The sequence below is a fragment of the Camelus dromedarius genome, chromosome 2 (assembly GCF_036321535.1).
Source record: "Camelus dromedarius isolate mCamDro1 chromosome 2, mCamDro1.pat, whole genome shotgun sequence".
In the NCBI taxonomy this organism is placed as follows: domain Eukaryota; kingdom Metazoa; phylum Chordata; class Mammalia; order Artiodactyla; family Camelidae; genus Camelus; species Camelus dromedarius.
In genome coordinates this window covers 42,330,664-42,443,236 of record NC_087437.1, presented here as the reverse complement: position 1 = coordinate 42,443,236, position 112,573 = coordinate 42,330,664, and the positions used below count along the sequence as shown (strand labels likewise).

At 38.3% G+C, this 112,573-nt stretch overlaps 1 protein-coding gene, 2 long non-coding RNA genes and 1 other non-coding gene across 5 annotated transcripts; 2 read left to right on the top strand and 2 right to left on the bottom strand.

The window, feature by feature from the left end:
• Window positions 1–30,586: 30,586 nt before the first annotated feature.
• NCEH1 (neutral cholesterol ester hydrolase 1) lies at window positions 30,587–85,361 on the top strand. 2 transcript variants are annotated; one of them, XM_010976279.3, is made up of 5 exons: window positions 30,587–30,847; window positions 68,336–68,564; window positions 70,456–70,525; window positions 79,483–79,654; window positions 81,757–85,361. In XM_010976279.3, the coding sequence occupies exons 1-5, from the start codon at window positions 30,710–30,712 to the stop codon at window positions 82,372–82,374; spliced, it is 1,227 nt and encodes a 408-aa protein (XP_010974581.1). In that variant the 5' UTR covers window positions 30,587–30,709; the 3' UTR covers window positions 82,375–85,361. The 2 variants fall into 2 exon arrangements, with proteins under 2 accessions (XP_010974581.1, XP_064348914.1); XM_064492844.1 differs by lacking the exon at window positions 30,587–30,847 and adding an exon at window positions 43,100–43,395.
• A 6,718-nt stretch (window positions 85,362–92,079) lies between these two features.
• On the bottom strand, window positions 92,080–104,052 carry LOC116152975 (uncharacterized). Its single transcript, XR_004136596.2, has 2 exons — window positions 103,836–104,052; window positions 92,080–92,506 (listed from the first exon to the last, which is right to left on the bottom strand). It is a non-coding gene; the product is annotated as an uncharacterized LOC116152975 (long non-coding RNA).
• Window positions 96,781–96,858, bottom strand: TRNAA-GGC (transfer RNA alanine (anticodon GGC)). The gene has a single exon. It is a non-coding gene; the product is annotated as a tRNA-Ala (tRNA).
• On the top strand, window positions 99,184–102,486 carry LOC135322693 (uncharacterized). The gene is made up of 3 exons (XR_010383483.1): window positions 99,184–99,239; window positions 101,366–101,537; window positions 102,136–102,486. It is a non-coding gene; the product is annotated as an uncharacterized LOC135322693 (long non-coding RNA).
• Window positions 104,053–112,573: the final 8,521 nt, after the last annotated feature.

Here is a 112,573-nt window from a genome sequence, read left to right as displayed (position 1 = left end):
GGCAGGGCCAAGACACGGGAACTCGGGACTTTCCAGGTGTACCTCAGGTCAGCAGCTGCTTGTTTAAATCCTGATGTATGTACGGCACCGTGCTCTGGTCTAGGGAATTAAACGGGTGACTAGAATAAATTCTTAGTGTTTCTCCGACTTTTTTAAAAAAAAAAATATAAGCTTGCACTTGAACAAATGTAAAAAGATGTCATGAGATTCTAGAATCTCCTGGAGCCAAGGTAAATTGCTTCCTGCTGCCCTCTCTGCATCCCCCACCCTGAGATCTTTTGCTGCTTTCCTCTGAAGACTAGCCAAGAATTTACCGTTTTTCCTGTAATTACTGTAGTGAAAATTTTTTATTTTCTTTGTTTTCTAAATGTGATGCCCAGTAACACAATCTCTTCAAAACACTCCTCCCGAAGGTGAATTTTGCATAGTCCCCTACCTAATCGCTGATTTAAATGAAGGAAGAAAGGAGAATTCGTTGCTGGAAACTCATAGTTCAATAAGAGGAGGAAAACTTGTATTTTGCAATGGAACACTTCTGAAGGTCTCAAAGAGATCATCAGGATTTAGAATTTTTCTTAATTTTGCCAGGCCACCTTAGAAAGCCTGAAAAGTTTGTAATGCATTCCACAAAATCAGTGAAATAGTGTGGTAATTATCGGTTTCCTGGTTCATAACTGAAGAACATTTACAGTATGCCCTTAATTTAAATGCCATGATAACTGTTAGAGCAAAGAAAAGAAAAACAGTAATTGAAATTTCACTTTGGAATGTGGTTGCATGTTTAAACTAGGGTGTGCCCAACATTCCAAAAAGTCTCATTACTGAAATTATATTAAGTTAGTGAAGGAAACAAAGTATTTCCTCTCTGCATTGCTTCCTGTTAGGCTTTGAACCCAATCTCATGATTGCCTATATGGTATTGCTACACAAATCATATGCTAGCCTAATGAAAGCTATACCTGATTCCTTTTAAGGGATATGTAGCAGTTTGACTAGCAAATAAACAGGCAATATAGTCATGTTACATTTCCTAATCATACAACCTCCTTTTCCATTTCCTAGCCCTGTAACCTCAAGTACTTTAACTTCTTTGTGCCTCAGTTTATCTTTTTATAAAAGGGCATGATGGTAGTTACCCCATAGTGTTGGTGTGAGGATTAGAAGTTAATATATGTAATTAAAACATATTCTGGCATATAATAAGCACTCAGTACATGTTAGCTGTTAGTATTATTACTGTGTTTACTAGCACTGTGGCTGCTGCTACCATTACCACTACTGTTGCCCTACTTGAGGCCCTTGTGATTGCCTAATGGGACTGATGGTTCTCTGCACTGCCTCCTCATCCCTGACCACAGGAGCAATAGCACTTGTATGTCTGTTCCCTTTGCCCCACCCTACCCCAGACACAAATCTTGTCCCTCACCAGGCCAGACTGGATACAGCAAAGACCTCCGTTGCATTCACCAAACCCAATCTCACTTTCCTCTTTTTAGGGAAAGTCTGCTGTGCTCAAGCTGTCTCCTTTAGTCTGGAAGAAATGGCACTCTTGCTGCTGCCCTTGGCCAGGATTCTGTCCCCATCCAAGGCAAGTCCCAGCCAAAATTCCTTATGTTAATTGTTAGCCTCTTCCTTCAGGTTTCTTCACTGGGAATGTAGTTATTGAATTCATATGTCAAGGGGACAAAACTGTATAAAGTAAAGGATAAAAAGATAGAACAAAATGAGAAGCTCCTTGAAAGAATAAACTATTTAAAAATTATTATGTGTCATCCACAACTCCTAAGATGCTGAATGAACAGGTTTCAGACAAAAAATACTAAAGGAATTGAACTGAATTTAAGTATTTAGTATACTAAACTGTGTGACGTATTTTCCTCGAGCAATAAGATAATTTCTCAGGTGGGGGAAGTGAAATGTGGAAGATAGAACTACTGAGATTCTTCCTTTGGAGAATCCGCTTCCCCACCTCCACCTCTGAATTGAGGGACACACTGGACCATCTTTCCTCACTCCCGTCTTACACTTGTTCCCCATCTGGTTTATTCCCTCCTCTTTATTTATAGTTCCCTTCTTTCATTTCCTCCTCCCCTCCTTCATCTATGTCTTCTTTTTTCATCTGTACTCCTTCAGGGTAGCAGAGAATGGGGAGTTAGGAAAGTTAGTTTGGGGTTCTGGAATATCTTTCTCCACCCTGTACCCACCCACATTAATGTGCACACTGCCCATGCAGTCACTCTTCAAATCAGAGTGAACGAGATTTCTCACACCTTTGTAGTTTATTCTCATCTACTAATAAGAACTAGTATATCTGGAAAAAATATTATTTGTTGCAATAAATGGACAACATTTGTTGTAGTGGGCTTTTTATAACCTCAGGTTGTGATGAAATATATTATAATTTCTAGATTTTATTTTTAAATATGAAATGTTATGCTATCAACTAGTAATAATATCTACTTTATTATAAATTTAAATATTTTATCATAGGATTAAATGTTTTACTGTAACTAAATGTTAACACTGTAAAATCACATAGAGCTTGTGTAATTGTTTTTCTCCTCTGTCACTATCCTTACTCCCTCAAAGCATTTATGAAGTACATATCTATAAATAAAGCCAAACCAGGTACAGTTGCAAAGATTCAGTCCCTCTAAGAATTTATCACTTAAGATTTTTATTTCAAAATTTTTAATGAGTATTCATGGAATTCTGTCCTTTCTTGGAATTATTAACATTTTCCAATTAAAATGTCATATTTCCAAGTGGGTTATAATACAGCATCTTCTATATTCCTGCCTGTGAAACAAGCTTTAGAAATTATAATCACTGTGAGCCAGAAGCAGCTATTTTACACACCTCAATAGTCAGTAATTAGGATATGAATCATTGTTCTATTCATTTGAATCATTAGGCTATAAATTACTTGGCACAGATTTGCAAAACTATGCATATTTACCACTTTAAGTTTCACTTGGACAAATACAATTAGCTTTCCTTGATGGAGCAAGAGGTTTCCAAACATGATGAGGCCATTTTTCAAATTATGTAATTTGATTAGTAAAATTTTAGGTGTGGGGAAAAAAACCTTAGCTCATTAGTCTTATTCTTTATTTTACAAATGAATTTTACTAAAGCCTACCACATAGAACTTATTACATTCCTTTACCAAGGGCAGGCAACTACTTAGAGGCAAAACCAAGATCATAAGTTTTATTTCCATTAATCTATTTTGTCTTTTTATTAAAGATACTAATATTTATATTTTATATTATACTTATAAAAGTATCAGTATCTTTATTCATATTGCTTGCATTTTTTTACTTTTAAAGACAGTAAGATGCTTTCAGTTCCATACAAACCTTCTTGGTCTTGTTCACCAGTGTATCTATGTTCAGCATCAAGCAACACTTCCTGGCACATAGTATGTTCTCAAAAGTTGTTGCATGAATAGCATTGTAATTGATCTTCAAGAATCCATGTTGCCTTCTTCTAATTCATTCTCCAGTCTGCATTCAGAGTGACATTATGCAAACTCATCATGTCACTACATCCTTAAAACACTTAATCCTACTAGGCCTGCATGGCCTAACCTCTACTTCATTTCCAGCTTCATCTTACACCATGTTCCCATTCCTTCTCTTGAGCTCTATACCTGTCTTCCTTCTCAAGGATTTTGGCACCTGCTCTTCTCTCTACCAATTCCTGTGATGCCCCTTCCTTCAACCTCCAGTAGGCAACTTCTACTGATTCTTCAGCATTTGCTCACTTACCACTCCTCAGAAGGTCTTTCCTAACTACTCACACTATCAGAATTCCCAGTGTACAGCCCCCAGCACCATAAGTCTCTCTTCCGTGGTACTTGTCAAAGATGTGATTATTGGATTAATGTCTGTCTCCTCCACTAGCTAAGCTCCTTGAAAGGGAAAAAATGCCTTTTTGTTCACCATTTATCCATAGTGCCTAGCACATAGAAGGCACTCAATTAAATATTTGTTGAAATAACAAGTAAATGAATCAATGATTGAATGAACTTGTTTTTATTATAGTATCAGTGATGCGTTTTCCAAACATATTAAAAAAGGTTTCTATTATTTTTGCTTTTATCAAACCCATTATTTATTGCAACTTTCAGGAAAAATTTAGTGACATTTTTTAAATTAATAAATTTACATCAAAGATAAAATAATTTACATCTTGAATTGACAATTGAGCAAATAACACAAGAATTGAATTTTTTTTATCACACCTAGTCCAGCTGTGAGTGGAAGAGTTAATGCTAATCGTACTAAACTGATCAGTTAAAACTTGCCAGTATTTATGAACATAGGTAATTGTCCATATCAAAAATTGTTTGTTTTTTTTTTAGTGGAGGTACTGGGGAATGAACTCAGGACCTTGCGCATGCTAAGTGAACACTCTATCACTGAGCTATACCCATCCTGCAAAAATTCAGTTTTCTTACAGCCTACACTTTCATACATTATACACTGATACTCATAAATTGCCTCTTCCACACTATCAAATGACTTGTAAACATCCAGTGTATCCCAAAGTGATTCTGTCTTCCAGTTTAGTTTTGACAGCAACTCCATCTTTATGGAGTATTTACTATGACAACAATTAGAATTCTTTGATTGTACTTAGCAATGTTTTGTTGGTGCTGTTCAAATGAATGGGAAAATGGAATTGCTAATGCAGTTGAAATAAAAATAGAACCCAGGACATTTGGCATAAGCAGATTAACTGTGGGTTTAATGATGAAGGAAAAAAATCACATGTGAAAAATGGTAGAAATGCATTGGGGTGATAGTTTAAAGGTGAGAGGTAGTATTGTAAATGATATGCAAGTGCATAATGCAACTATATGTAAATCCTTTACATACGAAAAAATTAACATTAAAGAAATATACAAAATGTTCTTAGTGTATGTGGGGAGTTGCATTTGGGAAGATTATTTCTCCCTCTCCTTTCCTTTTTTTTTTTTTTTTTTTGGTACTTTTCAAATTTTCTGAGTGTTTTAGTGAACATTTGTTATTTTCCTGGCTGTTGAACATTTAACCACTCCTTCCTAATAATGGTCTGATTTTCCTTTTGAAGAATCCCTCATTGAATATGGTTTTAGTGGGAGGTAATTCTTGTCTGTTAGCATAGATCTGAGTAGGGCCACATCCTCTTTTCATAATTAAAGCTCAGCCAATTATGTGCTCTTTCAGAGGACTGTGAATTTTTAGCGTGTGCTAAAGATATTGAAAGGGTTAAAGATCATATACATTCTAATAGCATCAACATTGTGCAGACCAGATTCTCTGGGTCCAAACATCTTTGCTGGTGTTTCCACTGCCTACACCTCTGGAGCTTTCTAGCTCCTGCCCATTTCCCAAGTCTGATCCACATACTGATCCTGTAAATTTGCAAAATAAATTAAACTCTTTTTTCCTTCAAGATAGAATTGGTTTCTATTGCTTGTGACCAAGAATACCAAGATGTGTTGCTTTTATAAATCCAAATCTTGTTGGTTCTACCTTCAAAATATGTCCATAATTAGACTAGTTCTTATCCTTCTATTACCCTTTTCTAGGCTACCATCCTCTCTCACCTGAATTATAGCAATAGCCTCCTGACTCATCTCCCGAATTTTACCTTTAAATCTTCACTGTCTATTCTCAATAAAGCATCTGGAGTCTTCCTGTTAAAACATTAAGTCAGATCATGTCACTCTACTCAAAGTCCTTTACTGTCTTCCCATTTTTTCATGCTGAAGCCACAATAGTCTTCATGGCCCCACACAGTCCTTACTAATATCATCTCCTATTCCTCCACACTTTTACTGACCTCTAGCCACACTGGCTTCTTTGCTGCCTCTCAAAGACATGAGGCATACTCCTAACTTAGGCTGTTTTCTCTGCTTTTATGTCCTTCCCTCATATGTGCATGACTTACCACCTCTTCTCCTTCAATTCTTGCTTAGATTCACCTTCTCAATCAGCCTAGGTAGCTACCCCTTCCAAAATCACAGCCCCTTCCTCAAGCATTTCTGGTCCTCTTTGCCCTACTCTTTTTATTTCATAGCCATTATCGACTGCAAATATATATTTATTTGTTATATTATTGTTTATTGTCTGTCTCTCCATACTATAATGTGAGCTACATGAAGGCAGGGAGTTTGTATATTCTGTTCCCTAGAATATTTCCAGTGACCAGGTCAGTACCTGCCACATGATAGGTACTCAGAAATTTTTTGAAAAGAAGAATAAATGAAAGAAAAAAGAATGAAAAGAAGGAAGAAAGGAGACAAATATTTCTAAATATTACCTATGTAATATAATGAAAATTTAGTTCATAGTTTATCCACTGTTTTCAAGCTTTTAAAATATTTCTTTAAATGAAATATCACAGTGAACTCTAGTACATAAAACAGATAAATGCCAAGCTGAATTAATTTCCAAAAGAAGCCATGATTTGCCTTCATAGAGACTACAGAAATTTTAATTCTTGTGGAACACAGAATTTGAAAACCACTGAATTCGAAGGAACAAATCATTCATTTATAAAACAAGAAAATGAGATATACTCCTAATAGATATTCACACCCATCTATGAAGCCATGCAAAAAAAACTTTTCAAATTTGAATCTAATTAATCTCTAGATCTGATTTTTTTGGAAATACAAAGAACAGAGAAACATGATAAATTACAGCACAAGTATATAATCAGCAAGATCTAGACTTGCAGAAACTCTACACAAAAATCTTGTTTCTTCAACAAATAACTGCAAGGGGAAAATGAGCAATAAAGGGGTAATCAATAGATTAGGTTTAAGAGACATGTAACCAAACACAAGATATAGATTTTATTTGGATCATGATTAAAAACATAATTAAATCTGGAAGATTTGAACAGACACATTACGAAAGAATATAAACGAGTAGTAATGACCAATACATACATGAAAAAATGTTCAATGTCATTAGTCATCAGGGATATGCAAATTAACAACAAAATGAGATAACTGTATACACTCACAAGAATGGCTAAAATTAAAAAGATTGAGAACTCCAAATGTTGGTGAGGATGTGAGAGAATCAGAACCCTCATCATTGGTGGATGTAAAAAACTACAACCTCTTTGGGAAAATATTTGACAGTTTCCTATAAAACCAAGTATACACCTACCCTATGACATTAATACTCCAGAAAAATCTATATATCTGACCACAAAAATAGCTTGTGTAAGAATCTTTGTAGCACCTTTATTCATAATACCCCAAATCTGGAAACAGCCCAGATGTCCATCAGAGAATATAAACTGTGGTATATTCATACAAAGGAATATTATTCAGCAAGAAAAAAGGGATGACTCACTGATTTCCACAACGATGCAGATGATTCCCAAAAACATTATGCTGAGCGGAAAAAAGCCTCAGACAAACGAGTAAGGTTATTTATATAAGGTTCAACAGTAGTCAAATAATGGGAAGAAAATCAAAACAGCGTTGTCTGTTAGGAAATGGAGATAGGGAATACATGGGAAGGGGCATGATGGCAATGATAATACTCTGTATTTTGATAGCAGTTTGCATTACAGATGTATGCATTGGCCAAAACACAATATATACTTTAGATTTGTGCGTTTTATTGTTTGGAAAGTTTACGTCAAAAGGAAAAGTAAACAAAGATTGTACTCCAGTTAATGTTGTACATGTTGAATTATTTAAGGGAAATTGTACTGATGTCTGTTATTTACTTTGAAATGTGTTTAAAAAAATAGATGAATTGATGGGTAGTTAGAGAGAGAGATATATGATAAAACTAGAAATAGTAAAAACATTATTGGTATCATCTAGGTGGTCTGTAAATAGGTGTTCACTGTAAAATTATTTCAACTTTGCTGTATGTAAATTTTCATAATAAACTGTTAGGGGAAAGATTCAATAAAAATTTATTTAAAATATGAGAATATCATAGAAATGTGAATGCAAACTGGGTATTTGATGATATTGAGGAATTGTATTTATTTTTGAGTGTGATAATGGTATTGTAGTTATAAGCTTTAAAGAGATCTTATCTTTTAGAGATACATTCCAAAATAAGAAAAGAAGACTTTTCAGACCTTTGAAAGTTTTTCTTTGGTTGTTCCCAAAATTTATACTTTTTTATTCATGTAAATTGACCTATAGACTCCCCAGTTTTCTTCTTTTTTCCTGTGGTTGTGGTATATTGACTGTGAATACAATACCTTTACTAAATCCTGGGGCAGAAGTAGAGCAAAAGAGTGATGTTAGTGCAGGAATTCAGAACTTACAGGATATGAGCTCAAAGGCACTGGGACCCAGGAGAAGTTTTAAACCTGTGGTGACTAAGCTACTGAAATTCTAGCAAGCATTAGGGGCCAAGTAAATAGTGTGTAAGATGCTAAAGACCAGAGAACCACAGACAGGGAAAAATTTCCATATTTTGGACAATAGAGGTGAATCAGAGGAAACCTAAAATTCAGGCAATTGTGTAATTTCAGAAGTTCTTAACCTTTGCCCTATGGTGAATATAATGTGTATCCTATGAAGTAGTGTGATTTTTGTGAGAATTGTGTAAAATAATTTTAGTGTTTAGAATAGTGACACATAGAAAGCACTCAGTCAGTGCTAGCTATTACTATTATTACGTATTTGACAAATATTTATTAAGTTCTTGTTATACACTAGGCACTGCTAGGCATTGAGGATAAAGTTATGGAACAAAATGGTGCAGACTTTGCCATCATAGAGCTCAGAGTTTAGTGAGATCTATCTAGACAATCCCCATTCCACCATACTGCTTTCCTTTTTATACACCTAGAGTTCACAAGTCCATATAGCATTCTAACCATTCATAATAGAGAGTTAATTTTACATTAATATGTATAAAAGTAGAAAAATGTTTCCCTAATGCATACTAACATGACAGTTGTGATGCTTGATATAGTCACAGATATGAAAAAAAAAAGAACTAATGCTTTCTCTCTCATTATTTTTACCTTCTCTTTCACACATAGTTGAACTTATTTTATAGAGGCTATTAAAATATTAGGCTATTTTCTCCTTCATTAAGCATAATTTCTTTTAATTTTTTATTAACATTTTGCATGCTCCTCTTTTTGAAGATTAAATGGAACTGTAATGTATATCATAGAGTTGAGATGTTTATCAATATTTTCAAATTACATTATTTCATTTTCCTAATGAAAATCCTTTTTTGTTTGTTTTCTTTACTTTTTTTATAAATAGGACTGACCAATGAATTGATATATATTAAATCGCTGCTCCTGAGAAAACCAATGTAAAATTAAAAGGTAATATCTTTTCATATAGTAGATACCTCTAGACAGAACTTCTGTATTGTTTAATTTTTTAAATTATAAACATGGATTACTTTCATAATTTAAAACTTGGGAAAATAAATCAGCCCTAATTGTGCCATTTTCCATATTAAACCTTTGACTTCCTGTTAACAATAGCATATCCAAGCACTTTGCCATGAACATTCAAGGTCTTTTACCAACTACCCCCCAAGCAGAAAGTAAAAATATGTTTTCATGCTATGAAAATAAGGACCATAATTTAAAAGAACCATTTTCTGGAAACTTCTGGAATACCTTAAGGTTGAAACCACAATTCGTATATTTATCTGAAGTTTTAATAATATCTAATTAGATATTAAATCATTACTCATAAACTTTACAAGTAGTAGTGTTAATCTTAAAACAAAACAAAGCTTGAGTTTCCAGTCTATTAGCCTATTCCATTATTTTGTTAGAATTGTAATGAATATATTTACTATATTACTATCTTAGGTTCCTAAGAAAAATCAAATATGTGTTTGACTATCACAAGATTATCATAGCAAAAAAAGTTTTTAGTAAAACAGACTTTGTACTGTCTTAAGCAAGGTCTGGCTTGATTTCTTGAATATACTTTAGAATTCCTCAAGACAGAAAAGTTTTCCTGTTGGTTCCTCCTCTTGAACCAGGAGATGGGGATTTAAGCATAGGCTTTGTTTCCTAGGCCATAGAAATGAAGGGCTATTTACCATCTCTGGCGTACCACATTACTGGGCTTTACCTCCACCTGCTTCACTTGGTGGTCCTTTTCTGTATCTCCTCTCAAATGTGGACACATTCTGCCAGGAAGCAGGGATCCCACGGTGGTTTTCCTTTCCCATGAGTCACAAATAGCTCAGGCTGAGTCAAAGTACACTGGGCTCCACTGTATCTGTAAATAACATGAATCTACTTCACAATCTTGGGTCCAAAAAATCATCATTTTCTTTACTGTTCTAAATTATATATGCCTGTATAAGCTTGCTACTTATCAGGATTAATTTAATCCATCTTGTTTAGCTGATTTTATAGGAGAATGCAAATAAGGCAGGGGGTCTCCACCCCTCTCTAGGATCATGAACCATCTCGGTCATCGTATACAGTCCAGAACATTTGTGGGAAAGGAAGTCCGTTTTGATTACCTGGTCTGGTCTTCAGTCCTTTTTGATTACCTCTGAGGTGTTAATTATTGATGCCAGCATAAACTATTTACAGGCAGCCACGTCTACTCCTTTTATCCCATGCTTGAACAAGAGTATTTGTTATTCCCCAAATCATGACAGTTGGTGTCAGTCCCCAGGCATCCCCAGGCTGCCCTAACTCAGCAGCTGCCTCGATTCTTCCTTCTCCTGGAGTGGGTCTGGGATTCATCCCTCTCAGAGCTGCCTCCACCATGCTTCAGGAAAAATGCCCTGAAAGTCAGACCAGAGTCCATCTTCACCTCAGGGACCTGGTCTCTATCTTCTCTCTCTCCTTCTTCTCGCCAGTATTCTGAAACACAAAATGGCCTACTTCCTTAAGGGCAAAGGGGGAGTGCTGAAGGGATCTTCAGTGTCATGGAGCTTTTCATGGAAAGGAACCCTCCCTCTTATATGTACTTTGTTTAATGCTAATTTACTAATTATTTAAACATGAGTTATTATGAGATACTAAATCAAAACAAATTAAATTTAAACATTGATTATTTACTTAATGAAACATTGAAACATATAATCAACATTTCATATTAGTTAAAAATCATGTCTGGTATATCAGGTCTTCTTAAATAATATGTACATACTTATAGAACTAAAAAGCACAAATTATATTGATTATAAAACACTACTTTTCTACTTCAAGCAGTTAAAAATATTAATACTACGGATTAAAATTTATGCTTTTCATTATTTCTATACTACTCTCATCACTATTTCTCATTACTCTTAGGAGTTGCCTTGCTAAAGTAACAGAAATATTCATTACCTTGAGGGTTATAGTTCCAAATTAAGAAGTAGAAAATACCAATGTAGGGTGGCCAAGGTTAGAGTTTCTGGATTGTCAGCATGTTGGGCCTGGTTGTATCTTTCAAATCTTAGCTGCCAATCTGCAGGCTGTACTTACTGCTCATAATTATTTTTGTAGCAAAGACTCTAATGTGAAATTTCAGATAAGGTATTTTGGGCAGAGCAGAGTCAGAGTCAATAAAAACAGCAGGGGATAAAACATGGATATTAGAACTGGAGGATATCTTATATCAGTCTCTGCTCACTTCATTTTTTTTAAATGGGGAAAAAGAGAAAGAAAAGATGCTGATGGCAAGGAGATAAGACAACCTTTTTAATAGTTCAGGAATCATGATTCTAGGGTCCTGAACAAGGATGATGGCAATAAAAAAGAAGGCAAATATCAAAGGCAGGGTAAACAGAATTGAAGTCTTGCTGATAACTGATTAGATGTAAAAGAATAATACAAAGTTAAGTTGAAGTGCAAGTTTCTATGATAGGTAACATGCTATGGGGAGTTGATTTTATAACAAAGGTATAGTATATTTACATCAGAGCTTGACTTGTTTCTCAAAGCAGTAAAATTAGTAGAGCCACTGAATGTAGTGACTGCCATTGAAAAGCACTATCTTATACCCCCAACGGGATTGGTTATCAAATTGGTTTTTCTTCATGCTGTGCAGTAATTTTAGGCATTTTGAAACACTGATGCTCAAAGTGTGATCTGTAGCTCAGAACCAGTCTATAAGCTGTTACCAACTCACAAGGAGATAAATACAGAAATTGTAAGTAAGCATTTAGAAACTTTAATAGCAATTTAATATTGCTGTGACATTCAAGTGCATGAGCAGAGTAACTTAACAAAATATTGGTCTGAAAGGATTGGAAAAAACCCTAGTCCTTCACAGACAGTTTGAGAAGCTTTGTTTTCAAAGATAAGGGAAGGTATTTAAGATACATGAAATTCCAAAAGCAGGCGACAAAAGCTTAATATTATATGAGATCACTTATAAAAAATATACACATTTATCCATAGTAAAAGTGGAAAAATATTAACCAAAAAAGATTAACTAAAATAATGTATATAAAATACTTATAACACTGTGTGGTACATAGAAACACTCCATAGGTGTCTCTGATGATGACAGTGACGATGCTGGGACCTCTTTGCAGTTGCCGATTGTATTCTTGCTGCTCCATAACCATCAGGGATTTTAATTCTATTCCACAGCTGCTGCTCCTGCCACCACTTTGCTTGCTGGTCTCTCATTGTTGTTGCAGATCCCCCACCACCACCCCGCCCAAGGTCTCTGCCTTATCATCATGCCATTTCAAACACACATTCATCATTAATCATTCCCTCGGCAGCCAAGACTCATGGCTCTTTCTCTTTCTGAGTCAGTTTCAACAGGAGTTAACAGGATATTAAGCCTACCAAGAAATCTCATGTAGCTTTAAGATGCTTAAAAATCAAAATGTATAATGTTGCTTGTGAAGTCAGCTGACATCTTCCTTGAAATTCTTATCTAGATTTATAAAATAATACACATTTATTTACAGGGGTATAAGTGAAAGAAACACAACAGATTGCCTAATAAATGTCAGGGAGTAAAGCTTTGGTAGCAATATATCAAAATCCATAGTCCATCTCTGCCATTGCCTGTGACTTTGGGCAAGTTACTTATCTCCTATCTCCTCTCTTAGCCTGAGGTAGTAATATTACTTATCACTCTTCTATCAGTGACAAGCAAAGTATGTGCTCAGTAAATAGTAGCTATTGTCATTAACACAACCCTACCATTTACAGAGGAGGAAACTAGGTCAGAGAGTCCAGGATCACATGGTTAGTTCATCACTGAACTAGGACTAGATGCCAGTGCTCTTGCTCATACATTTCACTGCCTTTCACAACTCTGTTCTGCAATTCTATAAATTCTTAGACATGACTCAGCATTATGTTTATTTGTGTCTTCTTGGGAAACATGGACAAAAAATTTTATATCAGGTTCAGAATATATTTTTATTTTGTTCATTCATTATATTCTAGAAATGTGATGGTATGAATCTGTAGATGGATAGAAAGAGGGAGAAAGAAAAAATGCAACTAAGTTGTAATTCCTTTATATCCAATGGATGTGCCACCATTGGCTAGCCTCTACCTTTAGGAATTCACATATATTAATGAGCTGGGTTTATAAAATATTAAAACTCATCATAATTATGAATTTACTCTATAAATGGTTTTATCTGGACTTTCTGTTATAAACAGAACCAACTCAGTCTAGCTAGTTTTAACAGAAGAGGGCCAATCATTCTCAAAGGCTAAAGCTTCTTGAGGCAGTACCAAAAGCCACCCTGAGACTGTCTCCAGTGCCTCTGGGATCAAGGTGCACAGACACCACCAGCAGTCTTCACCTTTGATACCACTGAGAGCTCTGTGCCTCTCAGCTAGACTCCTCATGATGCTCTTTTGAGTGAAAGGCATTCTGTGGGTGCTGCTAATGGCAAAATCTAGAGCACATACTGCGTATCTGAGATGTGAGAGAGACTGGAAAGGTGACATTCATAGCTTCCAGCTTGCAGACCTAGGATTCACAATGTGATAAATTACCAATGTTTAGAACATTTAAAAGCTTCTAAGAGGCCACAGATATACAAAATGCCCACTATGATGCTTATGCAGGTTTTCTTTGGAATAATGTCACATTCATATGCCCCCAAACATATTCACTATAAGGCATATGAAGAGACAGATGATTCACCTTTTAAACATGAAATATAATGAAAATTTAAAATTAAAAAAAATTTCTTTTTATTCTCTTTCTCTCCAACACTTCCTCTTTATCCCCTACTTTCCTTCCTATTATTCCTCCTTTTTTCCCTTGTCTTTTTTCTGTATCTATAATTTCCCTAAATATATTTATCAAGAATCTGTATAAATGAGAATTGTCATTAAATTTTAACAAAGTATTACATGACTTTACCAGTGCTATTCACACTGTTAATGTTTTAAGTATTCATATCTGTATTCCAGCTAAGATCTCACTCCTGAGATCCACACCTATACGTTGAATCTCCTTTTGGAAGTCTCAGTTTCTCAAACTTCAGTAAGCCCCAAACTGAACTCAATATTATCCTACACAGACCTTCTTCTGCTGTATTTCTTAAGTGAATGGTGCCATCTACCAAATTCCCCATGACTCTAGAAACTTTGAAGTCATCTTCCATTCCTCCCTTTTACCAGGTTAAAACAGCACAGCAGTCCTGTGTATTGTACCCCTCTAAAATCTGTCCAGTTATTTCCACTCCTTCTGCTGCTGTCTTCTGCAGGGTCTAAGCTCTTCTCACGCAGACCGTGGAAGTGAGGCTTCCAGGCTAATATCCTGACCTTCATCCTGCCCTACCTACTACAGCAGACATATGTTATCAGAATGATCTTTTTAAAAATGTTGATCTGATTATGTAATTTACCTTCCATTAGACTATTTCAGTTTCCTTAGCCTTCAGGTCAGTATAAAGCTTAAGCTAGACCTTGACAGTCAAAGCCCTTCATGATGTATTTGCTGCCCTCTTCTCTTGCCAAAGGGTAAGGCTGACTCTGAGTCATGCATTGGAGTCCAAGGATCCAAATGGGGCAGGATAATCTAACATGAGGAAGGCAAATTTGCACACTTTGGACCAAGGATAGCTTTGCAGCACCCCAGGTTACCTTCTTCAAGTTTATGAAGGGTTGCACTTAGAAAGTGAATGATAAATATTTATTTAGTATCTGAGACCATATAGGATTAAACATTTGTACTAACAAGTTTAAACTGAATCAACAGAGATTTTGGTTAGTCTTAAGAGAAGAGTTTTCCTGTTAAATTGATTAATCCTAAACATCAAGTTGCCAAATCTCTAGAGGTGTTTAAAAACATTAGATATTAATCTACCAGGAGGCATACAGTTGTAGGAAAGAATTTTTTAGAAAAAAAAATTTTATTTAACAAAGTAATAGATTTAATACACCCAAGAAACCATGGTCCACTCTGCATACTAAGGGGGTAAGACCCAAGCTTAAAGTTTTATGGGGACCATCACCCTCCCAGCCTGCTGGAATAGTTCTGTATTCATTCACCAACCTCATTTGGAAATAACAATTTTAAGTTCATCTTTGAGGTTGATTGTGGGTGTGACTTCAGGGCCAAATGGCTCTCTGCACCACCCTCCCTCCAGTCTCTGGTTATAACTTTATTTAAAAAGAATACTCTTTTGTTCAAATGATCAGTAAAAATTAACAATGTTATAAATAAAAACAAACAAACAAACAAATAAATAAGCAAGCTACACAGTTTCAGACAGTGCCTTACAAAAGAATCTCTGTTCACTGGTTCATCAAGGGCAGGTTCCTACCTCCTCTTTGGAGAGGCTTTAACTTGCTGTGGGAGATCCTATCAGTATGATATGTCATGGTTTCCTCCTGTGCCCCTGAGTATTGGGCTGCAAAAAGGGCCAGGATTGGCAAGAGAAACAGATTTTAGAGCTAGGCCCCAGCAGGAAGTTACTTAGAGTTTGTCACTGCTTAATATGGGTGTCCACAGGGCATTCAGTGTTCCCTACAGAAGGGTCATATCACCTCAGAACTGATGTGAATGGGGTCTCAGGCCAGTGGTTACTGTTACAAAACAACTTTGCCCACTGTGCCAGTCATACTGTCATTCTTGTTGACCTAAAACAAATAGACTGCTAGTTATTTCTCCAGCAAAAAAGAGATGATTTTATTCAGGATCAGCAGAGAATCGCAATTCCGTTTCTACAGCCATGGTAAGCTACGGGAAGTCTTTGCATAGCACTAGAAGGAGAACTCTTTTATAGAAGGGAATGGAAATTTGGGAGGGCTCTGTAAACAAAGAGTCCATGGCCTTTCATTGGCTGCATCCTTGGCAGGAAAGGAGTCTTTCTTCCTTTTGGGCTCTGCCATTGTTGCAGGGTGTGAGGGCTCCCTCTTCTGACTTCCCAACTCAATTAAATTAAGTTTTCTGTTAATTATTTAGTTGTAATAATTATCATCATTGGATCAATCCTTGTAATGTATATCGTCCTTTACAATTTACAGCATACTTTTGCTTGCATTCTCTCAGATTATTCTCCCAACCATCCTATGACATGGGCATTATTATATTCCCATGTGTCATATGAGGAGACTGAGGTTTAGAGTTTATCTCACAGTTAGGTCATTGGTGGAGCTGTGATTTGAATAGAGAGCCATGTTTGTAAGTGCTCCACTGCAACCATGTCCATCGGAGCCACTCCATTCCCAAAGGTGGTGCCAACCAGATTCTGTTTGTTGAAATAGTCAGGTTTAGTGACTCAGCAGTCAGTGCAGTGGAGTGAAACTAAGCATGGCTGTGCAGTCAGACCTGGGTTCAAATCCCAGCTCAGCCATGTATTATCTGAGTGACTGAGTGACCATGTCATTTTCAGCCCCAGCTTCCCATTTGTGAAATGAGGTTATTGAAAGTATGCCTCAGGGAATTGTCATGGGTGATGGATGAGGGTGGGAAGGGAAGGACTGGCAGAATTTGCTACTTCTTCTACCTTTATTGTGTCTGTGGCTGTGTTGTATGTTGAATGTCACAGATATAATCTGGACCCTGACCTCAAAGAGGGGAGGGCCACATGTAAAAGGGGGAATGAGTCAGAGAATTCAGAATAGGAATTAATTCTGCTAAGGGAGGCTTCTCCCAGATAGAGTATGCAAACAAGGCTTTGAGAGAGATGAGGCCACTGGCTGGGTGCCCTCACATCTGCGCAGAATAATCTGATTGACAAGGGATCTCACACCTGTTATCTAGTTTGATCTCCACAATAATGCTGGGCTGAGAAGGGACTTTAGCAGATTCCACCTTTGCAAGTGGGAAAACTGAGGCAGATGATATTCAGTCAAGGTCACAAGTCAGCAGGGAGCTTCCTGCCTGTCTCAGGACTCTGGATCAGTACTCGGTGCCTCTGTTCCTCTCTCATAATAAAGTGACCCCAGGGTGGCTGACTGTCCCTGAACAGCTTGATAGAGCTTGTATGTGCTCCTGTGGTCTCTGGTTGAGGAGATCAGAATCATTCACATCTCCCCTGACTCCCACAGGGGATGGGGCCCACTTACTTTGTTACCAGGAAAAGGGAAATAAGAATTACCTTGGTTCTTAGTTACCTGAAAAAAAGATTTTTGACAAGAGACAGAAAGTGTGATATAAGCAAGATTTGTATTAGTGAAGTAAAAGAAAATAGTAAAATATAGTACACTCCCGAGAATTGGGAGCGGGCCAATCCAAGAGAGGAAAAATGCCGCCATTCCTTTGTTTTTCCTGTTTTTATATCCTGGTTTCGTGATTGATTGATTGATTGATTGACAACTCAGGTTCCCTGCCCTCTGGCACGCCCATCCCCTTTTGGTCAGGTTCATTGGGTCAGGTTATACCAGGTCCCCTTCCCATGTGCAGCTGCAGCACTTTGATTTTAACTGGCTTCTTCTACTGGCCCTCATTTATAGGAAGTAAAAATTTCTGGAGTCCCTTTTCCTGAATGCAGACACACTGCCATTTTCTAGGTTGTTCCTTTCCCCTTCCTCTCCCCCTGCCCAGTGCGTGTTTCTATCAAAGCTACCTAACATCACCCCTTCCGAGCCTTGTTCCACATAACTTCAAACGGGATGAACTAATTGCTCCCACCTCTGTGCTCCTGCAGTACTTGACTCAAACTACACTGCACACTGGCACTTCTTTTTGTGTTATTCTTGTGTTTTGTTTCCCATAGTGAATTATTCTGAACTGTACAAGTCTGCCCTCCACCCTTTAAAGGCTGAAAAGTCACATCTTTGTAAACATACTGCCATATTTTAAGTTTAGCTGGAGTAGATGTCATTTCTGGGACAACTAGAGTATTTTTCTACCTTTATTCCTTTCTTGCACACAATACATGATGTCTAAAAATTCTACCACTAAATATTATAACTATGTTTCTGGTTTGAAGGGTTGCAAATGTGAAAAAAAAAATCTAAGGCTTTAAAAAATGTTATTTTTGGTTTATGAAGGAAAAATAGAGAAGTTATTCTATCCTAAACAGAAAAAGCTTTAAGAAAAAAAAATGTTTTTTGATTAGAAAACAAAATTATAATTTTTTTGTATTTTGTATAACTTTGTTTATAATTTAGATTACTAATTGCCTCTCCTCTTTCTCATCATCACTTTAAGAAGGGATTTAGGGGATGATGACGTTTTTAAGAAAATAGGATTTGTCATTAGAACATTAGATTTAATTTCTGATGCTGCTTATTCTGTGATGTTAAGCAAATCACTGAACTTATTTGGGCTTTAGTTTTCTCATCTATAATATTGCATAAAAATATTCTACCAATCTCACAGAATTGTATGAATTAAATAAAAAAAACCACATATGAAAGAGCATTGAACAATTCTCAGGATCTAGACAGTAGTACACAGTAGTTCTAGTGACTGAAATAGATGAAATAAGGAGCATAGGTATCTTCATTTTATCATTGAATGATCTCACCAGGAAGTGGACAGAAAACTACCAAACCTTGAACAGTGATTAATTCCTACTTAGGAATTCTTATGGTGGATATTTTAGCCTTTAAGATAGGTTTAGTGTTGAATTTCTTCACTTTGCTACTAATTCTAGCAGTTATGGTAATCTGTGATCTGGCTGAAATGAAAGCTTAGCCTGAAAAGTCAAGAGGTACTTTGCTTATTAGCAAGGAATGTGTAGGAAATGGATCTTCTTTCAGAATGTCAAGGGTCTTCATAACAAAATTTAATTGGATAACTGGTTTGGTTCCTATCAAGTCAGATTAGGCCTTGAGAAGTACAAAACACATGGACTTAGAAAGAGTGAAAAGGGTAATATTTTAAAACCAAGTAAAAAAATAGCATAAAAGATAATTTTTTAAAAATTGGGAGATGCAGTTATTGTGAGGTAGATGATCAAAGATCTCTAAAATCGATGAGACCTTCATTTGATAGAAATAAACCATCATATACAATTAAAAAAACCTTCAATATAATATGTGTATTTTTCAGACTAGCCAGGGAAGTAAATCTATTCTTACTTCCTTACTAGGAGTACAAAGAATACAACTTCCTGTTGGATCTCTACCATTGATTTTAGAACTGATCTTACAATTCTATTCATTAAAACTCTAAAGTAACTTGTAATGAGTTAGCCATGAGTATTGCAAAAGCTGAATGATTCATTTTACCTAAGGACAGGAAAAATAACTGTAGACCAATGAATCCAGAAGAGCTCAATTATGATCCATGTTTTTTCCCAATGACAGAATTTCTTGCCAAATATATATTTCTGTGATTTGATTATGATCATCTATTGAACTAATACTGTATTTGAGTGATTCCTTGTTTTTCCCCCACGTAAGTTACTTTTTTGTGACAGTTCTTTTATTATTCTTATAGAAGTACATTTTTAGAGCCTTATTTAAAGTGTCTCTTTGGCATACGATTAGCCTTATAATTGCATTCTCATATGACTGGTAGCTCTTGGAGCTAGAAGAAATCTTAGAGATACTGGGTCCAAACTGTTATTTTACAGATAAAGAAACTACTAGTCAACAATGATGAGTAATTTTCCTTAGGTCATAGATAGGGAAAGAGCTACCTATTATGATAGAGCCAAGTCAGGAACTCCTAACCAAACTTTCTATTAGGATATGCTGTTTGAGGCAAATAAATTATAAAGGATTGTTTTATTAATAGAATTTTAAAATTAGAGAAATACATGTAAATAGTCTTAACTTTCAATAAAAGTCCAGGTTTATTTGGTGTAAGATGGTTTCAGTACCAGTTTCCTTTGCATCCTTGTGACTTTTTGCTTCTAAGTTTATTTTTAGAACATTATAGAGTAATAAATGAAGAAAATGGAAAATTGCAAAGTAATAAAAAGAAAATAAAATTATTCGAAGTTCTTTTATACAAACAGAAATACATTTGACGTTTAAGTGTATTTCCCTCCAGCTGTTGTATTTGTGTTGTTTTAAACATAATTGTTGTCATAATATATATATTCATTCACTTATAACTAAATAGTTGTTTGTGGTGATATCCTGCTTTTAAAATTATTTTAAGGACAAGGTGTTCTGTTTACATTTAGATATAATATTTACTTATTTTGATATGTATAAATACATATTTATATGTATTTATGTTAAAATAAATGGTTTCTTGTAGAAAAACATTTACATAGTTTTCAAAGTAATTTTTAAAAAATGTTTAAATAACTAATCTCTACTAAAGAATGTTTTCTACATAAACATTCATACTATAACATCATTTATAAAAGGAAACTGGATACTATCTATTTACCTACCTTTCCTAACATCTGCATTATCTATTCTATCTTTACAATTTTTTGGAGGGAAAACAAGACCTTGAAAATTATTTTACATTCCTTGACTCTTGGAAGGTTAAACATTTTCTTATGTGTCTCTTTACTAGCAGTATTTTCTGCTACATGAATATAAACATTATTAAAATGTTTTTATTTTTATCAATGGAGTTTCATACTGATAAACATTTTAAAATAACAGAAGTTTTAAATGTTTAAACAAGTGCATCAAAAGTCTACCATATCATTTTTTACTATATGTAGCAAATTATCATACCTGAGTTACAAACTCTAGGGGAAAAAATTCTAAAACAGAGCTGACACACTGTAATAACTGAATCACTTTCCAAGAGTCTTGAAATTACAACTTGCTGAATTAATTGTAAGACCCCCTTTTAATGCCACACATGCATAAGCAAAAAATAAAATCCTACACATTTTAAAGGTTTTTTTGCCTCACCATTTAATTCTTGGTGTAAAGAGTTTTGTTTCATTTTGTTTTAAAAGGTGGAGGCAGTGATGTTAGCAGGATTATGGCATAGACATCCCTTATTTTTGTCTTCCCTCCCACCCCAACAACAAAGTCAGCATCCATTCATGGACAACAGTGCCTTTAAGGGAGCTGTGGGTTTTAGCACCATATGTCAAGGGGCCCAGGAGGTGTCTTGTCAGGGAAAAGGCAGACAGACCTTGATTGTAACTGTGGACCCTGGAGTGGCCAGTAAACCATTTTCAGCCTCTCTCAGTAAAGATTTAGGAGTCCCTAGAGAACACTGACTTAGACAGTCACTCACAAACCAAAGAGCCTTTGTGGAAATCTGTGTTTCCAGAAAAGTTCCTACACTCCATGGAGGAAAAAAAAATTTAGTTTAGACACATTACAGTGAGCACTTAGTAAAGACTGGAGGAAATAATACTTCAGATGTGAAGATAGCAACACAAGAACTCCAAGGAACATGGAAAATCAAGGAAACATGATATCACCAAAAAATCACAATAATCTTCTGATAACTGAACACAAAGACATGAAGATCTCTGACTTACTGGATAAAGAATTCAAAGTAATTATTTTAAAGAAACTCAGTGAGCTACAAGAAGCCAAGAAAGATAATTCAGCAAAATCTGGAAAACAATACATGAACAAAATGAATTTAACAAAGAGAAATCATAAGAAAGAACTAAACAGAGATTCTGGAGCTGAAAAATACAATGAATGAAATTAAAAGTGCAATAGAGAACGTAAGAGCAGACTTGATCAAATAGAATAAAGAATCAGTGAGATTGAAGACAGGAACTTTGAAGTTATCCAGTCAGAAGAGAACAAAGGAAAAAGAGGAAAGAAAGCCTATGTGAATTATGGAATACCATCAAAAGAACCAATTTGGAATCACTGCTGTTACAGAATGAGGGAAGGAGAAGGGGGTAAGAAAGCTTATTTAGAGAAATAATGGCTGAGAACTTCCCAAATTTGGGGAGCTAATTTGGATATCTAGGTTCACGAAACTCACAGGTCACTAAAGAAAATCAAATTAAAGAGAAACCCTCTCCAAAACACACAGAATAAAAGTATCAAAAATCAAAGACAAAGAAAATCATAAAAGCAGAAGAGAAAAAAAGGAAATCCTCAAAAGTCGACTATTTAGCAAAACCTTACAGGCTCGAAGAAAGTAAAATATATTCAAAACGCAGAAAGGAAAAGAAACTGCCAACCAAGAGTACTTTACCTCGCAAAGCTGTCCTTCAGAAATAAAAGAGAAATGAATACTTTCTCAGACAAACAAAAGCTGAGGGAATTAACCACTACTAGATCTTCCTTATAAGAAATGCTGAAAGGAGTTCTTCATGCTGAAATGAAAGGATGCTGATTAGTAACATGAAAGCATATGAAGATATACAATATACTGGTAAAGGTAAGTATGTAATCAAATTCAGAATACTCTAATACTGTGATCTGATGGAGTGTCAAATGCTTAACTCTAGTATAAAGGTTAAGGACAAGAGTATTAAAAATAGCTATAGCTACATTAATTTGTTAATGAATACACATTAAAAAGTAAATTGTTACATCAAAACATAAAAGGAGAGGAGTAAAATGTTGTTTTTTTGTATGCGATTGAAGTCAAGCTGTTACCAGCATAAAATAGACTGTTATATTTATTTCATGTAAGCCTCATGGTAACTATGCATCAGAAACCTAAAGCAGATTCACAAAAGATAAAGAGACAAGAATCAAAGCATACCAGTACAGAAAATCATAAATTCATGAAAGAAGGCAACAAGAGATGGAGAAAGGAACAAGGAAACTACAAAACATCCAGGAAACAATTGATAAGATGGCATTTTTGAGTCCTTACCTATTAATAATTACTCTAAATGTAGATGGATTGAATTCTCCAATCAAAACACACCAAGTGGCTGGATGAATTTGAAAAACAAGACTCAACTGTATTCTGCCTCCAAGAGACTTACTTCAGTTTTAGGGACACGCATAGGCTCAACATGAAAGGATGGAAAAGATATTCCATGTAAGTGGAAACCAAAAGAGAGAAGGGGTAGCTATACTTATAGCAGACAAAATAGAGTTTAAGCCAAAAACACTAACAAGAGACAAAGAAAGGCCATTATCTAATGATAAAGAGATCAATTCATTAAGAAGTTGTATATAACAATCGTAAATATATACGGTCCCTACATCAGAGCACCTAAATATATTAAGCAATACCAACAAATCTGAAGGGAGAAATAGACAATACAATAATAGGTAGGGGACTTCAATACCCAATTTCTACAATGGATAGATCATCTAGGCAGATAATCAACAAGGAAACATTGGGCTTGAATTATGCTTCAAACAAGTAGACCTAAACAGACATATACAGAATATTCCATTCAACAGCAGCAGAATACACATTCTTTTGAAGTGCACATGGAACATTCTGTAGGATAGATCATATGTTGGTCACAAAACACATTGAAACAAATTTAAAAAGATTAAAATTGTATCAAGTATCTTTTTCAAGCACAGTGGTATAAAACTAGAAATCAATAACAGGAGGAAAGCTGGAAAATTCACAAATATGTGGAAATTAAAAGCACACTCTTGAACAGCCAGTGGGTCAAAAAAGAAATCAGAAGGGAAATAAAAAATAACTTGAAACAAACAAAAATGAATACACAACATACCAAAACATGTGGGATGCTGCAAAAGCAGTTCTAAGAGGAGAGTTAATAGTGATAAATATCAAGATTAAGAAAAAGAAAGATCTCAAATAAACAACCTAACTTTATACCTTAAGAAACTAGAAAAAGAATAAATTAAGCTCAGAGTTAGTAGAAGGAAGGAAATATAGATCGGAGCAGAAATAAGTGAAAGAGGGACCAAAAAGCAACAACAGAAAAAGACCAATGAAACTAAGAGATGGTATTTTGAAAAGAAAGAGAAAATTGACAAGCCTTTAGCTAAACTAGCCAAGAAAAAAGAAGAGAAGACTCAAAATCAGAAAAGAAATAGGAGACATTACAACTGATACCACAGAAATGCAAGGGATCATAAGAGACTACCGGTATACTCCTGAGATAGTACAGTTACAGGTCCATACTACCACAATCAAGTGAATATTGCATGAATTGTTTGGTTTCTCAGTGCATGTAAATGTTACACTATCCTATACTGTAGCCTATTAAGTGTGTAATAGCATTTTGTCTAAAAAAATGTACGTACCTTAGTTTTAAAATATTTAATTGCCAAAAAGTGCTAACCATCATCTGAAAACACAGGGTTGCCACAGACCTTCAATTTATAAAAAGCATGTATCTGTAAAATGCAATAAAGTGATGTGCCATAAAAGAAGTATGCTTATACTATCAACAATTATATGCCAACAAATTAGATAATGTAGAAGAAATAAGAAAGTTCTAAATATTACACCAAAAACTGTTTAGAACTAATCAATAAATTCAGCAAAGTTGCAGGATACAAAATCAACATACAGAGATCAGTTGCATTTATATACACTAGCAATGAAACATCTGAAAAAAATAAAACAATCCCATTCACAGTAACTTAAAAAAATAATAAAATACTTATGAATACATTTAATCAAGGAAATGAAAAATCTGAACACTGAAAGCAACAAGACTTTGATGAAAGAAACTGAAGAAGATGCAAACAAATGGAAAGATATCCCATATACATGGATCAGAAGAATTAATATTGTTTTAAATGTCCATACTATCCAAAGCCATCTATAGATTCAGTGCAATCCCTATCAAAATTCTAATGGCATTTTTCACAGAAATTGAAAAACTAATTTTAAAATTTGTATGGCACTGTGAAATTAAATCCAATATGACCAATGTCCTTATAAGAAGATAAGAGACACAAAGATCTATACACAGAGGAGACACCCATGTAAAGGCCAGAGGCAGAGATTGGATGCATCTACAATCCAAGGAACACCAAGGACTGCCAGCAACCACAGAAGGCAGCATGAGCGAGGCAAGAATGTATCATCTCCTAGAGTCTTCAGAGAGACCATGGCCCTCTGACACTTTGATTTCAGACTTCTAGCCTCCAGAACTCTGTGAAAATGAATTTCTATTGTTTTAAGCCACTCAGTTTGTGGTACTTTATTACAACAGCAACAGGAAACTAATACAGTTAGCAAAGGCAAGATCCAGGAAACCAGAAGATGAGGCATAGCAGTGATCCATGAGTTGTTTGTTTATGGTGGGAAGAGGAGGCTATATGATGCTCCCAATCAGGGAGTAACACTGCCATTTTCCTGGAGCTGCCATAGGCAGGTCCATGCTGGATTTTTTTTTAAATGAAGTCATAGATCTTTGGATGATGCCATAATAGGATGGTTGCAAGAAAAAAGAAAAACTTCCATTTGTTTTTTGAATGTAATCCAGGGTTTTCTGTCTTGAGAGAATATAATGTTATCACAATTGTCAAGATCAAGGATACTTCAAACCATAATTGGTAGTGGGGTTGTGAAAATTAGGTACATACATTATAAATATAGTAATTCACAAACTAATTTTCCTCAACATATCATGTAGTGGCTTTGACCTTAATCAAATATTTAACACTACATTTAGGTAGTACTGCTAAGGATGTTGCTGGTTATAACTCTTAGTACATCACAGGACTGAAATCATCATCATCCTACCCTCAGACCTGCTTTGCATCCAGTATTTCTTATGTCAGCTGATGACATTACTCGAACCAGAAACTTTGAAGTCATTATTGAATCCATCCTCTTTCTCCTCTTTCAAGAATCTAGTTAGGAAACCATCAATTTAACTTCTAAATGATTTTCTCTCACTTTCACTACCCATCGTTACTCAGTGTTCTAGATCAGACAGTCCCCTTTCTGACAGTTTCTTCTTGGCCTCTTTTGTTAACTTGTCCTCTTCCTTTTCCTTAACCAGTAAACGTCAAGGCCTCAAGCCTGCTTTGCATCCTCCCACCTCACACTCTCAACTTCTCTCTCTTCCATTGTCAGGGCTTCAGTTACAGAACGAAGACTCCTGCACATACATCTCTAGCTTGGACCTCTTCTGTAGCCTCCTGAGTTGTATGCCTAGGAGTCTACTCAATATCTCTCCTCTAAGTAGATGCTCCATAGAAACTCCAACCTAAGTATTCCACACTGATTGTGTCATTTTTCCTCAAATCTTTTACTCTTCTACTGTTTTTTTATCCAGTTGCTTCAACAAGAAACCTGGGAAACCATGTTAACTACTCCTTTTTCCTTCCTTTCCAAATCATTTTAATTCTACCTCAATTCTCTTTTGACTCTTCAGCCCGGTTACCAACAATTGATACAAGTCTATCATCTTTCTTGGACACCTTAGAAGCAACACCCTCTGAAAAGCTTCTCCTGCTCTCCTTCCACCATATACCCTTTACGCTGTCATTAGATCTAATATAAATCCCCCAGTGCTTCCTCATTGCCTAGAAAATAATGTTCAAACTCCTTGGCACAACACATGAGGCCCTGCTTCATATGACCTCTGCCTAACTCTTCAGGTTAAACTCTCCACCTTCCTGCATTCGATGCTTGAGAAATACCTGAACTACTTGTGGCTCATACCACATTTCAGGACTTTTGTATGTGTCTTCTCTGTGCTTCAGGTGATCCTACCTCTGTCCAGCTGCACACTCCTGTCCAGCCTGCCCAATTGTTTCAGTCATTACCTTTCTTGCAGCTCTTCTAGAACAGAACTAATCATTACTTCCGCTCACTATATCTCTCAACTTTGTATATTTGGAATAATAAGTTTATCTGACTTCCTCTCTGACTAGAGTGTCCTTTATTTTTGGGAAAGGGATCATTTTCATCATGACAGTGCCTACCACAGTGCCATATAGAGAGCAGGACTCAGTGTTTGTTGGACTAAAGTTCTGCTTGTCTTTAGATGAAGAAGCCCACTTCACATGGCATAGTCTATGGCATTTTGGGTAAATCACTTCAAGTAATAAAAGTAAAGATTTTGTTAAACAATGATATTGCTATGTCATATAATTAGGAGATGTTAATAAAAACTAATTTAAGATAATGCTCTATAAATAGAAATGTCAATTGCTTGACTCAAATCACACCTTGTTTCCTTAGAAGCGCAGCATTTTATTGACTCTTCTCATTTTATCACCCTTCACAATCTATAAGTATGTCCTGTCTCCCCTCTCTCTAAAATGTATTCTCAATCTGCCCCTTCTCTCAGTCCCCCTGTTCCACTGCCCCTCCAGGCCACCATCATCTCCGATCTGGACTACTGAAAAAGCCTCCTGACTGGCTTCCTATTCTCTGCACTGCAGCTGGAGTGTTTCTTTTCAAATACAGATCAGATCCCATAGCTCCTCTGCTACAAAGCCTCCAGTGGCTTCTCATGGCATCAGAATGTTCGAGCTCCCTATTATGGCCCACACAATCCTAGATGATCCACTCTCCTGCACCCGTGCACTCTCCTGCACTCTCCGACTGTGCCTGCACCACCAGCCCCTGCACATGACTCCTGCCCCGTCAGCAAGCACTCTCTCTATTCCTTGACCTTATAACACCACAGGACTTCTGCATTTGTTCCCCACCCTCTAGATTCCTGCATGACTGTCTCCTGAGTCACTCAGGTCTCAGTTCAAATGGCATCTCCTTAAGGAGCTCCCCTTCATCACCCAATTGAAGCAGCTACCAACCACGGGGTGTCACACCACCTGTTCTACTTTCTTCACGGTCCTAACCACTCAGCGGCAGAGTTGAGTGGTAAAGCACATGAGCATGAGGGCCAGACTCCATGGGCTCAAATCCCAGCCATACCTCCCACTAGCTGGGTGACTTGGGTCAAGCATTTCATCTTTCAATGCCTTTGTTTTCAGAATAATAAGAGTATACTACTCAGCCATAAAAACCGACAACATAATGCCATTTGCAGCAACATGGATGCTCCTGGAGAATGTCATTCTAAGTGAAGTAAGCCAGAAAGAGAAAGAAAAATACCATATGAGATCGCTCATATGTGGAATCTAAAAAACAAAAACAAAAACAAACAAACAAAAACAAAGCGTAAATACAGGACAGAAATAGACTCACAGACAGAGACTACAGACTTGTGGTTACCAGGGGGTGGAGGGTGGGAAGGGATAGCCTGGGATTTCAAAATTGTAGAATAGATAAACAAGATTACACTGTATAGCACAGGGAAATATACACAAAATGTTATGATAACTCACAGAGAAAAAAATGTGACAGTGAGTGTGTATATGTCCATGAATGACTGAAAAATTGTGCTGAACACTGGAATTTGACACATTGTAAAATGATTATAAATCAATAAAAAATGTTTAAATAAAAGAATAATAAGAGTGCCTACTTCATAGGAATTGTGAAGACTAAATGAGTTAATACATTCAAAGTGTTAACCTGGCTTGTAGCAAATGTTCTTTGCATGTTAGTTGTTATTGTTTATTTATTGTTTGGCTCTCCTTTCTGTACCTTCCTTACTCTCATCCCACTACCATCACCACCAAGCATGTAAAATCAAAAAGAGCAGAGAGCTTACTGCCTTGCCCCCACTCCTTTATTTCCTAATGTGAACCAGGTATATTTGTTGAATGAATGAGGTATTAGAATTGGGTGTTTAAATATATCTCAAATTAGTTCCATTTTCTAAAACTCTCAGATCTACAGAAGAAGCAATGAGAATTATAGTGGTTTCTTTGTTTTTCTGTTTCTATCTCTTAATGCCCTGCTTAAGGGATACTGCATAGCACTGGGAGGCAGGTGAAATAAACATTGGTTCCATCACTTACAAACTAGAAGATCATAAACAAATTGCTCTGGGCCTCAAAAGGCTCATAAACTGAGCTTGTTATTACTGGCTGAAGATAGAGGGATGGGTCCAGTATGGGGAGTTTTGTTGTTGGTTTGTTAGTTTGGTCATCAGCTCCAAGATCTATGATTTTATGAATACAACCAAATTCAGAAAGAAAATATTGAAGTCTACAAGGTAAAATTTTGAATTATTGTACAAATTACCTGAAAGCAAATTATGCTAATCAATCCAGTTGTCTGCTTGGTTTCTATCTCTGGGATTATTTCTAGTCACCCATAATGATTAGCTTCTAACTTTATGCACATACATTCACCTACAAACATATGCATCTCTTTCTGTTTAGAGTTATATGCTTAACTAGTAACTGCAAAAAAAAAAAAAAAAAGATATACAATGATGATCTCAAACTTGAATGCTTGAAACATCATTGAAGCGTACCCTTCATATAAATGTTTTCTTCCAAACTTTGAATAGGAAACCAGCTTCCTTCCAATAATCTAATTTTAAGTCCTGAATTTATGACTATCTCTCTACTTTGGATTAGATTAAATTTAAATTACTATAATAAGGTGCAAAATTTTATGTACCAGGTGTTTTAAGGCCTTAATAAGTTTGGAGTTCTCTAAGCAGTTCTTCCAATTTTTTCCTTCTGGATCTCTGGTTGTAATTCTGCTGGTGATGTTCTTTCTTGCACTCTATATCCACCCTTGCCCCCATGTTTTATAGATATTCTGGTTTCAAATGCTTTTTCTGCTACCATTGAGACACTGAAAGAATTTTTTGAGTGGTGTTTCCACATTTATTTACATTAGTATAGATTCCTAGGTATTTATTTTATCCAATGGTTTATAATCCATCATTATTAATTATTTTGATGTTAAAACTATCCCAGCTTTAGCCATTGGGAGACCCCTCAAGCTGCCACCTGTGTCCTTCTGAACAGTTCCCATCATTTTTGAGCATTTCCTTATCTTCCAGCACAACAGGTTCATCTTGTATTTTACCTGCCCCAGACAGCCCTGTAACCAGCCTTTTCTCCAAGGAGCCATGACAAAGAGTTGTGGTTCCTTTTATTGGAGAATGAGATGGGAAACCAAGATTTGGGTGCTAGGTGTACTACTGGCTTGTCATTGCTTGAGCTGTAAGAATTTATTCTCTTCTCTCACCACATATCAGCTAGAATTTACAGTCCTTTGCAAATATAGCTGTAGAAGACAGATACTTTTAAATTATCTTTCTCATATCTGTCTCCCATTTTGAGTCAGAACAGCCCACGTGGTTTGGACAGACAGAAACTCATTACACTGAAACTGTTCCGGGCGTGTTTCCCTTTGGGAATCTTCTGGAGGGAGCCCTTGGTCACAGGCATGCAATACAGATCCGTGTCCTCCAGAGTCCGCTATGCTGCGCCTAGCGCAGCCCCGGAGCTTTCTCAAACCTGGAGTGACCGTAACAGTTTGCCAGGACACCGTAGAGGGGGCACGTCAGCGCTGCGACTTCCTCCAGACGCCGCCTCTGATTGGCTCCCGGGCATATAAGAAACCGGTGAATGAGCGGCTGGCCCTTGCAGAAACTTGCTGGAGGTCTTTGGGTGGCATTGCCCCTTCCTCCTAGTCAGCCCGACGGGCGAGAGGAGCCGGGGGAGGATGAGGTCGTCCTGTGTCCTGCTCACCGCTTTGGTGGCGCTGGCCGCCTATTATATCTACATCCCCTTGCCCAGCTCCGTGTCAGATCCCTGGAAGCTGATGCTGCTGGACGCCACTTTCCGGAGCGCACAGCAAGTGGTGAGATGTGCTGATTCTCATTCCTTCTTCTTAAGCAATATTTAAAGGGGAAACAGAATTGCCGAACCTTGTCCCACGAGAATGCATATTTTTCTAACGCAGTGAGGCGATCGCTTTTTAAGGTGGTTCAGGCTGGCATTTTCAGGGTGTCGCATTCCACTCCTTGCTACCAGCGGGCTAGATCTGTGTCTCTTCTTCTGTGTTGGTAACGGAGAAGGTGAAGTTCTTGAATAGATTTTGACTGTTTAATCCTTCATCTTTTCAAAATGTCCCCCACTTTCTTGGTTTGCTACGTCAAAAACCAATTTTGCAGCATTTTATAAACCACCCCTCCCCCAGTTTTGCTCTTCTATAGGGGGCGGCAGAGAGTGAGTTAAATGTTATAGGAAGGCTCCTGGGAAAAACAGGTTCTGGTTCCTGACAATGCAGCCACCTTAAAAGCAGACAGGGACACGGGTGATCTCCCACGGTCCCCAGCGGCAGTGGTACTGTCCATTCGCAGGGGCAGCAGGCAGGGCTCATCCAAGCACTTGGGGAACAGCACCAGTCTCACAGCTGACGTGTGGTACTCAGCAACTCAGTCCAAGAAAGGAGGCCAAGGGGCCTAGCTATCTGGAGAAGAGGCCAGGGAGGTGGTGGCAGCCGGTATTTGCATGATGCATTTGTTTTCTGCCTGCCCTGCAGCATCTAGTTTATGTCTTTGTGGAGGAGATAACCTTTGCCTGAACCAGGATATCTTCGCTTACACTGGCAGGGTAACATTTCTCTCTACTGTATCATGGTCTTGTATCTTTTTAACCTCACAGACAGGAAAATGTAACTCTCTGGTTTATTCTATGTAAGAGGCATTATTTTTAGTGCCAGACAATCTAAAAATCTAAACTACAGTCTGTAGTCAAGGTTGAGTCCTGGACTACAGCCTGCTCTACCTAATTCCTAACCCACCTAGCAAACTAAGTCTCCTCCCTTTCCCCAACCATGGGCTTTAATCTCAGGTTATTTTTGTAAACTTCTTTCAGAAATGACAACTAAAGAGAGAGAAAAAAAAAAACTCATAATTTTCCCAGAGGGTAAATTTCCTTTTCCCTGTCCTTTCTAATTGTGTGTAGTCTCTGAGGCTGTGTCCTATCAAAAAGCCCCTTGTGTAGGGTACTATACTATACCACATTCGTAGGAGGACTTGCTTTTCTTGAGTCCAGCCACTTTCTCCACCCCCAAGTCCCCTGTTGTCTTTTAGCTATAGAGCCTCTTCCTTCCCTTCTGCTTACTATAATGTTGACATGGGCGAAGAATGACCATCCCCTTCTCTAGTATTGGTTCCAAGAAAGACAGTCTTCATGTAGGAGGCCCTACAGTCTCTCCCTTCCTCTAGAAATGATGTAACTGGGGAGTAACACCCTTTAAAGATTCTGGGATACAGTGGTATTAACCTGGATGGCTTAAATGGCCTTCTACAATAAAAAGAGTAGTGACTAATAATAAGAATAAGAAAAACAGAAAAAAAGAATCAAACTACTATATTGGTCACAGAGATTATTCTTACTTTTCTGGTCACCAAGGAAATCTTCTCTATCAAATAATCTAGGAAAAGCCAGGCCTGGAAAAAAGCCTTTCTTCCCCAGTGAGGCCCCAATCCATTAAGGCATTTGGGCCCTATGGACCTCTGCAGAATGTGCCCTCAGCTGGTGTTTGGGAATGATAACATGTGTAACGCCAGGTCACAGAGATGGGGAAGATAACAGAGTGTCCTCGCTTACCACTGTGACTTAGGAGTAGGTTTGTACAGAAGTGGCTCTCATCACTTGTCTTCTGAATTGTAAAATATCAGAAAGATCATTCAGACCACAAGGAAGCATATTCTATCCAGGAAAGCAGTTTATTAATGTCACTTCAGATTGTCCTGGGGAAAAGTCAATGTGGCTTGACACAAGTTAGTAAATAGAGCATAACTGTTAGAGTCATGCTTCCCTGAATGCCACCTCAGCCACACCATTTACTAACCTCTGATTCTCAGTTTTCCTGATAAAACAGGGCTAGTGGCTACCATTAAGGTTGCTGTGAGGTTTGGTAATGTATTTAAATGGCTGGAACTGGTTGTAGTTATTCTCCTAAGAGTTGTCCCAAAGGGCCACTGTGGATTGTGGGGAGAATCTGTGGTGTTGCTCAATTTTGTTGAAATGATAAAAGAAATGTAAATTGGAAGTTGCTTTTATCTCATTGGTACCTAGAGAATTACCACTGAATCGCATAGCAAAAAGTTTGTTACCCAGATTATTTTAGTTTGAGTTGATTGGGTCAGTTATAGAAGGAACTGGAAGCTTCTTCAAAGGTGAAGCTCGGCCTCCTTCCTAACACAGCAGACACCTGCCTAGCATCAAGAAATATGAATGCTACTTTTATTCTGTTGTCAATGGCAAATGCTTCACTTCTTGCTGCCCCTTCTTATCTCCTTTATCTTGTGCAGATGAGTCAGATAACTGAGATTATGTTCATTGTACTTTTCTTCCTTGAGGTCCTCCAATATTACCTAAGAAGAAGCTACTCAGGATCTTCCTCAAGTCATCTCAAACACAGATGCCACATTAGAGCCACCTAGGGAGCCTTCAAAAGTCCTGATGCCCATGTCATACCATATGCCAAATTTATTCAGAATGTCTAGGAGGTGAGTCCCAGGCAGTAGTATTTTTAAAAGCTCCCAACATGATATCAATGTGCAGCCAAATTTGAGAACACACTGCTGATGTAGAGAATGTATTTTCCTTAAACTGCTCGTTATATTGCATACTTGTTGCTAGAAATGAGCCCCTTTACATTAGAATGGATTAGTTTACCAGATTAGTCAGTTGATACTTTAGTTCTAAGAGCCTAAGGGGATAAAATACTACCTAAGCAACTTTCAGTGTTACAGCAAAGCCAACATGAGACTTAAGTAGAAAAGCACAAACAAAAGTAGGTCTGGGAAGTGCAGTGGAGAGTGGTTCAGATGTAGATTCGGCAGCAGGAGACTAGAGGAACAAAAGGAGGGAGTCTGGGGCAAGTTCTGAAGACATTTCAAAATGCTATGCAAACCAAGATCTTTTTAAAAAAGGTAATCCCAGTATGGGTGGAGATACTGAGAAGTGTACACTGCTGAAGAAAATGTCAATTATCACAACTTTTTTGAAGACAGTTTGACATCGGAAGCTGTAGAAGCATATTTATTCTTTGACCCAGCAATCCCTCTGGATGGATTTATTTTAGGTGATCATGGATATAGATAAAGCTGTAGCTATAGAGATGGAAACATTTCACAGGTTCAAAAATCTTTTTTAACTAGTCCAAAAGCACTACCATCTATGAGAAATATGAAGGAACTTCCACCAACCTTTCTTTCTTTTTTTGCAGCATTATTTAAAAGAATGAAAACTTAAGAACAGTAAGAGGTTACGTAAATTATTGTAAACTTATATTTTGGAAAATGCAGTCAAAAATTTAGGTTGTAAAAATAATGTTTAATAGTCTACAAATGATTTGTACTGTGCATTGAGTGGAAAAATGCTACAAAACAGCATATATGCTGTTGTCCCATTTAAAATATCTATATATCAAAACATAATAGCTATGTATATCTATATGTGTATGTATAGAAAAAGCAAAATAATATAATTTAAAATATAGTGATTTTTTTTTTCTGGGCCATAAGATTGTATCTTCAGTTTTCCTATCTGTGTAGTTTAGTTTTTCTGCAATGAACATGGAATTATTAAGAAATTATTTAAAAACCTTTTTTGGCAGTAGGTTTTCTACTTCTAAAGTAGAATTGATGTGTATATGCATGTCAATGTGATTAATATTTTAATATTGTTCTATGAAGAAAATAGATTTCCTTAAAAAAGGCATCCTGTATCCTTTGACAGCTGTCACAGTGGCAGGCTTCAGGCTCAGTCAGTTAGATGTAACACAGATTGAAAGCTTACTATGTGAGTCTGAGCTACAAGAAACTGCAACCTAGTAGAATGGAGAAGCCATGTTAATATACAGCTGTTAAAAAGGCAGGAGCTGACAGGTTTTACAGAAAAGGTGCATTTACAGGAGCTCATACGAGGGAGTGGTTACGCACAGTTCAGATGGGTGATAAAGATGATGACTAGTGGTAATAATGGTATCTCAAAGGAATTCAGAGCCAGAGCATGGCTTTTGTCTTATCTGGAACATTTCCTAACTTACTAGTTCTTGTCCTATGTATCTTTTCAACAACGTAATGTGAAAGAGAGGTTACTGAAACTGGTATTTTTGCTGAATGTTCCCCCTATTCCTTATAAATAGTGCTTTTGGACTAGTGGAGCTAGGTTTTTCATCCTACAAAGTGATGTGAAATCTAACGTGATCTCATCTGAATTCTCTGTGCATGATGTGCCTTTGGGCTGTGTTGATGTGGTTTAAGTGACAGCTCAGCTGGACACTATGCAGAACTCCAACTTGCTAACCTTTTTCATAACGATTCGTGAACTGGAATGTTTACTACTGTCAGGTAAATTTAACTTCAACACATTAGTAAATAATAAGTTTGTCTACTGCCTTCTAGATATGCGTTGATATATATTTCCTCATGTAAATTAGAGATTTTGCCAAGCATAATAATTTTTACCTGATTTAATGAGATTTTCTTTAAACACCTGGCAGCCAAATGGCTTTAAGACTAGCTTCAGAGAACAGTATTTTATCAGTATTAGTTCTGACAGGGGAGCAATATGAGTTGGTTTCTGTAGATAGTACCTCCCAGTGGATCCAATCAAACATTAAGGTCAGACTGATCTAGCTACAAGTGTGTAAGACAATGCCTAATTTATAGTTCTCCTTTTTACTTTTCCTATAACTCAACAAATATGGCCCTGAATGCAGAAATGCCATCACTATTACTTTATTTTAATGGGACATCCTATTTCTAACATGTGGCTTTGTGCTTGATGTGAAAACATTTCTGGGAGGTGTGAAAGTATAATAATCATTCTTAAACATTCTATTAATACGCACTTACATCTTTTAAATTTGTGAGCATATCTTTACTTCTACTGCCAAATAAAGCTACATGGGAACTATCTACCACTTCTTTTCTCCTTCATTTATGTTTATAAAGAATTAAAATGTAATTAAATTTCCAAGTGGCAAACCTAGCTATATTCTCTACCTAATCAAAGATGTGTCATACTATGAAATTTTAACAATCTATCTTTCAGTGTTTCCAAAATAAAATTAAAATTCTACCATTTGGAAATCATCATTAATTCAATGACTATTAACTGAACACCAGTGCTGGGAGCTGGTGAAACAGGATAAGACATAAACCTAATCTTGAAGAGTTTATAGTCTAGTGAAGGGAGATAAACCTACTGCAGTTACAGAGTGTGCACTTGAATGATAGAAAGGTTGTGATAGAGGCATATATGGGTTGCTATAGGAGGCTTAAAAAGGACATCATCTAGACCTGGGCATTAGGAACTGTTTTCCTTTCACATTGACATCTACTCTGAATTATCAAGCTTGACTGTTTACAGTTAAAAAAAAATCTATTAAGCATATACTGAGCATTTACTCTGTGCCAGAGATGGTGCTATGTGCTTTTCATGCAATTCATTCAGTCCATGCTATAATTCTATGAGGTGGGTGTATTTCTTTTCCTTATCTTACAAAGGAGGAAACTGAAATCCGAAGAAAAGTAAATTGCTCACAATAGCAAAGTTTATTGTGGAGGTGGAGTCACACTACTACTCCAGCCTTACTGTGAGCTCAAGAGCTTCACCGCTGTGCGTGGCTGACTTTCCATAAGAGCTAGTTGAGTGAAAGAGGTGGGGGGAGAAGAGGACGAGAAAGGAGGGTGTAAAAGGCATTCCAGCCAAAGGGGATGTTCCAATGGGAGAGGATGGTACAAGCAAAGGCACTAAAGTGGTTCAAAGTGGCTGGAGCATAAAGCTCAGAAGTCAGAGAGATGAGGTAGGAAGGAAGCACAGGCCAAATAATGAAGGGCCCAATGGGCCAAGAAAGGAGCCACTGAAAGATTTTTAGCAGGGAAATCACGTGGTCAGACCTGTGTCTGAGTATAGTCTTTCTCAGTGGCAGTGTAGAGACTAGAGTGTAAGAATGCAAATCAGGGCCAGAGACCACCTGGGAAGCAATTATCCAGGTGAGAGGTGAGATATGAAGTAATAAAATGGACAGGTTTAGAGTCAAGCTGACAGAGCTGCTGATGGAGGGGATAATATGGAGTGAAGGAGTCAAAGATGACTCCTAGGACAGACCCTGGAGTAACTGGGTTGCTGGTGATGATGACCCTAATTAGGAAAAGGAGCAGATCTGGGGGTGGAGGTAACAGGGTTTGGGACCTTGCTTTAAAGTGTCCGTGGGAGTGGTTTAAGGATAGCTGTTCGTAAATAGTTTGCACATACAAGACTAGGGCTTGGGAGAGAGAGAGACAGACAGCTGAGCTTCAGATAAGGATTTGGGAAAGGTCAGTGAACCTGATGGTGTGGGAGTAGTGGGAATGAATGTGTATGGAGGGAGGGGAGGATTGGGGGATCCTACCAGGGAAAGCCCAGGGGGTCACCAGGGAGAAGAACAACAGGCTAGCCCTAAGAGAAATGAGACCCTAAGGAACAATTTTTTTTTTTATTATACCTTACAGTTATATTGCACTCTAGGTTTTACAAAGGGTTTTAGTTACCTCATCTCATTTTATTTTTGCAATAAATGACTGGCTGGCATTAGTTTTTTTCCATTTGTCAAGTGAGGAAACAGGTTCAGAAAGGGTCAATGATATCCCCAAGATCACATGATTAGTTATACTGGTAAAACAGAGACTAGAATAAAAATTTCTGAACTTAGTTTCGTGTTCTCACTGCCAGGCCAGGGTGACATGAAAACAAAGTCCTCCATGACGGAGTTGCCCCTTTTTGTCCCTGGTGCTGTCTCTCTGACAGGCCCCTCATGGCTGTGGCCGTGCATGTCAGAGTGCTCATGATAACTTTGTCCCGAATACACTGTATCCTGACTTTTGAGCTCTCACTGTTAAATTAATCTCCACTAGTGTTTCCCAATCTTTTTTCATGTCAGAGGCTTGATGACATTTGTAAAGTTTGCCAGGGGAAACTAGAAGAAATACCAGCGGGGAATCTAAGGGCTTGAGTGATCGAATTCACAAGATTTATAAAGAGAATTATATAAATGGTTCTCAAATAGAATGCCAAATCTGATAAATTTTGAATAGTTATAAAAAATGGTTTTAAGTTCTTACCTCTATAAAACACCTAACTATCAATATCCTACAGCCCATCTGTAACCCAATAGCGACCTACCTATTGGGAAGGTCTCCTCTCTATAGTTTGTAACTACTTGAATACATGTTTTTTTTTATTGTTATTTCTATTAAGCACAGAGAGATAGTCCCCAGGTTACATAGACCTAGGTAGCCATATAATTTATTAGCCAAACCATGACATTTTTGAGAGTGATATGGGCTGCTATTAATAATCATGCCAGGACAACCCTTTTAAACCAGAACAATGTCCAGATAAATCTGGATATATGCTTAGCGTACATTTATTTGACTTGCATTGATCAGGAGAATCAACTCAAAGTTGTAGAATGATCTCTGTGCTCCCTGTTCTGCTCAAATTTGACTGTTAACCCTCCAGTGAACACCGTCCCCCACCCCACCATCACCCCGAGACCGAATTTCTGTTCCCTAGGATAGTGGCAGAGTAAAAGTACTAAGTTCCTTAGCCAGCACTTAGGGCCTGCTACAACCTGGTACTACTCTGCTGAATCTAGCCTCACAGTGTTCCCACGACAATCCTGACACCTTTTCTTCTATTGTCTCCTCTGCCTCACATGCCCTCCAGCCTTCTCACTTTAGCCAACATCCCACACATCTTTCAACACCTACTCAAAAATCATTTCTTTTGGAAACGTCTCCCTTTTCCTCAACCTTAATTTCTCTCTCCTTTACACTCTACTAGCACTTTGTTTTTCTTTTATGGCCCTTGTTTCTTTCCTTATGTTGATATTTCTTTATGTACAAGCTTCCCACCAAATCATAAGCTTTTTCACCTATTATAGACACAATTTCCCTCTTAATATTTTAGGATTTTTGTTTTGGAGGATTTTTTAGAGGGAGGGCTTGAAGATCATTCGTGATAGAGAAAATAGGAATTCATGGTTTCGCTTTCTTTCAGTCCTCCGTGTTACTCCATTTGCCCTAGAGGGCAGACCTAATGCTTTCATGTGCTTCTTTTCTGAATTTTCCAAAAATGGCTTTTTGTTGTCCTTTGCAACTTTTTTTTGCAAGCCTTGCTGTTTTCTGGGTTTCTAACTTCCTCATAATATTTTTAAAACTTTGTTCTTGTTTTTGTGTTTGTAAAGAATCATGTTTCTGTTTCTAGGTAAATAGTTATAATTACAGGCCATCTCCTTAAAAGATCACTGGTGAATTCCCATGTTTATATGGTATCATTCTACCTTTCCCTTTTCCTCCTGAATGGATAACTGATGAATATCCCATGAGAAATTAATTTGGCTGACATTTGTGCTGCCATTCCCTAATATTGTCCCTGCCCAGGGACTCAAATTATATTTTCTTTGACCATTCTGAAGTCTACTTTTCTAAAATGCAACATAATCATTTCACTATTCCTAGTTTATGCATCAGTTCTAAGGTAGGATCACTCTGTCCCAAAGTTTCAATCACTTCCATTTCATGGCATAGTTCTTCCCTGTTAGAGAAAAGCAAGTCCAGAGCAGCAATAATCCCGACTTCCTTGATTTTCTTAGCAAGAAAAACCAATTCTGATTTTAAAAGATGATCTGCTTTTAATAGAATAAGATTACTGGCAGATACCTGTATAATAATGGATCCATTTACTGAATAATAAACACAGCCATCTTGTGAAATAGTAGATAATGTTCTCATTTAATGAAAAAGGAACTAGAAGCCCAGCAAGGTTGAGTAACTGGTTCACAGACACAGGAAGGTCTGGAAGGCTGGCTGTGAACCAGGTCTGCTGGACTCCACAGCCCTTTCAACAGTATTCCACAGCCTCGTTTTATGATTGTTCAGTCTCCTCTCCTCCTCTTCTCACTCCAACCCCTCCATTCTGAAATCTTTTGTGCTGTCAGGTAATCCACGTTAAGAAACCATCACGCAGGAAGGAGCGTGTTATATACTGTTTACAAATTTTAGTCCTGGAGAGTTGTAGTATATGTTTCATGTTGAAAAGGGTTCCATGGTTAAATAAGATTGGGAAATGCTGAGTTAAACAGAGTTAATCAGGATTTCCTTTTTTAACTGTGAAACATTTCAGAATTCCTAGCGTACTAACATGTATTTTGAATCTTAAAGAGAGAATATTTAGTGAGCCCCGTATTTAATTGTAGATCTTTATTTTGAACTTCATGACACTGATGGTATATTTACCAAATTTAAGGGTCTGTTTTCATAGTGTTTAAGAGCATAGACCTGTGCTCAGATCCAGGCTTGAGCTCTACTAGCTGTGTGACCTTGAAGACTGCATTTAACCTATGAGTTTGTTTCCTGATCTAGTAAGTGGTCATGATCCTTAGCCCATGAAGTTTCTGTGAAGATTGCATGTGATAATGTGTACAAAGCTTTATTGTTTGTCGTCATCATCACACATTAGTTAGTATGTAAAACACTTGGAACGGTACCTGTCACATAAGAAATATATTTGGTCCAAATCTGATTTTTGGCAATTATCTACAGTATATTCCAAAAGTAATATGCTGTTTTTTTTATTTTTTATTTTCACCATTATTCTTGTCAATCTGCTACTGCTCACAGGTTTGTGGACTTCTATACAGGTGTAGATCTTCTTCACCTGGACTGCTATTGGCCATGGCTACTGGGTTTCAATCCTGGCTTTGGCACTTAGTACTTGTGAGACTAATTGGGCAAGTTACTGAAACTCTTTAAGCTTTAGTTTCCTTATCTATAAAAGTAGGATAACAACAGTGCCTCCCTCAGGGCTTGTTACATTAATTAAATGTGATTGTGTGTATAAAAAGTCTTAGCACAGTGCTTGGTATATAGCAAGAATTAAAAACCTCTTCCTGTAGTTAAAATTTTGGAGTCCATGGGCTTAGTTTGCTGTTGGTCTAGTGGATATATGAATCGTCATCATCATCATAGCTAACTCATACTGTCTGACCATTCTACATATATATTAACTCAGTCTTTGTAACAATCCAGTGAGGTAAGCACTATTATTTCTATATTATAAATGAAGAATTTGAGGCACAGTGGGCCTAAGTAACTTGCCCAGATCACACACTCAGAGCTGGGACTTGAATTCAAGCAGTCTGGCTTTGAAGTTAGTGCATTAAAAGCTGAAGAAATTGCATGTCTTTTAGACTATCATTGTCTTATATCAGAGATCTTCATCAGACTCTGCCAAGGTATCAATTCATTTTAGAATAATATGCATCACCTGAAAAGAGTTCCTTAGACTTTAGGTACCTAAGGTACAGTTGGTGACATGACATTTTGTTGCATAAATTAAAGTACTTTACTTGAATTCTGTCCTGATGGTGCACTGTCTGCCACAACATGAAGGTAGTAAAGAAGCAGTTGCAAGTAGGATTGACACTTTCCTGAACAAAGGGCTTTGGATTTGTTCAAGTGATTGCCATGTGTTGGGCCCAGAGATCTGGCTTATGACTATGGAAAAGGTGACTTTGATCTCTGAAGTTATTAAAGGCAGGTGTCTTCAGCTGACCACCAATAATAAAAGAAACTCACCACGGCCTCTGTCATTGTTTAATTGAATAATCATTAAGTGCTGGGCACTGGGGTTATAGCTACTCACAAACAAACAGGACTTGGCCTTCCTGGAGCTATAATCCCATGCCAAAAGTGTGTGGCAAATAATTATATAAAGGAAAATACAAGAAATATGGAGAAATTTGTTGGCCAGCCATTAGTCTTTGAAATCCCCTAAAGACATGAAATCCCCTGAGGAAACAGTGTTGAATGAGAAGAGAGGAGTTTTAGTGTTGGGGAGAAAAGGCAGAGCCAGCAAAGGAGACAGAGCAGTCAGAGAATAAAGGGGGGAAACAAATGTCAAAGAAACCAAAAACCAATGAAGAGCTCCACCAGTTGGGAGTGATCGACTGTGTTGAATTCCCCTAAGAAATGGGGACTCTGAGGATGGAGTTGAGCCTATCAGCTCTGCATCCCGGTGGACCCCTCAGTGAATAAGCCACAAAACATACTCCCAGGCAACGGTGGCTTTTACATTCCTGCATCTCAACCTGTAGCCTGTTCGTTGGAATGATTTCAAGGATGTCTGCCAAAAATAATGTTTTGATTTTGGCAGTGTTGCTACTGAGCTATCACTTATAACAGAAAACAGTGAAAATATCCTTTATAACTTGTGATTTAAAAACCTGAGAGGGAGGTTACTGATGGATATTACTGAGCTACTAAATACATTTATATATAAATATATGTGATAGTTATAAATATGTAACTACCTAGTATATTAAAGAAGTAAATAATATGTTTAAAATATTTTTTAAAAGGGAAAGAAAAAGTAAAGAAACTCCCCTTCCCCAAAATCACTTTAAATTTGTGTTGGTTGGTTCATCTAATGTGGAAACATATTTTAAAACCTGTACTCCTACAGGCTAAATAGCTTTTCCTGTCTGCTTCCCAGTGAGGTTCACATCAGATGAGTATTAAACTTGCTTCCTTGCAGATTGCTGCCTATTAATCCTCTAGTTAGCAGCGTGCCATTTAAATGCATGTGCTGTACTTCTGTCAAGGACAGTGAGCCAGTATTTCACTGGACACACAGTGTGCCTGATTCAGGTCTTAGTGGCCACAGAAACCCCTACTGACCCAAACCAATAATTTCTCAGTCTTACTTCCTCACATGGCCAATCCAGATGGCACCATTCTTCAATTTAAATGAAAATATATCTTGGATGAAGAGAAGAACATTGTTATTGGTTATGACTACAGAAGGAACCTGTTTGGAGGTGATTTTCAATCACTTTAAAAACAGTAACATGATTCCCATAAAAGTATATTTGGGGGCAAATCATTGAATTTAAACTGCTTTAAAAGTTAGACTTTGATTTGGGTGCAGTGGTTCTGCCATTCTCTCCCTCACCTTCCTTTTTGTTTTTTTTTTTCAATTTTAGGTTTAGCCTGGTAGCATTTTTTAGTTCTATACACTTGTGATCCTTTAAGTTGTTGCACTTAAGATTGGTTCCTATGGTTTTAGTGCATATGGGAGAGCCAGATTTACTTAGGGTCTTTTTATAACTATTGAAATTGTGCTTAATATGTAATGTTATGCTCTGTTACACCTCTTACTCTTTCTGTTCATAGAGGAAAATAATGCATTATCCATTCTCTAAAGTACCCATATACTTTCAACAATTTATCCATCACCCAGAAGGCGACAGACACTGCAGAGACCTTGAGGTGCTCACATTCTAGTTTGGAAAAAACAAGTAGACAACTTCAACAAAACCTACCAAGTGCTGCAGTCATGGTACGTGGTGGGTGCTATGGGAGTCCAGCAGAGGAAGCCTCTGTGCATCTGGGGAATTCAGGCAAAGGATCCCAGAGAAAGTGCTGGCTGAGCTGAGCCTGAAAGGATGAGAAGAAACACATCACATATATGGGGAAGGAAGGACATTCCAGGAAGAGAAAACAGCAGGTGCAAAACCCTGAGGTGGGAGAGCATGACACATACAGGGAGTTATTTCTATTTCATTTCTGAAAGGTATAGAACGTTTGAGGGAGATCTTTATAGAACTGAGCCATGGGTGGAACTAGTCTCAGTCTTGTTAAGATATATTTCACTGTTTTAATTATGGTAACTTTAAGTAAGCTAAGAGGATTGTGAAAACACACAACCAATATATGATTTTTCAAGAATAAGTACTACTTGGTGAAATAAGCTTTAAACTACTTACTAAAAATATTCTCTGTTACAAACCAATAGAATAGTATTTAAATTCTGGTGACCAAATACATAATTTGATTGAAAACAATGTTTTTCTATTGTTGTTTGGTTTTAGTAACTTTTTGTCTTAGAATGACTTAAAGAAATGTTTGTTTTTCTTATTGTGTTCCTGATGTGCTGCATCAGAAAGTCTTTCCTCGATTAAAGTTTGAAACAAACACTGCAGTTGTTGGTAGCTATGGTGCCTTACTTGAGACAAAAGATTCTTGCCTGTTCATCAAAGGCGTTGGGTCTCTGGTTAGAGAGCTCTTACTTAAACCACCCAGTCCAATTTCTGTCTCACCCCTATTTTCCTCTCTCACTCCACCCTTTTTTTTCCCCCTCCAAAGAACACACTGCTATTGGTGATCATTTCTTTAATTACTTGTAGGTGATATGTTTAAGTAATCCTTCTCCCTTGCTGGGTTGGAAGCTCTGTGAGGGGAGGGAGCAGATCTGTCGGCTTCCCTGCTGTGTACCCAGCTCCTAAAAGTACCTGGCACAAAGTAAACACTCCCATAATTGCTGAGGGGATCGATGATGAGTGATTCAGAGTTCCTGGACAGCTTCCACAATAAAGAGGGTTAGTGATAACAACTGGACAGGAATTTTCTCTGTACATCCTACTTCTCAAATAAGGCATCATTAGTAGGACCAATCAGCAAAATGTGTTAGCTTTTGCCTTGAATTCCTGTTTCCTTTTCATGAAGAGCCCAAGTAGGAAATGATAAGGGGGAAGCTGCTTGCTTTTTCAGAAGGCGGGACCTCAGAAGCAACAATGAAAGAACACATAATCAGCACTATTAGCACATTCAGCAATTATACTGAGCACTCATTATGTACCAGGCAGAAGGCTAGACCTAGGGGAACAAAGGTGAAGGAGATAGATCTAGAAACTCATAGTGTCAATACAGCAAGTACCAAAATAGAAACTTGAACCAAGTTCTAGAGAGCATTGAGGCAGGAGTGACGACTGACTGAGGAGTGAGTTGGACAGGGTGTCACAGAGGAGTGGACATTTGAAATGGACACTGAAGGAAGAATTGGAATTTAGCCTCATAGGAGAAATTCCATTAATGGATGGAACCCTGCAGTTCAGCCTTCTGTATCTTTGAGGAAAGTATGCACTACATGGGCAAGACAGACAAGTTTTACCTGCAAAGGTGTGTACAGGGAAGTGGTGTGTAGGAATATGAATAGGTAAAGGGTGTGTTAGGGCTGTAGGGGATGTCAGAAGTGGAATGTGTTCTTTAATCTCTGGCTATTTCGGCCACTTAAAAAACTTTTCCCATAGAAACATATTTCCTTTAGTAAATTAGAGGACAGAATTATTTTTTAAATACCATAACAGGTACATAATGATGCTATAGAAAACGTAGAAAACAGAAGAATTTACCTACAGTCTCACCATAACACAGTCATCATTTGCTTTTTGTTGTATTTCCTTTCAATCTCTTCTTTTTGTGTATATGTTGTCTGTCTTTTGTTAGCTGTCATATTGTACATACAATTTTATACACAAATTATTTTACTTGTCATTGTACCAGAAGGATATACCACATTATTCCTGCATGGTATTCCTTTCTCTTTGTAATGGATGTATCAAAGAGCAGGTGCCATTTTTAACATAACTATTCCCCTATTGCCGAAACCTTAGACTGTTTAGTTTCTTGCAATTATAGGTAATGTTACACTGAAAATATATTTGTGTCTATAATCTTTTTTGCTTTCAAGATTTTACCCTAAGAGATTCCTCCAAATTAGAACCACTAGATCAAAGAGTATAAATATTTTTGCAGATCCTGTTTCTTATTTCCAAGTTATTTTCCTATTTGTATGATTAATAGCAATATGAGGGAGTGCTGATTGTGCTATATTCTTTCCAGCATGAACTAGTGTAATTGACTTTCTAAGCTTATTAATTTAATAGCTTAAATGGATACCTTGTTTCTTTGAAAACAGTTGGCATTCAAATATTTGCTCATTCCTTCAATGACTACTTATTATATATATACTTTATATCAGTTCTGGGGAAAAAGTAGTAAACAAGCGTAATTCTTGCTCTCACACTGTATATTCTTACACTTAAAGAAAATTTCATTTAAAAAAATACTTGAGAGGTAAAACATTTTTGCAAAACTTATACAGCTGGTAAGCAGCTAAGAAGGGGTGTCCACCTGGTCTTTTATTTCAATCCCTTGTTCCTTCCAATCTGCTAGACTACTCTGCAAAGGCAAAAATAGGGGCTTGTTAGCAGAGTACCTGTTCCTCCAGGTGTCTTCCTCTAAGCTTTAACCTAATGATGATGCTGTTGCTAGTACTCAGAACTTTTCTAAAACAGTTTTTTTTTTAGAAATTTCATTCCAAGCCATTGCATGAGATACACACGAACATCAGCCTCACTGCTTTATAGTCTCATCTTGTTTATGAACAAAATGTGGTCCCCAGCTTCATCACACACCTTGTTATCTAGAGGAACAATGGCTTTTCCAGGAATCAAATCCAACTTCAAGGAAACAGGATTTGTCCTCTTTAAGGGTATATACAAAGGAGTGCCCAAAGTCTCTGAAAGTCGTTGTAGAAAAATAGCTTAGTCAATATTTTTAGTCAGTTGGAACACACATGTGAACCCCCTACCTCTTTGCAAAGGTTAAGACATTTACATGCTGTGGAAGTTACTTTATTTTTCAGTTTGTGTGAGGACTGTCAGCTTCCACTCCTGCTTGAGCACCTATGGGTTACCACCAAGTGTTTGACACGTCTGTCAATTTCAAGGAGAAGGGCCAGTGACCTTCAGCACAGTCTTGGTGATAGCACTTGTCATTATAACACCCGGTTATAAACAGCCCACTTCCTGGTGTCCTTGGGGTGGGAGTGGGGGCTGAGGAAGGAGGTAGCATTTAGGCATCTTGGACCTTCTTTTTTTTTTTAACATTTTTTTATTGAGTTATAGTCATTTTACAATGTATCAAATTCCAGTGTAAAGCACAATTTTTCAGTTCTACATGAACATACCTATATTGTCACATTTTTTTCACTGTGAGTTACAAGATCTTGTGTTTATTTCCCTGTGCTATACAGTATAATCTTGTGTATCTGTTCTGTATATGCCTGTCAGTATCTACAAATTTTGAAATCCCAGTCTGCTTCTTTCCACACCCCGTCCCCTTGGCAACCACAAGTTTGTATTCTATGTCTATGAGTCTGTTTCTGTTTTGTATTTATGTTCTTTTTTTTTTTTAAGATTCCACATATGAGTGATTTCATATGGTATTTTTCTTTCTCTTTCTAGCTTACTTCACTTAGAATGACATTCTCCAGGAACATCCATTTTGCTGCAAATGGCGTTATGTTGTCAGTTTTTATGGCTAAATAGTATTCCATTGTATAAATATACCTCATATTCTTTATCCAGTCATCTGCTGATGGACATTTAGACTGTTTCCATGTCTTGGCTATTGTAAATAGTGCTGCTATGGACATTGGGATGCAGGTGTCATTTTGAAGTAGGGTTCCTTCTGGATATATGCACAAGAGCGAGATTCCTGGGTCATATGGTAAGTCTATTCCTAGTCTTTTGAGGAATCTCCATACTGTTTTCCACAGTGGCTGCACCAAACTGCATTCCCACCAGCAGTCTAGGAGTGTTCCCTTTTCACCACAGCCTCTCAAAAAGTTGTCATTTGTGGACTTTTGAATGATAGCCATTCTGACTGGTGTGAGGTGATACCTCATTGTAGTTTTGATTTGCATTTCTCTGATAATTAGTGATATTGAGCATTTTTTCATGTGCCTATTGATCATTTGTATGTCTTCCTTAGAGAATTGCTTGTTTAGGTCTTTTGCCCATTTTTGGATTGGGTTGTTTGTTTTTTTCTTCTTATGTCATATGAGCTGTTTATATATTCTGGAGATCAAGCCTTTTTTGGTTTCATCGTTTGCAAAAATTTTCTCCCATTCCGTAGGTTGTCGTTTTGTTACTTACAGTTTCCTTTGCTGTGCAGAAGCTTGTAAGTTTAACTAGGTTCCATTTGTTTATTCTTGCTTTTATTTCTATTGCATGGGTAGACTGCCCTAGGAGAATATTTTTGAGATGTATGTCAGATAATGTTTTGCCTATATTTTCTTCTAGGAGGTTTATTGTATCTTGTCTTATGTTTAAGTCCTTGATCCATTCTGAGTTTATTTTTGTGTATGGTGTAAGGGAGTGTTCTAACTTCATTGATTTACACGCTGCTGTCCAGTTTTCCCAACACTATTTGCTGAAGAGACTGTCTTTATTCCATTGTATACTCTTGCCTCCTTTGTCAAAGATTAGTTGACCAGAAGTTTGTGGGTTCATTTCTGGGCTCTCTGTTCTGTTCCATTGGTGCGTATGTCTGTTTTTGTACCAATACCATGCTGTCTTGATTACTGTAGGTCTATAGTATTGTCTGAAGTCTTGGAGAGTTATTCCTCCAGCCTCTTTCTTTTTCTTCAGTAATGCTTTGGCAATTCTAGGTCTTTTATAGTTCCATATAAATTTTATTATGATTTGTTCTAGTTCTGCGAAATATGTCCTGGGTAATTTGATAGGGGTTGCATTCAATCTGTAGATTGCCTTGGGCAGTGTGACTATTTTAACAATATTGATTCTTCCAATCCAGGAGCATGGGATATCTTTCCATTTTTTTAAGTCTTCTTTAATTTCCTTCATCAATGTTTTATACTTTTCCATGTATAAGTCTTTCACTTCCTTGGTTCCTAGGTATTTTATTACTGTGGGTGCTGTTTTAAAGGGGATTGTTTCTTTACTTTCTTTTTCTGTTGATTCATCGTTAGTGTAAAGAAGTGCAACTGATTTTTGAACGTTAATCCTCAGGACTGGACGGCTTCACCGGGGAATTCTCCGAAAAATACAAGGAAGAACTCATACTAGTCCTTCTCAAATTCTTCCAGAAGATTGAAATGGAGGGAATACTCCCAAATTCATTCTGTGAAGCCACCATCACCCTGATACCAAACCAAAAAAGAGAATTACAGACCAATATCACTGATGAACATAGATGCAAAAATCCTTACCAAAATATCAGCAAATAGAATCCAACAGCACATAAAAAAGATTATACATCACAGTCAAGTGGGGTTCATCCCAGGATCACAAGGGTGGTTCAACATATGCAAATCAATCAATGCAATACATCACATCAACAAGAGAAAGGACAAAAACCACACGATCATCTCAATAGATGCAGAAAAAGCATTTGATAAAATTCAACACCCATTTATGATAAAAACTCTCACCGAAGTGGGTATAGAGGGAACATATCTCAACATAATAAAAGCTATATATGACAGACCTACAGCCAGCACAGTACTCAACGGTGAAAAACTCTCAAAAGCTTCCCACTAAAATCTGGGACAAGACAAGGCTGCCCACTATCACCACTCCTATTCAACATAGTCTTGGAAGTCCTAGCCACAGCAATCAGGCAAGAGAGAGAAATAAAAGGGATCCAAATAGGAAAAGAAGAGGTAAAAGTGTCAGTATATGCCGATGACATGGTACTATATATAGAAAACCCTAAAAGCTCCACACAAAAACTACTAGAACTAATCAAAGAATTCAGCAAGATAGCAGGTTACAAGACTAATGTTCAAGAATCAGTTGGACCTTCTTTCATATTCATATATCATATCATATCATATTATAGTCTCTTTAACACATTTTCCTTTTATTTTCTTTCTCTAACCAGTTAATTATCTCATAAAAATTAGTCTTTATCCCATTTCTTTTGTGATCTCCAAGAACGATCATAATTGCTTCTAACAAGACAATAGGCAAATCAAGGAAAACAAAATCTGTGTGTTTTTAAGGGAAAATAATTTTTTTAAATTGAAGTATGGTTGATTTACAACATTGTGTTAGTTTCAGGTATACAGCAAAGTGATTCGTGTATATGTGTGTGTGTTTGTGTGTATATATATATGTATAAATATATAAATCTGAATTATTTTCTATTATAGGTTATTATAAGAAATTGAATACAGTTCCCTTTGTTATACAGTAAATTCTTGTTGCTTATCTGTTTTATGTATAGTAGTTTGTATCTGTTAATCTCATACTCCTAATTTATCCCTTCCCTTCCTCGCCTTCCCCTTTGGTAGCCATAAGTTTGTTTTCTATGTTTGTGAGTCTTTCTAGTTTGTATATGATTCATTTGTATTATTTTTTAGATTCCATATATGTGATATCATATAATATTTACCTGTCTGACTTACTTCACTTAGTATTATATTTTCTAGGTCCATCCATGTTGCTGTAAAGGCAACATTTCACTCTTTTATGGCTGAGTAATATTCCATTGTGTGTATATACACATATATATGTGTGTGTATATATGTATATATATACATACATCTTCTGTTGATGGGCACATGGGTTTTTTCCATGTCTTGGCTATTATAAATAGTGCTGCTATGAACATTGAGTGCCATGTATCTTTTCAAATTAGAGTTTGTGTCTTTTGGGGATATATGCCCAGGACTGGGGTTGCTGGACGGTATGGTAACTCTCTTTTTAGTTAAAGACATCCATACTGTTTCCCATAGTGGCTGCATCAATTTACATTCCCACCAACAGTTTAAGAGGGTTCCCTTTTCTCCACACCCTCTCTAGCATTTATTATGTGTAGACCTTTTGATGATAGCTATTCTGACCTGTGTGAGGTGATACCTCACTGTAGGTTTCATTTGCATTTCTCTAAGAGTGATTTTTGCACATCTTTTTGTGCTCCTGTTGGCCATCTGGATGTCTTCTTTGGAGAAATGTCTATTTAGGTCTTCTGCCCATTTTTTTGGTTAGGTTATTTGTTTTTTTGATAATGAGTTGTATGAGCTGTTTGTATATTTTGGAAATTAAGCCCTTGTTGTTTGCATCATTTGCAAATATTTTCTCCCAGTCTGTAGGTTGTCTTTTCATTTTGTTTATGGTTTCCTTTGCTATCCAAAAGCTTTTAAGTTTGATTAGGTACCATTTACTTATTTTTGCTTTTATTTCTTTTGCCTTGGGAGATAATCTAAGAAAATATTGCTACACTTTATGTCAGAGAATGTTTTACCTGTGTTCTCTTCTAGGAGTTTTATGGTATCATGTCTTATATTTAGGTCTTTAAACCATTCTAAGTTTACTTTTATATATGGTGTGAGGGTGTATTCTAATTTTGTTGATTTACATGTAGGTGTCCAACTTTCCCACCACCACTTGCTGAAGAGACTTTTTCTCCGTTGTATATTATTGCCTTCTTTGTTGTGAATTAATTGACTATTGGTGTGTAAGTTTATTTCTGGGCTCTCTATTCTGTCCCATTGATCCATATGTCTGTTTTTATGCCAATACCATGCTGTTCTGATTACTGTAGCTCTGTAGTTTTGTCTGCAGTGTGGGAGGGTTATGCCTCCAGTTTTGCTCTTTTCCTCAGCATTGCTTTGGCAATTCTGGATCTTTTGTGGTTCCATTATCAATTTTAGGATTATTCTAGTTCTGTGAAAAATGTCTTAGGTATTTTGATAGGGCTCACATTAAATCTATAGATTGCTTTGGGTAGTATGGACATTTTAACAATATTAATTCTTCCAATTCAAGAGCATGGGACATCTTTAAGGGAAAAGAATTTTTTAAAAAGAAACAAATGCATCAGCCTGTGCAGTCTTTGGGAGGACCCGTAACTCCCATTAGACTCTCCATAATCCCAATATCCATTGTCATTGCTCTCTAATTAAACTACTTCTGTGCATCATGGTAATTTAAAATGTAAAACGAAACCCAAAAAGTCATATATTTCTAATTTTATGTATTGGCTTTATTTATTATTGTCCAGGTTTGGGGATAGAATACTGTCAATTTTGCATATTGTCTGTTTGAAAAAAAAGGATCTAACTTTCATAGAACAAGCTTGAGAGCTAGAGATTGATGTGTAGATACATTATTTATGGCCCACACTGCATATTAAACATCTAAAAATTCATTGCCAATACCTGAAATTTGAAATAGCTCACACAATCTAGTATCCCTGCTTCTTTTGAAAAATCAGATCATCTGACAACACTGGGCCAGAATTTCCACATCATACGATCACCTGGGGAGCACCACAGCTTCTTCCTTATTCAGGACATTGTTTTTCCAGTTTTCCACAAGCCTCTCCACTCCCTGATGTATTATACCTATTTTACCTATATGCATGAGCTGCTCTGGCCCCTGAAGACATGAGTTTATGACCTGTGTTCTACAGCTAAAACTCACTTAATGTTTCATGTAATTGGCAAATATTTATTGAACAATTTTCATTTTGCACAAGTGTTCCAAATGGTTCCTGTGCTTGAATGGTTCAGAATCTATTTGGGGAAATGAGATTTAATTGCATAGCCAGTAAAGTAATACAGGAGTATAAACCTAGACATGTCAGGAGGCGGTAAGTACATGGGTAATTTTCAGATGGGCAATGTAGTTAACGAACTGTAAACTCAGAGAAGGACTGAATGACCTTGAGAGGGTTAAGATCAAAGCTGTACTTTGAATGGTGAGTCAGAATAGCATTGCAGGGAGGCTAGGGGAAGGGGAGGGAAGATGAAAAGAATGTAAAATATGAACAAAAGCAAGTTGATAAGAATGAGCATTTTGGGGAACTGTAAGTAGGTAAGCCTGTGAGTTTGGTTGGATAAAGGAGCTGTTTATCAGAGTATGGACTGCCCCTCATCCGTGAATACTATCTGACATTCATCCTTTAATTCTTCCCATCATTGACTATTCACTCCACAATTGTTCTAGAAATACCCACACCAAAGGCAGCAAGCAGTTTGTGCAAACACTTGGCACACCTCCCTTTATGCAAAGCATGTTTTCCACTTTCTCAAAACTCCTTCTTTGTGTTACTGCTTCCTAGCCCTCCCTCCTCCAAGGTAAAATGGAGAGGAGACCTTGATTCTTGGCCAGGTAAGCTCTCTAGAATCAGCTGGGAAAACTTGGAGAAAACAAAAAGGAAGCCTAGAGAGGAAGGAAGGGCAGTTTGGACTGTACTAGCAAATTTTTTAAACAGCCCATGTTCTCCTGATCCTTTCACCTAACTAAGGCCCTCATCTGGAGAGTCTCACCCTCAAATCTCCTCCAGGACATTTTGCTCTGGACTTGTTCTTCTAATTCCCTGGAACCCCTGAGAAGGATCCTTAGGATGGCTTTGCATGCCCGTGTCCCAGTGTGTAGTGTTGCATAGAAGTTGTATAACTGAGGAAACCCAGCGCAGGCTTATGTTGAATGGAGGTAGGATCAAGCTGAAATAATATCCAGCATCCACCCTTCTCACCTCCCTTCAAAGTCATACACTGCATGAACATTTGTAGTCCCGGGAACATCCTGGGACAAAGCATATTGAGTGTACTGAAGACCAGAAAGAATTGGATCCAGCAGAGGGGAAATAACACTTAAAGGAGTAGGCCCTGGCCTGGGATTCAGAGCTGGTTTGGAGCTCTGGCTCTGGCCCCAAAATAGAGTAAGACACTGGTAAATCATCCAAATGCGGTTTCAGCTTTGATTTGTAAAACAAGAGGGCTGGACTAGGCAAGGTCTTCCCAAATCAGTTTTAAGGGATTTTAATAGATGTGAAAAGATGAAAGACTAAGCAGAGTTAAATAAATTTCTCGTTTACTACTGGGACTTGTCAGTGTCTTTAAAAACCTGATGTGCATTGTGAATCTCTTGAGAGAAGAATTGATATGCACCATATCCCAAGCTTAGTTAATCACAGAACTTTTCACTGTCTGTCCTCTGTGCAAAATTATCTCCTCAAACTGCTGTTACATAGAAATCAGTTTGGGAAAAGCTGCTGTGTAGTTTTCTTGTCAGATCTAATATGCTCATATTCTAAGTATGTAAAGAGGCAACAAAAGCCTGGAAAGCCAGACGTGTCAAAGAGAGCTCAGGGATCGGGTCATCGAACACTTCTGAAAAGATTGCAGATGGTAAGGATTTAGAGCAACGTTGTTGAAACATGGATGTTCTAGCTAAGGGATCTGGGAGGCAGATGGAACAGTTAAGTGGGAGGATGGAATTAAAACAACAAAATAAGTATAGAGTTAAGCAATTTTGCTATGAAGGGAAAGAGAAAGAAAGCTTAGGGTCACAGAAACATTCTGAGATAAAATGAAACTTTTTTTCATAGATTCGTAGTAAAAGAACCTGGGGCTAGGACTCTGTGACCTGAATTGTAGTCTAAACACATTGGTAACTGGATGATTTGGAACTTGTCACCCCACCTCTCCAGGCATCAGTTTCCTTAACTTTCAGAGAAGACAGTCTATATGCACAGACTTTTAAGGTTTTAAAATTATATGACTTTATTGGCATCTAGTTTAAGTTAGTTGGGATTGAGCCCTTCAGAAAGGGATTTGATGAGGAAAGATGTATGAAGAAATGAGGGCTGAGACATAGATTAGAGAGAATTAGGTCACAAGAGGCCCATTCTAAGCACCACAGGGATGGGTCTTTAATGGTACTCTATGAAACTATGAGGTCCAGCTACTGGGGTTTCTCTGCAGAATTGCACATAGACTAGATGGTATCTGTTCAGTTGGCTTTTTTATATTAGTGTGGCTTAATTTCCCAGCTAAACCGACTAGTCATTTGAACTAAACTGAGTTACCATTAATTCTTCTGAGGAATTGATTTACTTGATTAACTTCCATCCTGATTTTTTTTTTTTTTTTTTTTGGTTAGTAGAGTGTCCAGATAATTGCACTTTAGTGAGCCATTTCCAATTTTTGTCTGTTTGTAGTCTTGTGACATTTTCTAGATTTGATTTTTTTGGGTGTTTGCTAAGGTAAAATTAGCTTTAGTAATTTCACAATTATGAGACATGATAATGCATGTCTTGGTAAATAGTTTCAGATATATGGGAAGCACCAGTGTAGTTCTTTGTTAAGGATTAAATATACATTTCTAAGTGTGGTGGTGGACACCCATGCTTTCCACGAGTGTTTGTTGCACACATACTGAATGCCAGGTAATGTGCTGGAGAAGAAGCCATGGACAAATGCATTGTTGTTATCCTTATCGCCTGTGATAATGGGTGTCTAGCTTCAAAGAACTATTGCCTGCAAACATGCACTCCCTAATTCATTTTTACTTAATGATTCTATGCATTTTATATTATAAAAGAATGATAAAGTGGTAACTTTCAGTGAAGCATTAATGGAAAGAAAATTGCTTAGTCACCTTATTTATCCAGTACACGGTAAGAGAGGAGGAAAATGTTTGATAATACTGTTTTCTTAATACCACAGTGGTAAAAAAATTACCTTTTTTTTTTTTAGTAAATTGCTGAGTCACGCATAATTCAAAACCCACAAAAAAGCTAAACATCTCATGTGAAATGCGTTCTTCTTGAAAATCCTTAGCTGCTGTGTCTATCCTTGAGCAAAAATTTGACTACCCACCATTCTATATTTACACAGCAAAATAATGAAGGCACAGCTAATGCAAGCAAACTTAAATCTTGGCTACTTCTGAGCTGGGGGTGTGGGCACACACTTGGATTGGTGGTTTTCCTGGCCTCATTAACAGTAATATCCTGATCTCCATCCAACACAGACTTCTTTGCATCTATCACTCTCTTCCAAATTGTACAGCTGATGATCTCATGATTACAAAAGATAACAATTTTTCTTGGATTCTGCTTTTTCTGCACTAGGAAATTCAGGGATGAAGGGGTTGAGGAATTAGGCATCGAAAACGTTCAGTTTTGGCTTGGTGTTTCCTGTGTAGTGTGCTATTATGACGAATGGGTTTCAAAATGAAAATCTTTATACCTACTTGACAATCTTTATAAGCCTCAATTTCTAATCCTTCCAGAAGAGATCATGAAAAAGTGATCTCAAGTGTAACTCTTCTTCTACACCTTTGGGTATAGTTACTGTGTTCAAATGAAAGTCAAATTTAAACCTAAGGGGCTGGCCAGGATCTGACTGCTTCTATTTCATATATTTTAGGAATGTCAAAACAGGTTCACATTGTATTTTAATGAAAAATCTGGTCTTTTTAAAGTCTACCAATGTTTTAAAATGTTTAGGTTTTGTTTTTTGTTTTTTGTTTTTCCCCTTAGTTTTCTTCCTCCTCTTCAGCCTCTGCCCCTTCTTATTTCTCTACATCATCAGACACTTCAGACTGGGCATCCTGACCATTAGATACACCTCATCGTTGTCCTCTTCCTCCTCCTTTTCCCACCTCTTTGTCCACAAGTTCTCAGTCTCTAAGTTCTTTGCGTCTCTCTCCACCTCGCCTGTGCGCTCATGGACCTTGGCAATTAAGGCCTTGTAGATGCCATTATACTTGTTCCCAAAAGACTGAAATCCCTTCAAATTTTGCTTCTTTCTGACTCGTTGCTTCTGCAGCTTTTTGAGGGCAAGGACTCCGTTTTTCACAGAGCAAGTCAGGCTCTCACAAGAGCCATTTTTTAGGCTTTGGTACATTCTCTTCCAGGGACTGGGACTCCTCTGCCAAGTGACTCGTGCACCCTCAGTCTCCACTGTGCACTGGGCGCTCCACCACCACCTCTTCCGCTGCCGCCTGGCCTGGCTCCAAGGGTCCCTTGTTGCCTGAGTCTGTGGTGTTGGAGGGGTGGCAAAGGTGAGGGATGGCTCCTGCGGAGGCCCAGCTGCAGGGAAGGAAAGTAGGCCACCCTGGGGAGAGGCTGGAGGAAGTGGGAGAGGGCAGGCCTGTGACCGGAGCTCCTGCACAAAATGAGCCTCCTCTGTCCAGGCAGCTTTGAGGCAGACTTAACACCCTCTCCACATTCATTCACCTCTGTGCATTAGCTGCTCCGATACGCAGATGTCTCCAAATGGGTTCCTACCCTGAAAGAGTTGACCGAGGAGATGATACAAACCAAACCTCACACCCAGAAAGGAGAAGTGTGGAAATAGAGTTTGAGCCACATTTTGACACAGAGCGTGACACACAGAGTATAAAGAGTTCAGTTCTGTGCCAAGAAGGGGGCTGAGGCCAGCAGTGGTCACTCAAACATTCTACTGTGGCTTGTCATTGCAAGCCCTGCCCTTAGCAGCACTATCTCAGGACTTCACCCATTACTGTTGCAAATAAAATCAGTCACAACAAAAACTGCCTAATAAGAGACTGTTTCACACTTTGAATTGACAAGGCCAGTGTTTTCTCAACTCTTACGTGCAAAAGAACCACTTGGAGAAATTCCTGGGTCCTACTCCCAGAGATTTTAATTCAGTAGGTAGAGTTAGGGCACAAGAATTTATACTCAAGAGCTGGTAGTCTGTGGAACACCCTTTGAGTAACATTAGAATGGACAGATTGTGTAATGGTGATAGTAGAGGTAAGAGCTAAAAAAAACTGGTTCTCAATGACTTTCTCTTAAAGGCAGGTGAATCTTTAAACCAAATAATTTACTAGCCTATTGGTTTGCCAAACTCCTCTTATTTCTTCATTTGGAATCTATATCTGTCGGTGGAACCAGACTTTTGTTTCCCTAGGTTTTGTCCCTGGGATTGAAAGGGAGAGGGGATGGAGAAGAGGAATAGATGTCATTAAAAAGTATCATAAAGAGAGACTCAAAGTCATATCATAGATATGGGCCATCTTCCTTGTGATGGGATATCTAACCTATAAATTCACCTTACGATGGCAGTGTATCAGTTGGCCCTTGGTTACTGCCCTTCCTCACCTGGGTCGATTTTCCATGCTGAACCCCTAGATGCAGAGGGCCTACCACACTACGCCACTTTATATAAGGTGCCTGAGCATCCACGGATTTTGGTATATGTTGCAGGATAGGTGCTGGAACCAGTCCCTCATGGGTGCTGAAGGACCACTGTATAGTTATCTCACCTATTGTACAGGTATTTTGACTTAGACTTAATATGTTATGAATTCAACACATTAGATTTTTGCCATTGTGGATCATGATTAAACATTCATGAGGAGTAAAGTATTTCAATATCCTGAATCTTAAATTGAGAAGCCTCTCCTGGGGTAAAAGGAAGACCTCCATCATTAGGGACTCCAGATTCTATCGCAACAGCCCAGTCTTATGCTTTCCTTCTTGAGCCTGGTGGGCCAGCCTGTCTCCTGATGCCTCAGGCCAAGGAGTGACTGAACTGCATTAACTTGAAACTGCTGGCTGAAGGAATTTAACTGCTGTAAAGCCACTGGCTTTTGAACTGATGCCAATTTTCTTTGGCCCTGTTTACGGGGGCAAACTGGTCCTGCTACCCAGTCTAGCAGATCTGCTGACAGAGAGACTATGCAGCTGGGAGAGTTTGGGATACATTTTGTGACTTACTTACCCTCTCCACCCTGATTTAAGCCTTTTTCACTCCTAAGTGTTCAAAACCTGTGTGATGGGAAAAGCTCAGCTTTAAATAATGGCTTGGTTATTGATTTTCTTCTGAGCTCTGAGTAATAACATTCAGAGTGATGAGGCAGTCAGTTGGGCTTTTGGGTTCCAGTACTCACTTTATCACTTGGAGCCTTATGATTCTGGGCAAGACCTTTAACTTGTCTAAGCCTCACAAGAGCAAAAATTGAGTATAATACCCACTCTTCCTTTTTCACAGGTTGTGAAATTCAAACAAGTGAAAGTTCAAATGGTCATAAACTGTAAAGCATTCTAGGAGAATAATTAATATGAATGTTACAATTTATTATGTATTTTCTATTGTATGTATTTATTATAATCACATTCTGAATGTACACAAAGGGGTTTTAATTTATTGTAATCATCACCTCAATCTGGCTCTTCAGACATATGAAGATGTCTATAAAAAAAATCACTTGCCTTTTATCTTTCGGGTTTATATGCCATTTAATAAACAATGTTTCAAAGGTCATGTCTAATTTGCTGCTTCCTGCTTTTGACATAAGGCAGATTAACCCAACTTCTGGAGCATCCTGTGTAACACGCTTGTGAAGTCAGGCAGAGGGCGTGAGTGAGCAGGCTCGGACCTGCCATACAGCACAAGGGTGTTAGGAGGTTTTGTTTAGAAGTTTAATTCTTTTGTGCTGCCTTTAGTCAGCTGCTGTTTGAAACACTCAGATGAAAACAAATGCTGCTTGTCCTGGCAATACGGGAGGCTTATTGCAGCTTGACTAGCGTCGTGAGGGACGTTTGTTTATGACCAGCTGTACATGGGATACTGGAAAAAATTTTTGATCTCCAAGCCACAGACTTTGTCCCAAGGAGCTCACAGTCTAGTTATTGCTTTTATATGTGACAGAGATGTGAGTAAAAAAGAACTCGGATTTTTTTAAGTCTCATTTCACCTGTCATGTGCGTACTGATGGAAACAAAGGAGAATGAGACAGGAGAGGACTGAGAGAGGTGTTACCAGGGAAGGCTGAGAGAGAAATGTGCCAGTGAGGAAGAGCTGGAGGAAAAGGGTGGATGGGGGTCCCTCCTCAACCCAGAGCTAGAGCTGCTGATCCTGGGAGAGTCACATAGCCATTCTGAGCCTCAGTTTCCCTTTGTGTAATATGGGAGACTAAAGGGTCATTCCAGATGTAAAAATCTTCCAGTTTTACGAAGTAGGTTTGAAAATAAATTGACTAGTGAATGGCACTAGAAGATGATGGTTGAGGGTTCTGGAGCCAGTGTGGGTTCAGATCCATTCCACCCCTTCCAGCCTGTGTGACCTTTGGCGATTCACTTGACCACTATGGTCTGAGACCCCACACTAAGAACAGTGACTGGTGGAGAGCAAATGTCAGTATGTGTGAGCTGTTATCCCCCTTGAATATAAGAGGCTTTTGGAGCTAAGCAAATATATTGGCAATATAGAAACTGTCTTCTGTATGACAGTGAAAAATAAACACAAAAGTTTAGGAACTGGAAAGAGACAAGCTTCTCCTTTTTGTGCTCCTCTTGGTTGAATTGCAGTGAGAGAACAAACTGAAGGCTTTAGAGTGAAAGGGTTAGGGTGTCAGATCCCTCCTGAGCTCTTTCTTTCTTCTAATTTACTTTATTAGTGAGTGGTGGCGAGGTTCTCTTCAGGTTTGCTTTATAGCTTGTAATGATCTTAGAGCACTAAACAAATATGAAATTGTAGTAGAGCAGTCTCATCAGAGAACCTTACTGCTACATGATTATATCTGTGCCTCCCAGGCTGGCTTAATAACCCCCTCCAGTGCTTTGCTATACGCAGAGAGTGCCCTATACAGGACTCTTTTTGTCCATGACTATTCTCAGAGTGTGGGACAAAAGGTTTATTTATAAAAATAATGCTGACTAAAGGAAGTGAGGGAGAAAGGACAACTACAGAAAGCGTCCTTAACCAGATGGGGATCTGCCAAAGGCCTGAGCAAGAATTCTGCCAATTCTGGGGCTCTGGAGAGAGGAGAAAACAATAGGATAATGTGGATTTACTCCTCACGTGCACGCTTTTTTACTTCTTTATCTGGGAAACTGGGGCTCAGACAACTTGGGAAGCTTGCCCAGGTCATGTAGCTCATAAATGATAGAGCCAGGACTTGGCCTTGGTCTCTGTCCAAGGTTTGTGCTTTTGCCTCTCTAATATATTTCCTTAAGCCTTTCTGCCCTTGCTCAAAGAATCTCAGGGAAGGATAATACAAAGTGATTTTTTTACAACCTTTTCTACTCAGGAAGCCTTAAAGATGGGGTTTATATCACTTAAAGGGCTCCACTACCCTGAAGTCCTTTTATAGCTCTCAGTTTAAGAATGTGGTGCAGCTGGTAATTCAGCCTGGCTCTGAGCTAATGTGAGATTTACTTTGTGAGTTACCAGAGCTAAGCTAAGGTATTGAGACTTCATTATGTGACAGACTGAAGTGCTGTGAAGACCTAAGCAAATAAAAAGAGGTAACATTATGAGCATTTATGTTCATAAAATTTATGTTCAAAAAAATTAAGTTATGCAAGTTATGCTTGGCTATGCTTGACTAGAGAACTGGAAAGTACAAGGGGAAATGGGGTTGGAATGTAGAGTGGGACTAGACTGGAGTGCCAAGTTCAGATTTTTTTTTCTGTAAGAAACGAAATCAATAGACGTTTTTAAGCAGCCAGGTATTGTGATCAGTCTTTTAGGATAGGAACTCTGGCAACAGTATGCAGCAGGTTATAGAGATAGAAAGTGCTATCTAGCATTTAAGTTAGTAGGCAAATACAGGAAATAATGAGCATCTAATCAGGGCAGCAGTGGGAGTCAGAGTGGAGGCTGGGGGTAGAACTAGATTCAGAAAATGTTGGCAGGTGGAATTGACATGAATTGATTGATCGGCTATCATGTGAGAGAAGGAAGGAACTGGAGAAAGTATTAAGGTTTCTCTTGGGAACTAGGCTTATGGTTAGATCATTAATTGAGAATTTAATGGAGTGAGTTGCTGAGTCAGGAGTGGAGAAGGGACTGTAGAACAGGTTAATTTTGAAGAGTTTCTAAACTATATCCTGGAGATGGTTGGAAATGTGGACCTGGAACTTAAGAAAGACAGCTCATGGACTGGAGATAGAGAGGTGGGAGTCATCAGCATATGGATATGCACAGCCACTTACTTTCTTAGGCTGATAGTAAGTACTTCCTATTTTCCAGGTATTATGCCATGGTAGTACATTAGCTTGCTCAGGAAAAGCAGAAATTATGTAGTTGAATAAAATTAAAAATGGAACCTTGGGGAACACCATCATTTTAAGGGCCAGTGGACAGGAAGGGAAGAAACAGTCAATTAAAAAACAAAAGAGAAAAAAGAGGACTTAATTATTAGCATGGCAAGAGAAACAGACTGGAGAGATTCAGGGGGAAGAGAGTTTAAAAAAAGAACAAGTTGTTAAATGCCTACGGAGAGACTAAGTAGGCCATTGGTGTTGACAGTGGGGTCATGGGGTCTTTGGTGAACATAATAAGTACAGTTTCATCAGCAATATGAGTCTGAAAGCCGATCGCAATGGGTAGACTTCAAAGTGGGCAGTCTTTGAAAAGTCACTGTCTTCCGTAGGGTAAAGACAGAACTGACTCACAGAAATCAAGTTGTGTTGAGAGGCAGATCTCTGCTTTCCTCCAGCCTCCTATAAACTCATCTCTTACAGCCTCCCCCTAGGCTAACCCTTCCTACTGTTTTCCAGATCCTATCTCCCCTTCTTCCTCCAGGGTCTCAATTCACATGTCATTTCTTTTCTCCTCTGTAACCTTTGTTTCTCCTTGTTCACAGGCTCTTTCCCTAGAAGCATGCTAAGTCTCTTCTTGGGAAAAAGAAGAAAAAGGTTTTCTTTATTCTTGCCTTCAGGCTATTGTCCAACTGCCTTCCTTACCTCTACAGAGAAAGGACTATTTACATTCACTGTATCTATTTCTTCACTCCTATGCCCTTGGCAACACATTACAGTCTGGCTTCCAGCCCCATATCTCTGACTAAACTGTACTTGCTGGGTTCACCAAGATCCCATGACCATATTACTAATACCAGTGACCTACTTTTCCTTTCTGCTGGCATTTAGCAACTTGCTCTTTCTCGAAACTCTTCCCTCTAAACTTCTCCAGTCTCTTATTTGTCTTGCCATGCTAATAATTAATTACTCTTCCTTTGGTGTGGGAGGGGATCTTTTAACGATTGATTCTTCTCTCCTGCCACTGTCCGTTTAAATGATGGTGTTCCCCAAGGTTTCATTTTTATTTTACTCAACTTTATAGTTCCTGCTTTCCCTGAGTAAACTGACCTTCCCTCTCTGGTGGAATTTACTATATTTTAGTCTTCCAGCAGAGCCCCATACTTTCATTAGAGTTGGGTTGGATTAGAGACTCAGCCTCCAGCAAATAAAGGGGTGTTTTTATCCTCATAATCTGGGTGGGAATAGGAAAGAGGATTCTGATGCCTTCTCATCCTTACTGGAGGAGTATGATGCTGAGTATTTACCTATAAAGCAGAGTGAAGGTGGTGGGCAGAAGACTGACGTGTGGAACACATGCCCCATAACCACAAACTTCTGCGTGCCCTTCCCTACCCTTCTCTCCTCCAGCCTACTGATCTTTCATTAAAGTCAGTTCAGTCAGCTGACACTGTCTCCAGGCAGCCAGATGGGACAGGCTCTGTCTCTTCTGTCCCAGACTGGGTTATACAAGCCTTTGTTCTTTAAGGTCCATATATTTACTTTAGAAGTTTTTACATCATATCATAATTATCTGTTATGTCTAGGATATTCCCACATTTATATGTTCCTCAAAAATAGGCCCTTTTGTTCATCCTTGTACCCCAAATGTGTAGAACAGTCATGACCAAATGGCTACTTAATAAATGTTGATTGAATGAATTAGTTGACCCAATTTACTTTGTGATTCTCAACCTTGATATGTATAGAATTCACCTAGAGAGCCAAAAAAAACACCCATACCTTAGGTCACATTTCCAGAGATGATTATGTAATAGGTGCGGTATGGGGGTCAGGCATTGGCTTTTTAAAAGCTTCCAGGTGATTCTAATATGCTGCCAGCTTTGCAAACCATTGGATTAAAGAAATAAGATACACCAGTGCCTGCTAAATGCCAGATGTTTTAATTAAATTCTCACAATAACCCAATGGAAGGAGATGAGATTTGTTTTTGTTAACAAATGGGTAAAAAAACGGAGGCTCAGAATGACATTATAACTTTGCATAAACCACAAAGTTGGTAAGAGGCAGGGTTAGGACCTGACTCTGTTACCTTGCATTGCCTTTCCAGCTTCCCAGGCAGCTTCCCTCCAATGGTGAGGAATCCATTCAAACTCTTATCCATTCTCTCAGAGGTGGGGCACTGGCCAACCGGCTGAACTGTGTAACATCTGAAGAAACGTGGAATTAGCTCTATTCTACTTTCACGGATGAGGTTGGATTGGAATCAGCCCATGCAAGAACATGTTTGTGTCACAACTACCCCGTCTTTCACATTTCTTGGATAATCATGCCTTTTTTTTTTTTTTTTTTTTTTTTTCCCCTGGGCTGGGCACTCAATCTTGCCTCTGGGTCTCTTTCTTTGAAGGATGGCCATTCTAGTAGCTTCTCTGTCAACCCTTTGCACTACCACCTCCTCACCCCACACCTGACCTTCAATCTCTGAAATGAGCCTCTAAGTCTCGTCTCATACTTCATCTTCCATTAAGGCACTATTCAGGCTAGATGCTGTATTAAATTTCATCCCAGAAAGAACAGACAGAAGTAATTCCTTCCTTCTCTGAGCTTGTGCAACCCATTATCTAGGCTTCTCTTGCTAAGCTTATATCACTTAATTAACATCAGCTATTCATTTAATGGCTTGGTTCTCTTCCACTTTCCTAAGCTCCAGAACATTGTCTTTTTCTCCTCAAGTTTTCCTGCTCATACAATGTATTTTCTAATTTGTATGGTGAGTGAGTTAATAGAGAAAAAACCCACTCATAAACATTAACAACTAACATCTATTAACAGGCAGAGTAGAGTTTCTGCTTGACTTCCTTTGATTTTTGCTTGTCCTCTGACCTTTGGTCATCAGAACTGTGTAGAGAGCCAATGGTCCATCTATTCTACTGTATCTGGTTCTTTTGAGGTGTAATGAGTACCCTTTATTCCTTCCATCTACTCAGGCAGAATTCCCTTCCAGATCCTAGAATGGTTATGGGGACAAGTTTTAAGACCTTTAGCAATGCTCTAGAGTACCTCAGCCAGCCATGACTGGGTCAATTCATAGCCTGTGAAACTCTTAACACTTGGCTTGCTTCTTTGCATTATTGGAGTTTTCCAGCTGCTTCTGAAGAGGTTTCAGGAAACTTTGTTTAACTTGAGGATGTTTCTTGGGTGGATCTGAATCTCATTTCACAAATTCAAGGATGCAAGTAATGTAACTTGATCTTTATTTCAAGCCTTTGTTCTTTAGGTAGAACTTAATTCCTGTGGATTAAAGTACTAACCCATCACTGTTTGCTTTTAGGTTTTGGAGGGTCTTATACAATGTTGAGCATAATGAGTTGGGGAAGCCCTCTGGGTACTTATCCTCAGCCACATGATTGTTCCACCTGGTCCTTGGTGTTTGGTTCCCACAAGTTGCCCTGGGATATCCTTAGTTCTTATTTATAAGAGTGCTTTATGTCCATTAGTGTTCTCTTCTATTCCTGTTGGACCCTTGAGAACATATAATGAGCCATAGATAATGGAGAAGCTGTCTCAGATTCATCCATATGCAAGACATTCATGCAGCCCTTGCTACTTTTCTACCTTTTTCGGCAAATGGAATCATTCTGCTGCTCCTGCACCAGCTGGAGCTGGGAAACTCTCTGAGGCCATTGGAGGCACCATCTTCCTAGACATACCTTGCAGTTACTCTTCCCTAGAGTCTTGATTTTTTCCAAAGTTCTGTCTGTGCATAGGGCATAGGGCATAGGGCATAGGGCATATGTCTGTTGCTCTCAGAGTCCATACACATGTGTGGGTTTGCTGTGTCCCAGGGTTCTTTTTTCATTGGATCTCAGATATTAATTCATACATTTCTCATTTCATCTCCAGTACTTTCTTCTCCTCTCTCACCACCTAGGTTGGAGAATCATATTCTATCCTAGGAGACTTTTTATTCATCATGTAATCTTCTAAATCAATGTCTGTTTTTTGATTCTCCAAAGGATATAGGCTTTTGAAAATCAAAAGCAGGAAGACACTCCTGTTTGTTTGCTATTTGTTGTCATATGCCTTCCCTGAAGTAACAACCAGAGAAGAGTTTGGCTACTGATTTCATTTGCAGCACAGTAGGGCGGTAGGGATGATAAGGGAGTAGTGAGAAGACCGAAGGGAAACAGTAGATATTAGAGGAAGAAGTTAAATACCGTTCGCAATTTTATTGTGCAACATGGCATCACATAGATGTGTGACCGTCATGCTATCTTGGACCCTGAGCAGCTTCTTGGACCCACACTGATCTCAGCCAACATCTCTAGGACAATTCTCTATGTCCTGTAGCTTCCTCATAGTTTTAGGATCAGCTTCTATACTGGTTACTTGGTCTCTAAGCTTCTCTCCTCTTCACAAGGAGGATAATAATAGAATTTAAGCCAGAATTCAACAACCTCCTCTCATGCTGTAGGCACTTGGGCAGTAATAACTATTATTAATAAGTGATAATAAAAGTGGTTAATGGCAGATTACTATTTGATTCTCTCCTTTTTCAGATTTTGAAACAAAATTGATATTTCTGTAGGATAATGATTTTTCATTCTCTGATTTACCAATACAGTTTCAAACATTAGCACAGTTTTACTTTAGCACCTTTCTGGATTCTTTTCCCACCCATCCAGCCTTTCTTACTCCCATCTGCTTATCTTTTTCTCCTTCATAAACAAAGTATCCCTCTTCAGTCAGCCACCACCCTGTCAGCATCGTAAACAATGCAGATATTCCGAAGTTCTGCAAGTGGCCATAAGCTAACGCAGCAGAGGTGCTTCTGGAAAGGTATGGGCAAATGAGGAAGGTCTCCATGCACCCAGAGCAGGTAGTACACAAAGGAAACCAGAGGTGGAGTCTAGGTAAAGTGAACAATCTTCCCTAATCTGTCTTGTAAAGACAACTCACTTGTTTCACAGCTTTCCTTTAGTTGAAGAAACTCAGGTATAATTTGTCTTAAATATTCAATAAAGTCTTCATTTAACAAAAATAAAATGCAGTCCAGAAAGTGCCAAGCCTGCCATTTCTTTGTTCATATTTTATTTTTTGTGTCTATCAAGCTGCTTGCCCTGTGAGAAATGGAATGAATCCTTTGTGTTCTGTTAATGGACAGGGTTGTTGTGTGAACTCTACGAATCTTAGTGAAGACAAAGATTCTAAGCTATACCTAGCAGAGCACCATATTCCCCAAGTTAGACCAACATGTTACCATGAAATTCAAATGATTGCCTTTTCCCAATTTGCCAAAGACCTTTAAACCCCTAAACTCATGGTTAGACAGCTCGGTATGTACGTGCACGCAAACATTCATTCGTATCAAAAACATTAACAGTTGCTTTAACTCTTTCAGTAAATTGATCAATTGACACATGTAGAAATTGAACTATTTTATTAATGTTCACTTGCTTTGCTGCTGCTTATACTGGATATTAATAGAATAACTGGAATAACTGTTCATAGTTAGATAAATTGCCTCTTGTTCTTGTTTTTCTTGAACACTGGCTAATAATGCAGTCTTTCCAGCTCTTTTCACAGCAGGGCATCTGTATACAATAATAATAGTTTATATGGGACACTGGGGTAAGCAGCGCAGGAACTTGGCTCCCCAGGGACTGAGGGGATCAGTGTCACAGCACATGTGTATCCTTTTCAAGCTGTATCAGTGTGCGTGGGCTGGGAAGCTGGATTATGGTGTATTGCAGACTTCACATAGTTCTCATTTCTACTAATAGCACTGTTTTCTTGATCTTGAGATGGCATTAAATATTTCGTTAATCATCAGTGTTCTGCTTCATATTGTGCAGAAAGGTACTATTGCTTTCTGGCTGTTACCCCTGGGAGGTTTAAGAGCCACTAGGAGATAAAGTATATAAGTTCATGCACCTGTGCCAGGAAAGTTTCTGATCACTCTGTGACACTTCTGGGCCTCTCCAGCTTGACAAGTCACTGGTTCCAGATGGCTTCCAGCTCTCTGGCTTTGAAACATGGCCATCAGGTCTTGCAGGGAGGTCAGTTTTATTGGTGTACTCCATAGGAAGAGCTTGTATAAGAAGTGGAAAGAGGGAATACACTCTGCGGGGTCTTTGCTGGGTGGATGACCCCATGCTCCTTCTCCAACCAGATAATTTCCCGTGAACACTTAATGCAGAGTTTGATGCCCTTGGGGTTCAAATGGGAAGAGACGACCAGGCTGCATGTTCTGTGCACATCTCTACAAAGCTGGTTGTGTCTGGTCTCCTTCTATGTGCTGGGCCACCGTGGACTCACTTCCTTCCTTCTCACACATTCATTCCTTTCTCCTAGTCTCAAAACAGTCAGACACACTTAAATATATATGCTTAAAAACACTTTTAAAATACTTTAATAAATATAAAACTTTCCCCTCTTTTATTTGCATTTAAATAAAGTATTCTTCCTCCACTCCTTGTATGTTAGTGGAACTGTGATATACTGATATAGGGGGAAAAAGGGACTGAGTCCTGGAATTCACGATTCTTGGGTTTAAGTTGAAGGGCTGCCATTTATCCAGCTAAATGGGCCAGTTCAGCTAATTTCTGAGCCTTACCGATAAAATGAGACTGGGGATGCCTGTCCCGTTTCCCTCTCAGGGCTGATCTGAAGATCAAAGGAGATCTCATGTAGGTAAAGCTCTAAAAAATGAAAGGTAGATACGATTTGTTATTATATTAAAAGTGGCCAGTGAGTCCTAAGGGCAGCGGCAATTGTCTTGTCAGAATTCAAATACTTCTGAAGAGTTGGTGCGTGTGGCTCTGGTGTGATAAAGCTGACACGAGCTCTCCCTGTTACTCCCCCTCATCCTGCAGAGTAACCTGATACACTACCTGGGCCTCAGCCATCATCTGCTCGCACTGAACTTTATCATCGTTTCTTTCGGCAAGAAAAGTGCATGGTCATCTACTCAAGTGAAGGTGACCGACACTGACTTTGATGGCGTGGAAGTCAGAGTGTTTGAAGGCCCTCCAAAGCCAGAAGAGCCGCTGAAACGCAGCGTTGTTTACATCCACGGAGGAGGCTGGGCCCTGGCAAGCGCAAGTATGTCCCGGTCACCTTCAGGTTATTTGTGGTTGTGGCTGTCCTGGCAGAGATATGTGACTGAGTTGGCTTTCTTACTGGGTAAAGAGAAGGGGGCATCCATTTGACTGTCCCTGGGCAGTCCCATTTACCCCTATTGTCCACCAGTTCCATTCTTGAAAGAGTCCTGTTTTGGATGATTAATTATATGGTCACCCTTCATAAAGGTTTTTGCCCATTTGTTAATTCAGGCAGACTGTTTTGAAAATATTTCCTGTGACCTAAATCATAGAATAATGTATTATAAAGTACTGAAGTTACTTTCTGCACCAAAAGAAGGTGAAGTTTCATTGGGCCAGAATAGAAGGGAATTATCTGTAGCCCTATGCCAACTTGTGTTTGGAAGACATCTTTCTATGAAATAGAATGAGTGTTTCTGAATACACACATAAACTCATTAGCATTTCATCTGCTTATTAAACCAAAGATAAAAATATAAAATGTATGCTGCTGTTAAAAGGAAATGATCCTGCAAAGTTCAAGAATATTCTCTTCAGCATTGGATAACTTTCATGAGCAGAACACATTAAAAATGTCAGGCAGCCACATGGAGCAGCCCAGTCAAAAACATACTAAGGAGAAAGTAAGGGCCTTATCTCTGCTCATAATTATTATGGAGTTGCTTTCTCATCTTCAACCCAGAGCTTTTGTCATCCTTTAAGTTTCAGGCAACGACAACTTGTTCTGATTTGTCTTTTTTTTTAAATAACTTTTTTTTTAATGCAGCAAAGGCCAAAAGTATAACTTTTTCTAGTAATCTCATTTCATTTAACTCCATAGGCATCATTTATTCTTTTATTCATTGATTTGTTCACATTTCCAACAGATGTTTGCTGAATATGTAGGTTTGCCCAGGACTGAGGGGTTTCTTGGGGTGCGGGACTTTCAGTAGAAAACCTCAAACAGTTTGTGCATACCTGGACCTTTGGTCACCCTAATGTGAGCCAGGTGATAGGGATACAAAAAAGAGTAAGACAGAGTCTCTTCCCTAGAAAACATTGCATCTGTAGCATTGGGCACTTGCCAGGTGAGATGTTACATCGGAGGCCAGGAAGTATAAGTGCCAGGAATGGTATGGATTATAAGTCAACCTGGACTTTTTCACATAATTTTGACTGATCACTTCTGCCAGAGGGAGAGCTCAAGCTGGGGGATGTATGCAGGTGGTTATATAGTTATTGTGCTTCTGGGTCTAAGGCTTCCTTGGAAAGCCTATAAATAAGATAATATTTGGCTTTCTGTTGACATAGTGCAGCTCTTAATTTATTGAAAGAACAGCTAAGTGATTAAATTTTTACATATAAAATTGCTTTTGTCACTTCAAATCTTTTGATTCTCTTTCTAAGAAATGCTAAGGCTTCCTAAACTTCTAGTTTGTTATGTGTTGGTTTTAATCAACAGAATACCGTATTCTTCAAATTGGTAACTTTTCTGAATTACAGCAAATAAGCGTGTTAAAAGAGAAGAAATTTTTGGTTCTAAGGAGGAATCTGCTTATTTGCTATGATCTTTGGAAAGGCATACATTTGAAGAACCACAAAATCAGAATTAATTTGATGCATTTCATATAGTCCATTATGAAATAAATGTTTAGTTAGTTGAAAACACATTCCAAGCTAATCTAAAATGGATTTCCTGTTCTATTATAATAATTGCGTTTTATCAGAAGCCAGATTTATGTTTTTGCTTTTGTACATGTAACTCTGTTAATGAAATGTATGTTCATATTTGCTTTTTATTATTAATAACTTAAATCCAAGTCTAAAAACAATCCACAATTAGCAGAGTTTAAGAACGGACAGTATTAAATGAACTGCTTTATAGTGAGTGATTGCTCCTTTGTCTCTTTTAGAAATCAGGTATTATGATGAACTGTGTACAGCAATGGCTGAGGAATTGAATGCTGTCATTGTCTCCATTGAGTAAGTAACTAATAGTCACAGAGAAAAATTTAAGGGATCCTAGATTACTGTTTAGTTACTTTAGTTTATAATTGATAGAGTGTAAAATAAAAGTCCAGAAAGGTGAAGTGATGAATGTTCCCAAGTTCACAGAAAGTGATTTCCGATACAATTTAGAATTTTTTGAACTAGCTTTATAATGCCTCAAATTCTTTTTATTTCAGTCTTGCAAACTTATAGAAAAGGAATTAACTAAAATTGAGAGAAACATACAACCAGTTATCTACATTATATGGTTTGATTACTGCCTTTTTAGACCTAAAAACCAATCAGCATTTTAAGAGAATCTTTCCTATAACCAAGCGTTGGAAAAGTTGTTCTCCTGAAATCAGGTTCTGTAACTTTGACCTTGTAAATAGTAACGTGTTCAGTAAACCTTAGTTGATGCAGCTACTATTACCACTATTAGTGTTAGTATTCTAAGAAGAATGTGAATAATGATTATGACAATTGCAGTGATGGCAGTAATACGAAAGTCGTGGTACCTGCCCTGTGGCAGGCACTGTGCAGGTGCCATCGTGTGCATTGTCTCTTTTCCTTCCTATCTTTGCTCAGATGGCATTCTTTCAGCAAGGCCTTCCTTGACACCCCTATTTAAAACTGCAGTCCACTTTTTTCCTGCTGTTTTTCCCCCAAAATTATCAACATCTGACAAACCATATATTTAACTTATTATATCGTACTGGGTAGAAATAGACAATGTAAGTTCCATGAAGGCAGAGATTTTAGGGATTTTTGTCTGTTTTGTTCATTGCTGGTCCTTAGTGTTAGAAATGTCCCTGGCAAATAGTGGACATTTGTGATATTGTGGTTTGTAAGAAATATATATTTAGTCATTCAGATGACCAAAATATATTTTTCATATATATTTGATCTTTGTCCAAAGTTCCTGGATCACAGCTTCCCAAATCCTTGAAATTTCCTAAGTTTTCAGAGTGTTAAAGTGCCTTTTGTTATATGAGTGAGGTGACTTTTGGAAGCACCTAAGCATGGGGGCTGGTTACCAGGAGAACCAACCATGTGGTTAGAGTGTTGGAACTTTCCCACCCCCTGACCTCCAGGGAGGGGAGAGGGGCTGGTGGTTGAATCAGTCACCAATGGCCAATAATTTTAATCAATTATGATTATGTTTGTTTGTTTTTTAAAGGGGGGAGGTAATTAGGTTTATTTATTTATTTATTTACTGAAAGTACTAGGGATTGAACCCAGGGCCTCGTGCATGCTATGTACACACTCTACCACTGAGCCTCGCCCCTTAATTGTGATTACGTAATAAAGCCTCCATAAAAACCCCAAGGACAGGGATCAGAGAGCTTTCCTTTGGTGAACACATGTAAATTTGGGGAGGGTGGCACACCTGGAGAGGGCATGGAAGTTCTGTGCCCCTTCCACATACCTTGCCTTATGCATCTCTTCCATCTGGCTGTTCCTGAGTTGTATCCTTTTACAATAAATCACCAAGAAATTAATACAACATTGTAAACTAACTATACTTCAATAGAAAAAAAAGGAGATTAAGGGGCTTCAGATACTCTAAAGCACTAGACATGTCTGGAGGGTTAGTGCTCTATCCCATAGAATAGAAAACTTATACATCTATTTATCAATGTATGTTTGGAACTCACAGCTCACTCTGCAGAAACAATGAGCTGAGGTGACTAGGACCCACCCAGGCTAGCCACCCCACAAAGAGCCATATAACTTATCCTCTACTTGAAGAATAGCCAGTATCATGTGATCATGATGTTTCCCTTGGAAAGTATGCTCAAAGGTCTAATGTAGGACCATATTTTTTCTCATGACTCACTTCTTTCTTCTTTCTTTTATTTCATAAATACCTATTATATTCCTGTTATGTGCCAGCTACTGTGTTAAACTCTGGTGGCACAACAGTTTGAGTAAGATAGACATAATTTCTGCCTTCATGGACTTTACAATCTAGGTGAGAAAGCAAATCTTGAACAAGTAATGTTAAGTATGATAAGTGATGTGAAGAAGACAGCGAGGTAGTGATGGGGGCATCTAACAGGTAAGATTTTACCTAGTTTGAAGGGTCAAAATTGAGGTTTGACTCAAATTCCTGAGGATGAGCAGAACCTAGTTAGACAGAGTGAGTTGGTCGTGGAAGTGCAAAGTGGCGTAATGAGAGGGCTTGGGAGGAAGGGAGAAGGTGGAGAGCATTAAGGAAATGAAATGTGAGAGGAGACAGAGGGAGAGTCTTAACACTTCTGGTGATGACTAAGGAAGACAAGAAATAAGGATGGATGATCCTGAGAACCTTCAGGAGGATGATGGACCCTTGATTCTCCTGGAATTCCTTCTAGCAGGGAGGCTGTCTGGGGACAGCGGCTCCTTATCCTCCAGGCTAACAGAAGTGGGTAGTGATGTCACGGCTTTGCTTCATGTGGCCTTGCAGAAGGTTATATATAATCTGAGAAAGCTGGTAGGCCAGGGTCGGGGGAGCCCTGTTGATGGAATCACTTCACATAAAGGAACACGAGGAGTTGAGTTCATGTCACTGGTGTTGGCTCGAGGCTCTGGGGAGAGACCCAGCGACCAAGGTAGACAAAGATCTCAAGCTATAAAAATAGGTTATAACTTCAGTAGCTTCTACACACTTTGCTGTTTTTACATATTAATTGCACAATAAGTATTTGTTAAATAAATGAAAGCAATCATCTTATCCAGGATACTTGTATATATCCTCATTTACATAATATGGGAAGTATATATTCATAAGCTTATTTTCATAAAGTTCAGTGCAGTTTAGCTATAACGTGATACCTTTTTACCTGTAGTTTATATAATAAAACACAATACTGAAACCATAAGACAATAGGGAAAAGGAAGATCTAATTTATCTTTTTAGAAGATAAAATGCTAATGTACAGCATGGTGAATATAGTCAATAGTATTGTATTAACTGTGTATAGTGACAGGTGGTAACTAGACTTATTGTGGCAGTCGTTTCATAATGTATATACATGTTGAATCACTATGTTCTGCACCTGAAACTAATATAATGTTATATTTATATTTCAATTACAAGAAGATAAAATGCATGATAATAAAGTAGGCATGTTGGATGTTATTAAATTCTACAAGGCATTTACATTGCTTTTTTTGGTTGTGAAAAATGATTTCAAGTTGTGTTTTGCTTTTAATTAAGCCTTTACTACACTTGTAAACTCTCCGTTTTGTGTAGATGGAGACCTGTTCCTTCCACCAAATGTCAAACAGGTGGCATTACGCACAGAGCTCTAAAGAACATTGCTCACGTAGACAGAAGAGGAGTTGAATCACGTATCCTAGTCTGCTGCCAACAGAGATATAAGCGGTGGGGCTTTTATGCCTCTGTCTTGTTCATCCATAAAATTAAGAGGAGAGCAAGCTGACAAAATCACAGAGCTTCTAGGAAGCAAAGTGTTCAAACACGTCGATAAATAGTTGTTCAAACAAGATACCCTGAAAAACACGGAGCGAGGGTGACCTACCTGTGACTTTCCCTCTGCTCCTTCTCTACTCTTCCTCCAAGTACTGGGTGGAGAAATCCTCACGCATCAACCCCACCTGAGCAACCCTAGAAGGTGGGCAGACCAATTCCTAAGGGTTCCCCTCCAAGAAAGGGAAGATTTGTCCAAAACTTTCCTTTTACTCAGTCCAGGTCACCTTATTAGTGACTCTAAAGGCCAGCATCACAAATAATTTAATGCTACAAAAAGATAATATTGTGGCTTCTTGTAAGAAGTAGGTTGTTTCAGTTCCTTCATGATCATTAACCAATGAATTCCTCCTTTTTAGACTAAGCTAATGTCTCCTTGGCTCTGTTTTCTACTAACATAAAAAATCTACTGGTTTCTCTCTTGTGGTTTAGGTCTTCTAGAATTTCGGGGGTGGAAGCAAGGGTGGGGGTGGAATTGGAGCTCGGCAGAAAGCCTGTGCTGCAAACCACAGTGAGGATGGTCAGCCTAGTTCCACCCACACCTGAGCCCTATGGAGCTATGTTTGGCTTCTGAGTCACACAGAGAAAGGAGGTCAGAGGGATTCAGCTTCTGCAGCCACCTGAGGGAATGCCCTGGCTCTGTGTTCCCCCTTGAGGTGAAAGGCTAGGTTTGCATTTGAATGGACGGAGGCCTGAGGAGCTGCCTGCTGTGTACGTGGAGACATCTCAGGCGGTCTTTTTTTTTTTTTTTTTTTAATCAACTAAAGTATAGTCAGTTACAGTGTGTCAATTTCTGATGTACAGCATAATGTCCCATTCATGTATATGTACACATATATTCATTTTCATATTCTTTTTCATTAAGGTGTAAACAGAGTCAGAGAATCACCTCGTTTAAATGGACCTCACTTCTAGGCTCAGTCTCTGCTAGGATTTTGGTGATGCATCCTGATGTCTGTCAGTTCTTTTGACTGTACTTATTATCCAATAAGCTAAGTCTTTGCTAAGCTCTGCTCTTCCTTGCTGAATGACTGGTAAATCTCGAGGGCCAATTTTGAGAGTAGAAACAGAAAGGCAGACCCTTCTTCAGCCTTTATCCACAAACCTCATTGTGCAAACTGAAAGAGAAACAATTATGCATTCACAATCCTTCCACTTCTGTGCAATTTTATTTTATGTTCTTTTAATGGAAAGGAAGCTTCTACCTGTTAGAGAAATAAATTCTTCCTCTGGCGTTGTCTCCCTCAAACAGCACAATATGAATGTAATTGTTGATTTGTTTCAGATAACTCCTACTGAATATATGGGTTCTTTATGACTGAGGAGAATATTAACCTTTTTGTGTTCTCAAGAATGAATCTACCTAGCTCTTCTTGGGAGATAATGAGAAAGGGAGGGGGAGGAGGGCAAAAACAGAATGCGGTTTTGTCTCTCCTCAATCAAATAGGAGTATAATTTCATTCCAGAATATCACATGTACCTTTCACCTAATTGGCACTACATGAAGAGAACTCAGTGTCCTTGCCCACTGCAGAGGACTGTCACAGCGTTTTCAGGTTAGGTTATTTTGAGGGAGAATGCATTTTACAGTGCTCTTAGAACATTAGTGTCATTCAGGGCTTCAATTTCCATAGTCTTGAAGCAACGCACATTTCCCTTCAACTCTGGGCTTGTGTATTGCCTTTGACTTAAGGAGAAACTTGTCAGTCTTTCTGAGCACTGCGCCATCTCCCTGGTCAGTGATAAGTGGGCGATAAAGTAACAGACATGGCAGTGGCACTGCTTATGTCAGGTGGGTACACACTGAACTCTTCAGTGTGTGATTCTGACTTCCCATCTACTCTCAGAGGAAGCTGACATGTCTGTTATGACTGATTGTAAGAAAGACTTTGAGGGCTCCAAGAAAGGAGAGTTACTTTTGGCTGGGTTCTTAGACGTTTTCATAGAAGAGCTGGCATTTGAGATGAGACTTAAAAGGATGGGAACATTTGATGAGGAGTTGCTGGGGGAAGGGCATGAGGGATGGAGAGAAGGCCGGATGCACTGGCAATGGGAATGGGGAGAAGTGTTAAAGGAAGAGTGACAGTATGGCTGGATGCAGTGATATTTCTGAGCCATGGCTGCACATGAGAATTACTCGGGGGAACTTTTCTTCAAAGATAGCTGTGCTGGGCCCCACCTTGGATCATATAAATTGGAATGTTTTGTGGAGGGAGTCAAACCTCAGTGTTTTTTGTAAAGCTCCCAAGATTATCCTAAGCTGCACACAGAGTTGAGAAGCTCTGAGCTACACAGAGAATACAAGCAGTCCTTGGAGATGTGCCCAAAGAGTAGATGAGTTAGGAACAATTTCTTTTTTTAATGTTTTGAAAGGCATATGGTTTATTAGTTTTCCCACCATAATAGTGCTACATGTCATGTATTTTATGAGTAAAAAGTATAAAGTAAATCCTTAAAATTTTGTTGGTAATGAAGAAAAATATCTTATTAAAGATATACCATGTGCCAAGAACTGTGCTCAGTGGTTTGTTTTGAGAATATTGCAAAAACATAGAAGTCATGAGAGAAGTTCTGGGATGTCAGACATCTACAGTTTTGAGAATTTACTGCTTTGGTGAGGTAATGAGAACACGCACACATTTAAAGGCTCTGGGTTTTGAAGAATGAGAATATTTTAAAAGGGGGCAGGCACGTGGATTATGAAGTCAGTTGTGAATTCAGATCCCAGCCTTGCCACTTACCAGCTGTTGTAGACTCGAGCCTCATGTTCTCATCCTTAAACCCACAGCTTTGCTCTGAGATTTGAGTGAAACATCTGTAGAGCACCTGGCAAGTTGCCTCACCTAGCAAGAAAAAGATAATTTTTATAGAGTATACATATTTATTAAATTGATTAAACCTCATTCCTGAGTGTACACTGAATTTTGTTCCTTTAGTAGGAGGCATGTGCAGTAATTGGTAGGCAGAAAACAACATTGCAGAGTCATCTATCCTGCAGTGAGCTGGGCAATTTGAGGCTGTATTTGCCACAAATTCATCAGGTGCTTTAACTCAAGATCTACATTTTTTTTTTTTTTAAGGCAGAATCCTCTTTCAGTACTTTGCAGGGGACGCAGCTTTGAACAAAAGCAGCAGATAAATGTATTTATGCATGCTTTATTGGCTATGACACTCATAAATTTGCTCCTGACCCTCAGTTTTCTGTATCTGTAAAGATATTGCATAACTTTGGTTATACTTCTCAGGTCAGTTTCAAGTTACGTGGAAGGCTCTTCTTAAACTAGGTGACCTTGGAAATATCTGGTTTCGCTACATTCTCCAGTCCATGAAAATAATGTCCCTTCTTATTGAATAAAACTAGAGAATGTTTCCAGAATGAAGAAGGATAAGGGGAAGGGGAGCTAGGAGACAGATCTTTAAGGGTGCCAGGAAGACTCTTGCATCGTAACATACTTGTTTTTAAATATGTTTACTCTGTTATCTGAGCCAGTTATTAATTGACTCATACAATTGAGGCAGTAGCATGTTTTTTAGATTACCAGTTTCTCTTGATTTGAAGTCATTAAGACCTTTTGTGAAACAACATCTGAAAATTTAATTCACATGTGTATTCTAGTAAACTGTTCTGACCTCCTGCGGCAGGAAAGCCGTCTGTTATGCTATCTGGAATCCTTCTGAGACAAAACAGCCTTTGTTTTCACACCTTGAGCCATGAAGTGCATTTGTTCTAAAGAATTAAGAATTTAGCTTGGTAATACTGAAATTTAAAAACAGACCTCATCCCAGAACTGAGGGTAAATAGAATCATATGAGATGACTCCACCTAGTGGACAAAATCATGTACTCCTACTCCATTCACCCATTAAATGGAACGATGTACCAGCAGCTTTAAGACATAGTGAAAATCAACTGGAGAAGAAAATATTTCTGATGATTAATTGATTATCACAGATGTCAAAGCTTAAAAAAAGGAATCAGAAAACTTATGTTATCTGTTACAAGGCAACCACTAAGGGAATTTCTTATTGCATTTAGTGTTTTAAAATGTAGTAATTCCTGAATGACCAGATCCACATTCACTACTTATCAAAGTATTTCACAAATGTTTGTCGATGCGTCTGCATGAATGTCTAGATATTTAATTACCTAGAATTTAGATAGGGGAAATAAATAGCCCTATATAGAGTAGTATGGAAAAAACTAGTTTCTAATTACAAATTGGAAATCCAAAGGGTATTAGCTGACTGTTACTAGATTTTAATTAAGTAATTAGTTTCTTTCCTATCTTGTTTTGATATGTATTTGATTTATTTTATAAATCAGGTAACTTTTCTATGCCTCAGTTTCCTCCTTTGCAAAATGAAGGTATGTTAATAACTCAGAAAAGCTTTACTAGATGGATGATTATGTGCCCAGCACACTTATAGATACACACTGGAAACACAGTCCTTGATATCAGAGAACACACTCTTTAGAGGAAATGCATAAAGAAATCATGTTAATATGAGGCAATATGAACCACAGTATACCCCAGTACATAGAAGTATCAAGGGATGGTAGCCAGCTCAGCCCCAGAGGCAAGCAGAGTGATAGTCAAGGAAAGGCTGCCTGAAGGAGCAAGCCCTCAAGGAATGGTTGAAGGGTGAGTGAGAAGTAATAATAGCAAGGAGGGAGGGTAGAGACTGAGAGGGCTCTCTAAGCTGAGACTACCAATGTGGATCTGTAAGATGATATTATAGGTGGGGCATTTGACAAAACCAGGGTTTTGGGGGCTCTTAAGAGAATATGAATCCTACTAAGTGTACAGAGTAGGATCCCAAAGGGACTCTGATCCTGCAAAGTGGGGCGGTAGGAGAAGCCCCAGAGGGCCTGCCCTGGGCCATCTGGGGACTTGGCTTCCCTTTTGCTGGTTGACAACTGACCTTTCCGCTCCAGCCTTCCAGGGAGCAAATGCATTGCTTGAGTTTACTGTCAGGCTGGCATGACCTCTTCAGTGGAGTACAGTTTTACTATATTTATCAAGTAAATCATGCAGAATGCCATACGGACTCATTAAACTTGGGACCGATGAAGTGGTCATTTGCTGCTGAGTCACCTTCTAACCCAGAGGTGTTGTGCATGGAACACTGACTCCCAGAAATAAAACTCCAGAATCTATTGTGATTCTATCTATATTTTAATAATCAACATCTGCCTTTTACTTCAAAGCTTATGCATTGGTGGTGGTTGCAGGTGTTTGATTTTACTTTTTTGTTTGGTTTGATGGCTGATAGTAAAAATTACCATTACCAAGTCATTACATTTTTAAACTAAGTACTTGAGTTGCAAGAAAATGAAGTGCTTATTTTTACATTTATTATTTTATTTCTTATCTGTTTATTTCTGGCTTCAAAAGAACCAGTTTTCCTTTAAACTTTCAATGGTCTGTGAAGAGTTGGTGGAGTCCTTAAATGAATACAATTTTCTGTCTTCACAGATACAGGCTGGTTCCAACGGTTTATTTTCCTGCGCAGATTCATGATGTTGTACGTGCCACAAAGTATTTCCTGCAGCCGGAAGTCTTACACAAATATTCAGTTGACCCGGGCAGAATTGGCATTTCTGGTGACAGTGCTGGTGGGAATTTGGCCGCTGCCCTGGGCCAACAGGTAACAGACTGCCCTGAGGTGTTGTTGGAGGAAGGAAGGCGGGTGATAATGTTCAGCAGACCAGCACACTGTCCACTAGGCATGGCAAAGTTCTAGATGGGTGGGCTGGTCACTCGGGGACCAAGTTATTCAGAAGACTGCACTTGGAAAGCTCTCAGAGATCCTTCTGAAGTAGGAAGAGGGGTTATTGAAAGAAGTGTCATCACTGAGTGCTTGACTACAAGGCCATGACTACACTTATGTGAGAGGAGGACCAGCATTTTAGAGGGCTCCCTCACTCCCCAGGGATGTGTGTGGGAGGTGAGTACCCTCCGCTCCTTTTCCACGTTGGACTTGCTAAACAGGACATTTTTGCTTAAATTCCAGTTGCTAAGATTGTTTCCTTAAACTTTGACCCAAATTTTAAAAATGTAAAAGCGTTTCCCAAAGGTTTTTTTTTAATATAAAAGAAAAAGTCAGATGGTTCAGCCACTTTAAATGTTATAATACAAGTTAATCTGAACTTTACCTGATTAAATTCTTTGAAAACTCTGTCTAGCTTTCATAGCAGCCCAAATTTTTGGCAGCTGCGTAAACTCAAAGATAAATACGTTTTCTTCCTTTTATGGATTAAATACTTTAAGAATAGCATCTTGGTCTTCTTACCTCCAAATTTCTTTTGGCATATTCTCAAACAGTGTCTGCCTTTTCATTTGTGGTGTGCCTTGATTTCTTCTCTTTTGCTGTAATTAAAGAACTTGGTTCTCTGCGTGGCACTGGTGGGTTTGCTATCCACGTGTCCAGTGCTGTAAGAAGGAAGTCCTGGTGCCGTGGGGTGAGCATCATGGGCTTTTACAGCAGACAGAACTGGGATAGAGCTCCCCTTTGAGAGCTGTGGGGCGCTGGCAAGTCCACTAACCTCTCTGAGCCTCAGAAAAATGATGATCATGCCATCTGATTGCAGGTCTCTTGCCAGGACTTAGTGAGATGATATATATACAGTTCTTGACACACATTAATAGTACTATTAACTGATCATTTCCTCTTGCTTTTACAGAGCAGTTATAATTTCCTTGGGGATGGGGTTCTAAAGTCCAGTGTGAAACAAAAAATTATACAGCTAAAGTTACCTTGAAGATTGTTTAGTTGCCTATGAAACACAGTGACCTAGTAAGCTGCCTTTTAAATGTTACATGAAAAATGTATCATTTTAGACACCAGAATTACAAAATAAGGCAATATATTTGCATTTTGGGGAGGCCTAGGAGAATCGAGGTCTGCTGAGGCAGGAGATTCATTCTGATTCCCATCTCAAGTTCACTCTTGGGCACACGCTCATTAAATAGAATGGAGCGTGCAGTGCTAGCGCTATTTAAATTCCCACTCTCTCACCAACCATGAGGACCAAAGGTGCATCTGAGGAGATACCCTGAGGTCCTATTAAAACACTGTGGAGTCCCATCATCTGTTCATTTAGCTTTTCCTACTCCTCTCCTCTGGAAGAATCAGACTAGTTTTTTCTCCCTAGTTAGCCATTGCCCTTTTGTGCTAGGGAATACAAAACTAAATAAGGTTCACACATTATCCGTCCATAATACCCAACAAGATCTGTGTATTATGCTAAAGGATAGATACAAGTAAAGTGCTGATGGGGTTTTAAAGACCTAAGAGATCATGTGCCTTTAAAGTGTTGACTCAAAAGGGTAGGGAAATAGCTCAGTGGTAGAGCACATGCTTAGCATACAGCAGGTCCTGGGTTCAATTCCCAGTGTCTCCGTTAAAAAGGAAAATGGTATCAAAAAGTATATATAGCCCAAGAATGGTCTGGTGGCATGTTGAAGATAATAAAAATTGTTATTAAAAAAATAAAGTGTTCACTCAAAACAATGAGTCACAAACATCACACCTTTCTTAGAAAATACCCAGCAACTTGAAGGGTGGTAGTGGTGGTGGCAATGGGGACTTATTTTCTTAAACTACATTACTTAATACCATGCCTGTTAAAAATGTAACCCTTAAGTGCCTCTTTGATTCCAAGTAAAGCATTAGACTACTTTATAAGATATGGTTTCTGTGAAAGGAGCCATTCAAAATGAAATAATATGTCTGCTTTTCTTCCTCAGTTTAATCAAGATGACCACCTAAAAAACAAGCTCAAAGTGCAAGCTTTAATTTACCCAGTTCTTCAAGCACTAGATTTTAACACACCCTCTTATCAGCAAAACATGAACACCCCAATCCTACCCCGCTATGTCATGGTCAAGTACTGGGTGGACTACTTCAAGGGCAACTATGATTTTGTCCAGGCAATGATAGTTAACAATCACACTTCACTTGATGTGGAAGAGGCTGCTGCCCTCAGGGCCCGTCTAAACTGGACATCTCTCTTGCCCGCTTCCATCACAAAGAACTACAAGCCTGTCGTGCAGACCACCGGCAACGCCAGGATTGTCCAGGAGATCCCTCAGCTGCTGGATGCCCGTTCGGCCCCACTCATCGCAGAACAGGAAGTCCTACAGCACCTCCCAAAGACCTATATTCTGACCTGTGAGCATGATGTCCTAAGAGATGATGGAATCATGTATGCCAAGCGTTTGGAGAGCGCAGGTGTGGAGGTGACCCTTGATCACTTTGAGGATGGCTTCCATGGGTGCATGATTTTCACCAGCTGGCCCACCAACTTCTCAGTGGGAATTCGGACTAGGAATAGTTACATCAAGTGGCTGGATCAAAACCTGTAAAAGAGTCAAATTTCCAAAAGGCTTGAGCCCCTCTTTACCTCTTGCACTGGCTTTGGAAAGACATTCACTTTTTAGTCGACTGATTTCCCCTTGTTACTTGTGAGTTACAGAATCTCTATTTCCTGCAGACTTTATGTTCACTTAATTTTTAAACATAATTCTGACTAACATAAGTGCAAAAACATCTGAATCTAGTTCTCTAAGTGGGCCAGTCTCTCTGTTCTTATTGTTTTAGCCAAACTACTGCTAATAACTCACAGCAGCAGAAAGCAGAGCTAGGCGCTGGAAATAGCTCTGGTCTTGCCTCCATCAAGACGTTCTTTTTAGAAGAAATTCTTCCAGCTGTGGATGATAGCGTGCCCTTTAATGAGTAAAGAAATTGTGAGCTCTTCAACTTGTTAGAGTTTACTTTGAGTTCAGAGCAGTGCTAAATGTGTGCACTTTAAGGTCAGTGCTGGGTACCAAGTGCCCTCTGTTCTTTATGGCTGCATGGCTTTATTTCCTATGGGAATTTTGGCGAAGGTATTCTAGCAAGGATAAGTTTCTCAAATGACTTTCTTCCTTTAGTGTGTTAATTTTGTGTGATAGCTGTCTGTAAGTCCAAATGGATTATGATAATCTTGAAGGTTACTTTCTACCACTATTAGAAACTACGAGGTTGCATGCACTGGGTATCTTGTGTATCATTACGTTTTTTGGTTATGCTGTCTCCTTTGGGGAGATCTTTTGGGAGCAAATTTATTTAGATTTAGAATAAATTTTCCATTGCAGAACAAGTGAAAACAGAGAAATGAACCAACCCATTTTTTCATAATGAGTACTTCTGACATAAATTACCAAGAGTGGTGTGTATATATTTGGCATAGCCAGAAAAGACGATATGCTTAATATTAAAATTATGAAAAAAATACCTTTAGAGGATCTAGTTTATTCTTGAAAACTCAACTTTTTCACTTACATGGCTTTAAAATGGGGCTATTTTGGTATATATAATGTATTGTTTATTTTTTAAGTTATTTAAAGTTAATATATATATAGCTAGACAAGATTTTTTTTCAGAATATAAAGTCAGTAATGAATATTAAAAATAATGATATTTTTTAAAAACTAGCTTAGGTTATAAAAAACTACTTTAGAATTATATCCACATGTAATTTTATGGAAAGAGGTAAAATAGCTATTAATATTAATATACATAAAGCCTAAATATTTTGATGTTTATATGCATATACAAATTAAAATAATTAGAAACTCTGACTACATCTAGTAAAGTCATCTCAGCTTATAGTTCAGTAGCTTAGACAAAACACACACTGGTCACTTCTGCTCTCTGTGGTTGGCGGAACTACTTTATACCCTTCTGGGTGACACCTTCATTATCTCCTTCCAGCTAGGTCTAAAGTTACCATAGATCAAGCTTAATTTCATGGGAAGCCTTCACTGCCAGTGGGAACATCTTTGGCAGAGCAAGAAACTCCAATTCTGATTTGAGTCAAGCACCTTTGCCCTCCTTCCTGCACTTCCTACTGTCCCAATCCATGCTGCTTTCAGGGACCACAGAGAGCAGGCGAACAGCCATGTCATGATAGGATAAATTCATCAGTGGAGGGAAAGTAGAACCTTTCCGCTCATTTGAAAGATGAGTATTTGCCACTTATGGGGATGAAATAACAAATGAAAATCTGCATATTTATTTTTTATTTATCGTATAGGCCAGGAGCATTTTATGTACAAAACCGAAGTAAATGCGACAGTGAGTGTAAGTGTGTGTCTGTGTGTATATAAAAATAATCATGCAAATTAACATGCTAAGGTACTCAGGAAAGTCACCATCTCCAAGCCTCTTTTCCCTTTCCTCTAAAATCAGAGAATTGAATTACTTCATCTTTGAGGTCTCTTGCAATTATAAATTTCCAGCCATTTTGTCAGACTGGCAAGTTGTATTGGCCTCTTCTTCAGCAGTGTTTTTTTAATAGGTCCTTATTCCATATATACAGACAGATGCAAGATAAATTTTTTTTTCTAAAAAACTGGAATTTTAGTTCTTATTCTGACAGCTACCCTCCTTACTTAATAGTATTCTTTCTGATACCATTTGTAGGAACCAATGTTTGGACCTTATTTTGAGGTTATCTACCTCTAAGAAAGCAAAGAAAATATAATACGTGCAAAGAATTCCTTAAAATGGCATTTTTTTCCCCACCAGAATTGTGACCCAAACCTTATAGTAATTACAGACAATGAGTGACTCTAGAATCTGGAGGACTCTCTCGGGTGAAAGGGAGTGGAAGAAGAAAGGGGCCAAGCACTGTTTCTGACGAAGTGCCTGAGTTTCATTAAAGCTTTTATGTGTATGATAAAGATATGCACTTTGTCCCACCTCAGGCCTTGGTTGAAGGTCTTCCTTGAAATTTTCCTTGGAATAATAACAATTGGGAATTATGATATGCAAAACCCACTAGATACAAGGCTGGTGAAACCAACCAAAAATCAGAATGCTAGGAACTCCTTTGGGAACCTACAGAGTGTATGTTGAAGATATTTTGGTTTTCTCTTAATTTTTGTTCTTATAAAAAAAAGTGTATGCTCTGCAGACTGATTTCTTTTCTTAATGTTATGCCTTTGTTTTGTTTTCCTATTTTAAGAAAAAGTGGATGGTCTTTTTGTAATATTGTTTGTGAAATATGAACATAAATATATGAAGAAAAATCTTGAAGTGCAAAATATAGTGGAGTGTAAATCAGTGTTTTATCATTGATTTGTGAAACAGTTAAGACTATTGTATAATTATCTTAATGGGTATAATATCTTATGCATGACCTTTTAACCTTTGACTTTTTGCTTATTTCCCACTGCAAAGGGGAAGGCAGGTTTTATGAAGGATTTCGGTAGCCAGTCTATTTTATAAGATGAAAATCCAGTTGGAGGTAGGAAAGTATCAGTCTGTTTTGATTCATGTTTGTAAATAAAATGACTCCATCGGGAAATGTGCCTCTTTTACTTCCTTTCGTCTCATTTTCTGATTCCCATCTCTCTCTGTCTCTCCATGTCCCAGATCCCTGGCCACAGTTGCCCCCAAATCTTCTGCCCCCCAGAGTCTTCCAACTGCCTTTCAATCACTGAGAAGTGGCTCAGGGGCCTTCTTGATGACATTCATTTCATGTCTGGGTACAGTATGTGCTGCTCATTTTGGCAACCTGCCCTGGACTGGGTAGAATGTTAAAAAAACAAAACAAAACAAAAAAAAAAAACAGGCAGGCCCTGAGACGATCTGGGGACTTTCAATACACATATTAGGAAGAGATGATCACAGTGCATATAAATTTGGATTTGAACTAGTCCAGCCAAAGAAGTATTGCTATCACTGAAGGCAAGTTTTCACATTGACCTGTCATTACAAGCAAAGCTAATAATTTCACACTTGAGTTTATTATGCTTAGCTCATTTCAATATCAGAAGAATTATTTAAACTTTTTTTTCAAAGTAAATTGTATGGGTTCTAAATAGTGAAGTACTTGTGGATAAATTAGATTTTCCTATTCAACTAGAGTTATTTTTGTCTTCTCCAACAAAACCTCTGGAGTGTGGCTATATTTTGCTGGAGGGATCCACTAATAGTTCCAACAGTTCTCCTTTGGGGCATTTAAAATGTACGCTCTGTGTTTCAGTATTGTTTTTCTTGTGATTTTCATTTATTTAACCCCTCATGTTTTTTAAATTAATAACGTTTCATATATTCCAGTGGGTCCCCTATTTAAACACCTAGAAGATATTGCTATCAGCATCATATTCCCCGGCTCTCAGAGACTGGAAATGTAAGTATGATTCTAGTAGGCATTCATGTATTTCCTGTCACTCAGCACCAGCACTTTGTGTCATTAGAGAGAGAGGCCGGGGCATTTTGGGTCTTGTTTGGAAGATTCCTCCCAGATTTTCTCATCACTGGTTCCTTACTAATGTTTCAGATTGACAGCTTTGCCTTCTCAGGTAGAGTGTCTACCCAAACTCGACCCAGCCCTTCCAATCCCCACCCTTCTCTCCAGCCCCAGGCTCTCCATCTTATAGTCATTGTTTTCTGTTTCACGTCTACAATTCTTATTCATTATTTGATTGTATGTTTGTTTTCTGTTTTTCATTTACTTTAATGTAAGCACATAGTGGACTTTGAAAATGCGTTTTGAATAAATCAATCCTCACCAAGAACAATTGAGCTTATAAGAATTAAGGTATTATTTTCTATGTGTTTCTTCTAGAAGTAGATAAAGTTTATGTCAAATATAAAAAGTTCCTTAAGAGTGAAAAGTTACTGTCCTCAAAACTAAATATTTCCAAACAAAATTAAATAATTCAAAGTAATTTCAGCCCCAATTTTACCAAATTTTAAAGCAGAAAATGTTTTTGACTTAGTGGATAAAGTGAAGTTTTTTTTTTTTTCCCTCAAACTCTTAAGCTGAATTTCATGGGACACTTGTGGAATGTGTTTTATAGATCATTCTTTTAGGGCAGTTTACAGCAGTTTATTTAACACAGCAAAAATCTCAGTATCTGTTAAGAGAAATACAGGAAGGACTTGAGTGGTGGAAAGTTTTCCCAATCATCAGTTGTATCATAACTGTAAGCAGAGGATTTTGTTCCCGTCAATGACAAGTCACAACGGAAGGTCCCCCTGACAGGAATTACAGCTCGTTAAAAATGACTGTAAATTCTTTGCCACTCTTTCTAGTAAGCAGTGGCGTCAGAAGTTTTCCCTTGCCTTGAATCGGGCTGATCCTTGATTTGCTTTTTACCAATAGAATCTGGTGGAATAATACTGGATCACTTCCAAACTTGGATCTTAGGAGAAACAAAGCTTCCCACTTTCTCACCCTCGGATGCTCCATCTTGGAATCCAGGTACCATGCTTTTAGAATTCCAGCTCGGGAGGAAAGGCCATGTGGAGGAGAACCAAGTCACTCAGCTAGTAGTCAGCAGCAACTGCCAGCCTTTCTTCGCCACCTCCCGTCAGACTTAGGATGCCGGGGGCAACAGTTCATGTTTTAACACACCTGGCTCCATACTTCAGAAAGCGTGGGATGGGGTATTCCTGGAAGTGATTCCTCTGACTGGGCGAGTCAGCAATAACTCAAGGGGAGCAGCTGCAATTCCCATAGATACATCCCACTGAATCCAAGCTAAATGCGTCCCCAGCTCAATTTTCCCTTGACTGGGTCCCCAGAATGCCTGCAGTCACTCTAAGCCACACAACACACGGAGAATTGTGATGGAGGAGAAACTGGAGAGGGAAGAGTCACCAATGATAACCAACTGCACTTAAAAGGTATTTTAACCTTTGTGTTTTTTAAAAAAGCAATTAGGGGGTGAGTATAGCTCAGCGGTAGAATGAATGCTTAGCATGCCCAAGGTCCTGAGTTCAATCACCAGTACCTCCATTAAAAAAAATTTAAAAAGCAATTATTTTGTGCTGCTATGAATAGGGTCCCTCTAATTCCTTGAAAGGAGCCATATATATGAGGGGCCCTAAGCTCAAGTTTTATGGTAAATCTGCCCCTGCACAAGATTCAGATTCGTAGGTTCGTACCCTCCTTCTACATGCCTCTCCTGGACCACCCTGTAGCCCTACCAGGGCACCAAGTCCCCAGCTAGATGCGTTACCTTCTCCCCTGCACTGACATGGCCTTATATACTGTTTCACGTGGTTGCACCACCCTCTCTTCAGTTACCCCAAGCTAGAATTAGGACTTTTCTTTATCTCCTCCAATCCTCCAACCTTCAGGCAATCACCAAGTCCAATTAATGGTACTTCCTAAATATTTATGTAGAAAATATTTACATTTTATATTAAAATTTTTTAAACTTTCTAGAAAAATATATTGAATATTTATATCCTAACTATTCAAAATCCACTCCCTCTCTCCCATCCCTGGATACACTACTCCAGTTGAGTCCCTCTTCAACCAGGTAAGGGACTTGCCCAAACAGTTGCAGTAACTAACTAGTTTTATTCTCTCCAGTCTTGTATCCCTCAAATCCATCCACTTTTTAGCTGCAAAAAGGGTGACTTAAAACCCAAACCTGACCATCTATTTCCAGCTTAAAGTCTTCAGCCCATTGATTGGGTTCAGTGCACTTAACATTATACACAAGGCTCTCCCTCTTGGCCCTGCCCCTGCCCACTTCTCCAGCCAGTTTCTCCAAGTGTGGCCTGGGGGCACACAAAATCAAACTGTTTTAATAAGCATACTATGATGTTATTTGCTTTTGTCACAGTTTTTCTCTCATAAGTGTACAGTATAGTTTTCCGGCTGCTGCTTGACATGTGGTGTTGCAATAGCTGGGCTGTAGGAGAATCCGGCTGCCTCCTGTTGGGCCAGACATTAAAGAGTTTTGCAGACATGTAAAACAATGCCACACCTCTCACTTGTTTGTGTTTGAAAAATTTAGTGATTTTTTTTTCCTCCACAAAATATAGCTTAAGGTTACATGTAATTAAATACATTAATAACTATGTTGAAAATGTCTCCATTTTCATTTCTAACAGAGTAAACATCAATAAATAAAGTTCCCAGGAACAAAAGCTTTTTGGGGGTCCTTAATAATTTTTAAGAATGTAAAGTCCTGAGACCAAAACAGTCGAGAAGTGCTGATGGACTGAGAGCATCATCGCTTGGCAAGCCCTGTATCTCGTGCGAGGCTCCAGCCAGCCAGCATTGGTCTTGGTATCACGGCTCTGCACACACACCATGTTTTCTCTTACCTGATGCTCTTCCCTCCACCCAGATGCCCTTTGTTTGCCCTTCCTTGTCTTCCTTTGCCAGCCTCCTCCAGGAAGCCTTTCCTAACTCCTCCCTTCTCAGGATGATTCAGGCGTCTCTCCTCTGGTCTCACACTGCACTCAACACTTGGCAGGTAACTGTCTTTCAGTGCATCTGACTCCCTCACAGGCTGGGGGATCCTTGACGTCGGGTCATGTCAACATTACCTTTGTGACCCCAGTGCCCGACACAGCGCCTCTTACAGAATAATCACAGTAAATCTTCTTATGTTGTCTCAATTAAAACAATGTTCTTTTCAATGATGTAACATTATGCCTGATACTATTATATATGTTTGCTTATTTAGATTCTTAAGACAAGAATCACTGTGGGTTTTTTTTTTTTTTTCCCTGCAGATGTTTTCTTTCTACTAATGCATTAAAGACTTAACATGATTAACAAATGAAACACTGGAGCCTACAATAGAGTATTTTAAAAATTCAAGACAACTGCCAGCAGAGGGCGCTCTTGAAAGCAAATGGCATTAGGCATCCTCCACACTGCTGCTTATGTTTCACCAGGAATTTAAAAAGAAAAGATTTCCCAATAGCTTATAAAAGATAAATAAAAAGGCATGCTATATTTCATCACAGAATAAATTAAATTAAAAAATTTAAAAATAGACTTTAAAATCCTCATAAATACCTAGAGAATATGACTGCATTCTCAAAACAAAACAAAAAAGGACTCACATTGATCTTTTGTTAAAGCATGACTCACATCTCTGCCCACCAAAGGGCTTTGTCTTTTTTTTTTTTTTTCCACAGTTTTATTCAAGGTAGATATTTGCCGTCCATTTGGGAAAAGTCTGACAGAAAAACAGTGCTCTATATTTTTTGGAGGACCATTTAGTACAGCCGGAAATATAGGACCTTCATCTTTTGTGGTGTCTGCTGGCCACACCCAGCACCCAGCACTGGGTGAATCCTACGATGGGAAGAAACTGCCTTTGAAATCAGTAAGTAAGGCAGAGCTATTTGGCCTTCAAAAGCTAAACCACAATTTCAATTCAAATAACACCAGCAGTGACATTTGCAGGATTGCCATACTTTTAAAAACAGACATAATATGTTCCATGGTTAAGGGGAAAAATGCTTGCCTCTCAGCTCACATGGGACAGAGGAAATGGCAAGGACTAGAATTCTGAAAACCGCAATTCCAGTTCTAGCTATGTCAGCAAATATCTCAGTGAATACAGGTAAGTCTTCATCGGTGCCTTGGCTTCCCCGTTTTAAGAGCTATATTTATCTAAACGCCTCTTACTCCACAAAAATACCTAAAGCAGCTTATAATTTAAAAATACAATGAAATAGTGACATAGAAATAGGAACTCATAGCCAAGGAAAAGAACAAAAATAGGCCAACTAGAAATAACAGTTGTGGTTAACTCCTGGCTTGCCCCGACAATTGAGGCACAAAGGGAAAAACAGGACCAGTGATTCAGCCTTTCTGCCAGCCTTTCTGAGGCATTCCATTTCCTCAGGGGTGATGGTCTTTCCCTAGCATTGATTCTAAAAGAATATCTCTATTTGTGGCTTAGTGGATAATGCCCTCAATTATTTTAAAGCAAATACAATAGGAGCGTTCACACAACCATTTAGTGAACTTGAATGAAAACTGAGGACATGATTTTAGACCTCAGTGTATCCATATGTTAAATCACTTAAGAGTGCTTACCCTACTGCCTCCAAGGACTATTTTAAAAATAAAGCTAAAGAAGGGCATTTTAAAAAGTTATGAGTTTGTCGACCTAAAACAGAAAGTCAAGAAGGTATAGAAAGTCAAGAAGCCAGACTGCTTCTTCTGTCTTTCAGTGTATCTAATTTCTGCTTCTTTCTTCTAATCTTCCCAAACACCCAGCTTCTCTCAGCACATAGGTTTTCTTGGCTTGCTTTATCAATCCATCATAACTTTGTATGATAAAAATGACCACCAATTCTGGATAGGATTAAAGCACCCACTACTGATTTTCTAAAATGTCTATTTATCTTAAGCCAGCACTTCTCAAAGGTTAATCTGCATGTGAATCACCTGGGAATCCTAATTCAGTAAGTCTACATGGGTCCTAAGAATCCCAGGTAATCCCCTGATGCTGCTGGTGGGCAGACCACACTTTGAGTAGCAAGGCCTACTAAGAGTAGCAAGTGCACATTTCTGAGGGAAGGAATCTGATTGGTGACTAGCCAGCCAATGATTTGGGTTGGATGCAATCATCTGGCCTGGGATAATTGTATGGCATGCCCAATCAGCAAGAGCTATGGATGTAAGTAGAGTCACTGAGAAAATGGGCAAGCATCTCAAAACGTAGATATTTTACTCCTGTCTGCATCTAAAGTGTCCATGGCTTTTCACTGGCTGTGTGTCTTCCTAGGAAGAAGAGGAGTATGTGTTCCTGTCCGGCTCTACTACAGCCACTACGCACGAGGGCGCCCCCTCCTGGTCGTCCAACTCTATTTAATTGAGGTTTCTATGTATTCAATTTTTACAAGTTAGATATTATTAATTGTATCCCTCTAGGTATATTGACAATAAGATGATCAGTTTTCTGTTCTTTTATTGGTGCCAAGGGGAAAAAAGCCAGGGGCATTATAGGCAAGGTACGTAGAAAAATTATTAAAGGTTATATAAGACACTTAACTGGTTACTTCTGGGATGTGGAAATAAGGGTCCTAGGGGAGGAAAGGTGTTTTTTTTCTACTTTGCTTCCCTCTGAAATTTTTGAATTTTTCATAATGACTATGCATTATTTAATATTTTTAAAACATAAAAGAAAAGGCAATCTATTCACAGATAATACCTATACAGGGTCTACAAAATGACTCCAAACATCCATTTTTAATTCCTTTTAGTTGTGATTTAGTCATCTCTTGCAAGAAACAGGCACTCATTCAAGTTAGTGTAAGTAAAAAGGGAGGTTTATGGTAAGGATACAACCAGAAATCTTTGTATATCCAAGATCAAAAAATGAAAGAACGCCTGCCCTCCCAACTTCCATCTCCTCTCTGTAGAATGTTCTCCTCCTCCTATGGTGGCAGGTGCAGAATTGCAATTCTCTGCTGATTTCCGGTAAACCCTTCTTTGCTGGAGAAGTATCTGGCAGTCTATTTGTTTTAGATGATGAACATTCTTCCTTCAGGTTTGTTGCTATCAATTCCAGCTGTGGTTCCTCACCATTCTGAATGATGGAGTAATCAGTGGTTCTTAAACTTGAGATTCGGAATCAGTGAATCAGTCCAACGTGGGGCCTGTGCATTGGGACTTTGAACAAGCTTCATGGGTCATTCTAATGCATCATTGCATTCTAGTCTGAGACCACTGAACTAAAAAAAAAGAAAAAAGAAAAAGTCGTTTCCAGTGGACCAAAGGGTGGGAGAGTGGGGGATAGTGTTCCTAACATTGAAATGCATATGTAACTGTATGTTACATCAGTGGTTTTCAAACTTTTGCATGTATTAGAATCCTTTGGAAGGCTTGTTAAAACACAGACTGCTGCACAGATTGCTGGCCTCAGCTCCCAAATTTCTGATCCAGTAGTCTGGAACTAAGCCCAATAATTTATAGATTTACAAGGTCCCAGGTGACACTGTTGTTGCTGATGCCGAATGCATTGTGAGGATTTATGGAATAACTTAGAACTATAAAAATATCCCTTACTTTTCAGTGAATTACAGGCAAACGGATAGAAGATGGTTTCCATTTGGGCCTTTGCTAATTTTTAAGGATCTAAGACAGAAAGGCTAAACTCACAAATGCATTATATTCTCTCTGCACACCAGGTGTATCACTCAGGGTCCCAGCAGGAAAGAGATGGCACCCCTAAATTAGTTCATTTGAGAAGTATTTCAAATGTCTATGCAAAAATGTGACAGGGTTTAAGGAAACCAACAAGAGACAGAGCAGTACTCTGGGGCTAGTAGCAACAGGGAGGTGTTATCTTATCTGGACCTTTAACATGAAGGAATGAAGAAATCCCACATTCTAAGAGAGGGCAGCTGTGTGAAGAATGCCGGCATCCACTTTGTCTTTGGTGGACCATCAGAGAAGGAACCTGAGGAATAAATTCCTCAAACTTCGTTCTCCTTCTGCCCTCCGTTCTCCTGCCTGTGCCTTCCAGGCTCTAAGCTGGGAATGAGGGCTCTGTAGCTGAACCTCACATCTAGTGCTTTTGTGGCCTGGGGTTTAGGAGCACAGATAGTAAGGGAGGTAGATGTCCTCCATGTCCACTTCACACTGGCAAATTTTAGCTTTTTATGCTCTCTGACGTTATTACACTTAAAAAAATAATGGAAGTGACGCTTAATTTAAGATGACATGCAGCAGAATAATAGGTGTAGCTGTACTGTGACATCTAGCCCTACTGGTTATCCTGGCTCAAAATTTGTAAGCAGGGTAACTAACTAAAGATACACTGCTGGCCTCTCCTTTTCAGTATGAGTTTTAGGATCAAATGATTTTTCCTGCCTACTTCAGAGCAATAACTTTGATGGATGGTAGGCAACAAAAAGGACCTCAGAAACTATAATTCCAACATTTATAGAGATGAAGACTTCGCTTAAACTGTCAGTGTATTGATCAATCAAGAAAGAGACTTGTACTTCTCTTCTATGGCCAATAAGGACTGTGCAGGCACAGAAGGGACACAAGATGATACATTCAGCAAAATATTGTGTCTCAAAATGCCCACTTCTCCCATGATCTTTCACTCACTCACTCACTCATTCACTCATTCATTCATTCATTCATTCATTGAATAAACGCTGTTGCATCTCTTCTGAATGCCCGGTACAGTGCCAGTCTCTTAGGATCACTGGTGAGAAAAGCACCCCCAGGCCTTCAAGGAGCTTGCAATCCTGTGAGGGAAATGGAGAAGTTAATAACACTGATCTATTTTATGAAAATAGCTACGTATGTTCATAATAATCCATGGTTTCCTAGAGCACTTTTTACAGGTGTTATTTAATCCTCACTCAATTTGGGAAGTAATTTTTATTGTTCTGATTCTACAGGTAAGTAGCTGAGACTGAAAAGATAGATACTGATGAATGATTGGTGGACATGGAACTTAAACCCAAATCACAGGGCATGCACCTCTGTGCTGGGCATTGTTCTACAATTGTCGTCTTTATTCAAAACCCAAATACATAGGAAGGGTAAGATACCAAGTCATTAATTCCAAAATATAAGTCAGCTTTAAATGTGACAGGAATAGAATGCCTTGAGAGACCAGAGAAAAGAAAGGAAATAGTAATGAAAGTTGGCCTTGAAAAGAGGAAAACAGTATAAAAATAGAAGACGAAGGTCACCAACAGGCAACATTCACTGCTCCATAACTTCACTTAGGTCTGGCCCTGTCACCTACACAGGCTCCAAGACTGCTGCCCCTAGATTCATGTCTAGGGTTGAGTCTATAGCCAGGTCAGTTATAATTAAGCTGGATTATTTGTTCTAGCTTTGCTGAGAGGGAGTGAGATACCAGGTTAATGTGATCAAAAACGTTCTCTGTCTTTGTGGTTGGCATTTGTTCTTTTCCTTAGGGCCATAATGAATTTGTGCCCCAAAGAGCACATGAAGTTCTATGTGGCCAAATTAAAATGCCCTGTAAGTAGTCTCAACACCATGTAGGGTGTGTGGCTGTGTGTGTGTGTGTGTGTGTGTGTGTGTGTGTGTGTTTTGGTCTCCAAATTGGCATGACCTAAAAGAATTCTGTAAACAAGTGGGAACACTTTGTTGTCCATTAATGGAGACATGCCCTATTTCCTCCTTGGCTCACCTTGCCGAGTTTAGTACATCAGACACCCAGTGAAGATTCAGGATGTCTTAAAACCAAAGCACATAATAGAGGAATGTAGAGTATACAAAATATTAATATCATGGGCTGGTTTGATTTTTAAGACTTTAATCACAAAGTTACACTTTGGTGATTTTAAAAGAACACTGAACATATCTTAAAAAAATACTGCATTCAAATCACTCTGATTCATCCTCCATTTACAAACAATTTTCTGTTTTACCTAAAGTACCAAGTGCAGAATAATTATTTTTTGGAACAATGCTATATAAATCCTGAGGGAAGCACTAATAATAATAGATATAATGTATTGAATGCTTATGTATGTGATAAGCATATGACAAATATTTTCCCCTAACAATCTGCAACATCTTGTGCTTCGAGGGGATGAGGAAATTGAAAGGTTAATTAGCTTATCCAAGATCATATGGCTAGAAAGTGGCTGAGATGGAGGATTTGAATCCAGATCAGTTTAAATCCGAACTCTATGCTCTTTCATCGCATCACTCCACCCTAGAAGAGGTGAGTTTTCTGACTCCAAGCTCTGACTTTTAAAATCTTAAGAACTGCATTGATAGTTTGGGGCAATGGGGGAGATCCTGTTAAAACAACTTGCGATAGTTAATTTCATGTGCCATCTTGACTGGGCCACAAAGTGCCCAGATATTTGGTCCAACATTATTCTGAGTGTGTTTGTGAGGGTGTTTTTGAAAGAGTAACATTTGAATTGGTACACTGAGTAAAGCAGACTGCCCTCCGCAATGTGGGTGAGCCTCCAAACACCCGACGACCTGAAGGGAACAAAAAGGCTGACTTTTCTGTGAATAAGAAGGAACTCTCCTCTGCCTGGCTCTCTTGGAGCTGGGACATTGGTCTTCTCTGCCTTTGAACTTAGACTTGGACTGGAACTTACTCCACTGGCTTTCCTGGTTCTCAGGCTTTTGAATTTGGACTGGCACTGCACCAGCCGCTCTCCTGGGTCTCAGCTTGCAGACTGCAGACCTTGGGAGGCTTCAGCGTCCACAACCACACGGTCCCATTCCTTACAATCAATCTATGCGTATATATATTATATCTATATATATATTCAGCTGACTCTTGAACAATGTGAGTTTGAACTGTGCAGGTCTACTTATACATGGATTTTTTTCAATAAATATAGTGCCTTATTTTCATTTTCTAGATCTAGAACTAAATGTGGAGAAAAGTTTCTGTTTGATTAGAGATCACAATATATGGAATCAACAGAGCTGGTGTTTGAGTCCTAATTGTATTCAAACTTCCTGTTTCAGCTTCCTGCCCATGGGTAAGTCATTTATCAATTCTTTGTTTTTGAGGAAGAGATAGCAGCAAACAGATTTTTGATTGCAGGGGAGAGGGGGGCAGGAGTTGGCACTCCTAACTCCCCAACATTGTTCAAGGGTTAACTGTTTATATGTGTGTGTATATATGTATATATCTCTCCTATCTCCTATCTCCTCTTGGTTTTGCTTCTCTGGAAGACTCATAATACACAACTCTTCTCATCAAGTATTCAAAGATCAAGCCAATAAGCCAGCTGTTATTTAAGTTTCATCTGGTCCATCTCCAAGCCTCTGACACACTTATCTCTGGTGATTCTCTGGAAATTCCCACTACACTTCCCTGATGGCAAAATTTATACCCACTTACCCTTGGTGTTACTGAGAATTTTAGGAGATAAAAGTAACTCACCATCCAAAAAGAACTAAAACCTTCTATTTTTAAAAAATTAATCTTTCTTTGGGGGTTGGGGTGGTAATTAGGCTTATTCATCTGTTTGTTTAATGGTGGTACTGGGGCTTGAACCCAGGACCTCATGCATGCCAGGCATGCACTCTACCACTGAGCTATACCCTCCCCACCTAAAACCTTCTGTTTTTTAAAATTAAAATTTTAAAGAGAAAATTTATTTTTTAAAAGTTCAGTTTCTTTGGTTCAAAGTAGAAACTTATTTTATATTGTAGTTTGCATATTTAGTTCAACATTTCTTAATAGATAAAATATACTGCATAAACTACTTCAAGTATATCTCAAGCCATATGGAACTCATATTGTAGAACAGAAAGGGAGACATTTAAAATTGAAATGCATAAAAGGGTAGAGTGCGTGCTTATCATGCACCAAGTCCTGGGTTCAATCCCTAGAACCTCCATTAAAATAAATAAATAAATAAATAAATAAATAAATAAATAAATAAATAAATAAATAAATAACCTAATTACCTCCCCCTACAAAAAAAAGTAATAAAAAATGGGGGGGGGGTATAGCTCAATGGTAGAGTGCTTGCTTACCATGCACGAGGTCATGGATTCAATCCCCAGTACCTCCGTTAAAAAAATTTTTTTTAATTTATAAAACCTAATTACCTCCCACTCAAATAAATTTTTTAAAAAAGAAAAAGAAAATTTAAAAAATTTAAAAATAGAAGTAAATAAATGAAAATAAAAATAAAAAAGACTTTAAAAAGTTGAAATGCATAAAAATCAAAACAGGTAGTTCACCCAATTTCTAAGACCACATTTTGTATGAGATAATATAATCAACCATGCTATACCTAAGAGGGTTTTTCCACCAGTCTCCTTAACTGTCTTGAGGAGTCTGTGAAACAAACCAGTTGAATAGGATGTTGCTCTGAGCAGGAGCATCCCTGAACCATCTGGGAAAGGCTGGCTGCATATCTGCCACCAATGGGCTCTGGCCCTGGCTCTCTGATCTATTTGACATTCAGGGGATTTTCTATGAGTGCCTTATCTCTGTGGCCTGTAGGAGTTAATGTGCTTGCAAAGGAGAGCAAATGCATTTCCAGTATATTAATGAGGTCAGACTCAAGGACAGCTGAGCAAGAATCCTATTTTTAAAATCTCAAAAAAATTCTCATGAGTGAAATGCAAGTAGAATCTGCAAGTCACTGGCTACATTCAAATTTCCCAACAGAAGGAGGTGTTTCTGCACATTATGATGTGTGCCCCTGAGGTTGTTCCGTAAATGTATATTAACAACGTGTACCTATCCTCCTGCTACATCATTAATTCATCCATTTATTCAATACATATCCATTAGGCATCTTCCAGTTTTGAGCCATTATGCTGGGTATTATAAGGGGTTTTAAGATAAATAATAGAAGCAAAGGGGGGAAGACAAATACCCAAATAACTGAAACACAAAACAGCATTATAAGTACTTGAGTAAGAGGGAAAACAAAGGGTTATCAGGGTTAAAAGAGGCTAAAATTAAACAGAGTACTGCAGGAAGTAAATTGGGAAATACTTTATGAAGGATGGGGAATGTGAATTGTTTTGGTTTTTGTTCTTTTTCTAACTGCCCAAGGGAGAATGTGATTTTAGCTTTGAAGGCTGGCATACACTTGAGGCAAAGGGCCACTATGACAATACGTGTTTAATTGGGAAAGTTCACTGATCAGCACAATTCGGTTGATTGAAAAACCAGAGGAAATTGGAATGGGACGAGGGACCCAGTTCTGATCACAGGAGAAACCAGAGAAGCATATAGGAATTAAAGGCAAAACTTAACCAGAAAGAAATTGCCCAGCGCCTAGGGTGGCCAGTATGATTCAGTGGAGCAGGTGCTGACGGGTCTGTGAGTCAGAAAACCTCTGCTCGCTCTAGGCTCTTCTTTGTCTTCTGGGGGCTCATTTCACCTCTTTGGGTCTCAGTGACCACATGTGTGAAATGGGAGGACTACTCTGCCTACTTCACAGGTCATTATGAGGATTAGCCAATGCAGATGATTACTGATTTCCAGTGTAGATTGGAAGATCAGTTGGTTAGAACTATGCTATTCAACTCTTCAGACCTCAGAACACTAATTAGTTTATATATATATATATATATATATATATATATATATATATATATATATATTTTATTGAAGTATAGTCAGTTTACAATGTTGTGTCAATTTCTGGTGTACAGCACAATACTTCAGTCATATAGGATCATACACGTATTCGTTTTCATATTCTTTTTCACCACAGGTTACTGCAAGATATTGAATATAGTTCCCTGTGCTATACAGTTCAGAACACAAATTCATTTTTAATATAAAACATCCTTCAAAATTCTCCTTGAACAATATGACTAGACCCACAGAGATGCAGAGCAAAAACAATTTAACCATATGTCACAGCAATGATAACAAAAATTACTTAAATTTTTTTTTTACAGCCCTTTTGATATGGATACTGTTACCACTCCTAATTCAGAAGAAACTGAAAATTACAGGGGGTAAGTCAGTTGTCTACAGTCGGTGGACTAGAAAATGGCAGGGCTGAGTCTATAAACTCAAGCAGTCAGTCATGAGCCCACAGGCTTAACACCAGGCTACACTGCTTTCACGTAAGGCAAGGAAGACACAACCTTGCATATTGTGTTAATAAAAGAAAAAGTATTTACCTTCAGTGTCTATTGTCCAAGAGTATTAACCCAAAGAGAGCTAATATTCAATTCTCTTCTTTATTAAAAAATGATACACAAAAAGGAAACATTTAATGTTAATATTATAACTCGATGAGTTGAAATTAAATAAGATCTACTTTTAGTTAACAGGGGTTTTAACAGATTCCTTTAAAAATCATTTGCACATATTTTTCTGATTATAAATTGACACACTCATCATAGAAAATTGTGAAAACATTGAAAAGTATAAAGATCATAAAAATAACCCACAATTCCATTATTAACATTTTGTTAAATGTCTTTTCAGTCTTTTTTATAATTCAAGGGTAATAATTTTAGGCTTTTTTGTCCCTAGTGAAATATAGCTGCTTTCTTAAGAATTGAAAATGTTTGCATTTGAAGGTACAGGTTTCTCAGTAACAGAATTTTCACTCACTGCTAGCTTTTCCCTTCATTATGTATAGTAAAATATGACATGTAATATATATATAAAAATATAATATGTAGTAACATGTACATTACATATATGTCTAATTTACACACAAATTGTACACATATTAAGAATACAGCTCAATTAATTTTTACATACAACCATGTAACCACCACCCATGTCAAAACAGAAAACATTTTCAACATTCCAGAAGGCCCACCAGTGTCACCTTCCTGTCAATACTGCCCCCACCCAGGATCACTGTTGTTCTTTCTCATCTCTGTCATCATTGATTAGTTTTATCTGTTTTTAAACTTCATATAAATCATACATTATACATATATATATATAGGTGTCTTTTTTAATCAGATTGGAACATATCTCAGTAGTTTGTTCATTTTTAGTTCTATGTCGTATTCCATTGTATAATACAATTCATCCATTCTACTGGGCTGTTTCCAGTTTGAGGCTATTATTAATAAAGGAGCTATGAACATTCTTTGCCTGTCCTGTTAGTGGACATAGCACTTCTTTCTGTTGGATATATACTCAGGAGTAGAATTGCTGGGTCATAGGATATACATATGTTTAGCTTTAGTAGTATTTCAATGTGGCTTTACAACTTACACTGTTATCAGCAATTTATGAGAATTCCCATTGCTCTATATTTCACCAACACATGTATTGTCAGTCTTTTTAATTTCAGCCATCCTGCACAGGTAGGCAATACCTCATGGAGGTTTTAATTTGCGTTTCCTAGGTGACCAATGATGATGAACACATTTTCTATGTCTATTGGTCTTTTGGATACTCTCTTTAGTGAAATGCCTGCTGAAGTCTTGCTCCTTTTTAAAAAATTAGTTTTTAAATCTGGATACAAGTCCTTCATTGGATATATGAATTACAAATATCTTCGCCCGATCTTTCACTCTCTTCATAGTACCTTTTGATTAAACTACTGGATTTTTACATGACAAAAAATAAACTATTCTCTTTACTGGTAGAAACAACAAGTTCATTGAATTGTCACTTTTTTGTTTTGTTTGATATCAACCTACTGGTAGTTTTTAATGAAATATAAACTAATTTTCCGTATATTTGCAGCATACTTAGAAGAGCAGCCTGAATGGAGTTTACAGCACCATTGATTTAGAGCTCCAAGTTAATGAAACTGATCTTATTTGGCAAAGTTAGCATCTTTAAACTCAAACTTGGAACTGACAAGTAAATACTAGCCCTTTATATATTAGTAAATGTGTTCAGCCTAAATCCATACAGCCAAACCAATAAATGGAGTAAAGAATCCTTGATTATAAAAAGAGGCATTATCAGAGAGTTTTCATTACCCAAATTCCTTTAAGACATGGTTAAACAGAAAGGAAAAGTTTGCCATTACAGGAAAATATTCATTGATGAACTGAATATTTGTAAAACTGTTTCCCTCTCAAACCACCTTCCCAGCTTGACTTAAATGACTATCCCTGTAGAATCAAGAATGTGACAGTTTGTCTCTTACTGATTGTAGGACATTATAAACATCTGGCAATGCAGAGCAACTTGGTGTCAAAATGAAATTGCATTCCTTCAAGAGATGAAGAGCTTTATAACATTAACGAAAGTGATGTTGGAGAACTGCTCCAATCTCATGTACAGTCATGTGTCAAGACACTAGGTAAAAGCTGAAGAAGAAAAAATAGGTAAGGAATCAGATAAATTAACACTAAAGATGAGAAAATGGGTACGGATGGTGACACAATAAATGCTTCCAAAAGGTACTGGCTTGAATACCAAAGAATTTTAAAAATCCCCTTGAAACGTTGATAAAACTCTTGATTTCTTTAAATCTTAATTTTTAACTATTTTGGAAAAATGATCCTCCTTTGCTGGTGTTGATCAGAGTAATTGCCATTCTATAGTTTTGTCCAAGATAACATGCCGAATCAGCTCCCCAACATTCTTTGGACTCAGACTTAGTGCATTGTTGCAATTAATAATAAATCTGTTAACATTAAGATAATTATTTTTATTCTATACCTTGAAATTTGCTCCTTATTATAAGAGGGTTAATTCACTTTGACCCTTTGCTGCTACCATTTATCCTTGGATGATGAAAGTTTCTTGTAACTCTGGTCTATGTGAAGAAGTTTAGAGATGTACTTTATTTATTGCATCTACACTGTCCTCACTTGCTAATAACATAGTAGAAGCATTCTTAGAGCAGATAAGTGATCTGCAAGGACCACAGTGACAGGTTTGCATCCATGTCTGTCTGACTCCAAAATCTATTCTCTTTAGGTCAAAATGCCTCTCAGGACCTCAAAAGTGGAAGCAGCCAGAAACACAGGATGATTCCTTTACTTTCCAATCCTTTGAATGAGACAGTGATGTCTGTATTCTTACTCTTATCAGGCAAGCACTAATACTAATGCTTCATGTCTGCAAGGGCAGAGCGCTCCCACATACATCTCATATGGTCCTTACTGCCACCTGGGAGCTGGCAGAGAAACAGGTGAGCAGGACGCTCAGACTCAGCTGAGTAAGTTGTCTCACGACCCCAGGCTCAAAGCAGCAGTGCTGTAACTGGAACTAACACCTTTAGGCTTGGGAAAAGGCAGGGCTCTCTTCTCTTTACCACTGTCTCCTGGCATGAAAAGAGGTCAGAGAAAGGTAGAAATTCAATGACCAAGTTAACATCTTAAGTAACATCTCCACCAAATACACAGCCTTCATATCGTGACATTTTCCAGGTGAACAACCAGACTGCATCCCCACAAGTGGGGTGCCCACAACCCCAGAGAGAAGGAGGCTTTGAGATTACAATTCTCCTCACCTTGGGGACTCCAGAGGGTTCTAGCTTTTGAATTCTATACCAGTGAGAAAACCAGCAAAAGAACCCATGGGCGTCTCTGCCCCACCCAGTGCACTGTCCTGGGGAGCAGACAGAGGGAGCTTATCCAACACAGAGCCTGTGACATTCGACAGCCCCTGCATCGTTTTCTTTCAAATGTTTCTCTCAGTTTTACTTTCTATTTCTCGAACTAACCTCTCAATTCTCATTCTTGTCCAGGGAAGTCTGAGACCACAGCAGCAACATACCAGGATTTAAAAACCTTGTTTAGCCCTTATTTCTTACAGAACTCTAGGCTCTTCAGACCTGTAAGATTTATTCTAATAAGCCCCGATCAATGCACACTCCCTCCCCATCTGGATATAACTGGTAATAACACAGAAAGCAACAGGGTCAAACTTTGGACCCCAAAATTGCAGGGCTGGAAAAAGCAGAAAATTGTTTAATACTGCCTAGCCTATGAGAGGAAGCAGCAACTTGAAACAAAAACTAACTGCCTCAAACCTCTAAACACACATTCTGGCTGCATCTACATCTAAAACTAGTTTTTAAAAGTTATTATTATTATTATTAATTATTATTATCATTCCTTTTCCCTTCTCTGTCATGTTTATCAGGATTTTCTCTCCATTCAGGGAAAGCTTTTTTTTTTTTTCCTATTTTAGATTAATAAAGCTTTTGCTCAGTTTCTTAGTCAAATATAAACATGTACTTTCATGTCATCTGGGCCTCAATTCAAAACTTATCTAACAACTCCACCCAGTCCTTGGAAAATTCCAGAATAGCTCCCTGCCAGCTAGTTAATCAGTGAAACACTGTGCTAGCCACTCAGGAAAGCAGTTTCTAGATGATTGAACCTGCTTAGTTGAATTCAAATGCCTCCTGTCCCCTGAACTGGCATACCCTTTCTCTTTAGCTGAGGAATAAAGTGTACAGGGAGGTACGGCTCTCATCTAAGAAAACAACAGGGTAGAAAAGACACTTCTCCAGCTTTAAAGATACAGATATGCAAACTAGTTTTATTCATTTAATATATATGAATATATACAATATGCATAATATAATATCTATCTATCTATCTATCTATCTATCTATCTATCTATCTATATCTTAGTGGCTAGTTGTTAAAGTAATAATAATTCCTTACCTCTGGAGAACTCAAAGTGTTATTACAGCTATGATTCTCATCTGCATTGTCTTTGGGAGGGGAGGGAAGGCAGGAAAGAGGGTGAGAGGGGGAAATCAAAACTGAGATTCCCGTAGAGCTCACTCGGGGAATTCAGCTGAACTTGAACAAACAGGAACACCTGCCTGCTAGACTTTGATGCTTGTGGGAAAACAGCCAAAGCCCATACACGCTGGCCTTGACTGCCTTACGTGACTTACAGTGGATTTGCCTGGGTTGAGTTCTGGAGTCTTCAGAACTTTAAGAAGAAAAATAAATTATTCCCTGGTCTTTGCTGTATTTACCATAAAACCAGCATGATCATCACGCCCTCAGGGACAGGTGGAGAAAGCTTTCTGAAAACTCTGCCTCTTTCTTGGCACTCACCATCATACACATATTATGACTCAGAACTGTGTCCCTGAGAGGCCTTAAATTGCTGGACAAGAAAGAGAAAAAACCTATCTCTGACCACTGGACCTCTGCCCATCTTTCTACCTGGCACCCCAAACTAGGAGAGGCAAAGGCTTTAAGGACAGGTGACCAGTGGAACCTCTAGCATTAAAGAAAACCCACTGAGATATTTAGTGGACAGAACTGACATTTCTTTTCCTTTCATACTGTTGTAGGGCAGGAAGTCTATGAGTTGCAGAGAGGCCTTACCAGAGGTGAGTAAGAGGGGGCAGCTGGACCCAGGAAAAGTATTGGCTAGCTCTTCCCTCATTCTACCATAGCAAATGCAAATGCAAAAAAAAAAAAAAATTGTCTTCTTTTAATTTAACGCTTTGCCTGTCAAGATTCAGCTTATTCTGCTCTGTGAAAGAAAAAAAAATTCACAATAATAAGGACTTGGCTCTGTGTAAAAGGTGATGTTGTTAAACTCCAAAGGTCTCTCTGAAGAATTATTATTTCAAAGAAAAAAGTGCTTTGGGGAAAAATAAACATTCATACATATATATTTAATTTATAAAGAAGAAATGTGGAATAAGCTTTTCTCCTCTTTTCTTTAGAAAATTGACTCTACTGATTTTTTGTAATGTTTTTTACCTTAAGCACATTCAAGAGAGATTTTTATCTTATGCTCCGACCTAAATCCTTTTCCTGTGTTTTCTCTTTTCCTTCTTCTTTCTTTCTCTCCTCTCCTTTTCTGATCTCTGCTCTCTTTGATTCTCCTCCATTTTTGAAGCTAGAATCAGGAGAAGAAAAGAAGGGGAAAAGTTAGGTGTGTGCTTACCACGCTTGTAAGACTCCCAGATATGTTTGTGCTGGAATAGACACAGAGTTAGGCCTGAGCATGCCTAAACTAGCTGACAAAATTTGCCTTAAATATTCTCAGTTTAGTCTGAGAACGATCAGTGGACTATAGGTCAAGATCCTAGAAGAAAAAAAATTGCCTGTAACACTGTCATGCTGCACTCACACTTCTTTTTTTTTTTTGGTTTAAATAAGGTGCTTTCGTGAGATGCTTTCTTTATTGCATGGATCTGAGTGTGTGAAAGAGCTTAACTGTGCATGTGTGTTTGAGTGTGTATGTGCTTACTCATGTCGAGGTTTCTTGCCGAATGCTGAGCTGGTGCCTGGTTTCCTAGAATCAGCCATGGTTATAGTTATGTCTTCTCACAGAGCTCTTTCACTTTTGTTCTGCTTTATCCCAGATGAACTTTGGAGGTGGAAGGCTTCTAACCCTCTCGTTTTACGCACACAGAAAATTGGGACCAGTGGCTTGCTCAAGCCTTCCTGAGCTCCACACAGTACTCTTCCTTATGACTTTACTCTGGTTTTATACTTTAAGTAAAAATCCACACTCTTCCATCATTTGATGAAAGTTTCAATTTATAATGACTTAAAGCCATGTAGGGAGTCAATTATATTCAGTGAGATGATTGTTCATGATCAAAAAATACATTCAAAGGACAATTTTTTAAATGTCATTTCCATAGACTAACTTCTAGAGTTAAGACTTTTTGAGTCATTCAGAAACCCAAATCAAATTGGCTTAATCAAAGATGAGAATGTATGGACTATATAACTGAAAAGTACAGGGATGAGACTGGATGCAGGCTTCAGCTAAATCCGGATGGCTAAAAGATGCAGTCAAATCCCCTTCACCCCCCAATCTCATGCTGACCTCATGCTCAGGAGGGCCAGCTCTCTCCATGTGGTGACCATATGGATACCAGCATCTCTGGACTCATATTACACTGGTTAAGCCATACTTAGAAGAATGCTCTTTTCTCAGCAAAATTCAAGCTGCTATCTTATTGGAAAGCCACTTGCCTATGGCTGAAACATTTTAGTCTATTGTTTCCAAAAGTTTGTATGCATGTCACTAGTGCTCCTTGAGGTGATTCTAGATGGTAAGCAATCATTTATCTTAATTTTAGTAATTATATTAATTTTCATGTATATAAAAAAATAACTAATGTGTCAAAATTTCTTTTATGCTTTGGATAAAGATGAAATAGAAAGGCAGTAATGCATTTTTTATGGCTGGAATGAATTTCAGGTATGATGTTAAGTTATGTTCATGACTGTTTCAAACCTATGGTAATCTCATTCGTTCAAGAAGACTTCACCTTACCCATGGAGGCAAAGTGTTGCACAGACAGAAAAATCTAGGCATGTTGTTTATCAAGGGGGAAAGTTTGGGATAATTTAAGTCAAAGATTCTGGAAGAGTCCATTCCATGTGATTATTCATCAGGCAGCTTTTGAAATGAAGTCAGTATGTCACAAATAGTATTTGATGGTTTCACATTTCATGTTACAGTTGATAAAGGAAAGTTTTACTTCTGTGAATGTGAAACCAGGTCATAATATCAATCTTTTTGAATTAATGAGTCATATAAGCCCATGAGTGTAGCTCTGAAAATCTTTACCCTACTTGAGAAGAAGTAGTGCCATTTTAGTAAAAAGTAAAATTAATTACATGATTGGCTGTTCCACAATTTCCTTGTCAACAAAAATTATATAACTGATTTTGTTCCTTCTGATTTATTTGTATGCAATTTGATTTCCAAGATAAAGCAAGCTTCCTTCTCAAGTTTAACTCAGATTCTATTCCAGGAACAAACACAAGCTGTTTCATTTCACATATTCTTTTAAGGTATCACTTTCATTTCCCTCTGGTTTCTCTATGAGTAGTAGCCCAAGGGGGAAGAAGGTTGTCATAGTGTGTTCATCTCTCTATACTTAAGTGAGTTCTTAAAATTTCCTTCAGGTAAGTAGAGTATGGAGTTATAATGTAATTTTCACATATTTGCTATGATAAAAATTTATAAGGATTCATCCACCATGAAAATACAAAATAAGCTTTCATTGCTCCATATAAACTATTATTCTACTCGATGACCAACAGACGGAACCCTGATTGTCCATATCCTTCTTATGGTCATTGTTTCTTTTTATTCATGTTGTCACAAAAGACTTCATTGAATCTGCACCCACCATCAAGGTAAAGCAAAACTAAGGATATATCTAAACAATGGTGAAAACAGGACAGAGTGAAAATTTTAAAAAAGCACATGCAAACGAAAGAAAGAAAGGAAATATGGATTTACCTGACACTTTATTTCACATGTAACTTACATGGTACTCACATGTGGAATATTATTTCTGTATGCACACACACACAACTGTACACATTTTTTAAGAAGTTAAATCACTCTGTCAATTTCACCCAGCTTGTAAGTTGTTGTTTTGCTTGACTCCAAAAAAGTTGCTTCACTTTTCAGCCTCAGGAGGAACAACCCCACAGGCAAAATTAGTCTACCTTATTTAAAACTCTTTGGAATATCTTTTTTGTGTTACAATATATTATGCATTATTTATTATTATGTTATTTCTTATTAAATATATTATACATTATTTTATATGTTTATTATTATATACTATACACTTTTACTATTATATATTATATGTTTATTATATATATTATATATTATTATATGTCTGCCACATTAGAAGGTGATTTCTCTAGTAAAATAGGTTGGGGGCCAGAAAAACCATTATTTGGCTAATCTGCTTCTCGAGCACAGTAAGAGGGAAAGGTCTTGCTCAACAGCAGGAGAGGCAGATATCCTGAGAACCCTAAGGATAATAACTCAAAGCCTGGTGGAAGCAGCTGGTAAAGGCCATGGAAGTAGCATTATCCGTTCATAATTTTTTTTGCCCAAGCACCCTCTAAGCAACATGGAGTGAAATCTAATGTTTCGAGCTGGGGGCAAGGGAGGGAACAGTGTGAGGCCTTCTGTTTTCAAGTGGAGAGTAAAGGGCAACTCTCAGTGACCATGCTAGAGTGGAGCCAGGCCCACAGCAGAGGGGCCCTTGGTAACAAGGAGCCGCCAGTGAACCAGGAAACAATGAGGCTGTTTAAAACCCAGGTGTGGCCTTATTGCCAGTCACTGGAGCCATGGGGATGCACCATACTTTGCTATTATGATAATAATAGCAGTGATGGTAATATAATGCTTCATCGTAGGTGCTTTAAATGTGTTATTTATTATTCTCACAAGGTTAGTATCAGCATTTTGCAATGAGGCTCAATGAAGTTCAAAACTGCAAAACCGCTCTGCAAGAATTATGGCAGAACTAGATCCCTCCTAGGTCCTGGGCTATTTGATTTTTCCAAGTTCCTGCTTGTTACCAATCACACCGAGCAGAACACGTGTGTTAAATGTGGAGCCTTTTATTTAGTACCTGCTAGGGCACCTAGTCAGTGTTAGCTCCCTTCTTCCTGCCTGTGACTTGCCTGTTGGAAAGAAACTTCTGGTGTTGTTTTATCCTCGTGTCTGATTGTTGGCTGGCTGTGTTTGTGCTACAGATTTAATGTCTTTAAACTGCAAATTTATTACCTTACATTTCTGGAGGTCAGAAGTTTAAAATCAGTCTTGCTGGCCTAAAATCATGATGGTGGCAGGACTGGTTCCTCCTCGAGGCTGAAGTTGGGAATGTGTTGTCTCTTCCAGCATCTAGAGGGTACCTGTATTTCTTGGCTTGTGGCTTCTCATCATATCTCCTTTTCTTCCCTCTGTGTCTGCCATCACGTCTTCACAACTCTCACCTTCCTGCCTCTCTTTCTGTTAAACCCTGTGATTATAGTGAGCCCACCTGGATAATCCAGGCTCGTCTCCTTAACTCAAGATCCTTAATTTAATCCTACCTGCAAAGTCTCTTTACCGTGTAAATTAATATATTCACAGTTTCACAGAGATTAGGGTGTGAATTTCTTTGAGGGGCCATTATTCAACCTCCCATACCATCTGAGTGAAAACTGGGTGGTCAGGCTGTGCTGTAGGAAAGGGCATAACATGAGTGGGGCCAAGGGCAAAAGGCAGTAAGATCACCCAGAGAAGAAACCAGTACATGAGTTGAGGTCACTGAGAACAGACAACACATACACCAAGCTCAAGTGGTGCAGCATTTACTTATAACAAGAGGAGAGAAATTGTGCACAAGATCCAGCTCCTTGCAATGTGTCGAGCCCCCAGGGCAGCCAATTCAGGTAGCATGGTTGCCCGCACCCTATTTTGTGCTGCCTTAGGAGGACCCAAGCTCTAACCCCACACCTATGGACTCTGAAATACAGAAAGCTGGGAGTGTTCCTGAGGCAACAGATGCATGCACTTAAGCAAAACAAAGCAGCACACGGTGAGTCTGAAACAGAGAAAGCTACTCCCCTGCAAGGCAATAAATCGAGCACAGGTGTGTGGGCTTCCTATGGCTTGGTAAAGCCCATTCTCATGTGGCTGGGTGGGGGTCAAAAGACTGCAAGCTCGAGACTGCCTTTCCCAACACTCTTTTCTGATCCCCTTCACTGGGAGCTGGTTTGGGAGCAACCAAGGATAGGAAAGGGGGAGTGGCCAAGATGGTCACTCTGAGCTCACCTCCTCCCCCAGGCACACCACAATTACAGCTATGTACAGAGCAACTATCAATGAGGACAGCCTGAAGACGAGCAGAAAAATCTACAACTAAAGATACAAGAAGGAGCCACAATGAGATGGTAGGAACAGCAAAGGCCTCGTATGGTCAAGACCCACACAGCCAGGTAGGCGGCCCACAAACAGCAGGGTATTCACAACTGTAAGATTCTCCCAAAGGAGCGAGGGGTCTGGGTTCCACACTGGGCTTCCCGGCTGGGGGTCTTGCGCTGGGAAGACGGGCCCTCAGAACACCTGGCTGTGAAGGCCAGCGGGGCTTATCTGCGGAGGGCTGGAGGGCTGTAGGAAACAGAGACTCCACTCTGAAAGGGGGCTCATAGGCTCCGAGACCCAGGGCAGAAGCAGTCATTTGAAAGGACCCTGTGTCAGAACCACTTGGCTGATCCTTCAGAGCTTACGGGAGAGGCAGGAAGCAATTAAAACTCATCCTGGGACGTGGGCACTAGCAGTGGCCATTTTGGGAGCTCAGGCTACCGTGAGGACACAGGTGCTGATAGACACCATTTTGGAGTCCTTCCTTCCTTTAGTTTATTAACAGCTGGGGAACAGCCCCACCCACAGCCAGTTGACACCAGTCCTGGGAGCCCCACCCAGGCCAAGCAGCAAGCTGTGCAGGAACACAGCCCCAACCACCAGCAGGCAGGCAGTGGCTGTAGGTCCCTGTGAGCCCCCCAGCCACCCCAACATCCAGTGTCGCCTACCAGCAGGTGGGCAACGGCCCCAGGCACCACCCCGCCTCCCAGGCCCTGCCTAACTGCAGGGTGCCATTCATACAAAACATATGTATGTTTATTACATCAGTTTTCCAACAGATGGAAGGAAAGTGTCTTGAGAAAAGAGTTGTTAATCTGCACAATGGTGCGGTGTTGGCAAGCAGTGGCTCTGCCCTGCCCTGAGAAGAGGAAGAAACAATTCTGAGGGTAGGGGAAAGGGAAAGAAAGCCTTATCACAAAGAAAGATAGTTCTCATAAAAAGTTCCTAACCACCTGCTCAAGGAACTCAGCTTAATGTTTAAAAGAACAATTATCACTTGAAGATACCAAATAGGCTAGCAAGTTATGTCACTCCCTTATTTTTTTTATTGAAGTACAGTAACAATGTGTCTATTTCTGGTGTACAGCACAATGTCCCAGTCATGCTTATACATACATACATTTGTTTTCATATTCTTTTTTATTAAAGTTTATTACAAGATACTGAATATAGGTCCCTGTGATATACAGAAGAAACTTTTAAAAATCTATTTTTATATATAGTGGCTATCATTTGCAAATCTCAAACTCCCAAATTTATCCCCTCCCACCCCCTTTCCCTGGTAACCATAGGTTGTTTTCTAGTCTGTGAGTCTGTTTCTATTTTGTAGATGAATTCATAGTGTCCTTTTTTTTTTCTTTTAGATTCCACATATGAGTGATATCATACAGTATTTCTCTTTCTGGCTAGCTTCACTTAGAATGACGATCTTTAGGTCCATCCATGTTGTTGCAAATGGCATTATTTTATTCTTTTTTATGGCTGAGTAGTATTCCATTGTATAAATACCACAACTTCTTTATCCAGTCATATGTCAGTGGACATTTAGGTTGCTTCCATGTCTTGGCTATTGTATCTAGTGCTGCTATGAACATTGGGGTGCATGTATCTTTTTGAATTAGAGTTCCCTCCAGATATATACCCAGAAGTGGGATTGCTGGATCATACAGTAAGTCTATTGTAGTTTTTTGAGAATCTTCATACTGTTTTCCGTAACAGTTGCACCAAACTACATTCCCACCAGCAGTGTAGGAGGGTTCCTTTTCTCCACAGCCTCTCCAGCATTTATCCTTTTGAAGGATGGCCATTCTGACTGATGTGAGGTGACACCTCATTATATTTTGATTTGCATTTCTCTGATAATTAGCAATATTGAGCATTTTTTCATGTGCCTATTGGCTATTTGTCTTCATTGGAGAATTGCTTGTTTAGATCTTCTGCCTATTTTTGGATTGGGTTGTTTGTTTTTCATTTTAAGTTGTATGAGCTGTTTATGTATTCTGGAAATTTAAGCCTTTGTCAGTCGCATCATTTGCAAATATTTTCTCCCATTTTGTAGATGTTTTTTTGTTTTGCTTATGGTTTCCTTTGCTGTGCAAAAGCTTATAAGTTTAATTAGGTCCGATTTGTTTATTTTTGGTCTTATTTCTCTTGCCTGGGTAGACTGCCCTAGGAGAACATTGCTGAGATTTATGTCAGATAATGTTTTGCCTATGTTTTCTTCTAGGAGATTTATTGTGTCTTGTCTTATATTTAAGTCTTTAAGCCATTCCAATACAGCAAGTTATTTCAGTAATATCTTTTATAACTAATGAAAATCTTGGATCATGCATTCCATTCAATTAACACGTCTTTTTAAGTCTCCATTAATGTGAAACGATTCCTCAGATTTCCTGTGTTTTATGACACCAACATTTCTGAAGAGTGCAAACCAGTTATTCTGTAGACTGTTCCTCAGTTTGGGTTTGTCTGACTTTGTCTCATCATTAGATTAGGGTTATTTGTCTTTGTCAGGACTATCACTCAGTTGTTGCTGTGTTCTTCTCAGTGCATGTTACCAGCAGGCACAGGATATTGATTTGTCCTTTTACTGATGATATTAACTTTGGCCAGTTGGTTAAAGTGATATGGTAAAAGTTCTTTTCTGTGTTTCTTCTTTATATTTCAGTTTGCTTTATAAAGGAGACAACTAATTCATATTTATTTGCATCTAAGTAAAAACTCAGAAAATATTCTGGCAGAGATT

What these genes read in the sequence shown, in the direction of transcription:
- NCEH1 (XM_010976279.3), top strand. Translation starts at nt 30,710, where the DNA reads ATGAGGTCGTCCTGTGTCCTGCTCACCGCTTTGGTGGCGCTGGCCGCC. An exon ending in CTGGGCCCTGGCAAGCGCAA is followed by an intron (nt 68,565 to 70,455) that starts GTATGTCCCGGT and finishes TGTCTCTTTTAG; the next exon opens with AAATCAGGTATTATGATGAA. An exon ending in GCTGTCATTGTCTCCATTGA is followed by an intron (nt 70,526 to 79,482) that starts GTAAGTAACTAA and finishes CTGTCTTCACAG; the next exon opens with ATACAGGCTGGTTCCAACGG.